Raw genomic sequence first — 121,896 nt, 5'->3', positions numbered from 1 at the left:
ATAACCTTCAACCTTTTGTTATAATGAACGTCAATCGAACTAAGATTACAGTAAAAGTTAGAGATCAGTTAATCGTATTGTTACTAATCTTATGACAGAAAATTTTCTATAGCCAAATATTTTATGCAGTTGTTTCCATTGTTAATGTGTCTTCTTCGTTCACACACCTCAGTGCACAGTTCAAGGGCTAGGCTTTAATTTTGTGTGTAAAAATGCTATGATACTTCAACGTAGCGGTATGGTCACATGCGTAACTGAGCAAGATACATGCATCCTATGATTCGAAATTCAAATCCAAAATAACCCTACACCACACAGCAAAGCAAATATTCATTCTGGAGCATCACGTGACCCACTCAATCACACGAAAAATAGGGGCATGTCCACCAGTATCATAAATACCACTGTTCTAGCTGAAATACTATAATACAAATATCAATATTTGCATACTAGCAATGTGAACCTTTAGAACCAATATAAGCTAAATCATACTTAAGGCTGCAAATATACAGTAATGATATTTTAATGTTTTTTTTTTACATTAATCCATGCTCATTACCCCTATTCATGGAACCTGTGCTATAGAATCAATATGGATCATTCAGTACCCTTGATCTACCAATTATGATACAAATCCAACACACAATTATATACTAATGCTACCACTCATGAATAATTCATGTGATGATATCATTTTCTACTCTATATAAACACTTGCATATTGTTATATATTTACACTAAATACAAGGCAACTCATGCTGACTATTACTTTAATACCCTACAATGTGAATAACATTAAGTTAAGTGACAGAAAGTATGTTTGAATACCAAACAAAGTAGTATTTTTGAAATTTCATAAACCAAATGACTTGTGCATTTATCCAAGATAGATATTCATTTGCCTTTGTCGTTTACCTCCATTTCATTAACAAAAGTCTGTTCAAAGTATCTCTTTCGAGATCCGGCTTTAGGAATCACAAATGACTTCGAGTTGGTTTGCATCATGTATGATCTCTAGAGTGAGGCAAAATATGTCACCAAAACAGAACTATTGTTCGATACAGGTGTCAAACGCCTACAGTGGAATTACGACCTTCCTTACCGGTTTCGAATCTCTAGACATAAAAATCAGCGTCCATAGCCTAGTGGTTAGGGTGTCCGCATATAAAGCGGGAGACTCGGGTTCGACTCCCGGTGGAGGCTGGAAGTTTTTTCACTGTTCTGGATTTTCCAACTCATTACGATTTCAATTATATATATATATATATATATATATATATATATATATATATATATATATATATATATATATATATATATATATATACACACATATATATATATATATATATATACACACACATATATATATATATATGTATATATATATATATTGTATATATATATATATATATTTATTTATATATGTATATATATATACATAAATACATACACACATACACGCAAACATACATACAGAGGAAGAGTCAGATCACTATGTACAAAGAACAAATTATGAATCATAGTGATAATGATTGCTTATTTATGCTTATTATGGTTATTTATCCCCCACCCCACCACGTTCCCCCTCTTTAGAATAACCGTATTAAAGTTCGAATGTGGTCTCTATATGAATTCCTTTTCATTATATAAATTAACAGATATGGTATTTATAAAACAATTAACATTCAAACTCACTTTTACCATGAAAGCGTTGTGGTCAAGTGGTTAAGGCAGTGGACCTGTGATCTAAGGTTTGCAGGTTCGAGTCCTGCCCAGAACATTATGTTTTTATCTCCATTGCCTCTCTTCTTCCAGATGTATTTATGGGGACCTGTGAGATAATCGGAAGTTGGGCATTGGCTAGGATAATATCGTGATGCGCCTTCAGCGCTTTATTAAACCTCAAAATTATGTTATTATCATTATTATTAATATTTACCACCGACAAACGCATATCCGCCAAATCGGCTGCAATTCTAGATTTGGTTTGAATGAAGTATCAATTTTGTATTTCAAAATACCGCCCTCTTTTTTAAAATACGATCTACTCTAGATGAATCCATATAACTCGAAGTTGTAAAAGAAACTGAACCATTGTTACTGTATGCTTCACCCTGGAGATTCTATGATAGTTTTGATAGGTCAGATGCTAGACACTCACGGTTGTACTTTTCTCTTTATTTTGAGAATCGCTGTATTGATTTTTGAGAGATTCCTGTCCTCTCATTTTCAAATGGATTTCTCAGTGATTGATTTCTATGTCTTTCGTTATTATAAAGATGATAATATTTAGGTATCTTTAATAACAACTTTCTACCTTATAACTCTGAGGATTACTCCCTGGGAATTCTACCATCGTTTGATTACATTTTGGTCATTATTAGAGAGACTTTGGATATTATCTAGGTGGAATCGTCTTTCGCCTTGAGAGGTAAGTCGTGTCTTTTACAATTTCGCATGCTGCCTATTTTAAGTACTATTTTGACCTTTACTATAACCCGTTTTGGAGCATTGTAATTGAACATTTGACATAGTTTTAAGTTTAGAAACGGTGAAATTATTATAGTTTACGTCAATGTCTGTGATGATTACTCGCATTGATCATTGGTTTTGTGTTACAGTTTTCCAGAAGGATCTAATTTCTGTGCGCCTCAATGTCGCCATATGTTGACAATCTTAAATATCTTGTTAACAAAAGTAGAAACTAAAAATTGAAAGTTTAACACAAGCATTGGCGACCAAAACAATTTCAGTTTGCTAGGAATGACTTTTTTCATCGTTGGAATTAATCACCCGTGTATAACATCTGTTTAATCTTTGTAATTGAAAATAGTTTACACATGTCATCCAGAAAATAATTCATTTCACTTATAGTTCGCACAATATTGGTGTGAAGCATTGTTTAATGACACACATCAAAATTCAGAAAAACATATTATTTTATGAAAGGGAATTTGACCAAATAATTTTTGGAAATGAAGACATTGCATTGAAAAAAATTACTCGAAAAATAATCAGTAATTTGACCATGAATTGAGAAACATAAAATGTAACCAGTGCAATTCATTTTAAAAATGAGAAACGGCTTGTATGCTTTCTTTAATATCTGAGAGCATGATGAAACATTATATCATAACGATGACGTCACACCTTTTTTGATTACAATGTTCTAATATCCTCATTGTTTTAAACTTCACAGCTCAGCCAGTATTTGGAAATAGTTGTCCAATTCTATACTTAAAACGTAATTAAGAACACCAATATATGACAAGAGTATATTTCAGTGATAATTAATGTAACAGTATGCAGCAACAGTATTTTATTCGTTCTTGTTTCTCCATCCTCCTTTCGTACACGTGTACAACTGTATCTGGCAGTGAAAATGAAAAGACATCGGCAAGCATTTCTTTGATTATTGTCAGAAGCATTTCGGGTATTAAAGCAAACTTTCCAAGTAAAAAACAAAGCGTCTTAAAATGAGATGATATTGGACTTGTAAGTCAATAAGCTTACAGAATGGATAAATGATGAGAGATAAGAATTGCTTTATAATAATAAATACTTATACTTTGTTTATCTTTGATTCGTGTCAGAGGCATTTCGGGTATTAAAGCAAACTTTCCAAGTAAAAAAAAAGCGTCTTAAAATGAGATGATATTGGACTTGTAAGTCAATAAGCTTACAGAATGGATAAATGATGAGAGATAAGAATTGCTTTATAATAATAAATACTTATACTTTGTTTATCTTTGATTCGTGTCAGAGGCATTTCGGGTATTAAAGCAAACTTTCCAAGTAAAAAAAAAGCGTCTTAAAATGAGATGATATTGGACTTGTAAGTCAATAAGCTTACAGAGTGGATAAATGATGAGAGATAAGAATTGCTTTATAATTATAACTACTTATACTTTGTTATAATCGTCTAGAAACATATTTATAGTTGCAAGGAACTATAGCCGTTTTATTTGAGACAAAGTTTGCCTGTGGAATAAAACGTTATTTTTGTATTAAATCAAATATTTCCTCGATTTTTTTTATATTTATTTAAGCATGTATCTAAGTATAGCTTTGTCACACTTCGGTGGACAAATGTTGGTAAACGCTGTATTAATTATGGATTTTAAATTTTATTTTGTATCAGTAATAGCTTAACTAGTTGTTTCTTTCCAAACTACGGGAGTTACCATTTCACGTACGTAGAACACGCTGTTTTACAAGAACAAATAATCACGAGACACGGTTTTACCTCCGTGACCTTCTTTTTTCAGGCAAAATCCAATATATTCTCGTAATTGCTATGGATTTTGACGCAAATTTTCGGCTTATTTTGATAAATTGGAGACATACTTACACATAGAACAGTTCTATGAGGAGGCCCTGCGGGAAGCTGCAGCAATGGACATTACCATTTAGGGTTCCTTCTGTACATTCCACAAATTCAATCAACTTGAGTTAATGTTTAAATTCCTTTCTTTCGCGTGTAGCATGCATACACCCTCTTCCTTGTTAAGTCAGCAAAGGACGTATTGCTACATAAGGTGTATACGGAGCAACAAAATTGCATTATATTTAATGGAACATGCTAGACTGATTTGTTTTTGCATTTTCTTTAAATCGTCTGGTGAAATATAGCTATGAGGGTTGCATATATAGACGTAAATAATGTATTAGAATCACATATAATCGCATATTACGGACGTAACTGTCTGTTTGTGCGAACGTGACAAGATTTAGTGAATTGAAAATTGGACACATCTTATAATTAATATCTCCCAATGCGCTTTAAAAATGAGTTGTCATTTCATACCGTTTACAGCACAACCAGCACCTAGTTGATCAACATTATATTTTGCGGTCCATACCTATCTTCTGTCCATTTTACAGACACCTTCCAGGCGCCGGTCCGAGCAGGTTGTTGGGGTGTTCGCCATTCCTACTCCTTACTTCAGACCTCACATATAAATTTAAAGTATAGTTATCGCCCCCCCCCCTCCCCTTACATAACAGTCCGCTTTAACTACCGTAGGGTCACAAAACCTTTATAAAATCCTGAATCCGCCCTGACTGTAACTACAAATGTGTCTACACATACATATATATTTATGAAATAATTAAAAACTTATTTTGCTATATCAATAAAGCTATCATATTTAGTGTACATAAGCCTATTTATCTATTAGGTAGATCAGAATAAAAATTCGTATTTTCGGTACGACACATTTCTGACGTCCATGGATGAAATAATTTATTTAAAATTATGAGATTATACCCAGTAATTAAAAGCATGTACTCTCTTAAAACGTGATTTTACGATGAGAATGAGTTGTAATAACCACGTTGTGTGGGCGCAGTGCTCAGTTTATGATAACTTAAAAAATTCATAAGACCTCATGCAAACGAGATAACAGATTCGAAAAAGGAAAGAAAAGAAAACATTTTATTGTGAAAACATGTAATTTTGTCGATTTGCTGAAATTAGTCATTGAAAAGTTCATCAAGAGTGTATTAGACATGCAAGTGGAAAGGAATGCTTGTGACATGGCTTTTAGACGTGGCTTGTGAATTAATATAATTGTTTAATATGCAATATCCACATAGTGTTGGCGCTAAGCACGGTTTGACTTATTGCAAATTTTTATAACAGGTTTATAAAAGAGGCGACATACGTGGAAAATAAGCATGTTGTTGTTGTGAAAACATGTTATTTTGACAGCATATCGGACAACGTGGTCGACAAACTGAAATTATTCATTGAAAGTGCTCTGTGTATGTAGATTGACAGGCCTGTGTGTGATACATTGGTAGTATAGTGAGTTGTGAATTAATATGTTTATAGTTATTAGGACTTATTAGACTTCGAATATAAATACTCGTTGCTAGCATTACGTTCAACATACGTTATTGCAAAGTGTGGAAATACCGCTCATATAAATGTACGTATACAAGTTACAATGACAATATTTAAACAGTCAATATTAATTGTCACGTATGTGGATTTAAAATGATGGATCTTTGAGTTGGAAACAAATAGAAATAAATGAGACCACATTTAACGTGTAAGTTTCATTGAATGTGTGTTATAGATTCGGAACTTTCAGGATGTTTTCTTAATAGGTATTCACGCAAACATGAATCTTTGTCAAATATTCATGAGAGCAGAACGACACGTTAAAAATTCATATTGTGGACAGTAGACAGTACAGTCAAGTTTGACTTACTGCAGGTAAATACTATTTTGTTATCAAACATTGTACTTTTATATGAAACAAAAGGTCAACATTGTGCTGTAAATAATGACGTAAGCAAACTGAATTAACATATATTAACATACAAATTGCATTACGTGTTAGGGAGTGCTTTGGTCCCAAATATTACATATGTGTGTATCTTAAACTTAACGAGATTAAAAGCAGGACAAAGAACCTTTTAAGTGTTGGTTAGGATATAACTATTAGCTCGCGAAAGAAAAGAGGGCGCACTTTTGATATCATGTGCACGTCACTGACTTTATATATGGTACCATATCAGTACCACTCAGTGTTATTCATTAATTGTAGCCTATGTAAGGCGTTAGTCGTAGTTGTTATCGTGAGAGGAGGGAACATTCAGTTAATGTGAAGCTTACTTTTTCGAGCAAAAACAACAACTTTGTTATCTACATGAATCTGTTTAACAATTCATCGTGAATAATTCATAACCATGTCGTTTTTAGAAACGCAGTTCTTTACCTCTTTAGATGCCAGAGGACATCAAATTTAAAGAAAAACATTTATTCTATAGTTGAAGGTCTTACTGAAGATAAATTTATTCATAACTTCCCATATGTGCACCCGGGACTGAAGACGCATTTGATTTTTTTTCTTTAAAAGAACTAATAGCAATGACACATTGAGAAATTGATGGTAAGCGGATTACGTAGGGAATAGGGCCTACCATTTCTAAGATATGAAGTAATATGCAGTATTGCCCTAGGGTGATTTGACATCCATGCCTGCCCCTTAATAGATATAGACCTGTCTTTCAGGGTTTGCTTAATCTTGACAGTAAGATTTTGTCAGCTTAACTTTTTTCAGAGGTTTAGATTATTCAAGACGCGAGGTATAGTTTGACACGGAACAAACGGCAATTAAGTTGGTGTTTTTTTTTTCTGTTTTTAGTTAACGGGGCCTATGGAAGTATATGGAATCAATCTCTATGACATTGAGACAATTATAACGGGTTCATTAAAATAACGTGACGTGAAAAAATGCAAACTGCTTCCTAAAATATAATTGCGATCAAGAAAATTGTAGTAGTTTTAACCTTGCCGTATATGGAATTTAGAGAGACGGAAATTGTGCACACACACACACACACACACATATATATATATATATATATATATATATATATTTATATATATATATACCACAGCTATCCTATTCTGGAAAACAGTGGATACTTCCAGGCACGTACCCCCTCCCACACAGCCCCCCCCCCATCCCTCCCTCCGTAACACCCCGTATTGCAGATGATTGGGTCCGATACGTGACACCACCATCTGTCTGCACTCGAACTTCACAAGTTGTAAGACGCGAGTATTATATGCTACCGTAAAGTTCTGGTGCCCTTCCTGAAATTATTGGTAACATCCAAACCGGCATTCCGGACTAAACTACAGGCCGTCTAGGCTTACAGAAGGGAGCTCTTAACTCTGTTTTCCCTTCATCGTTTTTTGAAGCTATTTTTGAAAAACTTAGGAAGCTTCTTCTGTGTATAATTAACTCTCATGACTTCCTTTTGGAAAGTGAGTTATGTGTACGAAACGAAGTTTATCTATATAGAATGTTTTCTTGTCAACACATTTCACTGTCTCTATATAGTCCTACCACGCATATACCATAAAAAAAAATTCTGGCAATAAATAAATCAGTATATGTTGGTAATTATTAATAGTGTCTGATATTAACTTTCTTCGATTGTATTGTACAGTACCCTCCCCAGCTTCAGAGACAGAACCATCGGGAAGTAGATGAATCATTAATGCATGGCTTCCCATTGTTACATTACACGGTTTCACCTCACCTGTCATTCGGCGTTCACATCTCTAACAAGTGATGACGTTATATCAACCTGAGTAACATCATACCTGTCAATTGAATTAGGTATCAAATAGATTCAAGCAAACCGAAGACAGTTGGAGCGACTTTAACATTCAGCGAAAAAAATGGTTAAATATTCTTAGAAACGTTCTTAGTCGAAATATGTCGTTATGTTATATATAGTTTCCCGTTAAACAAACATCGGAAACTCAAAAGCCGTTGAAAAGTCGTTGTTTATTTAAGTCAAATAATTTATACGGCAGCTCTTGTCTTTGTAGATCTTGACAGCATCAGGTACTTTGTCCTGTTGGATAACTTGAAGGACTTGTTCTCAAGTTCATTGGAGCGTATCAGACAGGCAACTGATATATATATTTAATACACCCTTTACAGTTTGATTTTATTTATTTTCATGAAATTTACATTTTAAAGAAATGTTTTAACAAATTATAACTCAAGTCACGAAATTCCAAAAGCGAAATGACTATAAAATAATTTTGTGAAATTGTGCTGTTTTAAAAAAAAAAAAATTGATAGAAGTCAATGACACGGATCCAGTCAAGATTATTGGCAAATGACTCGATGTAACCTTCAAGTCAATGAATTTTTTTTATACAACTCTGTGATGTATAGCCATACTTTGGGGTTTTAAAGCACTTTTATACATGAAGTTCCTTGTCAGAATCTCGTCTTAACATATTACACGTGTATCTCGTTTTCTTGAGGCCGTTTACATTGTTTCGGATTTTTGTTTTTTTACCTATTTCCATTTTGTTAAAATAAATTGCGGTTTCAAATAGATATCTGAATCCATGAAAAAGTTGCCTCTTTATGGCGAATATTGTAAGTTTGTATTATATGCAAGATGTTACAAACTTTTGAAGACTTTCTGTAAACATGAACAGCTGACTATAAATATAGCAGGAAAATGTATATGACCACGTCGTACAATAAATATGTTGGTGCAGGCTACTAAATATGTCGGTTGTAGTTGATGAAGGTCAAAGTTCAAGAAACGGTGTTTCACGATAATTCCATCTTCTTGATTATGGTGGCGGGTATAGTTTGGGCTACTGGTGTGGTGAGATCATGTGGATTTAGTGTGGGTTGAGTTGGGTGGTTCAGATGGGTGATTATCTCACTCATGTGTATATCGTATAGGGTATCCCCACTTTACCATCTTTTAATCCAATCTTTATTTTTACCATGTTAAAGGTTAAATCCGGTCGCTCCAAGTTCCCATTTAAATTTAAAATACATTTTTCTATTATATTTTTAAAATATTTTTGGTTAACAAATATCGCATAAAGAACACTCAGATTTTGAAAATATTTATCTTTATGGTCATAATATGGTTGCCCATGGAAACTCGATCTCCGTAATTCCAAGGTCATTTCTTTTCAAATCCGGTATTTTCTTCTTGTTTATTTTTTTCTCATTTTGTTTACTTTGTTATTACTTTGATCGTCTCGGTGTAAAAATCTGGCAGCTGCACATCTTAGTATTACAGAGGAAGTAACATTGATAAGCTACGGACGGGGATCAGGAAAACGAATATAATTCTGCGGTTTCTATAGTAACGCATTTACAACGAGGAATTTGATCTTCGTCGTCGTCGTCGTATAGTCATATAACTTCACAACTCCATCAGATTTGTCATTTCTTATAGCGGAATGTAATTCTTGTATACAACATATTGAAGTTAATGAACAGATAAGTTGCCTCGGGTAGAATTTCAGCAAGACTTTGCTAAGATGTTTGTTAGCATTTAACAAGCGAAACGCTCATTTGCTTTTAGGAGAATATAATCTGAGCACCGACAAAACTGTTGTATATTAGAAATCAGTCGAAAATAACAGAATCTATGGCGGCATGCATATACTGATGCTTATATGTTACTTAGTATAGCGAATGGTATTCTAGATAGCAACACATGGCTGTATATTTGCGATAATATTCCAGAGGGTTGAGAAAGATTGATTTTTGCGAGAAGTTCACATATTTAGGCCTAATCGAAATAAAAAGGCAAAATAATTTCAGACGATCATGTCGCATGGTACTGAGAATTGATTTGAAGAAAACCTGTAACATTCAAACAAACTTTGAGTGGTATATAAAGCTGTATTTTAATCAAATTATGAAAAAATAAGAAATCTTTGGCAATTATCAATAGTTCATAAACATTTTATTATGATTATTATTATGGAGATCTTACAAAACAACAGTGTAGTTCTATTACTATAAGGTTGAAAATTAATTTTCTTTGTCAATAACGTAAGGTCCGTTTCATGTCGTACATACACTGTTACTATTTTACCAATGCTCACGTCGGTTCGTGCATCTTATACTATCCGTTCAGTTGTAATGGCTTATAGCTGTGCTGTCTGAAAAAGTCAAAAATACCACGATACCTTTAGCCCACGTTCGATATTGCAGGTATTGAACTTTCTTGTCTCTATGGCAACCAGTCTGTAATATAGAGGCACTGTGGTGAATTTTAAATAAACAAGAATTCACATGTAGATTATGTTTGTAGCTGTTTCATGCTAAATTATATACAACTTCGTAATTTTATATTTTATTTTCAGAAAGAAAAATTCTTTATGAAAATGTCATACCGTGAGCGCAATTTGTGTAAGAAAAAAAAAATGAATTTGATTATTAATTCCCGTTGGCAATGTTATCTGTCACTTTGTCATACAATTCAATTTCCAATGACAAGTTACGTGCTCAACCTGTCGTATGCTATTGACTTCAAATGTCATCACTCAGAATGAATTGAAAACAGTTTGTGAAATTAAAATTGTATAGGGAATTAGACCATTTCGACTTTTTATTCAACTTGCCTCAGTTTTTTTTTTAACTTCTCCGCACACTTCTTCCCCATTTTCTGCCCCATGAGTATAAAACTCTAGTTTTCGCTAACCGTAATATTTCAACAAAAAGAAAGAAAACATATATCATGTGACTATAGTTGACCGCAACGAGCAGATTGTCGCATACAATGTAAATCTTAAAAATTACCAAAAGTAAAAACCATTGTCAGCGCCTTACAATTGTCCATTACGCTGCACTGGCCAAGTCTTTTCCACGCGAGGTCACTGTTACCTTAATTACTAACGACCTTTCAAATTCTGAGATTTTAATCAGGAAAAAAAAAAACATTGACACGTTTTAGTATTTGTTTTAGAAATCTACACTTTAGATGCAAACGTAAAACTTGATAAACTTTGAGCAAGGTAGAAACGAAGATATGTTGACGGAGAGTGTAACTTGTACACGTTCATTGTATGTATGACAAATCAACATTAAACAACATACTGCAACATGACGATCAACTCACTTTCCACACAACCTCTTACAACCTCCGAAGGTATATTCTACACTTCGAGTTCTTCGCGTTTCAATGTACTTATTACAAAAGAAATACGCATGATTTCACCATACGTCTTATGTCTATCTGTATACGCAATCCGACAGTTAATAAACAGGAAAGTGTACTCTGGCTTTATAGAGAACTTAACAAACCGAGCCCCGTTGAAAGAATTGCGAACGATCATCAATATTCGGGCCTCCCTGGAGTAACTAACCCATATGGGTATGTATATACAATACACCAATTGAGCAATGAAGATCCTACATGACTATGAGAAGCCAAAAGGGTAAATAATCAATTCCGACGAAAACAAGAGCTACGCTTTGGATATTGCTGGCATGGTCGAAACGGGGGGGGGGGGGGGGGAATCTAGATCTAGATCTGTGTTTCCGGTTCTGCGTTTGAGACGTTCATTGGATCATTTTGTATAGCCTTGTATAGGTTTACTAGTTGATTAGGTATTCGACGTTGTGTTCAGAAACTGACGGAAACGTGGATTTTTTGTCACGGGTAAATAAATGGAAGGACAGTCTAATTACTGTCTACAAGATGAGATTAACATGTGCATGACAAGATGTTTAAAGGTTGCTTCAATTCTCGAAAAATACGAACCAAAGAAAAGAAGCGATGTCAGAGATTGTTGGACACGCAAATCGATAGCTGAACTCACTGTTCTTATGTTAAAAAAACGTGATTTTCAAGTAACTCTTATACAGGATATTGCATACTAGGTTGTTGTCAACCTTGACATTTTTTGCGTGATTTTTTTTTACGATTAAATCCACTTAATTTCCTTAACATTATATATGTTTGTTTTTGTGTGATTATATCATAGGTTATGCTATGTTGTTTTTTTACCAATCGTGTGACTCTGAGCATAATTAAGTTTAATATTCAAGCCCATTAAGAGAGATCATTGTCCTTTATAATTCATTTGGGTGTAAGGATGAGCGGTTATTCCATGTATTGCATAAAATTATGACAGAATGTGAAACTGTGAAAACCAAAATTTACTGTATCGATTTAGAATAGGTATGTGCTATGTAAAGTTGATCCTTTTATCCTTCAAAGCATTTAAATTATATTCATTAACTGTTTCAATGTCTCATTAAGTGGATGAGATCATTATCCGTTGCCTTTTGTCAACTTTTAGAATGTAACAGATTAAGTCGATTTTGATTAGTGCAGGTTTGTACTGAGATGGAATTGTCAGACAATGTCATCAAAATTACGAGTCATCTCGATACGAAACATCTTCGTTTTAACACTCTTGTTATCAGTGGCGTCACCAGACTTTTCAGTCTGGGGGGGGGGCACAGGGGGGCACCAGCATTTGATGGGGGGCACTTAGGTGATACGGATCGCTGTCCTGGGGGAGGGTTCTAAGGGGAGGGGGTGCCCCCCTCCCCTTTGGAAAATTTTCGCATACGGAGGATGGGCTAGATGCAAAATGGTGCCACATTTGATGCTAAATTCGATCTGAAGATATCTCCAGAAATTGCAATTTTTGAGGTAATGATTTAAACAACGCGCAGAATTTTGCAGAGGATATGAACCACATGCTGTCGATATTATGCCTAACCCTATCAATAGAACCTACATTTGTTGAATGAATGTGTGCATGACCCCCGACTCCTTTCTTGTCCTGCTCGTTTTCTCCCATAATCTATTAAGATGTAACAGGTTCCAGCATCGTTATTGGCTCCTATCAGGGATCTCACCATGCAATCCAAAGTTTGATCACACATCAAGTATAGCTCAGTATGCAGGTGTGGACATTCGCCATTTGTTCCTACAAGCATCTGACCTCAAATGACCTCTGCACCCCCTACACAACAGGGTTAATATATGGGTCCACAAATATAGGCAAGTATGGTGCCTGCGGACCCTCACATTCTCACATTTCGTCAGCTCCTAACCTGTCAACCTCAGACCAAGGCAACATACTGCAGTACCATCCCTTCTCACAGCAGGTCCGGATTTTCGGCATTTCACAGGCATCCAATTCACGAGTTGTGATGGCGCGGGTTACGACTTCGATACCCGACGGTCAAGGATAAACTATTTCATTTTTTCGCAGATCATTTGAAGAAAATACGAATTACTGTGCTTCTTTGTCCTTATGAAAAACCAACTCAGATGATGGGAGTTGAATATAACAAAATATATATATATATATATTTTTACCAACCAAAATCTCAGATGGGAGGGCACTCGGGGGGGGCACTAGGTTTTCCAGGGGGGCACGTGCCCCCCTGCCCCCCCCCCCCCCCCTCTTGGCGACGCCACTGCTTGTTATTAATGCTCTCCCCAGCTGAGGACGGTGATTGCCTAATATATTTATTTTCAAATTTGCGTTGAAGTTGATGAAAGCATATATGTGGCAGATATCATTTACAAACAAATTAGTGCATTTTTGTTCGAAGTTGGTGCAAAGGCGACAATGTGCACACTTCATATTTTTAATTTGGGAAAGAATACCACTTTGGGAGAAATGATAACGGTCGCAAGGCCTTTGAGAATGAGAAGGATGTAGGATAGCATGTTTGCTCTAGTACGTTACATGTCGTGTACTACTCGATATACTGTTCCTATATATGTTCCTAATCATGGAACGCCAAGAGGACAATTATGGAATTCCAAAAGGACCATTATGAAACACCAAAAGAACCATCATGGTACGTCAATAGGGTACAAATGATGATAATACCATAATGTTATCTCTTAATATATAACATCAACCTTCTACAGACTTATCACTGTAGCATAGGTATTGAGCGCGGTTGATGCAAACAAAATTTGGACAAGTTCACAGTTATAAATATAACCCCGTCAAGCTGCTTTGCTAGTCTCACTCGAATTCATCTTGATGTTTATACTAATATAACACGACTATCATCTAAAATAGCAGCGTCTCGTATAAATCAAATGGTTTTTTGTTTTGCTTTTGTAGCTAACTATTTTTTTGTCATGTGGAACAAATAACCTATACTCTTAATGTAAATTACATCATCCAACATAACACTTGATTAACTGAATATTTTCAGCAAAATGTGGATTGATCACTGAGATATAATGTTACCAAGCTCTGCCGAGCGCCCTGCGCAATGTACATGCGTTACACTGCAGTGATTAATCCGGCATAGGACAGTAACATTTTATGACTGCATCATTCTCATCCTCCGTGGATACCACGAAAATAAGGGAATAAATGTCAACTACATAACATTTCCCATGATCTAATCTCGAACGCTTATTTCTAGTTTGATGTGATTTTATGTCAGGATTGCGTCACAGGACAACTTTACGATGATTATAAGAACTATAAAAGTGCCTTTTTAACCAATGACTTGGAAAAGGTTAGAAGTTGGACTGAATAAAATGTCGGCTTAGAACTATTATACCCATTACTTTAGAGGAAGAATATATAACAGACATTGACAAACGTAATTACGGCCTACAGATACACAAATTTATATTTGAATATCGGCAAACGGGAATCCGGTGCGAAAATCAAGTTGATACGAAGATATTGGAACTTTTCCATGGTAACCAAGATTAATGTTCCCTAAGAAATGTGAAAGGTTGAAAACGACTATCTTGGACATATACATATATATATTGAAATCGTAGTGTGTTGGAAAATCCAGAACAGTGAAAAAAACTTCCAGCCTCCACCGGGATTCGAACCCGGGCCTTCCGCTTTATATACGGACACCCTAACCACTAGGCTATGGACGCTGATTGTATGTCCAGAGGTTCGAAACCGTTCCGCTGTAGGCGTTTGCCACCTGAATCGAACAATACTAGTTCTGTTTTGTGACATATTTGCCTTACTCTAAAGATCAAACATGATGCTAACCAACTCGAAATCTTTTGTTATTCCTAAAGCCGGATCTGAACAGACTTTATGTTAATGAAATGGAGGTAAATGACAAAGGCAAATGAATATCCATGTATTTATATCGTAGTGAGTTGGAAAAATCCATAACAGTGAGAAACTTACAGACTCCACCGGGTTTCGAACCCGGGCCCCCGGCTTTATATGCGGACACCCTAACCACTAGGCTACTAGGTTTCTTCTACTTATCATTAATACTTGTGGTTGCAATTCCGTAGACTCTCTGTTTGCTCCTATTATGTATTACTGACCAGAAGGCAAAACGAGATGACACCCCCTAGAAGGAGCGTTGATAGATGATCACTTCTTATCAAACGATAACCACTTTTTTCTTCAGTATTTGTATCTTTCTTTTTGCTAAGAAACGTGTCCTTTTTATAGACACACCCGTACGAATAGATTTATGCAGCTTACGTCAAGTTTTAAAGTTAATAGTGAGCTTTATACTTCGGTTAAAGATTCAGTGAGTTCAACACATATATCAATCAATGTTATTCTAGACGAAACTTTCATAGCATATATGTAACGAGGCCACGCGCGACTCCAGATGGGTAGGATCTCCACCCCCACTCCACCCCAACCATAGTTGTGGTCTAAGTATGTTTCAGAATGCACCGTTTGACGTCTTAAATTTGTATTTCTATTTCTTTGTAGGATACTCCCAGACAGCCCCACCCCCATCCCCCCCCCTAATGGGGATCAGCTATATCGAGCCCGGGCCACATCGCCCTCCTTTATGAAATCCTTGGGCCGCCCCTGTAGATTTGGTCGAAGATTATCAAATGAAAGAATGTTTATACAATTTTGCTTAATATATAGACACGGAAGTAAGCGGAATAAACTATGTAAGAGGCATAAGTTTTCCAATATATATTTCCTTAATTTGGAACACATTCTTCTTGCATATTTCATGTACATACGAATAATTATCCTTATGGAAAGGTTATTGGTGCTACTACATGGGAAGTAACATTACTGTCGAGTAATCTAGTCTTTAACGTCCTCAACCTACTTAAAATGAGAAGTCCAAGATTTATATACTAATACAATTGTTAACAGAGCAATTAGGCTGAAAACTTGAACCTCGAAAATCACATTAATGTTTACAATGCAAACGGTATACAAAACAATGCACATTAATATGTACAATGTAAACTACACTTTAATTACTGACACGCAAGGTTGGCTGGCCGCCAATTCGTTACATTCGTTTGCCTTATTTCACAAATAATGCTTTAAAAAAAAAATCTTTGCCAATCCAAGAATTTATTCTTTGTGTTAAAAGTCGACCAAAGCAGGATAATGAAAAATCAATCCTTGAGCGAGAAGGTTGAAAAGTAAGATGATTTGAGAGATGCCTTGGAAATTTATAAAGACGTTTTTGTTTTAACTTATTATTTCTTTTGATCGCACGCGAGCAATCACGAAGTAATGCATTATTAATGTGAAACAGATAATGCTAAGCACGGAAGCGAAAATAATAAAAGTCTTTTCTAAACTGACAGCGCATGTTCTGTTGTAGATTTAACGATGTTTGAAGGAAATCAAGTGGAGTGAAATCTAATTTGAACAACTGCCCGGAAAATGATGTTTGAAAGTCGTACAAATGAAAGCTTATCAGTTTTGTCATCAGTCAAGACATACACCCTCAAAGAAACAAACGTGTTCAGAACACAATTTCTAAACATTCTCTCTGCCTGCAAATGTATAAGTGTTTATACAGTGAGCAAATAAAATAGCATATGTAGTCAGATTTATAGTCATAATTTCTCATCATCATCATCATCATCATCATCATCATCATCATCATCATCATCATCATCATCATCATCATCATCATCATCATCATCATCATCATCATCATCATCATCATCATCATCATCATCATCATCATCATCATCATCATCATCATCATCATCATCATCATCATCATCATCATCATCATCATCATCATCATCATCATCATCATCATCATCATCATCATCATCATCAGCACGCCATCACAGACAAACTGACCAAATCAAACTCAAAATCTTTCTGACCTAAATTTTCATTACGTCATCTTTCATAAATGCCATACGCAATCGATCCCAGTACATTCCAAAATGATAGATTTTGACATCTAACTCAAATCGCGTTCAGCTATGTTGAGGTTGGTCTATCGTTCTGTCGGCAGATGCAATCTGCACTATGTGTTCAAATATCACAACTCCATCCGTCCATCCGATTACATGTGTCCTTGGGATGGAATCTGTTGTTTCAGAATTTCATCTGACGCCATATTTTTTTTGTCTTTCGTTAAAAGAATCATAGCCATGACAACCAATTAAAATATTTTGCCCTGGGGTAGTCGTTCAGTTTCAAACGAAAATTGTCTTTTTGGGGCTACGACTTCAAACCTGTCTGAGATGTTATCCACATGATGTAGTTAGCTCTTGGATGGTTTTGGTCAAGGCAATTACCTTGACCAGTAGCAGATGACAAGAAGTTTCGAAATAATAAGAGAAATCAATTTAATTTTGGGGGAGACTAGGGACCGAATAGTCTCCGAATATTGAGCATTGTGAGGTTATAACATAATCATACTTAACACAAGGATAAACAAGTCGAAGAAAAACAACATTTTATACGGAAGAGATTTTGATTCCATGTATAAGAGAGAAGCAGTGCTATACTATATAGTTTCCAAAAGTAAAAAAAAGGGTTAATTATAGTTTATGGTCGCTAATTGTAAGGGTATGCTACTGCCAACCACAAACAGACTTTAACCAAGTTATTAAACCGTATCGTACTTTTAAAGAGCAGCCACCTAAATAAAAAACCCACATGTGCACGAAAGGGCAACCAATTTTATCCACACTTCACCCATCAACGTAAATTGGAGGTTTTATTCCAAAAACAAATAAATATAAGTTAGGGGCATATTTTGTATTACAAGCTTTTATTGTAAGAAAGGTGAGAGATTCATAAATTTAAATCTTCCTGGTTTTGATGATTATATTTTATTTTTGAATGAACAGCATATTAGTAGCATACATATTATTATTTTGTCTAGTGTGGAGTCATGTTGACTACTTCGAGTGTACATAAGAGTCTGAACGAAAGCTGTCAATATTAATAACTCGTAAAGCTAATTACGTTTGTTTTTTGTGCTAAAAATTAACAAACGAAACTGCTTGTGTTTCCAAAAACTTTCCTATAGACAAAAGCAACTTAAAAAACTCTACAGAAATAAAATTTTAATAAATTAGGATAAAGGTTATATTTGATTTTCTTTAAAATCTTTTTCAGACTAAATGTAAATTTAGAAGTATCGCATTATTAGTGGTATTCTTTCGGAGAAATTCAAATCAATATATCGCAGTAAAGAAACAGATTATCTTAACTAATTTCGTTAGTTGTACTTCAGACATTCTGCGCAATCAATTTTGTAGAAGCTTTTAACCATTATGTGGCCTCATGCATTTTAAGAGAATAATTACTACAAAAGACCTCAGTCATCAATTCAAGGTCTTTTGTAAAAGCATGTATACATTAAAACACTGTAGCGAAACTATGTATATCGTGACAATAATCTCAAGGTAGCCTATATGACTTTAGAGCTACAGAAGAAGTCATTCTCACATAAACATGGCAGATATACATAGCAAGCAATGAGGTCAATGTGTTTTTGTATCATGTATGGCTATACAAGAAATAGCATTCCTTATTAATTTGCGATAAGTTATATATATATCATATATAATACATATTAAGTATACTATATAATATATATTGTATTTAATAATCTATCATGTATATTCTGTAATATATTATGTAGATATATAAGTTATATATCATATCATATAGTATAATATAATATATATATAATATCTAACACATATTATATTTAATAATATATCATGTATATTATATAATATATTATGTAGATATATAAGTTATATATCATATCATATAGTATAATATAATATATATAATATCTAACACATATTATATTTAATACTATAATAATATATTATATAGATATAAGTTACTAAGATGTTGTATAGTTACTCTTCTTGAAGTAATAATAATAATAATAATACATCTTGGACAGTGATAGTAAACAACATTTCCAGTTGAAACATTCAAGTAATACATAATACAACATTTAGGTTAAACTAAGATCTATGAAATAGTTTATCATAAAATGCAGAGACATTTGATTATTTCATAACCACTGAAATTACCATTATAGCCGTCTCACAGGCATGTAAACCGAATCTGTCTTTTCCATTATGTTGCCGTTACAATATGTCCTGTTTAGCATGCATTTATCATTAGCAATTATATATAATTAAGTCCGACTCCGTAAAAGATTCGTGACAACGGCAACAACGATGTCGTTTTTAACAAGTTCAGGATTTGAAATTACTGCTAAGTGAAAATCGTGATATTTTGATAATGTCTAAACATGCTGGTCACGTGTTCTCCCAACTAATGATAGTGAAACGGTACATGGTCGCAACCATTTCATGTTTCACACGCACGTATAATTTGTTCTATAATATAACACGTAGGCTATTTTTGCACTATTTCTAAGTGTTTGCACTGTATTTGTGTAGTACGGTGACGTACAATGAAAGTGCTTAATGCAACATAAGGCTATACCTGTATTTATCTGAATCAAGTATTTCTATATTTTTTATCTAGCATACCACCGATGTATCTAGATATTGTTTTGCACTCTAAGCGGGTATAAAAGCACCTCGTCGGGCTCATAGCTCCATTATATTTATTTATTTGTTCTACACGAAGGGTATACTCGGTTAGCGTAAAGCTAATTTCCCCAAGGCCCTGAAATATCAAAACCTACAAAAACTATCAACTTTAAAATAATATGAAGACTAAAACTAATATAATCATAATAAAAACTAATATAGAATACAAACGTAAATAATAAGAAGACTATGAAAAGGAAGAAAACAATGGCTCCATCTTACAATTACGGTTGTCTGTATAGCTGCATGTGTTTATCAAGAAACATAAAGTGTCCAATGTTCACATGTACTATATGGCAAAGCTGTTAAAATGTTTTGAACGGATTACAGTGTTAATTTCCCCACGGTATAGATTTACGTTATTTATCTTTCGCAGTATGTTTTTATGATATTTTTCCCCAGTTGACGAAAATCCAGATAGTGTGTGCTATACTTTCAGCTATAGGTTAGCAGATCCAACCAAAGAAGTTAGTGAAATGCTCGTTATGATTTTTAATCAATCTGTCTGCTTGCTACAAGCAATTTTGAAATCGATCGAAACAGGTTTTTTTTAATTAAAACTAACATTGAAATCATTTATGGAGTAAATCAAGTCTACATTTGTTACAGAAACATGTCATATCGTCATGTACTCTTATTAACGTTTTCTCATGTTTCTTGTTTGATTTCAAAGTCATCAGGTGATATAAAAACACTCAATCTGCCTTTTTCTGATTTCGAACCACATGAACAAATGCCTAGAAGGTTAGGTAGGATAACATACTCTATGTAATTTCCCCATAGACATACACACTAAATCATAAAAAGTAATGTGGTCTGTGAGTCAAAGACGTTCTCACTAGCTGAACGCTAGACCCATCACTGGATAGCTGATACGTCGGCCATACATTAAATCGTCAATTTTCCATATCATTACCATGTAGATTTTTGGCTAGCGCGAATATTTCGTCTCTTGTAAAGAAACCTCTTTACTCAGTAGTAAACAATATGCGTGCTCTGCTTAAGTGGTGTAAAATTAGCTCTATTGTTCCGATATTTTCACCAAATGTACTTCCATTCATGTTCTTTAATATCCATATCACAAAAAGCCCGATTCTGATTGATAACATATCGAAAATATGTTTTCTGGCTTCTCTTTAGCACTTTTCCTGAGGGAGAACCATTCTGTGGATTGATATAGACTCTATATAGATCAGGGGTTCCCTAACTGGGGTGCATGAACCCCTGCAGGGGGTGCGTGAGTCCATCGCAGGGGATTCGTGAGACGTTTCTGAAAGTCAAAACTATAGAGTACCTTTTGTTGAACTAAAATCTGATATATCATATAATTTAGTAATGTACAAAAGTCGTACCTATCGACAAACTCTTTTCTCGTTCCATACGCATATGTTGCCATAGTAGTACCGTACCGTGCATGTGATAAAATACAGGAGCATCCGTCTCATCGTGTGTAATGGGTGATCGATGCGTGATACAATTCGTGATCTGATCTTGAAGTTCCAAATAAGTATTTGTTCATCTCTTCTTTTTTTTCATTACAATATTACACTATGACCTTGATCTTTTACGAAGCACTGTTATGCGTATTATAGTATAATGATGACTCAGAACGAGTCTCGAAAAGTTGCGGGTTCGTGGACAACTCTGACATCCACAAGGGGTTCGTGGGGGATAAAGTTAGGGAAACCCTGATAAAGAGTATGTCATGATAGGTGCATCAGAGCCGGTCTAGGCCCGAATACCGGTGGAGGTTGGAAGTGTTCGGAAAGACAAGTAATGGTAACAGGGGGAACGTGCACTGGGACACCTGCGCAAGTCGGCACGAGTGTGGTTATGAAATAACCAAGCCTAGTTGAGTCGTTGTCTATCAATTCGCCTGGTTTGAGTTGAGTCACTTGACTCGAGTCAAACGCCTCGCTACAAGGAATCGTCTCCTCTTGCAAAGAATAAAAACACACAACTCTACTCCTATACGATAGTTAAAATTACGGGATTAGAAATCTAAAGGAAAAAAATAAAAAACAACTTATTCTTCAGAGTTCAGATCACTAGTTTTAAATCAAGAAAGGTATTCGTTCTGCTTGTGGAGGATGTGTTTCTCGCCTGGCAATTTGAAAGCTGTTCACGAAAAGACATTCAACTCACCCTCAGTAGTCGTGAAAGCCAAATCGATATTGCATTTCATATACAAAGTAAGATGTGAAATATCACGATACTTGAAATTCACATTAAGGTTATTTACAAGGTTTCAAGGTTATCGGTGGAAGTAACTGAAGCCCTCGGGGTTTTTTATTGATGAATTCCTTTTTAGGACCAGTTCTTAAAATTGCTTATTCCATATGGAGATCACAATTTTAACTTGAGCATCACATTACTTGGCATACACCTTGGTATACACCTTATAACCTAAGCGAGGAGTCAAACAGATTTATATATTACGTCTTCATAAAGTCCCCCCCCCAAAAAAAAAATAATAATAATAATAATAATATACTACGTAAGAATTTGATCATATTTTGGAAAGGCTGTTGTAAGCGGTATAGATAATGTAGATACATAAGATAAGACGTACAGACCCTTTTCCCTCGTGTGAAAATCTTTCGTCATATATATGACTAGTCGGGTTGGTAATGACATTTTGTAAGAAACTTCGCACTACATGGCCAAATTGGTTACCATTGAGTTACCTAATCCAGTTACTGTAGGATTTGGGGATTTCTGATGATGCATATCGCATAGACCCTTCCAGAGAAAGACAGAAATTAAACGAGTTATACTACTAAGAGTTGATAGCTTCGGCAAGTTTAACATTTATTTGCGAACAGAAAAACAAAGTTTGTTACCGCAACGTACTAAGAAAAGGTCCGAGTGCAGTCATGTAGGGAAGGTATAATGCCTAAAGATAAGGAAACTGATTGCGTAATGATAATAATATTCCTTTGTTCGTGTCCATTAAATATGCTTGCTTCATTATTTTATTTTCGTTGTTGAACTATCGACTTTAAGTTTCTTTGTTTTTTTTTGTCATAAAAGAAAATGGATTTAAATTAATTAAAGTATGATATTCTTCGGCAAACAACTCTATTCGGCAAACAACATTGTATTACACCGAATCATTAAATGGAACATTCTCCCCTTTTAATGTAAAATAACCGTATTTGTTTTTTATTTTATTTCTTCTATATAGTTTAATTGATTGTCATTTATTACACTAATTTACAGTCAAATGTTGGCCTAGTTCTAATTTCTACCATCGTTTTATATACAGAACACTCAATGTATGGACAGGTATCTCAAACTTCTAATAGAACAAATTACCTTATTTCTATGTGGTCTGGCCTAAATTCTTCACTTGACATAACTCTAGGTTTTAATTTACACCCCCAACAGATATCGCGTTACAAACTCAACTACCTGTCGCCGAAGCGTTTGTGTGTGGAAACGTTATTCAATTGAAGTACACTCTTGACTGCATTAGTCAACAGCTAAGACGGTTTTTTTTTCGCGACAGTTTCTCTCTCTCTCTCCATTTGAAGAGACTTATTTAGGTCAATGACCAAACAATTTCCCTGTCTCATCTATTTGACACGAATCATGATTTTGGGCCAGTTTAGATATGTCGAGCGTTATTTAGTGCCTTTTATTTTTTTTTTGGTAATTCTATAAATAAACGGTTCCCTACCATCTTGGAAAGCGGTGCCATGCAAACACCTGAGGAAAGACAAATTAACTTTCATTTCTGAAGCATACAGTCGTTGATAACAGAGAAATTTAACGAATCACTTGTCGTGAGAGGTTTATAAATTTGAAGGGTAAATTCTGTCCTAGTTCGTCTTGCCTCCTCATCGTCGATGTATCTTAAAGGTTGTAGAGTTCAGCCAATACTCATAGCTAGTACCGTAACTACTGTTCATGTTCCACAACCGTGCATCAGTAACTACTGAGTTATGTTCGTAACACGGTAACATGTGTTACAGGTGGCATAGTAATTACTGTAGTTTTTTCTGACTGCAAATTTAAAAAATTTAAAATTAATTTTTTTTTTTTAAATTAAGAAAAAATTAAATTATTTGTATACATTTTTTTTAATTACTGCAAATGTTCACCTGTCGGGCTCGTAGTTCAACGTGTAACAGTTTTCCAGTAATTAATGTGCCGACTGTAACACTTGTTACCGTGTTGCGAACACAGCGCAGTATAGTTAATGATGCACGGTTGTGGACATGAACAGTAGTTACTGTACTAGCTATGGGTAATCGAGATCGACACGATTTTTGGTTTTGTATTTTCCCTTGATAGTGATCATGGAGTTAGGAATTTCCTTGGCTAATGTCATCAAACGTCGCCGACTTCAAAGGACTTGAGTTTTTTACACCCTATGAACCTGTATAGTCCTCTCGTGGTTTCCCTAATCCCTTTTATCTCAGTAGTCTTAGAATTCACTTGGACGATACAACGTAAACGCTACATGATAATAATGTGTTATTCTGTTAGTAACTGTTGTCAGATATATCGAAACGTAAACGAAAACGAAACGCCTCCATCCATCTTTTCAATCTCAAAACAAGTCCCAAAGTATTTAGGCTATTAGGACGACCTTGCCTTTAACTACAACAATATCGACCAAATTTATGGGTTAAATATGCCTCAAAATTCAACATTTGATAACTTTATAATTACTTTTTCTAGGTGGGTGGGGAGGGGTGCTGGTGACCCCCTAGTCACACCCATTTCGTTCCTAAAATCCCGGTTCGTCCTTTGTATGTTTGTTCTTATTGAATACTGTATATATATACGAAAACGTCGCGGCACGTGATCAGATGTTGATTTGAACCCCGGTGAAAGCAATTTCTTTATGTAACTTGGTTCACCGAGCTATGCAGTTCATTGCTAAAATGCTTTATTATATATAATATTGATGCATCCATTCCGAGTTGCAATGCAAAAAAGGCTTTGCCTGTTTCACCGAAAGCACACATAACGGGGGAGTCTCCAGTAACGCCTTGGATGAACAAGGCAAAAAAAAGGTGACCGCCATTAGCTTGCCCAAGTCGATTACTTGTAATCAATACAGCATATCATAGAGACGACATGTAGGGCAGACAGGTTGAACTTTATCATTCTATCGACTAGATTACTTCTTGGATGTAAACTGCTTTCTCAACAGCAGAAACCATCAACAACAACTGACGTAAATCCCTTCGTTCGAATTTGGAACGGTAAAATAACCTTATAATCTTGGCAGGAATATCTACTTCAGCATTTAAGTCTCAGTTCTAACGCAAATAAACAATTCTTTTTACATATAATCGTACAGTTCATTCAGATCGTAAACATGTATGCATATATATATGCGTATTCATGTATATGCACGGAGAAGTTGCAAGAAGTAATCCTGTTAAATATTATATATATTGCTATACTATTTCTTATAAGATTCATCTTAAACGATCACGCCACTCGTTACATTTATTTACTGGAGATAAAAAGAAACACATTTTTGGCTATAACCTAAAAAGTTTTGAACCAGTATGTGTCTCCTTAAGGTTTCAGGCTTGTTAAGTATATATATATATATATATATATATATATATATATATATATATATATATATATATATATATATATATATATATATATACTAAACTGGGGCAGGTAGAGTCCGTAGGGCCATATATACTGAACACATAAACTAGAGACAAGATTTAATGAGAAACTCTGGGCAATTGTTGACTTTTGTAGATTTAAGCACGAGCCCATTCTTGCTTGAGGAGACGTATCTAGATTATGGGGGAGGATTGCTAAAGATTTCATGAACTTAAAATGATCACAGTGAATGTGTTTAGAGTTTAACAGACGGATGCATCTGTAGCTTAAAGCTATACATTTGAGATTTGAACGAGATGATGAGGTCGGAGTTGTTTTTCCTTGCCTCAGAAGTAATCTTCAAACCACGCAGTTTTCCTCGGTAAAGAAAATAACCTGTTCTCTGCGGAGATGTTTAAGTTAACGAGACCTTTTTAGATAATTCCTGAAGATTCAAAGGCTAAATGACACGTTTCCCATCAAATTCTCATCAACAATAAACTTGTTTATCGTTTAACATTTTCTGCTTTGCAATGTCACAAACAGATTGCGATTTAAAAGGTTTTTTTATTTGGCATTGGTACATTTTTAGCCCTCAAATATATTTATAGTTTCAAAAAAAGGCCCACAAAACAAAATAACAATCCGCTCTGAGACAGTACCAAGAAAAATAGGTCTCATCTTGCAACGAAAACGTTTTTCGGGAAACATTGCCATTGGGGAAACTTAGATTATTGAGTGTTAGATAACAGCTTATTGCAGGAGCGTAGCTAGAATTCATGTTTAGAGGGCGGGGGCAATGCTTTTCCAGGGGAACATGCAGAACCAGGTTGCTATGAACAAATTATGACAGTTTTCATCAAAAAACTTTGCTGGGCCCATGCAGGTTCCCCCCCCCCCCTCTAACAACATCTTGTTATTCAAACATAATAATTATGTTCGAGGAATAAGAAGTCTAACTTAAGTTACTTTTCAAAGACCGGACCGTATTAATATTATGACTATTGTTTTAATAGCCTGATAAAGTAGATAATTTTAATCGCTTGGAGGGAAGTTGATCATTTCATTTACGTTTACTTCGCTGACAACCTATGCGTGATGTGACTTCTATTATACCTGTGCCACTATACGTATAACAGTATATAGGTACCGCACCACAATTAGAGTAATGTACATTCGCTCGAATGGTTAACAATTTTCATAGAAAAGACGTAAAAGTACCTAAGGTAAAGCTTGTTTAAGCATGATATCAGTTACTGTCATTGTTTGTTCTGCCTCTATATGAAAGAACATAGTTTAAAGTACAGATGGTGTGAATATAGGGAGGATCGAAGGTGATATAAACCATTTTAGAAAATCTTTGGTTAAATGTTCAGTATGCTAAACTTGCTCCTCTCCTAGCTCAAAATCTAAACTGTCATGATATGGAAGTTTGCAAGGGCCATATAGGCCAAGATCTCAGCTATCATGTGGTGAGTAGGATATACCAGTTGAAAACTTTTATCTATGCTTGGCAGGTCTTGAAAGTGACGAGTTTAGTGTATAAGTCAATGGAACAATTAATTGTGGTGCGAGACCTACAAGGTGATTGTTGTAGTAATGGAACGTGCTGTGCATATACTTTCACTGTTGTCTACTGCAGCATTAGGTAAAGGCTAAGCCGAGAGGTCATGTTGCGTTTGACTGCTTAACATTGATTTGGAAACCACAGACCTCGTTATCCGTTCTGTTTATGACACGGATTAAGCCATTTAATGACATTTGGTATAATATTTCCTAATAAGTAGATACCACAGTTTATGACGTGATCTTTCTTTTTTGGGTCTTTTCTTCAATGAAGAAAAAGAAAGGAAGATCCATTCATGTCGTTAAATTTGAAATAAATATTGCTTTTATATATTAAAAAAAATAAATCAATGAGAAATGTGAGCTTTTGGTGATCATATCACCATTTGCGTAATCCCTTGACCTAGTATAAGCAATGACCTTTAAATACTGAATATCATAACTGACTTAGAGCACACTATTCCGCAGGGAAAATCTGTAATGATTAACATTGAGATTTTGATATTATTCTTGACGAGGAGGAAATAGACACCCATCTGACCCACCTATTGGAGTTTTGTTTCTACCAGTGTTAAATTCATAACTGTTCAGCGGTTGTTTATATTACCTGCACTTAAAGGGGTACAATGAGGTCAATCTTCTTTCTTTTCTTTTTTTGGCCATTTTGTGAAACTTGGTCAGTCAGTTTTTATGATGTACGTTACTATTAATTTTCCACGCAAATCAAGTTTAGGATTACAGAGTATAAAACTATAAAATGAAATATATACAACAGTGGTATCTTAATCATTGTTGCCAAGCGCCGTTCTTTGAGGTTGTATACCCCTCCCCAACCCGAACACCTTCAACCTCACAATACAAATAGTAGATATATTAAGGACACAATACGATTAGGGCTAAATAACAGATAATGAGCTTAAATTCTATAATCAGACGTCGAAAATTGGTTAGGATGATGCCCCCTCCCCCTCTCTCTCCCGCCTTACTCGAAATGGTTTCAACGACAGCGCAACACCCTTCATTAATAAAAAAAATGGTGCCGTTCTTAGCCCTTCAATAAAGGGTCATGCCCCAACCTAGATCAGTCTGATAAATTGCAACCCATCCTCCACCACCCCCGACCCATGCACCCCCCCCTCCATACAACATTTGAAATTCAATGCACTCTACTGTTTGCAAGCGATTTTTACAATAGTAGACATTCGATTAAAGTAAAGCGAAAAATTAAAGGACAAAAAAAATGCTCTATGTGTTTCCCGATTTCATTCCTAATCATAAATTAACATATTAAAATACAATCTACAACAACAAGAGAAAAAGAAATGAAAATTGAACCGTAAGCGATGGACGGTATTAGATAAAGACGCAATACTGCAAAGTATTTACAAAGTAGAAACATATTTTTTTTTTAAATAAAAAATAAAGATTTGTTGCGTTAATGATTAGAAACATAACAAAACAAACAAAATAAACTGTAAATTGTGATGTAAATTGTGATGTAAACTGTAAATTGTGATGAAACAAATACATATACAAATAAATATACAAAATGAAAACTAAAAACAAAAAGCAAATAAAAAAATAAAAATTAAGGGCCTATCCGGGAATCGAACCCGGGACCTCTCGCACCCAAAGCGAGAATCATGCCACTAGACCAACAGGCCGCTGATGTAATAAAACGTATTCCAACCAGTGCTAACATATATAGCTATATTGCTATTTTTTAACATACTTTGCATGCAGACTCAATTAAATACTTGTGTTGGAAGAACATACATAAAATCAGAAAATAGTAAACAAGCTTTAACCCTTTTGTGAAAATACAATCTACTACAAAACTAAAGGATAACACATGAAACGTTATCTATAAGCAGTGGAAGACGTCGCATTATTGTAAAAAAATCGCAAAAAGGAAATACAACTTAGAAAACGAAGAACGACTTCATTTGTTACGTTCAAGAAGAACTACAAACACCATATCAAATTGAAAAATAAAATAGGAAATTAAGGGCGTATCCGGGAATCGAACCCGGGACCTCTCGCACCCAAAGCGAGAATCATGCCACTAGACCAACAGGCCGCTGATGTAATAAAATGTATTCCAACAGTGCTAACATATATAGCTATATTGCTATATTTGAAATGCATTACACGACTCAAATCAAATACTTGATTTTGAAGACCATACATAAAATCAGAAAATAGTAAACAAGCTTTAACCCTTTTGTGAAAATACAATCTACTACAAAACTAAAGGATAAAACTTGAAACGTTATCTATAAGCAGTGGAAGAATTCGCACTGTTGTAAAAAAAAATCGCATAAAAGAAATACAACTTAGAAAACGAAGAACGACTTCATTTGTTACGTTCAAGAACTACAAACAAACCATATCAAATTGAAAAATAAAATAGGAAATTACGGGCCTATCCGGGAATCGAACCCGGGACCTCTCGCACCCAAAGCGAGAATCATGCCACTAGACCAACAGGCCGCTGATGTAATAAAACGTATTCCAACCAGTGCTAACATATATAGCTATATTGCTATTTTTTAACATACTTTGCATGCAGACTCAATTAAATACTTGTGTTGGAAGAACATACATAAAATCAGAAAATAGTAAACAAGCTTTAACCCTTTTGTGAAAATACAATCTACTACAAAACTGAAGGATAACCCATGAAACGTTATCTATAAGCAGTTGAAGAATTCGCACTGTTGTAAAAAAAAATCGCATAAAAGAAATACAACTTAGAAAACGAAGAACGACTTCATTTGTTACGTTCAAGAAGAACTACAAACAAACCATATCAAATTGAAAAATAAAATAGGAAATTAAGGGCCTATCCGGGAATCGAACCCGGGACCTCTCGCACCCAAAGCGAGAATCATGCCACTAGACCAACAGGCCGCTGATGTAATAAAACGTATTCCACCAGTGCTAACATATATAGCTATATTGCTATTTTTTAACATACTTTGCATGCAGACTCAATTAAATACTTGTGTTGGAAGAACATACATAAAATCAGAAAATAGTAAACAAGCTTTAACCCTTTTGTGAAAATACAATCTACTACAAAACTAAAGGATAACCCATGAAACGTTATCTATAAGCAGTTGAAGAATTCGCACTGTTGTAAAAAAAAATCGCATAAAAGAAATACAACTTAGAAAACGAAGAACGACTTCATTTGTTACGTTCAAGAAGAACTACAAGCAAACCATATCAAATTGAAAAATAAAATAGGAAATTACGGGCCTATCCGGGAATCGAACCCGGGACCTCTCGCACCCAAAGCGAGAATCATGCCACTAGACCAACAGGCCGCTGATGTAATAAAACGTATTCCAACCAGTGCTAACATATATAGCTATATTGCTATTTTTTAACATACTTTGCATGCAGACTCAATTAAATACTTGTGTTGGAAGAACATACATAAAATCAGAAAATAGTAAACAAGCTTTAACCCTTTTGTGAAAATACAATCTACTACAAAACTAAAGGATAACACATGAAACGTTATCTATAAGCAGTTGAAGAATTCGCACTGTTGTAAAAAAAAATCGCATAAAAGAAATACAACTTAGAAAACGAAGAACGACTTCATTTGTTACGTTCAAGAAGAACTACAAACAAACCATATCAAATTGAAAAATAAAATAGGAAATTAAGGGCCTATCGGGGAATCGAACCCGGGACCTCTCGCACCCAAAGCGAGAATCATGCCACTAGACCAACAGGCCGCTGATGTAATAAAACGTATTCCAACCAGTGCTAACATATATAGCTATATTGCTATTTTTTAACATACTTTGCATGCAGACTCAATTAAATACTTGTGTTTGAAAACATAAATAAAATCAGAAAATAGTAAACAAGCTTTAACCCTTTTGTGAAAATACAATCTACTACAAAACTAAAGGATAAAACTTGAAACGTTATCTATAAGCAGTTGAAGAATTCGCACTGTTGTAAAAAAAAATCGCATAAAAGAAATACAACTTAGAAAACGAAGAATTTTGTATTGTTATGTAAATACTTTTCTTCTTTCCTTAATACAGGGAGTCTTCTACTTTGTTAAGCTGTTGTACGCTTTTTGGAAGACTTCCTTCACACTGTAAATTTACACGTGAAAAACAAATAAATAAATCAAAAAATCAAAAATCAAAGAACGACTTCATTTGTTACGTTCAAGAAGAACTACAAACAAACCATATCAAATTGAAAAATAAAATAGGAAATTAAGGGCCTATCCGGGAATCGAACCCGGGACCTCTCGCACCCAAAGCGAGAATCATGCCACTAGACCAACAGGCCGCTGATGTAATAAAACATATTCCACCAGTGCTAACATATATAGCTATATTGCTATTTTTGAACATGCATTGCATGCAGACTCAAATCAAATACTTGTGTTTCAAGAACATAAATGTTTGATTTGATTTGATTTATTTTGTTTTTTTCACGTGCAAATATACAAGGTGAAAGGAAGTCTTCTATAAAGCATACAATAGCTTAACAATGTAGAAGACTCCCCGAAGAAAGAAAAGACAAGAAAAAATTAAAGATCAAATTAAACGTTTCGACAATAAATCAATTATATGATATTTTAATTAATATGATGCAATTATTTCTTTAATATAACATTTTCTAAATGTTCTACAAGATAATTTATTTTTAATAATGTCAGTAATAGAATTCCAGGTTTTATTGCTCGATTTCTGAGGCTTAACATTCCTGTTGAGGTATTCGTGTTGTGATAATGCGCATGATTTGCGTGTCTTGTGTTGTGGTGATGTATATCCGAATTACTGATTAAATAATTATGAAATGCATTAGGTAGGAGTCCATTCCAAGCCTTATAAGTGAAGGTGGCAAGATTTACACGTATTATGTCATTAATTTTCAATACATTCAGATCCTTGAATAGAAGGTTGGTGTGTTCACGTGGTGCAGCATGTGATATGTGGCGGACAGCTTTCTTTTGTAATATAATAAGTGGCTTAAGATTAGTATCACGTGTACCAGACCAAATTATCGAGCAATAAGAAAAATGTGGGACCACTAAAGTTTTATAAAGGGTCTTTAATATGTGTTGTGGCAGGTAGTGTTTCAATTTCGATAATATTCCTATATTCTTTGCAACTTTCCTGCACAATATGGAAATATGATCACCCCTTGAAAGTTTATGATCAATATGTACACCTAAGAATTTATTAGAAAATACTTGTTTGAGAATTTTACCTCCCATAAAAATATCTTTATCCCAGCTGAAATTTCGGGATGCATTAAAAACAATATAATTCGTTTTGCCAATGTTAAGCGATAGCTTATTAGAGGCAAACCAGTCGTTAAATTTATTTAATTCAGAAGACACTTTAATATGAAATAAATTTTCATTTTCATTTGATTCGAAAAAAATATTTGTGTCGTCGGCAAATAACGTAATGTTTGCGATTTCTGATACGTGGCAGATGTCATTGACATATATAATAAACAGTAAAGGGCCTAGAATTGAGCCTTGTGGAACACCACATTGAATTTCTGCAAGATGAGAATGAGTGTTTTTGTAAGAGATATATTGATGCCGATTAGATATATAACTATCGATCCAGTTCAGCGTCGTTCCTCTGATGCCGTATAATGTTGTAATTTACTAAGTAGAATGGTATGATCAATAGTGTCGAACGCTTTGGAAAGATCTAGGAACACACCCAAGCAAGATCTGTTATTATCAAGACTGCTGTACAATTTGTCAACGGCATCTGCCAGTGCAAGTTCAGTAGAATGATGTGGTCGAAAGCCATATTGTTGGTTGCAAAGAATGTCATATTTGTTAAGAAAATTAAAAATTCGATTAAACATAAGTCTTTCAATGATTTTCGAGAAACATGAAAGCAATGAAATGGGTCTATAGTTTTCGTATAAATCTGTGTCGCCCTTTTTAAAAATCGGAATAACCTTTGCAATTTTCAACGAATCTGGAAATGTTCCAGTATTAAAAGATAAGTTACAAATATGAGTCAAAGGCTTAGTAATTAAAGGAATAATGTGTTTAATGATACCTGGCTTAAAATCATCATATCCTGCTGCTTTATTAGGTTTTAGACAAGCAGTCGCAACGTTAAGGAGTTCCTCCTCACATACAGGAAATGTAAAAATCGAATTGTTGTGACTAGTTTTATGCATAAACTCATTATGCGTCCTTTTGCTCGTAATCTTGTCTGCCAATGAAGGACCAAGATTGATAAAGAAGTTATTGGAGTCGTTTGCAATATCGATGTCAAGGGTAATCTCTTGATCGCCATTTTGAAAGAAGCAGGATATGTTAATTTTTTGCGGTCATTATGAAGAATTTCATTAATGATATTCCAGGTATTCTTCGAATTATTTCTAGCATCATAAAACTTGTTATTAAAATATAATCTCTTAGAGAATCTAATAACATGATTAAGCTTATTACGATAGGTATTATAAGAAGCCTTATTACTTTCTGTCGAATTCTTAATGTAACGTTTGAACAATTTATTTTTCCTTTGAATAGAGGTTAGTATACCCTTTGTGATCCAAGGATGTTTCTTTTTACCTCTTTTAGTTATTTTACGGTATGGAAAGCAATCATTATAAGTTGAATCTATAATATTGTAAAATATATCATAAGCAGCATTGACGTCATGTTTGTCGAGTTAAATAAAATCATGTTAAATAAAATCAGAAAATAGTAAACAGGCTTTAACCCTTTTGTGAAAATACAAAACCAAGGAATAAAACTTGAGACTTTATATATAAGCAGTGGAAGAAGTCGCATTATTGTAAAACATTCGCATAAAAGAAAAAATACTAAGAAAACGAAGAAAGACTCCTTTTGCTACGTTCATGAAGAACTACCAACAAACAATATAAAATTGAAAAATAAAATAGGAAATTAAGGGCCTATCCGGGAATCGAACCCGGGACCTCTCGCACCCTAAGCGAGAATCATGCCACTAGACCAACAGGCCGCTGATGTAATAAAACATATTCCACCAGTGCTAACATATATAGCTATATTGCTATTTTTGAACATGCATTGCATGCAGACTCAAATTAAATACTTGATTTTGAAGAACATACATGAAATCAGAAATTAGTAAACAAGCTTTAACCCTTTTGTGAAAATACAATCTACTACAAAACCAAGGAATAAAACTTGAGACTTTATATATAAGCAGTGGAAGAAGTCGCATTTTTGTAAAACATTCGCATAAAAGAAAGCGAAGAAAGACTCCTTTTGCTACGTTCATGAAGAACTACCAACAAACAATATAAAATTGAAAAATAAAATAGGAAATTAAGGGCCTATCCGGGAATCGAACCCGGGACCTCTCGCACCCTAAGCGAGAATCATGCCACTAGACCAACAGGCCGCTGATGTAATAAAACGTATTCCAATCAGTGCTAACGTATATAGCTGTATTGCTTCTTTTTGAACATGCTTTGCATGCAGACTCAAATGAAGTACTTGTGTTGGAAGAACATAAATGAAATCAGAAAATTGATTGATTGATTGATTGATTGATTTGTTTCATCACGTGAATATATACAATGTGATAGGAAGTCTTCTAAAAAACCTTCAGATGGCTTAACAAAGTAGAGGACTCCCTGTAAAGAAAAGGAAAAAGTAAACTAAATATATAAGAAAAAATGAACATGTTCAATTAATAAGATGCAATAATTTTTTGAATAAAGTTTCTTCTGAATGATTTTGCAGAAGGTTTATTTGTAATATTGTCTGATAGAGAATTGCATGTTTTGATTGCACGTGCCCTTAGTGATAACATCCCCATTGTAGAATTATACCTGTTATAAATAGTAAACAAGCTGTAACCCTTTTGTGAAAATACAATCTACTAAAAAACTAAAGGATAAAACTTGAAACGTTATTTATAAGTAGTGGAAGAAGTCGAACTGTTGTAGAAAATTCGCATAAAAGAAATAAAACTTAGAAAACGAAGAACTACTTCTTTTGCTACGGTAATGAAGAACAACCAACAAACCATATAGAATTGAAAAATAAAATAGGAAATAATACAAGGGCCTATCCGGGAATCGAATCCGGGACCTCTCGCACCCAAAGCGAGAATCATGCCACTAGACCAACAGGCCGCTGATGTAATAAAACGTATTCCAACTAGTGCTAACATTTCAAGAAAATTGTTATTTTTTAACATTCGTGTATGCAGACTCAAATGAAAACTTGTGTTTGAAGAACATCAATAAAATCAGAAAATAGTAAACAAGCTTTAACCCTTTTGTGAAAATACAATCTACTACAAAACTAAAGGATAACCCATGAAACGTTATCTATAAGCAGTGGAAGACGTCGCACTGTTGTAAAAAAAAAATCGCATAAAAGAAATACAACTTAGAAAACGAAGAACGACTTCATTTGTTACGTTCAAGAAGAACTACCAACAAACCATATCAAATTGAAAAAATAAAATAGGAAATTAAGGGCCTATCCGGGACTCGAACCCGGGACCTCTCGCACCCAAAGCGAGAATCATGCCACTAGACCAACAGGCCGCTGATGTAATAAAACGTATTCCAACCAGTGCTAACATATATAGCTATATTGCTATTTTTTAACATACTTTGCATGCAGACTCAAATCAAATACTTGTGTTGGAAGAACATAAATAAAATCAGAAAATAGTAAACAAGCTTTAACCCTTTTGTGAAAATACAATCTACTACAAAACCAAGGAATAAAACTTGAGACTTTATATATAAGCAGTGGAAGAAGTCGCATTATTGTAAAACATTCGCATAAAAGAAAGCGAAGAAAGACTCCTTTTGCTACGTTCATGAAGAACTACCAACAAACAATATAAAATTGAAAAATAAAATAGGAAATTAAGGGCCTATCCGGGAATCGAACCCGGGACCTCTCGCACCCTAAGCGAGAATCATGCCACTAGACCAACAGGCCGCTGATGTAATAAAACGTATTCCAATCAGTGCTAACGTAAATAACTGTATTGCTTCTTTTTTGAACATGCTTTGCATGCAGACTCAAATGAAATACTTGTGTTGGATGAACATAAATAAAATCAGAAAATTGATTGATTGATTGATTTATTTGTTTCATCACGTGAATATATACAATGTGATAGGAAGTCTTCTAAAAAACCTTCAGATGGCTTAACAAAGTAGAGGACTCCCTGTAAAGAAAAGGAAAAAGTAAACTAAATATATAAGAAAAAATGAACATGTTCAATTAATAAGATGCAATAATTTTTTGAATAAAGTTTCTTCTGAATGATTTTGCAGAAGGTTTATTTGTAATATTGTCTGATAGAGAATTGCATGTTTTGATTGTACGTGCCCTTAGTGATAACATCCCCATTGTAGAATTATACCTGTTATAAATAGTAAACAAGCTGTAACCCTTTTGTGAAAATACAATCTACTAAAAAACTAAAGGATAAAACTTGAAACGTTATTTATAAGTAGTGGAAGAAGTCGAACTGTTGTAGAAAATTCGCATAAAAGAAATAAAACTTAGAAAACGAAGAACGACTTCTTTTGCTACGGTAATGAAGAACAACCAACAAACCATATAGAATTGAAAATAAAATAGGAAATAATACAAGGGTCTATCCGGGAATCGAACCCGGGACCTCTCGCACCCAAAGCGAGAATCATGCCACTAGACCAACAGGCCGCTGATGTAATAAAACGTATTCCAACTAGTGCTAACATTTCAAGAAAATTGTTATTTTTTAACATTCGTGTATGCAGACTCAAATGAAAACTTGTGTTTGAAAAACATCAATAAAATCAGAAAATAGTAAACAAGCTTAAACCCGTTTGTGAAAATACAATCTACTACAAAACTAAAGGATAACCCATGAAACGTTATCTATAAGCAGTTGAAGAATTCGCACTGTTGTAAAAAAAAAATCGCATAAAAGAAATACAACTTAGAAAACGAAGAACGACTTCATTTGTTACGTTCAAGAAGAACTACAAACAAACCATATCAAATTGAAAAAATAAAATAGGAAATTAAGGGCCTATCCGGGAATCGAACCCGGGACCTCTCGCACCCAAAGCGAGAATCATGCCACTAGACCAACAGGCCGCTGATGTAATAAAACGTATTCCAACCAGTGCTAACATATATAGCTATATTGCTATTTTTTAACATACTTTGCATGCAGACTCAATTAAATACTTGTGTTGGAAGAACATACATAAAATCAGAAATAGTAAACAAGCTTTAACCCTTTTGTGGAAATACAATCTACTACAAAACCAAGGAATAAAACTTGAGACTTTATATATAAGCAGTGGAAGAAGTCGCATTATTGTAAAACATTCGCATAAAAGAAAGCGAAGAAAGACTCCTTTTGCTACGTTCATGAAGAACTACCAACAAACAATATAAAATTGAAAAATAAAATAGGAAATTAAGGGCCTATCCGGGAATCGAACCCGGGACCTCTCGCACCCTAAGCGAGAATCATGCCACTAGACCAACAGGCCGCTGATGTAATAAAACGTACTCCAATCAGTGCTAACGTATATAGCTGTATTGCTTCTTTTTGAACATGCTTTGCATGCAGACTCAAATTCATTCATTCATTCATTTATTTGTTTTTTCACATAAATATTACAATGTGAATGGAAGTCTTCTGAAAAGCCTATGCTGGCTTAACAAAACAGAAGACTCCCATGAAGAAAAGATAGAAAATAGTGAAAATAATATTAATAGCAATACGTATACGCTTCAATATGTGAATATGCTGCTATGCGACTATGCAGCTAAATCATGATTAATAAGACATGATAATTTCTTTAGTAAGACATTTACTAAATGTGGAGCTTGTTTTCTTAGTTTTTAAAGCTATTGACAGTGAATTCCATATTTTGGTTGCACGGTTTCTGAGGCTTAACATACCAGTGCGTGTTTTATATGATTTATAATGTGCGTTGCTAGCCGTTCTGGTATTATGATTATGGAAATCTGTGTTGCTATTTATAAACTTTCGAAAACTGATTGGTAATGATCCATTCCAAGCCTTGTATGTAAATGTTGCAAAATTAACTTTTATAATGTCATCTAATTTCAATAAATTGAGTTTCTTAAAGAGAACTAAAAAAGAACTACCGACAAACCATATAGAATCGAAAAACAAAATAGGAAATTGTACAAGGGCCTATCCGGGAATCGAACCCGGGACCTCTCGCACCCAAAGCGAGAATCATGCCACTAGACCAACAGGCCGCTGATGTAATAACACGTATTTAACCAGTGCTAACACATATAAAAGTAAATTGTTTCTTTTCTTAACACACTTTGCATGCAGCCTCAAATGAAATACTTGTGTTTGAAAACATAAATAAAAATCAGTAAATAGCATAACAAGCTTTAACCCGTTTGTGAAAATACAATCTACTACAAAACTAAAGAATAAAACAAACTTGAAACGTTATCTATAAGCCGTGGAAGAAGTCGCAATGTTTTAAAAAATTCGCATAAAAGAAATAAATACTTAGAAAACGAAGAACGACTTCATTTGCTACGTTAATAAAGAACTACCAACAAATCATATAACATTGACAAATAAAATAGGAAATTAAACAAGGGCCTATCCGGGAATCGAACCCGGGACCTCTCGCACCCTAAGCGAGAATCATGCCACTAGACCAACAGGCCGCTGATGATTAAAACACAATTCCAACCACTGTCAACGTATATCGCTATAGTGTTAATATTTTAAACCTACTTTGTGTTTATATCTCACTTGAGATACTTAGTTAGCAAGAACATAGGCTAAGATCATAAATAAGTGAACCAACCCTTACCTATTTCGTTACACGGCTGCTTTAATAAAACCAAAATAACTGCAATCGGTACAATTGTTATATTCCGTCAATTCATCGACAGTTAATATGACAGAATTGAACAATATATAAGCAGCATTCAATTACAATGTACGCATCGAACACGTGACATCTCGTACCCAAGCGAGAATCATGGCTCTAGACCACCACTGGCAGTCCGCTGATGTTCAGTTTAACTTATCCCAACTAGTAACGCAAACATTTAGAGGCAAGATTCTCGTTTTCGATGCGAGCGGTCCCTGGTTCGATTCCCGGATAGACCCTGCTTATTTTAATAATTAAACGACAGACTGAAAGATAGATGAAGTTGCTTTTTATGGCAAACTGTTATGCATCTGTGGTGTCTATTTATTTCCACTATGTATCTGTTTTATATATATATATGTATATGTTTTTGAATGGAAATACGTCTTATTAATACGACACTACCATGACAACATTCAACACCTCCAGCAACATTGAATAATCTAAATTTCGTTTTGGACGATTTTGACGTCCATTGAAGAATGAAGCATTCTGATGTACTTAATAAGGTCTTGCAAATGCCACGCCTCCACCACCGCCACCCCACCCCCTTTTTTTAAAAAGCAAATACCTTGCTAGTTACTGTAAAAATAAAAATAAATATTTTTAAAATTTATTTTAAAGCCACCTTTCTGATACTTATTCATTTTCAGCAGCGGATAGAGTAACAAAATTACATCATCGAAAGTAATTGATTAATATGAATATCTAATAAATTAAAATAAGTACTTATTTTACGATTGAACACCATGGATCGATTATACATTTTATGACTGAGCTGAACGACACGCATATTTCATACTCATCGATTTAGGATAGGTAGTAGACTCAATTGACGTTAGATACCTTATGTTGATTGTTCATTGTCAGGGCTCTCGGGTAACCCGATACTTTTTTAATTCCAGCAAACCGTCTGCTGTATTCTGTTTTTGCTCTCTGTCTTGTGATTTTCGTTTCTTTTTATAAACATTAAAGCAGCACATACCTGAATTTTATTTTAAAGTGAATATATGTCACAATAATTTCACAATGTTAAATACTTTGCTCTGCTCTGCTCTGCTCTGTTCTGCTCTGTTCTGCTCTGCTCTGCTCTGTTCTGCTCTGTTCTGCTCTGTTCTGCTCTGCTCTGCTCTGTTCTGCTCTGTTCTGTTCTGCTCTGCTCTGCTCTGCTCTGTTCTGTTCTGCTCTGCTCTGTTCTGCTCTGCTCTGTTCTGCTCTGCTCTGTTCTGCTCTGCTCTGTTCTGCTCTGCTCTGTTCTGCTCTGCTCTGTTCTGCTCTGCTCTGCTCTGTTCTGCTCTGCTCTGTTCTGCTCTGCTCTGCTCTGCTCTGCTCTGCTCTGCTCTGTTCTGCTCTGCTCTGTTCTGCTCTGCTCTGTTCTGTTCTGCTCTGTTCTGTTCTGCTCTGTTCTGTTCTGCTCTGCTCTGTTCTGCTCTGCTCTGTTCTGCTATGCTCTGCTCTGCTCTGCTCTGCTCTGCTCTGCTCTGCTCTGCTCTGCTCTGTTCTGCTCTGCTCTGTTCTGCTCTGTTCTGTTCTGCTCTGTTCTGCTCTGCTCTGTTCTGCTCTGTTCTGCTCTGCTCTGTTCTGCTCTGTTCTGCTCTGTTCTGCTCTGCTATGCTATGCTATGCTATGCTCTGATATGCTCTGCTATGTTTTGCTATGCTATGCTATGCTCTGCTATGGTATGCTATGCTATGCTCTGCTCTGCTATGCTATGCTATGCTATGCTCTGCTCTGGGTACTATACTATACTGTACTATACTGTACTATACTATACTGTACTATACTATACTGTACTGTACTATACTATACTATACTATACTATACTGTACTATACTATACTGTACTGTACTGTACTGTACTATACTATACTATACCATACCATACCATACTATACTATACTATACCATACCATACCATACCATACCATACCATACTATACTATACTATACTGTACTATACTATACTATACTATACTATACTATACTATACTATACTATACTGTACTATACTATACTATACTATACTATAATATATTATACTATAATTTTATTTTCGCGTCAGAAAAAGTTTATAATGTATTTTAAAAGTTGGAAAGAATTCATGCTTCATGTGTTGTTTGTTGTTGCCGACAATCTTAGCCTCTACACCAGGCAATGCAACCTCTTATTGAAATACTGAAATACTAAGCTGAGACTGACATCATTTTGTGAGGCCAAGATCGGTTTCAGGATTCAAACGTGACCTTGTTCGAGTCTTAAAGGGCTATGCATAAAGTGACGTCACAAATGGTCACTTGAAACGTGCATGCATATACACAAGTGCAAAGAAAGTAGTATGTTGTTATTGATTGCATTTGTGCCAGGACATTTCGTGTTCCCGAGAAGTTTTTTGTTAAAAATTTGAAGGTCAGTTTTAATGAGTTACGTTGTTATCATGACATTTGCGAGAAATAAAAATGATTTATCATCATTCCTTTTTTATTTTAATCCGTGCTGCTTTAAGTCTCCGAGCTCTGGAACTCATTCCAAGGACAGAATCCGACCTGTCACAAACTCAGAATCTTTAATCAGTCTCTGAGATTTTGCCTGAAACCTAAATTAGGCCGAACTGAGCAAAAACTGAACTAGGGTTTGGAAGCCAAAACAAAAATTGCCACGTACGGGATCGCAAAGAAAGTTGAGATGCATGTTTCAATTTATTGCTTGGCCCTGAGACATTTGAAACATCTGCCACCTGTAGACGAAAAAAAAAAGTTTGCATAATTTACGCTTAATTGAATCATCTTCGTAACCATATAGTATTTCCCTTGGGCAACGACACACGTTTTTCAAAATATCTCACTTACTACGTAAATTAATTTGCTTGGAAAAATGCTAATGTAAATGAATTTCAGGTAGAGTTGCAAACGAATTTCAATATAATCGATAAATAACGTCAGTTTTTTTCTTTCTTCCTCTTTTTCTTTCTTCTTTGGCCTTAAAGCAAAGCAAGTTAAGGGAAGACCAACTCATTTGAATTCTATCATCATGTAGATGTTTGAAATACACAAACGAAATTTATCAGGGTAAATCGATAGGCCTACCACTCACCAGTATAGAACAACTTCTAAGGCAGGGTATATGTAGTCGAGAAATGACCTAAAACATGCCTCTTTACACTATAGCTGTAGCATCATTCACCTTTCAAAGATACTTCAGAAAAACGAATATTTAACATCAAAAGCCGTCTTCGAATTTCCCAACGGTGCTTGAATGATTTCATACTACACTCTATGGAGAAACTCTGCACGTCAATAAGGATGACAAAAAACAAACAACGACAGCCAACTACAACCTAGCAGTGTACTCAGTGGCGTCGCCAAGGGGGGGCCAGGGGGGGCACGTGCCCCCCCTGGAAAACCTAGTGCCCCCCCGAGTGCCCCCCCATCTGAGATTTGGGTTGGTAAAAAAATATATATATATATTTTGTTATATTCAACTCCCATCATCTGAGTTGGTTTTTCATAAGGACAAAGAAGCACAGTAATTCGTATTTTCTTCAAATGAGCTGCGAAAAAATGAAAAAGTTTATCCTTGAACGTCGGGTATCGAAGTCGTAACCCGCGCTTTCACAACAGGTGTCGATATTTACATTGAATTTGTCAGTGCTCACGCCGTACCAGCGGATATACACGTCCGCTTCGCGAGCTACATGACTGTGAGAAGGGAGGGTACTGCAATATGTTGCCTTGGTCTGAGGTTGACAGGTTAGGAGCTGACGAAATGTGAGAATGTGAGGGTCCGCAGGCACTGTACTTGCCTATATTTGTGGACCCATATATTAACCCTGTTGTGTAGGGCGTGCAGAGGTCATTTGAGGTCAGATGCTTGTAGGAACAAATGGCGAATGTTCACACCTGCATACTGAGCCATACTCGATGTGTGATCAAATTTTGGATTGCATGGTGAGATCCCTGATAGGAGCCAATAACGATGCTGAAACCTGTTACATCTTAATAGATAATGGGCGAAAACGAGAAGGACAAGAAAGGAGTCGGGGGTCATGCACACATTAATTCAACAAATGTAGGTTCTATTGATATAGGGTTAGGCATAATATCGACAGCATGTGGTTCATATCCTCTGCAAAATTCTGCGCCTTGTTAAAATCATTACCTCAAAAATAGCAATTTCTGGAGATATCTTCAGATCGAATTTAGCATCAAATGTGGCAGCATTTTGCATCTAGCCCATCCTCCGTATGCGAAAATTTTCCAAAGGGGAGGGAGGGCAGTGGCGGTGGAACCGGGGGGGGGGCTTGGGGGGCTCAGCCCCCAATGAAAAAGTTGAGGGGGAAAATGCATGATAAGCCTCCCCCCCCCCCCCCAAGGCTCTGAAACGAGCATCTGCCCATTTTTCAATGCATACTTGTCGATCTGTCCGATGCACACGTATACTATATAGGTGTAATAATTTTAGTAAATGCTGGGGGGGGGGACCCTCGGCCCGTCCTCTTACTATAGACCACATTGTCACCCCAACCGCGTCTTCACGTCCCGTGAAAAGTGGAAGCAGTGAGTGTGAGTACCGGTATGCGCAACACAACTTCGTCTTAGACCAATGACTTGCTTCATTTCAGCCAGTTCTCCAACATCCCCTTACTACACTCAAAAACGTCTTAGCGAGTACACTACGAGTAATAGCTACTCTCTTAAAACACCATCGAATATACAAATTACAATGTTTTTACAGACTTTTACGTGCAATCTGAGAAATTGCAGGCTTGAGACCCATATTTTAGGGCTAGCTATTCGCAGCATAAAACACTCGGGAAGTGCCGTTTCCGGCCATCTGGGGGTTTGAAAAACCCAAAATTTTCTTGTACGCTCCGCGCCAACCGATGGTGGCGCTCCGCTTAGATAGTCTCTACACATTAGCCCCCCTCCCAATAATTTTCCCGTTCCGCCGCGCCTGGGGGGCACCCCCTCCCCTTAGACTCCTCCCCCAGGACGGCGATACGTATCCATCTAAGTGCCCCCCCATCAAATGCTGGTGCCCCCCCTGTGCCCCCCCAGACTGAAAAGTCTGGTGACGCCACTGAGTGTACTTGCAATAATACCGTATTCGTACCTAGCGAGTGGACTTGTAATGACACAGTAGGCCTACTGGTACCTAGAGTGGGCTTTTAATGATACGGTACTTGTACATATAACAGTGGACTTGTAAAGATACCGTATTCGTACCTAGCAGTGGACTTGTAATGACACAGTACTGGTACCTAGCAGTGGGCTTTTAATGATACAGTACTCGTATACCTAACAGTGGACTTGTAATTATACCGTAGTTGTATCTAGCAGTGGACTTGTAATGATGCAGTACTCGCACCTAGAGTGGACTTGTGATAATACCGTAGTCGTACCTAGCACTGTACTTGTAATGATGCAGTATTCGTACCCAGCAGTGGACTTGCAATGACACAGTACTGGTACATATAGAGTGGGCTTGTAATGATACAGTACTCGTACCTAGAGTGGGCTTTTAATGATACAGTACTCGTACCTAACAGTGGACTTGTAATGACACAGTACTGGTACCTAGAGTGGACTTGTAATGACACAGTACTGGTACTTAGAGTGGGCTTTTAATGATACAGTACTCGTACCTAGCAGTGGACTTGTAATGACACAGTACTGGTACCTAGAGTGGGCTTGTAATGATACAGTACTCGTACCTAGCAGTGGACTTGTAATGACACAGTACTGGTACCTAGAGTGGACTTGTAATGACACAGTACTGGTACCTAGAGTGGGCTTTTAATGATACAGTACTCGTACCTAACAGTGGACTTGTAATGACACAGTACTGGTACCTAGAGTGGACTTGTAATGACACAGTACTGGTACTTAGAGTGGGCTTTTAATGATACAGTACTCGTACCTAGCAGTGGACTTGTAATGACACAGTACTGGTACCTAGAGTGGGCTTGTAATGATACAGTACTCGTACCTAGCAGTGGACTTGTAATGACACAGTACTGGTACCTAGAGTGGACTTGTAATGACACAGTACTGGTACCTAGAGTGGGCTTTTAATGATACAGTACTCGTACCTAACAGTGGACTTGTAATGACACAGTACTGGTACCTAGAGTGGACTTGTAATGACACAGTACTGGTACCTAGAGTGGGCTTTTTAATGACACTGTACTCGTACCTAGCAGTAAGCTTGTAATGATACAGTACTAGTATCCAGTAGTGGACTTGTAATGACACAGTACTGGTACCTAGAATGGGATATTAATGATACCGTACTCGAACATATCAGTGTACTTGTAATGACCGTGCTAGCAGTGGACTTGTAATGATACCGTACTCGCACCTAGCAGGGCACTTGTGATGACACAGTACTGGTACCTAGAGTGGGCTTTTAATGATACCGTACTCGTATACCTAACAGTGGACTTGTAATAATACCGTAGTTGTATCTAGCAGTGGACTTGTAATGATGCAGTACTCGTACCTAGCAGTGGACTTGTAATGATACAGCACTGGTACCTAGCAGTGGGCTTTTAATGATACCGTACTCTCTTAAAATGATAGACTGAAGAATTCAGTCTTCTGTGAGACTGAAATTTTTTTCAGTGTTATACACTGAGTTTAGACTGAGAAACACTCTACTTAGACTGTATTATCAGTTACACCGTTCAGTCGCTGTTTTGGACTGACTGTATTAACCAATCAGCTAATCACATGTGGCATGGCATCTTACCATTTTCAGTCTCTGTATTCCACTGAAAAATGTATCCAATCAGAGAACAGAAATGCGCCTACGTCATCCGAAAACTTGCAAATACGCCGCACAAAAAACAAGTGACAACCAGCGCTACAACTTGTGTACATATATACTACTATATTCTTCGCTTAGCCAGGTACTCGCTGTACTGTACGTACGCACGCCGTACACACAGCTAGGCATGAACGAGACAGACGACCGTATGTCTAAGCTAGAGTAAAGGTTATAAATTAGCAATGGCTGAGTCTTTAAGAACTTTTCTTACAAATAAAGGTTTCCACGAAGTGAAAACAGTTTTCGAGGGAAAGGTATGTATGTTTTTTGTTGTTTTCCAATTAATACAGAATAAAAGCTTGGCAGTTCGTAACGTTAGTTATTCTAGGCTTGTGCGCGAGGTAGGCCTAGCTAGGCTGTACCATAGCAAATAGGGCCTAGGCTGTTGTTATAATTGGTGGGGCCTATTAACACGATCGTCGGCGAATAAGCACGCCGGTCCTGAATATGTACCCGATCGTCGGGCAAATCAGCCCGCCTGTCCTGCATATGTACCCGATCGTCGGGCAAATCAGCCCGCCTGTCCTGCATATGTACCCGATCGTCGGGCGAATAAGCACGCTTGTCCTGCAATATGTACTCGATCGTCCCAAAATGAATCTAGCCTAGGCTAGGCTAGGTTAACCTCATAACAAATACTTGGACATAATAATGCTCAAGAAATTGCAAAACAAAGTACTATTATGCATAGATTGTAAGCACCCTTAATTATTTGAAAAATGTAGTGACTGCTACAGCCGTTACAGCATGAAGCTATCACGGTACCAGATCGTCGGGCAAATTAGCCCGCCTGTCCTGCATATGTACTCAATCGTCGGGCGAATAAGCACGCTTGTCAGGACTGCAATATGTACTCGATCGTCCCAAATGAATCTAGGCTTGGTTAACCTCATAACAAATACTTGAACATAATAATGCTGAAGAAATTGCAAAACACAGTACTATTATGCATAGATTGTAAGCACCCTTAATTATTTGAAAAATGTAGTTACTGCTACAGCCATTACAGCATGAAGCTATCACGGTACCAGATCGTCTGGCAAATTAGCCCGCCTGTCCTGCATATGTACCCAATCGTCGGGCGAATAAGCACGCTTGTCAGGACTGCAATATGTACTCGATCGTCCCAAATGAATCTAGGCTAGGTTAACCTCATAACAAATACTTGAACATAACAATGCTGAAGAAATTGCAAAACACAGTACTATTATGCATAGATTGTAAGCACCCTTAATTATTTGAAAAAAATGTAGTTACTGCTACAGCCATTACAGCATGAAGCTATCATGATTCTGTTAAACAATTACCATTGTATTTAAATCATGTGGAAACTGGAAAAGAATTGGTATGCTTTTGCTATTTTATTAAACATATAGTGGGCCATCAGTCTTTACTATAAGATTTTACAGTAATATTACCATTCACTAATCTTATGAAATCAGTTTCTTTTACAAGCAGATAGACATATTAGTGAAATCAGTAGGCTAAAATGTAAATCATATTCCTTGTTCACTGGTTTTCTATGCTGATGAAATGGAATCAGGAGATGTCATGAACAATTTATCCTTCAAAAGAGAAATTTCTGAAAACAACTAACAACAAACCTTGCTTGGTAACCATGTACCTGCCAAAATCAACATGATAACCCATAAGTGTTAGGTTGAATTTGAATCCACCTTCACATAACACATCTCACCCGCCATGGATGACATATTGCTGCCTATCATGAATTGATATATCTCCTTCGTACAATGCCAGTCGTGTTCTTCTTTCTCCATTCTCTCCTAAATATTATTCTAGTCTAGTCCACATCGAACTCTACCTCTCAACATATCTTTTTTTAAGAATGTTTTGATTCATACCATATTGCTTGTCCTTTATCACATTTATTTTTATCTTCACCAAACAGGAGGGCACAGATATTGAGAGCGCAGCACAGGGCAGACAAGGACAATATTGGCAGCCTTTCATCCTATCTCTCGGACCAGAATTGAACCCCAAACAATTCGTCATTGTGGCAGATAAACTGGCCATTCCAACAGGGACAGAGGCGTAGAACATACATTTAACATAGACTATACACCCCCTCTACACTGTGAGTTCCATGCTTCCATGGTGTATGGAATTTTGCAACCAACAGAAGTGAAGTCTCTAGTCCGAATCCTTGCCACATCAATAAGGGCAGTCAGCATGGAGTAATTTCAAGGAGTGAATGTTACATTTTATTGCTCTGTAGGCCGGAACCCCGTCTGTCAGCGTGGAGTAACTTTAAAAGGGTGTGAAGACTCGCGCAAAAAGAACGTCTAATGCCGGTAATCTGACCTAGTTTCAAATGAGGTGTGACAGAAGTGTTAGACACTGCCATCGATCCCAGAAAATACAAACACAGCTTGCTACCGACGGTAATTAGACACTAGTGTACAGTCAGTACATACAGCTGCGGTCAATACCCACATCACAGTGTATAAACGATACAGCGATGAACATCTCAGGTCCAGCTAAAGATATCAAGGTATCACGTTTCATTACTGTCTGTCTTTGTTAGCGACACGAACAAACATCACTTGCAAGCAACAGAAAGTGAACTTTTTCAGATGGCTGCATGCTGTTTGGGACAAGTCTTCAATACCTTTAAGGAGTAACTAACACATACCCTAAAATGTTAAATTGATTACCCAGAGTTTACCAACAGTTTTATATGAATAGGGCTCCAGAAATAAATATTTCATTGATTTTTGGTTGTCAAAAATGTTTTTTAATGATACTGATCTAATTATGAATGTAATTAAACAAACACCTAGTTGCCAAAAAAACTTTGTTGTATGATTTTTCGAGCATGTTATTTTAATGTTTTCTTTAATGTTCCCACATTTCACTGCACTCACTATGTTGAAGGTTTATTTAATTAAGCAATTAATTAAGCTAATATTATTTATTATGCACAATATTCCATAACTTGTGCCATGAAAAGCAAGTAACCTGATTATTATAAATTCAGTAACTGTAGAAAATTCCATTTGAGAATATCCTTTCCTCATTATTTTTTAGTCGACTTTGAGTCACATTTTTTTTTCAGCTTGAGCCCGACATTAAATGATTCACGTCAGTTAATTTATAAAACTTCAAAATTTGATTGAAATCCCAATCAAAATCACTATACATGATTACTATCAGAAAGTTAAGAAATAATTGAGGGTGGTATAATAGTCACATGTGCTGTTTTTGCATACAAATTTGCTTTATATGAATGCCATATCATGAAATTGTGAATGCAGTATATAATAATTCATGTTTATCTAATAGCCATTATGAAGTTAGTGCCATTCTGTTAACTGCTTGTAATATGTTGTTTTGTGTGTGCTGGATAATGACTTTCAGCAATCGCCAATCTATATCATTGAAACACAAAGTATTTAAATGTTGACGGCACTGATATATAGTTTAACCATTCCTAATATTTTATAAATAACCTGCTGAAAATTTGTCATATGTTTTCCCCATTTTGAAATCATTCTAAGAAATTGTTGCTTCTATACATTATTGATTTACAACTGGAAAAAAGGCAATGTACCAGATCCATTGTACTATCGTCGTGTTTCCATCCTATCCCTTTTGTAAAGGCAGGATCGTATAGTTACTATATCCTTTACAGTGGAAAATTTAAAGTTCAGTGAGATCGGGAGATGGGATCAGCTGGGTATATAACGACTCAATTTACAGCAGTGTTGTCAATGAATTCCAGGGTATTACCACCTGGTGGTAATATACAAAGAATTTAAAGTGCTTTCTGTTGCAGTGGTGTTGCCAGACATATGAATTTTGGTTGGTGACATGTCTATTTGTGAATTCCCTCTTGGGGGAGGGGTTCCCCAGGCCACCCATTGGCGACACCACTGATCTGTTCTCAACTCACCTAATCCTTTTTCAAAAAAATTAAAGAACATTTTAGATGGCCCAATTCAAGCAGAAATTTGACAGATTAATATTGAACTGAAAATATGTCACTGTTATGTAAAGCATCTTTTTAATTTGAACGTTTGTTGCAAAGATAACATGTTTTGTTGAACATCCCTCAGAATATTGTAGTTTTGATTTCTGTTTTTTTTTTAATATGATAACGAAAATTCTATAAGAATATATTAGTGAGTTAGTGGAAATAAAATTACTGTTCGGTGGATATTGACAATTATATTTCTAGATGGAATACCATTTTTAATGTACTTTGTGTGTGACTGTCACAACGATTTTCTGGTCTTTATAGCCTAACATGATTGGATGTGAAGGCGAAGTCACCCAATGAAGTAGCACCTTTCAGTAAATTCCCCTGCATTAACAGATCATTGAATGTTGTCTTTGATGGCCTTAAATGCATCTATATTGAAGAATTCCAGCACCAAGCTAACACGGAGGATCAATAGAAAAGCTTGTTCAATCCAGGATTTGCAGTTTATAAGATTAACAGTATAGCTGTGATGTGTAATAATTCAGTCTAAAGGAGCGACTGTTCAGTCTGATATCAGTCTAATAGACTGAGCGTATTCAATCTAATTAAGACTGGTGCTGCAATAAATCAGTCTAAACTGCTGACTGTTCAGTCAAAAGTGGTTTGATTTTCAGTCTATTAGACTGCAGAGTACTCAGTCTAATTAAGACTGACCTTCAGTCTTTACATTTCAGACTGAAATTCAGTCTAAGTAGTCTGATCCCTTATCCCATCCATCATTAGACTGAAATTTCAGTCGATTAGACTGAAATTTCAGTCTCTCATTTTAAGAGAGTACTCGTACTCGTATTCTAGCATTTTCAATTCTAGCATTTTGTCTACAGTCGTACTGGCAATCCGGCACTCAGGAAACATGTTCTCTCACTCGTAAGCTACCTATACTCATGACATTTTGAAATGAATTCTTAACTAGTGTAAGTTCATGTTCTTGTATGAGTGCGCATAGCCTTTAACTCGTATTCGTACGGGAACTATATATGCTCGTATACTTATAGAGCCTTGTTCTTGTAGTTGTACTCATAACAAGGATAATTCTAGTTGTACTGGTACTCCTCGTCTGCATATAGCAGTATCTGCTGTTAAACATGTCTACCTTAATGATCAACTCAGAAATAACATTCTACTTACTATACCAGTAGCCAACCACATTAAATTATCCGTTAACTTACACACTGAATCGTGAAACTAATTTGAGTACGAATCTTTGACATGTGACACCAACGGTCGATCCAGCGAGGGGCCCGAGGAGGAGGGGTGGGGTAGTCTTTCGAAATTATTTGCAGACATAATTTCGTACAAATATTATAGGTACACAGTCAAAAAAATCTATCACGCTTTCCGCGTGTGCATTTTTCACACTTTACCGAGGTTTTCTTTAAATGCACTTCTGTCTTTGGCTAAAATATCGCGGTAGCTAACAATATTTGACCTCCCAACAGCACACCGCCTACTCCCCCCCCCCCCCCCCTAGTCCAACAAATTATGCCAGATCCGCCACCTTACGATGATTGTTCTGGAGCCACTATTGTTTCATCACATTTTTGCATATTTATATACGGGACAGTGTAAACTTGTATCAGTGTGTTTGCACCATATATATTACCATAATGCATACATATATACTTTACCGTCTAAGCGTAGAAAAAAACCTTAGTGTGGTCAAATACTCTCATTATGCTCTTCCTCTTTTGGAGATCACTGAATACTTTGGAGATCACTTTGTCATTACAGTATGCATGAGGTATACCCCCCCCCCCACCCACACCCTACACTCACCAAGTACAAGTTACATGTATTACGCCCGCTGAAGCGAAAACAGTGGAGTAAATCACACGTCTCGTTGTCACAAATCCGGTTGGCAATCAAACAAATTAACCGGTTAACCACCACAATTCATCAGGTTAACCTTATTTTTTGAAGAAATGAACAGTTGTTTATCATCTTCCCTTTTTCTTGGGGGGGGGGTCCCTTTACTATAGAACTACTATGATTTCCCTCCCCCAGCGGAAGCCCGTGATGGTGGCCAACATTAATAGCCTACTCTTAATGTTGGCCACCACTTAGGAATCTTTTTGGCAGGGTTCATAACGTGTTTCATTATGTTTAAATTTCTCCCCCCTCGTACCAATTTAATCACTCACCAACTGTTTCCGTGATAATCTCCTCAAAATTCTCTTCGTCGGGTACATATCTTTCATGGGACGACAGACTGTCGTTTTCTTTTTACGGGACGTTTTCTTTTCCTCCGGAACAGATTTAAGACGTTACTTCATCTACGAAAACCATTTGGTGTTGGTCTCCGGGGGCTGAGGTAAAAATATGTAGACGATTTTAAAAACTGAATTAGTAGACTTCGTATCTTCTCATTCAGTCGCATTAACTCTTTGCTTCGGGCACCTTGAAAGGTATTATTCGTTATTAAAACGACTGACCTTTTCGGATAGATCGTAATAACATATTTCACAGAGAGGATTATTTGAAATCTTTATTTGATTCGAAGTGCATTGAAACCCAGTCTGATATGAAACCTTATAAAACCAAATGAAAGTGATCGTCAGAATTAATTTCAAATATGGTATAAAACAAAGAAACAAATTAAACCGTGGCATATTCAGGTATACGGAAGCGATATTTTAGGACGCCTTCTATGGAGGCTAAAATAATATAGGACGTATCTGCTATACTTAGTATGACTTCAGCTGACCATTGTAAACATTGCGAGCACTCTACGGTAATAGGGAGACTTAAAGGGGGACTCCTCTAAGCAAATTTTTATTCTTTATATTTCATAGTCCAAGAAGAGACAAAGAATAAATACGGTGCTATTAATTTCTATTACTATGACTGTTTAACAATACAATTTGATAAATTTACTTCTACACAGACAATCAAAGCATTATGCATCTCCCGTAATATACCCCAGTTGTTGAAGTTGGCAATGAAAATGACAATGAAACAGTTTATTTACAGCATAAATACTCAATATTTACATATACATATGAAAGTAAACAATAAGTCAAGTGAACAAATATTTTAAATTATACATATCAAATTCGTGCGTGGAAATGGAGAAAAACAGAAGTACGATACTTATAGAATCGTTTTCCACAGAAACTCTAATTTGTCAGAAAATGTACTGGAAATATTTGGTGAAACACAAAAAAAAAACACAATAAATAAATAAATACATACTAAAACAAATTGAGACAATCAGTCACAAAATAGTTACTTTAATTTGGGAAAACAGGTAAATAAGTTGATCATAATTTTTTTTAATAACGTATAAGTCTTGCTATTTTTATGCTATTTATGCTAATTTTTATACTAGAAATTCAGTTTACAAAGAGAATGATTCATATTTAAAAAGTATTTACCACATAAAGGGCGTCATATACTCTCTCTAATTTCTAAAATGGTGACGCTGGTTTTAAAACTTGTTTTCAAATTGTATTTCAAATCCTCATAAGCTGCCACTTGCGATATTGTTAGGCAGAAATTGGTCTAGTCAGGAATAACTTTCCAGTCCTTAATTCCACTCGAACGCTCTTAGCTATATAGCCACTGAATTTACAATGAACAATCAAAATTTGATTAAGAAATGAAAATTGTCCTCACGAAATCATTTCTACGCGGTTTGAATCACTCGAAGCGTTATAATGACATGAGTATAACGCGACAATGTTCTCATTATAAAGTGTTCTGGATGGCTTTTCTGAAAAAATGAGCTTATTAACGGTAAAACTTTTCTGCGTTGATTTTGGTAAATTGCCGCCAGTATTTGACATACAAACTTAATAATAATGCAATTTATAAGTTTAATTATACGGTAGTTCATTAGTAAGCAAAAGGCCATGAAAATTGTATATTTCCTTAGCTTTTTATATAAAAACTGTTCAAGTTGTTGAGTAATATTGTCGTTAATTAAACTAGGCCAAGGCCCTCTCTCATATGACTTGATTACAGTTATATCCTGAGTACTGTTAACGAGTCATACCCAACCACCTTCCTGTACGTAATACAAACATTCGTACAACACGTTACACAACACCTATACGCGTCCCTGGAGGGACATGCTTCTCATACAGGTTGCGCGTATGCAGTTATTTTTAAAAGTTACCTTGCAGGTCCCCATTTACACACATGGGTGAAGAGAGGTAATTGAGATTAAGTATCTTGCCAAAGGACACAATGTAATGCTCCAGCAGCCATTACAAAGCAAAAACAAGTTTAGAATCGAAAGTAGCTACTAATTATGCGAGAATTTATCGTCCAAAACAAACGGAGAGAAGGATATCTAATATAGATGTCTTAGTGGACTATATGCTTCTTATGTTTATATACAGTCCGTCGTTAGGCTTGGTAAAGTACATACGATTGGTCACAATCGCAAACAGTTGCCTATCATGGTTCTAGAAGCAAGTAGCTTTTTTGAAACAGAATTAAATATAAACATATAAACATATATATATATATATATCCTGATTTATATATATATATCCTGATTTATATATATATATATCCTGATTTATATATATATATATATCCTGATAACATAAAGTCTGTTAAAAGTATCTCTTTCGAGATCCGGCTTTGGGAATCACAAATGATTTCGAGTTGGTTAGCATCATGTTTGATCTCTAGAATAAGGCAAAATATGTCACCAAAAACAGAACTTGTATTGTTCGATACAGGTGACAAACGCCTACAGTGGAATTACGACCTTCCTTACCGGTTTCGAACCTCTGGACATACAATCAGCGTCCATAGCCTAGTTGGTTAGGGTGTCCGCGTACAGAGTGGGAGGCCCGGGTTCGAATCCCGGTGGAGGTTGGAAGTTTTTTCACTGTTCTTGATTTTCCAACTCATTACGATTTTCATTTATATATATATATATATATATATATATATATACATATATATATATATATATATATATATATATATATATATATATATATTTATTAACATACTGTATGCTTATTAGCCAGGATTGAGCAATTTTAACTCAAGGTGTCTTTGCAATGCCTATTACCTTTGTGTAATTATGCGTTACAGTAGATTTTAAAAGCATAGAAAGTAGGCATAACCAAGGTTTTCACTGTTTTCATTAATTTAGTTTCTTTGTTTGTTTAATAGTTATTGAAAAGCAAACAACACTTTATCTTTTGACTGTTATTTGAAAGAGAAATGAAGTATCGGATGGGGTATAAGTTAAGATCATAGAAACATTGGTCTTTTGGAATAACTTCAGTTCGAACGAAAAGGGAAGCAATTCATGCCACTGTTAAGATTCGTAAATATACAAAGCAAATAAAATTATATTCGTTAATTCAATAATTTAATTAAAAAACCCTTACTATTTCATTAAACAGACATTCGAAGAAAGTTATTCGATTTACGAATCTAAGCAATCTTGGGGGGAAAAAGGCCAATTAAGAAATAAATTTCGAAGACAAATTTAGCATGGTCGCAATACTACCAGATGTCATAAAATGAAGCTGTCTTGGAAATATGTAATACACACTGTCATTCTGCGTAGCTGGTGCTCTTCATGGTTACCAGTATGGTATTCCTAGTGGCATTCAAGATGAACAAGTTTCCGTTCGGTAGAATATATCATATAGATAAAGCTTACGTCATTCACTGTCAGAACGACTTCTCGTAATTTCAATCATCTCCATCGGCTGTTATCGATCCGTCGAAGCCCTGATCAAATTAAAAACACCTTCAACGCCAGTTTCTCTGTTTCTTTTATTAGATTAGGCCCAACATTCTGTCCCGAAACCACCCCAAAAGCCTTTGGAGATAAGAAACCAAAAATGTACCCTGTAAGAAGTTCGTAAGAAGTGCAGAAATTCCACATTCCTTATACATAAATCAACTGCACGCAATATCGATGAAGTACTATTAACCAAGAACAGTTTTATTTTGCCTGGAAACCATCCTTTGGAAGAAAACCCAGTGCAATTAGTAACAAATCTAGAGTTCACTTGTACCCTTTGTCAATATGCACTTTTAATATATATATATATATATATATATATATATATATATATGTATATATATATATATATATATATATATATATATATATATATATATATATGTATGTATATATATATAGAGAGAGAGAGAGAGAGAGAGAGAGAGAGTACAACAAACTTTGAATTGTGACTTCTTTCCATGAACTTTTATACGTGTACTTTTCAAACGAATGCAATACCAGTCACAATGATGAAGAAACAAATTCAAACTATTACCTCTCCCCCCCCCTTCCCCTACTTTCACCAACCCCCACCCCCTTCACCACATCACAATCACCCTACCCTCACCCTTTTCACCTCCCTTTGACTGAAACATATTAAAACACACATAAGCGTCTGTAGGAACATGCAGATACAAAATATACAAATTCCTCACCAACCGATACATTTGATTTCATAAATAACCGGGAACTTAAAATGAATTGAATATTCAAAATAAAAGATAAACGATGTTCTATATAAAGTGACACACACTTTATCCTTATCATGTTCCGCTGTCCATAGTTCAAGAGCCCTGATGATCTAAGTACAAGTCCTTTTTTCTGTACTCTTACAGATTCCTACCCAGTTATCGCCTCATTCCTCGATCATTGCTTCGAGCATCCTCAAAGTTCTCTCCAACCTCTCTTTTGGTCCGTGGAGGAGTAAGATGCCAGGAGCCGGATCTCCTACGATGGAGTATACGTTGAGTGCTCTTATCATTATATGCCTAGGGCTCCGGTCTAACGGTAAGTAACATTTCTTCATTCATTATTGTTGCGGGGTATCTGGATAACATATATAGGCATAATTTTGAATTGTGTGCATGTTTTGGAATTCGTAAAACATACATATATATGTGCTAGCAGAGTACATTCATATTTACCGGTTAAACAGAAGAATGTATCAAAACCTTGTTGACGAATATATATATATATATATATATATATATATATATATATATATATATATATATATATATATATATATATATATATATATATATATATAATAAATCGCGAATTGGGAATGAACTGCGTATTGTAATTTTATTACAAGTTAGAGTGTTGAGCATTTCAAACAATTTAGAATCGCTTCAAATTTATTAACCTCAGATTTACTACAATTAACATATTAATATACTAAATGGTACGATATGAACTCATGGCCCTCAAAGCTAGCATTAACTTTTAATTATAGTAACTCTGAGGTTTATATATATGAGTCATAATTGACTGATTAAGTACATTTTATACTTTTCATTTCAAGTATTGCAATTATGATTCATATCTTATTTCTATGCTTTGTCTAATAATATTTTCTTTTGCAGTACACGTGGATTTTCTTTATAATGTGTATATATATATATATATGGGAATGAACTGCGTATTACTAGTTGAGAGTTGAGCAACTCAAAGAATTTAGCGTCACTCTGTTATCTTTATATCATTTCTATATACCTAAATTTCATAATTCCATGGTGAAACTTCCATCTAGATACCGTCGGAACATCGGAAGATCATAAAAGCTGTTAATACAAAATTTCTTTTAAGTTTTGAAACAATAAAGGAAGGATTTGTGTTAGAAAACGTCTGAAAAAGTTACCACAAACTGTGGTTTTACAAACATAGTGTATATGTACAATATATTTAAACCTTTTATGTCACTCTGCACTTTTCCCAATAATGAAATACTTTATATTTCCTATACAAACCATAGATTAAGAAATGTAATGAGTTCTTCAGATCTAAGTGCCTAGTGTACCCCAAGCTTAGAGCTGTACAACTGTGATATCTGTTTTTCTCCTGCTGGCTAAAATTCGTAGATTGAAGAAGATTGAATCTAGTTAGATAGCCAAGAGCGATCAATTAATTAAATGACATCTTGCAACTGTTGAAACAAAAAACTCTTTATTAAGGACACAATAATGTCATGTTATATTTGATAAGGTATAACACAGTTGATTAACTTCATAATTAGGATAAAATTACAAAACTAACAAAACTACAAATTTCAAAAAATGTTGCACAATGAAAGAGAATAATTATATACATATTACAAAATTTGTCAGACATGAAAAACTAATATGGTTGGTTATATTAGAATTGATTCTTTCCTGAAATTGCAATACCCCTGTTACATGAATGCGCTCGAGTATCCTCTCTCTCTATCTATCTCTACTTGTTTGGCTCACAAATTGTCTGATGGTGACATATAGGCCTCTGCTTCTTTCCTTTGTAATGGCCCCTCGCTAAATTACGAGTATTGTCTCATACTACGACTACATCTGTTCAGGGACGAAAAGACTCATTTTAACACAAACCCTCTTCAATATTCTCAACCGACGCTCCTGTTTCGTGCATGTGACAAGGGTAACAAGAACGACATGTGTAACTAACAAGCAGGAGTGTTCACATTTTATGAGCAGACTATTTCAGCTGCCTACGGCTATTTCTCGTCTGTATATGGCCTATACCGTACAAACTACTCGAGTTAAAAGAGAGAGAGATTTGAGTAAGACAGTCGGTTTTAAATAGGCTTTTCCGTTGACCCTTTTCTTCTTTCTCTAAACTTGTTACCATTCTTATCTTAAATCTTAATATATGAAGTTTATTTTCAATTATAACTAGCTATTAAGTTTCATTGTAATTATGAAAGAAAAACAACATGTGACAGATTTTCAGATGTTAGCTCATTAAATTTCATTCTTTCATTTTTGGAATTTGAAATACCATATTTTTCCAAGATGAAAAACTCACCTTACTTTGACTGGCCAGGAATTGAATCCACGACTTCCCAGATGCTACAGTATAGTTTCAATGCTTTTAATGCATTCGTCTATTACTCCACTATAGACCATAGCACTGATGTCGTCAATCTATATGTAACATTTGTGCAATACCTCGTCGGTTTAGCAAACTACCAATCATATGCAAAAAGATATGTGCAGATACATAACTATATGCAGTACGGAGTAAACTTCATGATACGTTTACATTGATTATGAAACAAACAAATAGTTGATATGTATATGATCATATTTTAGTCTACAACGCAATAACTACATAGTCAGGCGGACAAGTCAGGCTGGCCAGTATTAACAGTTTTGATCACTAAGGAGTTATTCATAATACTTAGATATTATTCGCAGAAATATGGCTAAAGAAACCGAATGCGAACCGTGACTTAAACTGAGCATTAATTTATGCTTCAACGTTAAGAAATAATGTGACAATGCTTGCTAAAATTGTCTTCGAAAATGGCGTTCGAACTATATTGCATACTTGTGCATTACATTTATTTGTGTGACTCTCAAGCACCTATAGTTGTAGTTTAAATGTTATATTTCGATGTAATTATAATGGTCACCAGAACAAATCATCCATGCACGTGACAGGCAATTTTCGTAACGTTAGTAGTGTACATACACCCTGATAGGTTAACAATAAACCGATGAGATCTGATTGCAGTTATCTGCTTATGAAACCAAACATACCAATAGAACAAATCCTGTTGAACGCAAGTATAACACCGTCCTGCAAATCCACTGTAACAATGATAACTTAATACGTATGAAGCAAACAAAAGAGCTGCATACCACACGTGTTTTGTCTATGCCTTCATCGAAACACCCGTGTTTCGTATATAGACAATCTAAGCCAAAGGAATGCGAACTTCATCGTGTATCAATAACGACAGGTTTTGTTTTTCTGAGCTGCGACGCTTATCGTGGATAGAAGTAATTAATTTACACGAAAAGGTCAGTAACTTGGAAAACAATGAGTGTCCTAATATCCAGCTGACTTTAACTGTCCAATAAAGTGTAACTTTATAATTGAATAGAAATACAAATATAAACCGTTTTAGCTCAATTTGGTTTTAAGGTTGCGATAACTTTATAAAGGAAAATCTGGAAGGTAAACAGTCTTTATACTGTATACATATATCGTCCCTTCGTACAATAATATATCTATATGTATATATAATCAATACTTCAAGTACTGATTGATTACCTGGTCGTCTGCAAAGGTTGTCTGAAATATTTCTATGTCCACGTTGGTGTATTCGTTGCGAGGTTTCGATATTATTCATTTTACTAAACTTACTATCGTGCTGTGCAATTCCGTGTTGTAATATTACCGACTGGATATTTATATTCATTTACTTATGTAACTTATGTAAACCTTCAAAACTGATATCGTAAGCACTCGACTATCTTACTCTTCATTATACCTATTTATGCGAAATCTTCCCACGTCCCAATCAACTCAAGATGTAAATGAGACAACTTGTTTCGAGAAAAGATAACGTATGCTTGAAGAGCCTTTGTTAAATGTTGGATAAAATTGCCTCACATGTTATTAGCAAACTAAGACGATACTTTCAAAGCAACGTAAGATCTACCACAAATTAGAATTATACTACCTTAATTGTCGTACTGTATACCAAAGAGTGTTAAAGAAAACGATATTCCAAATGCAGTGCGTTGGATCGATTCATATTGTAAACCATAACATAGAGAAGAAAAAGAATCGGTATTGACTGTTGCTATGGTTACTAACGAGATGCTGAAAGTCATGGGATATCTACTTAATTCAAATGTAGTGAAATAAGAGAAACAGGTGTCATAAATTATTCAGGGATCCACTTGTTGAGAACAAATTAGCACAGAATATCCAAGGTAGCTTTCGGTATCGAGGGAAAAGGGGATGAAAAGAAGACATCATTCATCGTTAATGGTTCACAAGAAGGAATGTAGTTCAAAAATCGAGGTGAAGGCCTCGGGCGTTTTAATTTCACCTTGACTGTACTTCGGGATAAGACTTTACCTATTAGAGTAAAACAGGCAAACTGTTAGGTAAAATACAGAACATTTTGTTTAAAATACCTGTATGTTAACATGTACTCTTTTTTTGTAGGAAAAGCCTTATCAATTGTTTATTCTAAAAGGTTGGTAACATCTCACACATTTCTCGATTGCAAAAGGTATAATATCTCGTCCGCCATCTTTGCAGGTAGACTTAATTATAGGGATATATCCTATACAGAAGGTTCATTCCATTGATCTAAAGAACACACGTGGTAGGCAAATATATATCCTACACAAACGAGAATATTTCCTTTATGGCTATTTCCTGTCGGGCATGTGGATAATTGCGTGCTGAATATCATATTGTCTTTAACGGAAGGTCATTTTATTTTCACAATTACGCTAATTGCTACAATAACATCAAATTTAAAAATGTGTAATAAAACGTTATTTTATTTATTATAATTATATATTTAGATGTTCAAATGAGTTCTTTCGACATATTTTTTAAATATAATTTAGAAGAATTTTGTTTACTTTGTAACAGATGAGCTATTAAATTAAACAGATGACATGTTTAATTCCTCACTTGATTAAGGAACTTCCCTATTTAATTATACCCGAAAAACTGTTTAAAATGAATGGGGAAGCTTGATTTCAATCATATTAAAAATTCTGCCCTTTCCGACTCAAACTAATGACTTGTCAACACTAGATCGATATCTCGCGTATAATTTAGTATTAATGCATCAATAAATGACACATCCTCCAAATATATGTCGGATCAAAATATTTTTCAAAATGTTTGGAATCAGTTACATTCTTATCACTGAATAATTCATAACTTGCTACTGGGAAAATATCGACTTGACAAAATGAAGAGACTACTCATTTAACCATGAATTCAATGGATATATACATATATATATATATATATATATATATATATAAATATAAATATGTATATATATATAATATATATATATATATATTCCAATCACGAGCTCAACTACTGTGCCATTCCACTTTCTTTTCTTCTTTTTTTTGCAAACTGTTAATTTTCAACATGTTCTTCTAATTTGTATATGTTCATTTTGTGTAATACTTCATAATGAATGCCACCTATAAGTTTTCATAGAAAACAAAAGAATTCATTAAGGGAATAGTGACCGCAGATATATTTATGTTTGGAAATATAGCTCACTTCTCACTAGTTTAATAAATATCAAAACTCTTTCATGGAGACATATTTGTGATGTCAGTAAGATACCGTCTGTTCATAATCCATTTACATGTTCATAATCTATTCACATTTTACGTTTTGTTACGTTCTATCATTTTAACAGAAATCCATTCTACGCAGAGTCCAATTCATCTATAACACTCTACAATTCCTCATCATTAAATATTTTACATGACAACTATCATAAAATAAGTTTTGACATAAAGTGTTCGTGCGTATACCCAAAAATTTGCGAAATAAATTTCTTCTGAAAATCTTGCAATTGAACTTTTCTTTCTACTATGACCATGGCTTTTCGAGATTAATTTCAATCAGTTTACCTTACAGGATGTAATTTTTTACGGTTTGGAGAGTATTTACTCGCAAATAGTGTCACAAATTAGTTTCCAAGCTACTCGAGACCTCTGGGGCAAAAAGATCAGCGAGACTAGAGCCTACCTTTATTGCTTCTGTTGGATTATACCATTGATTAAAGTCTCTCCACGCGTTCCTTGGGGAACGTTCTCCAAAGATCTAGTCTTATGCTGTGCCCTCACATGAAGTTCCGAAATGTAGGTTAATTTAAAGAGTGTATTGCAGGTGGTCAGTTCAAAATTCGATTGGTATGCGAGAAAATCGAAAAGGTAAATTTCGTAAGAAAACGCAAAAGACCTGCCATAATTACTTTATTGTTGTAATGATGCTGAGCTTAAACTGTTAATTCTATGTCAGAAATTTCTATTTTTAATCGTGATTCGATAAAATCAAGTCTCCTGTACGGTATGCGTTAATGTTATGAATAAACGACTTGAAATTGTTTTCCAAGGTTAGGCTTAACAGCCTTCCACGCGTCCATACCAAGTTCTCGCACGAATGAAAGTCGAAATGACAGTAATATGCATTGAAATTGAGACACTTAGGGAGACATATAAAACGTAGAGAAAGGGAATGATATTTTTCATTAGATTTTGTATTCATAAATGGGCCATATATTATACAGAATTATAGTGTATTACTATATAGTACTATTTGTATCAAGTAATGTACGGTCAAGTATCGCATTTCAATGAATTGGACTTAAAACGAACCCACATTATGTTTGGTAATGTATTCATTGACCACACTTTATACATATCAATTGAAACCAACACAGCAGTTATGCGACGTCTTTCATCATACAAGGTTTATTAAGAAAAAAATGATGTTTCTTTAAATCTCATATGCTATCATTCATGAAGTAAATTTTATTAATATGAAAAACGTTGCCCTGAAGTTTATCTTCATTGGTTTTTAATGACATGTGAACTCGATCATAATATTAAATGGTACAATTAAGACAAGTCAGTCGGTATAGAAATTTGGAGATTGTAACCATCTGTAAATTTGCTGTGGATTCCAATGCAAACTGTCATTTTATATGCCATATATCATATTTCATATCATATTTTATATATCTCTGAGGCATGTACTAAAAAACCCTAATTTATATTACAGTTATAAAGACCAAATAGAACTTCAATCACATCAGTTTTCGGCTTAAAAATTAGGTCAAATGTTTCTCTCTCTCTTTCGCCAATGTTCAAATTAAGTTGTACATAGAAATGTCACTCATATCTAAACACGTTCTATTTTAAGCTCAATTTCCTTAGTTTCGTGCGTGTTGAATGACACATACTTTTCACGAATGAGACTCTATTTAATCATCGAAGGGTTCTCTTTAATGTCGCAATTTGCAACAGCTAGCATCTGAGCTTTCAAGTCAAGGAACGCCGGAAATCGCTCCTGTTTTTCTTACTCTTTTCTCGGTTGGAATCCAAACAACGGTTCGTCCGTCAGTTTTACCGATCTGTTTTAGTTAGATATCGTAAACTGCAAAAGAAGATGTCTTCGAGCGATAAAGAAGGGCAATTTCATCCCATTTGTCCAACGACTTGAAAGCGTCTTGCCCGGAGCTGTTAGTTCTTTATATCGCCCTCTATTATTAAGATCTGTTTTTGCTATTAAGATCTTTCTTCTCATGTCTCGAGGGAAGAAGTGAAACAAACACGACAGCGAGAAAGCTATAGTAGTAGATATTATAGATGTATTCTACCCATGACTTGCTTGGTCTTGAATAAATCCGTGATATCACAGACCATTATTCGAAACATAATTATACTATATTGAGTAATATGAAACCACATGATGTTACATCTCTCAAACAAGACAAGCTATTCATAAATAGGGTTTTAGTTGGTTTGCTCTGTTATGTGTTAAAGTTATTTGCTTCACAATGCCTGCTACATATTACACGATAAAGGTTTATATTTATAAATCAGTTACGTCATTGTTCGAGTCGAATGAGGCTCTTCTAAGCCTTCAGCGATACAGGCATGTACAGTCAATACTTGGTAATTAACCCAACAGCTATAGATATCACAGACCATTATTCGAAACATAATTATACTATATTGAGTAATATGAAACCACATGATGTTACATCTCTCAAACAAGACAAGCTAATCATAAATAGGGTTTTAGTTGGTTTGCTCTGTTATGTGTTAAAGTAATTTGCTTCACAATGCCTGCTACATATTACACGATAAAGGTTTATATTAGAAACTAGTTAAACGTCATTGTTCGAGTCGAATGAGGCTCTGTTAAGCCTTCAGCGATACAGGCATGTACAGTCAATACTTGGTAATTAACCCAACAGCTATAGATATCACAGACCATTATTCGAAACATAATTATACTATATTGAGTAATATGAAACCACATGATGTTACATCTCTCAAACAAGACAAGCTATTCATAAATAGGGTTTTAGTTGGTTTGCTCTGTTATGTGTTAAAGTTATTTTCTTCACAATGCCCGCTACATATAACACGATAAAGGTTTATATTAGAAACTAGTTAACGTCATTGTTCGAGTCGAATGAGGCTCTTTTAAGCCTTCAGCGATATAGGCATGTACAGTAAATACTTGGTAATTAAGCCAAGAGCTATAGCTACAATTCGCTATTTTATTTCTCTCTTTTCAGGTCAAACTTCCGAAGTGGTTACATTTTCAATGCAAACACAGGTTATTGACGACACATTTGCGACCACACATAGACAGGATGACTACATGTCGTCGCTAGACAACGACTACGTCACCAAAGGAAGACTAGAAGATTTCCTAAAAACAACAGGTTCAGATGATTCAACAACGCCTACTTTGAATGACGACATTTTAAGGACTGACATCGCTCCAGAAGATGTGCAAGTCAATAAAAACGACGACAATGAGACTACGACTGCTGAGATGACAGTGACGTCATTAAATTTCACTACGTCATCAGAGCTCCAAACCGACAAAATTGACAAAGGAGTGCACGTGACAGAATACAGGTCTACGAGTGATACTGAAGTAGTGGAGGGTACAACTACAATGACGCATGCGTTAACCAATCCGGTCAAAGGTCACGATACTACATCACCATTCCCTCCAAGGCAGATCACGACTGACGTACTTCATGTCGAGACGACGGCGGCGGCGACGACGCCGACGATGACGACGACGGCGACAACCGTTGATGAAAAATCATCAACGAAGTCTGTTATGACAACACCGAAGATGTCGACAGTTGTTAAAACCACAACTTTGCAGCAACAAAACGTTGAACCTATTTCTGCTGTCGTGGATGAAGAAGCAGTGAATTTCGAAGACCAAAATAGTAACAAAGTTTCATACAATGGTAAGTTATTGGATATCCTCTCCAAAATGATTCGATTCGTTTTTTTAGCATAAACTATTGATCAATGACAGAGCATGAGACGATTATTTGTATATACCTGACGAGTAAATATATATTAATGATAATATCCGTTGACGTCAGATCACATGCATATTCATGATAAAAAACTTTTACATGCGCAGAACTTAGCTGTCAAGCTTTAGCAAGGATTGTGCAATAATGTATATAGTAGTCAAACCGTGGCTCGAAGTGGTTGGTTTAAAATTACAACTAAACGAGTCGATGATTACAGCAAACAACACTCTGTGTCACGTTTTAACCCCTATCCTTTAAGATCCGAGATAGTAATGAAATACAACCATACAACAATATCGATCTGTCCTGGTGTGGTGGCCTGGTAGAGATTTCTTGTGAAAGTGTCACAGACTGTATGCAAGTGTTCAGTGAAAACATGTGCAGGTGTTCGGTCATTTTACCTCAGTTTTGAGTTTTAGTTTAATTACTCTTTTCATTCTCTACGGAGGTAAATATATATATATATATATATATATATATATATATTATATATATATATGTATATATATATATATATATATATATATATATATATGTATATATATATATATATATGGGTGTGTGTGTATATATATATATATATACATATATATATATATATGTGTGTGCGTGTGTGTGTGTGTGTGTGTAGGCCTATATAGATACATAATAGGCCTATATATATATGCCTATGTAGATATGTATGTGGGTGTATGCATGAGTGTGTGTACTTGGTTTGTATGCTGACTGAGGACTAGAAAAACTGAATTCCAAGTCGACACACGTCATTTCAAAAGAATCACCAAGTCCTCAGAAAAAGTATATTGTAAAGGAGTATTGTTAAAGTCAGTGGATTTGAACGATCAAAAAGACAATGGGATCCTGAGTCTAAATGTACATCACACCTGTGTGCGTGTGCGCGTATGTACAGCTATTTACATCTTCAACAGCATCTCCAATTCTGCATAATCTACATCTTATAGTTGCTCTTCTTCTATCTGTTTTATACAACCCGTATAATGGATGGATGAAAGATGATCTCGCTGGGCTATACGAGTAGAAGCCGTGTTTGTAATTTATGGGATTGTGCGCCATTATATGGACTTTTTTTCCAGCCTTCATTTCGAATTTGATTTATCACCGTCGCAATAATACTAGAGAGTATGTCAAAATGACTCATTATGGATATCGGAGAGTAAAAAGTGAGGGTTGATATACGACAACCGTATGGTTAAGAACCATCGCGACGTGTGGAAGGTAATAACTTATTTCGTTCAGAAATGTCACGCAGACGTAAACTGAACCACTCTAAACACAAAGCAGGCGTATGGAAATTATAATGAAGCACGTATGCTCAGTAGCTATGCAAAGCAGATGTTAAACTATACGCAGTTGCATTGGAAAGTGAATATCAAAGGTCATTAGCATTTTCCCAAATGTGCTAGAAGTCAAATAATGGTCACTCGTGTTAGAAAGGGAAAGACCATTTTACATATATTCTCAAATTAATTTGCTGAGATATCTTTCCTCCATCCCAATTTTAGAGGGTCATAGAAACCTGCTCATCACCACAAACACCCCCATCCAAACACCAACCCCTCTCTTTTCGAGTTGAACCAACTCTTGAAGCTTTTCAGCAATTATTAACTTTCACATTGGTAGCAATATTCATAAATTTATCTTGAAATAATTGCCCATGTTACGGCATAATTTCTATTCTAATCTTCTCATAATGTCGGTTTTGAAAAAATAACTACTATTTACCAAATAGAGCAGAGTAATATTGTGCCCATACTGCCCATGCCCCATGCCTTATAAATCAGTACCCTGTTATACAGTTTCCTCTACAAATAGAACCATTGGGTGTTATATTGAACATCAACATTGACATAAAATAACGTAACATTAATATCCACTTTAGCTTTCAACCCATCTCGTTTCGCGTATTCATTCATATCCTCCAAAACATATTGAGTACTTTCGCAACCTTACAACGAGATTACTCTCTAAGGATCCTATACGTGCTATAACTCTGGATGTGAAATATTTTCATACCTTTACTTTTCAAATCTTAACATAAACCCTTTTTATATATAATATCCACCCCCCCCCCCACCACTTTAGATTAATTATAATTGCCGGTAAGGTCATACATGAAGACATAATATAATCAACATTGATAAGCTGTTATCTCTTGCAATGCCAAAAGGGGTGAGGCGATATTTTATTTCTTTTTCTTTTCGTGTTGGTTAATCTAACTTCCTTGTGACATAGAGTACAGTTAAACCGCGGTACAAAGCATCGTCCCTCGGGTTTATAATAGAATTTGCTTTAACGTTGGCCAGAAAAACTTGTCCTTGCACAGCTTCAAATTAGCACTTTAAGTTTTCAATTTTTAATCAATACTTTTTTTTTTCTTTGAGGTCTAGCCTTCAAGCTTCATCGTCGTTTTTTAATTTTTAATTTATTTTTTATTTTGATATCTTTCTCGCCTTCCTTGCCTTACAACAAACAGCCTTACACAGTTTGTCCTTGTGTTGTGATTGTGAGAACTAATAAGGAAACCACTGTAGGCATGCCTCTCGATCTTATAATCTGATTTTCGAAAACCATTTCTCAAGAGCCAAACGCTCTGGGTTACCGTGTGATTTAAGATGAGGAATCATAATATGCATTTGTAGAAAAGAAGAGTAAGGAACCAGGGTAAAACAGCTTTTGAATCGTATGTTATAATTCGTGATTTGGATTTTAAAAGTAAACAGAGAAACATACTTTAAATCCAAGGTGTTTTTGCCTGATCGTTTGATGTTGATTTTGAATTACAAAGTTACGAAAGTGCTGTTTATTTGAAAGATTTTCAACTTCCGCCGGAGAGATTTGCCGTTGTAGTTCGTAGACAAGTCGTGGCCTTGAGTTCCTATATAGGGCTGTATTGTGTTTTGTTGTATGATGCTCAAATTGTTAACTGTTGTATGTTTGGCTAGTACTGTTACAAAATTGTTCGGTGAAACTAGATTTCTGCTTTGCTGTATGTTTCAGTATGTACCGTGTACAATATTTTACTATGCAACGGTGCATTACAGACATGTTTTTATATGGTGTAGTGCATGATATGTGTCACATGTTCTCATATCTAACATATGACTTTACTGGAACTTTTGCACATACTTGGTGTATTTTATATTTAATAACATTACATTACTTAGTTGCCAAATGTTACTTTTCAATGTTTAATTTACTACAACACCCTCCCCCCTCCCCTCCCCTCCCCAAATGCTTATCCCTCACACATCGAGACCATTATCAATTCCCAAAATATTCGTAGATAGATAAACACTGTGTTTTGATACTGTTTAGCATGATCGTAAACATATAGGCGAGTCTTCATTATGTCTATCACAGACAATAGAAATCACAGACAATAGAAACCTGCTCTCTTGCTTCTATTGTTGATCAGCAGCAATCCCTGCTCGCGTGTAGTTTATCTGACAGGCATATTTGTTTCGTTATATCTTTAGAGAATCACACGCCCCGTCAAGACTTTTAGCGAGAAAAAAAAAGAAGTTTTGAGAAAGAACTCGGGTCTTTCATGAGTGCAATGTACGCTTGTTCAGTGACTGAAATCATCCTCGCGCATTACTCCGCAAATTGAGATGCAAGGAGGCTCTCCGATGCTGAGAGGACGCTCTGATTATATCACAAGGATCAAACATGTAGACAAGTACTTCGATTTCATATCTTATGACATATAGTCTGTTTCTTTAAATTGAATAGCGATGCGACGTTCACGAGTGGCTTGGAAGAGGGATGTACTTAGGTATATATTTTAGTTTTGAATACATGCGACCTTATGATTTAACCGTGAACAAAAGTCGAAAGAAAAAAACAAGACGCGTATCCGGATTTAAAGGAATAGTGAGTTGCTTAATGATTTTAAGCATACAAAACAAGAGTGTGCGCTGATGTCGCACCAAAATTTGCGACCTTTTGATTTTACCGTGAACAAAAGTCTTGGAGGAATAAACAGACGCGTATCCGGATTATATAGTGAGCTGCTTAATGAATTTAAGCATATACAAAACAAAAGTGTGCACTGATTTCGCACCAAACGATCCATGTACTATCCTTCACGCATAATAATAAGAGTATACGATCGACTTTTAGAGTCAGACCTAGCCTACGTTACGTATGTATTATATGTAACATATTCACATGTATATCACAACACATGTATACAATCTTGAAATACCCTAATAATGTAAACCTACCACACTTATGTACCAGATAAAACTAGAGCTTAACCTTACTTTGCATATACGAGTTTATTATGAAGGAATTTGAATTTATTCACTATTGATATTTATTACTAGCTTACTGTGCTCTTTCGGACGCGTATGCATGGACTTCAAATCAAACGAAATAGTGAGGAAAAAAACGAAAAAAATGAAATATTGTCATAAAGTGCAACTGGCATGTTCAACTTGCTGTTACATTACTAGCCTCAGTAGATTACATACACGTCATTAAGCTGTTTCTATAAATGCACATACTTTATCCCTCCACAAGGCTATATCATTAGTCGCGTGCTTGTACATGAAAGCCTTTCGATCGATACCAAATTCTATTCTCACTACAGTAGTGACGTCACACGTAATAAATGCCTTGAGAATAATATCACGAAATATTTGAATTGAATTTAACTAATTGCTTCTCCATGCATGCATATTACATGTCTTGGGTGTCTTTGCTTAGAAAGTACATCATTGGCTTATTTAACTCGTGACCAGGGTCCATGTAGATATGAGTTTTGCTTTCCACAAAGTTCTACGGATGCGCGCAACTTGAATTCAATCGTTATATATATATATATATATATATATATATATATATATATATATGTATATCCTTGTCACATAGATATATATATATATATAGATATATATATATATATATAAATATATATATATAAATATATATATATAATATTATATTAAAAATAGTTTTAATAATTAAACTATATGAGCAAACTGCTATACCTTTTTCACTACAAACATTTTGTCGAAATGAAACTTTTGCTTCAACCTGCAATTTTGGTATTTCATTTTACCTAAATAAGATTTGCTTCCATTTTCTAAGTCGATAAGTTGACTGGACTGCTTTGTAGACGAAGCTCTGACCGGAAAGATTTTTAAGACCTATAGCCTCATTTACTTCCAAAATTGATATCGATTCGTCACCGAAATTTTCTCGTCGGCAATTCTCTCAATAACATTCTCTGAAACGTAACGTGCGGTTTCCGTGATGTTATATTGGCTTATGTCACGCATTAAGCAGCTCAAAGTACTTATAGATGCGGTACGGGTTGGCAATCCAATTATAGTATCCTGTCATGTGGATTGCACCAAGAAAATTTGTTTGTCTGCGCCGTATAGTATAAAATTCCATCTTAAATTGAGTTTTGGTTTCTCTTCTCAGATATAGGCTTCTTTCAATAGATAATCATTCGTTTTATATTTTTGTTTTCTACTCTTGTCTGTCGGTGGAGTATCAATCATTCTGTTTGTTTGTATATCATATCTCTCGAAAAAAAAGGGTTTTCTCCTTTCTCATAAATATGCGCAAAAATGTGCAAAATAATTTGTTCGTTCATTGAATTAATTTTAAAATCAAACCCTTTGTTTTTGTAATAAAAAGTGAACATCTACTCTTGATAGTATAGTAACATATATATGAGTTAGGTTCGTCTTGTAACGTACTAACTGGTTACCTTGAGACCATTGCGTGGTCTTAAATGATCATAGCCAAAATCCCTGAGAAACTTTACACGGTGTGAGTTAAATGTACTCAAGCGTGCAACATATTTTTGTGACTCTCTACTTTGTGGAACTGCTATCAATAATAAACATGCAAACCTAGGTATACATGGCGGAATGCAGTTTTACAATGCCTCGTAATACCATACAGCAAATCAACACGCAAAAGATATTAATTCAGTTTTTAAAAATTCTAATGATTCATAATATTGACAACTGGACGAACTTAAAGTGACAGCTGGATTTTCCAGACACTCCACAAAGCGATGTGCAACCTAGAACTTCACGCTGTGTTGCATTCTATGGAAAATGATCTGTATGAATACCATCTTCGGAGAATATTTTTAGCCTACTTACGCCTCATTTAATTATTTCGAATGCCATTACGATATTAAGAGCATGCGCTGTGGGAATATCAGTTCTATAACCGTGTAAAAGCATAGGGAGTAATTCCAGGGGTAAGAGAAAGTTTTAACATATAGGAGCAGAGATGTGCTATAGACACTTTTTTTCACAATTTAAGACTTCAGAACCGTTGAGTCTACAATAGTTGAGGGATAGTATATGACTTATAACGTATCAACAAATCATTCAGAAACATGACCTTCCAAACACATCAATGTTTTGAAGAAATAAAGTTATCTGATATAACGCCTATACCATATACCGAATGTATAACAGAACACAAGTTATTTATAATACTACATATCAGACGTTTTCAACAGAAGGAAAATCCGGTCAGCGAAACAAGTCAAACCGGACCTAAATGAAAAACAAATCGGCACATAATCTTGCATTACTATAGGTATGCGCGTCGGCTAGGCTTCAGCGCCCTAGCAACCTACCGTACAATGTGAGCAACCACTTTTTCTCTCCTGGATCTCGTAGAAAATAAATTGAGAATCCAGGGTTTAGAACATCACGAGAGAATAGAAGTTGAAAACCTAGTAAAGAATGAACCATAATATAGTCTAAAGGGTATGCAGACGGAATTATCGTTCAAATCGCCGCTATGAAGATATCATAATTCATAAATTCACAGCTCAACACTATTGCATATGTCTAGATATGTGTGAATTGAAATACGCATAACGTAACGTTGTGTCTCAACTATACCAACGTATAAGAATCAATGGTCTATTTTTCTTTTCTCAGTGAAGCATAATATATTCAAACGACCTGTCTGTAAGTAACCCACACATGGACTGCTTTGACTCCCTAGTCCAGATCGTTGTTTCACAGAACATTTAATGATTCATTGTGTAAGTCCAAAGCAAACCTCACAAGAAACATAGTTGCCAACAATATATGAGATTGGTAGCGATTACGAAAAAGTGCTTATTAGTGTTCCTAAATCAATGCCACTAATAAGTACATGTTTGTTTCAAACATTGGACGTTTCAGTTTGTTACAGGCGTCTTTTTCATATGATGAGTCGATATGAGCCTTCCCTCCTGGGTAGCATATCGTATGTAGTTAACATTGTGTCTATATATATAGGCAAGTACCATTGATTTTATAATAATACAGGACAGGTTTCCATTGCTTTCTTAAACTTGACAACCTTTTTTTCACCCCTCTGTTTAGAATTTTCTTTAACTTATTCACCATCTCTTCCGATCTTAACAACTTCACTATAGGGCTGATGAAAATCCCAGGCTTCCCTTTTTATATCGTATGGGAATTATCAAACTTGAACGAAGCGGATATCATTTTGGCATCAGGTGCAGTTTATTTTGGAGATAATTTTCCTTCCGAATATTTCAAACCTGATAATTCAGTGCCGTAGATTAGATGTAATTGTAAGAATACCTTTAGTGCTATTTTTTTTTTTAAATTGTCATTGAATCCAGTATCTCATTTGCTGCGAAGAGGACATAATAATCGCAGTAAAAGTATCATCAGATCCCACGAGGGCTTACATACAACAAATTGCATCATTTATTGGGAAGTTCAGGTGTCATTTTCTTGTGGCATTTGGGAATTCCTTCTGTAATTTCCATTTGAATCGTTCGAAAAGAGCCACCTCGTTAACGCCATTTTGACAGTTAGCCCCGTGTGGTGCGGACTAGCAAATTGGCTAGAAAGATACTAAGCACAGTTGTGTACACAGCTGCGTTTCATTAAAGGGGCATTCGTTTAAGGTTACAACATGTGAGTATCTATGGCACGCGAAAAAGAAACTGTCCTCCATTGGAGAAAATGTATGATTTATTGGTTCGCGAAACGTTCTTGTGATACATCATCTTGTGTACTCGATCCTCACAGAGTTATCAGTAGAGGCTGGTTATAGTTTTGAAGCTTTTCTCAGTGATATTGTTAAGCAGTAACAGTTCTTTCTGTGACAGCTGCAACAAACGTTTCCCGTGTGTTCGTCCCACAACCTAGTAGTAACTCATGAATGGATTAAAACCACAACCAGTTTCTACTGAAAACTCTATAACAATATAATATCTCGTTGCAAATTTAAAATGTGGTCGTTCTTTAAACCATGGAGGTAAAACAGTTTTACCTAAATGTTTAAACTAACTTGCATTTCTATGTCAGGCCACAGTTAGTGTAAGGGATACTTAGTTAACAGGCTGTGTTTATATAAGCTAATTAAGGTAAAATATACATATGTATATATACACACACACACACACATATATATATATGTATATATTTATATATACATATGATCTGCAAGCCCATCATTCATGATTATCTTACAGACCCGAAAGTTGTGGCATTTATCTAATTAGGCCTACATCAGACATAATCTCTGTAACAAATTGCAATCTGGTTGTAGTTAGTATCTATAGCGGCTACATGTAAAACTCATTCTGCCGATAGAGACTTACTTTAAGTATCCGGACAGAGCTTGGAGTTGACGCAGTAATCTTATCCTCGTGAATCGATAGTACGCTATATAAGAAAATGAATCTTTTTCTCCTGGTTTGCCGGTAGCTGTTTTGTGAGTCACTGGCTCATATTTTGTATCTCTTATTCAGAGGCCTGTAGTTTATCAGAAATAAAATCTTATACCTCAACAGTTGCCGGGGAACGACTATGTCAACTGAAGAGGTACACCTTCAACTATCTTGATCTATATCATCGACAAACACGTGCAGCGTTTTAACATTTTCCATAAATTATTTACCGAACGTTAACAATATATGAAAACGATGGCATTTATCATAAAATACAGTTCTGCATGGATACTGCAGTATTGATGTCCTCTTTAAGAAATTTTAAATATACGTATAGGATAACAAAGTCCAGAGCAATAATTCGTTAAATAACGATCTCCAGGAAAGTCCTTTTGGAAACTTCTAAACTGGCATTTTAAAGCTCAATGTGCAATATTATGTAATTTTTTGACATGACGTCTTATTATTTTTAAAATAAAGCTGAATGCATCAAGTGCTAAAGAATGGACCTTATTGCTCGTTATATATTTGAAGCTAATGCATGGAATTTACCAAGGGATTGGTTTCATGTTGCAACAACATATTCAACATTAAGTTGTTATATCTTGCAGAAGAATAGTTACAACACAGACCTTGGAATAATGAATTCACAAACAGCTCATTTTCTCCTTTCCCACAACATACCTCAGACAGAATGTTCGAAAAATGCAAATATTTGCGGCCGAGAGTTCCTGCTGCTAGCATTTGTAGTCATTTAGAATTTTCTGTCTGAAACTTTTATCCTAGTTAGTTATTTTCGATTGCTTGTGAGTGCCTCCCCTTGATAAAGAAAATGCGCCTTGGGCTACACTTCAAAGATACTGATAAAGTCAACCAAAGATAAAAGAGAGTTGGTTAGGACTTTTACTAAAATTAGTTATACGATGTGAGTTACCGTACGTTGCCATAATTAAAAACACCCTGGGAATAGGGAGAAAACATGCATCATTATAAATCAAATACGAAGGCTCCACAGGGCAACGTTCATAGACGATTTTGTTTTTTACCAGAAGCGGGGGATTTTTTTCTGTAAAGATCAATAGTTATATTCATAATGACCGGATGTGAACTTGTGAAAGATATCAAAGATGACCTGTTTCTCTTTTTAATAATTCCGAACATCATGACATAAACATACGATCAATACTCATTTGGGGTTTCTTAAGCTACCCATCGGCAGTGACTGGGCCGTATTGGTTGGCCAGTTTAGTTGTTGAAATGGAAGAGGTGAACAAATTCTTGATATCTGCAATCTTGTTTATCTACAATTGTTGTGGGACAAGAGGAAATGTTAAATGCCTAGATATTGATAAAAAATAATTCGACACTTACAGGACTTTAGTTTTAGATAAGTTTATTGGTAATAGTATTGTGCTGAAAACTACGTAATGTGCCTTTGTTTCTTAGTTCCTTTTCATCTGTCTTATTTTGTGTTTGAACGAACCAATAACACGTTCATGTCAAATTAAGTCGTACGGGACACGTTAATAAATTTATAGCTCACTGTTAAAAAAAAACTCTCATTTTGAACTGTAGAGTAAAATATCTACAGGAAATATACTTTCATTGAAATTGGTGAGTTGTAAAGTATATTAAATAATTTTCATGAAATATGTGACAATCATGAAAAGTATGCAACCCAAAATGTAACCAAAAACGAACCTACTTTGATGAAAACTCGCTTAAACAGAGAAACGTTAATTACAAATCGTGCTACAAACCGTTTAGTAACACTAGGTTTGCTATTTGATACGGAACTGTAATAGTAGGCTAGTAATTATCGGATTCTTGATGAAAGATCAACCAACGATATGCCATGTCCCTTGAGTGAAACTACTACGTCTGAATAATGTAGCTAGCTGGGTTGATATCTCCCCGTCCAATCAGTATGATCCACCAAGACAAACTGAGATTGTTAAGCTTATGATAGTGGCTTAATTTGGGAAGCATCTTCAATGATGAACGCTTTAACAAAAATGTTGCTTTAAGACCTGATGTTGCGCACGATTGCTCATGCCTTACTTGAACGATGTAGCTTACAAATCTATTTGCCGTACGTGAATATCGCGCTTTGCCGACGAGCTGAGTAATTTTTAAGGTAATATATATATATAAGAAAAGAGATTGTTTATACAGTCAAACAAGAGAAATGATGAAAAAAAATGCAATGCTTTGACTTATGTCAATAACTGTGTTGGGTAAATATTTGCACTTCTGTATGAAATTAAATTTTATTAAGGGTTCCTTGACAACTGCAGTTCACACCATTATTTGGACAACGCAATACTTTGGGGAGCTGTATAGCTAAATACACTTCGTCTTGCTCTTCAACGCGAACATCTCGCCTATATCTCTGTTCAAGGAGCAAGGTGTGTTATGTATTTTGTTAATTTTTGTGCATAGCGTTTTTTTCTCTTTCCTGCCTATTTTTTTTAACATAAGGAAATGAAAAGTGTTCCTCCAGTATGGCTGGTTGCCTACATACTGACAATTGATAAGTTATCAAATATTAATCTTTACGTTTCATCATGTACGGTATGTGTTTATATAGACGAAAGACAGAGAGAGTTCCTTCGTCTTCTCTTATTATTTTGTGTATGTGGAATTGGGTGATGACTAGAGACAGTCAAGTGATATTTTGCTCCTGCTAAAATAACAATTGACAAATAAAGCATTTTTTTAGTCCTTTATGAAAAGTTCACAAAGTGTTATTGCAGTGTGCTCTTGGTTGATTCCATGCATGTAAATAACGAAATATTTTAATGCAAACTTTAATGCAACTAATCTCATTACAGAAATATTCCACACTGCCAAAGCCATTGAGTATAATAATCTTTACGAGAACAGCCCGGAATACATTCAACGTAGAACCATCAACCATGCAGCCGTCTGGATTACTGTTGGGTTCGTCGCCATTTTGTTGACCTACATTTTGGCTCTCTTCATCCACGAGAAGGGAAGGTATGTATAATTTGTAGAACAATAAACATAATTAAAACGTTAAAGCGTTCGCCTTAAAAGGGAAATGCGGTTGAGGTTGTTGGTTATAGGTAAACAGTGTATTTGTGACTAGACAACTCGGCTTTTCAATACTCAAGTAAATAGCACATTGTTCTGTTTCTTACAAACAGTGACATTTATTTAACCCATTCCAACTACATAACGAACCTTTTCAGTACACAAGTAAATAGCAAATTGCTATGTGTCTTACAAACAGAAGGCCTCACATCATTCAAACCATTCCAGATATAAATATACACAATGCTCATCCCTATTAACTAAAATGGCCATTTTTAAAAGCAGTGAATTGTAAAACATTATAGTTAACTAAAAAAACAAAAAATACTTTGATGTTTTTCTTTTAGCAGTTCCATTATTTACATTACAGTACGTTATCCTCATGTAATTCCATAATACCTATGTTATTTGCATTTGGCACCATATATACTACATCATAATTGTATGTCACTTGTATATCCAATATTCATCTATATAATGTACTGCTGGGCTGTGCTTTAGTTGTTCGACTTTTTTTCCAGTTCAACAGTTTCTATGACATCGCCTTCAGTCGTGGTAATATATCTACGTCTTTTCAAGCTTCAAATATGCAATTGTTGAAAGATCATTTTGACGTATGCGATAACATAATTTAAAAATGTGATTCTGAGTTTACACAAATTCAGTTGCTAATGAGAAACTGTTTTAACATGAGAAAGAAAATCTGTCAACAACAAGTTTGGTTTATGGCTTCAAGTTCTTTACTTCGACAGAAATGGTTTGTGTACACCGAAGAAAGTGAAATGTAAGATCTAATAGCTTATGCGTCTCTTCGTTGAAATGTATTCATGTAAGTAATGAACACTGATTTGTCATAGCGCCTTAGGCGATGTATACATGATCGCTATACCTTCCATCCACACGATCAAGCTAGCGTATCGTTTCGCGGAACTATCATTTTCGGAAATTAACAGCATTTTGCGAAACCGTTAGTTAGACGTGAATTAGAATACGCAGTTTAGTGTTTAAACAATGTAAAGGGAGGAATCAAGGCATTATTATATATCATTACATCAAGGAGTTTGTTTACAGTGAAATCGTTGATATGAATGTTTAAACATGAAGAAATATTTTTTTAAGAAGACAAGCACTGACGAGCGATCGCACAGAAGTTGCAGTATTTGAGGAAACGCTAACTTGCCCCTTAATGACATTGGTGTTGTAATCATTAGACTATCAGACAGACATTTTCAGTATTTCAGCACACCGTATTCGCATTTCGACGATCGTGTATTCATTATTCTAACAAGCTAATACTAAGTTGGTAAACAATTTTAAAAACAATCATTATTGAGCACATATTTGGTATTTCTAGCAGGTTTTGAATGATTAAATCTAATAAAATACCATAAAACTATAGTCTAGACCAGCACTCTGAGGGGCGAACAAGCGAAAAAATACAATCGTTGAGCAAATACATATCGTCCCAACATGTAAAGACGTTTTTCCGGCGGTTTATCTGTTTGCTGTTGAAGCGATCCAGACTTTCAAACGTACAACTCAACTTCGGTAATCAGGTCTAGCCATGTATCTAGCTGTTGGTGTCGTAACCACAACACATTTCTTAATGTTTGGGAAAGGGCATAAAAGGTATAAGGATTAGAATCAACTGAATATCTAAGTTTGATTACAAAACAGTGCTTGTAGTGCTAAGGTCATTGGATCGAATCCCGTATCTCCAAAACTTTCATTGCTCTTTTCAAGTTTGTCTATAATTACTCATCTAGTTTTCTGTTGTTCATTTACCGCTATATGTAACAAAAAATGGCTGTTTACAAAATGACGTGTCCGTTATCTTGTCTCGTAGATCTGAATGGCGAATGGCGACCCAAAACTACGCCCAATTTGAAAATGAGGATGAACAAAGCAGGGACGATACATCGATAACGATCGATCTTGACGAACCGTCGTCCTCTTTCAGAGAGACCTCACCACAAATCATCAGTACGGACAACACACAAAATGTAAGTGGCCTAAACTGGGTGTCGCTGTTTCACAATTAGTTTTCTACTTGGATCTTTAACACTGTCTCGTTTGATTTGATTACGGACGGTATCTTAAAGTTCTGAATTGAGAGGGAGACATTGTACTTTATCGCCAGAACGTTTTTTCTTGTCCTGCCAAATATTTTTCTCAATGAAGCGTGCTCTGTAGAGGGAGAATAATCATTTTCAATGCATGGGAATCATGGTCAGGGTTAAGGAGATTTTAAGTCAGCGTTTAATATATTATAATTCTGTAGGAGGTAGACAACATATATCAGAATAGATTTCCTTTGAAAGAATTATGAAATGAAAATGCATTTACCGATGCTTTCTACTAACTGATTAAGTGTTATGATAACTTTCCATCATATAATACTTACAACAGTTAATGCATCATATGTAGTATGAACCACTATCAACACGTTTACCATAAACCTAAAGCATAGACATAACAGGCCTTTGAACAATCTCGGGATTCCGGATGCTTCGCCCACCCTCAGTTCATAAATTATAAGTTTACCACGCTTGCTACAAACGACTTTCCTTCTTTCTTTGTTTCCACATGTATAGATGATGCTACAACAACAAGTTATTGATACCACGAAGAGTCACTAACAGAGTGGTTTGACGGAAATTAGCTAATTAATACCATTTAAATGACACTGCTTATGGATATAGGTTTCACGTGGCAACATGGCGTCTGCACTTGTATAGTAGTAGTAGTATGGAAGATGTGTCAATGACATAGAACAAAATGGCAAACGGGGAAGCACATGACGAATAAGCCCTGCCCGGTGAAATGTTCAGCGGATGACAACGAAGAGAGAGGATGAAGCGTGCAATCAGAAGACGAAACGTATAATAATAGAAGGCAACTGAACACGCTATCCAATGAATCGGCTTCCGGTCCTCTCCCTTCCCTTCTAACACACCGTATTCCGTACACCAATTCACATATTCGTTGCTATGATACGTGCTTTATGATATTTCGTAGAGATGGTCAGACATATAAGATTTGAACTAGGCGATTTTAAAAACTTTCTCATAATACTAAGATGATAGTACTAATGATAATAATAATTATGATACCGGTTCCAAACAATTCAGTGCTAAAGTTTATGTACAATGTGCCGACTCGCCCTTGTCCCACACAGATAAGTATCCAAAGATGTTTATTTGGTAAATTATTAACATCGGGAGTAACAGTGATTCGTAACTTTGAAATTCCAAGCAGATCATAAGTAAGCAAATTGTCAGATGTGAGACGAAGCACATTGATCCAAATCAAATATATAGTTTCATGGCTTTTTCCTTTATTGAGATATACGGTATTGCACTTTATTAACTATATTTGGTAAAGTAGATTGACATCTATGGTTACTTTGTTTTCCTTTAAAGCGGAAATGATTATATTACCAGGGAAAATAATTCAGCTATCCGATGGATTTTTATTTTACTTTTGGCAAGGTATCAACTTACTTCAACCAAAAGAAAAAGTAGTTTCAATTATGAAATCTATAAGAACGATGAAAAGCAAAGGCAAGTTTACGTTTCCACTTAACAAGCATGAAGTTTACACATTATTGCATAGTACACACTTTTAAATTAAGAATATTGGATTCTTGGGAGAGAAGTTGTCAAATTGCTTGGTGTGACAACTTTGTTTTCCCTTTAAATTCCAATAGAGGTTTGTTAACCGAATAGCGTTCCATATCATCACCTTATTTCAATAGCGGCATGTTTCGTTTATGAAATAAAAGTATTAAAATGATGCTACATTTAACATGATGTTAAATCAAGGCTATCTAGCTTTCTTAACACAGCTAGTGATTTGATTACAGTTCTAGCAACATAGCTTGTGAATTTACGATGTAAAGTTTAAAGAAATTAATCACATGTCCTTTGCAGATAATGGCCTAACTGGGTATATTTATAAACTGCCTTTGGGGACTCCCAACACCCATTGCTGATACTAAAGACAATTCACTAGACATTAGCATTTCAATTTCAGATTGCTGTAATTGAATTCATTGTTTTTAAATGATGTTCTGGGAACATTTCTAATTTGTCCCTGATGGAGTACCGTGTACATAATTTTGTTTGTAAAGGTCATGATATATTAATGTAATACGCAAAGCCTGTGAAAATATTGCTCATTTGCTTTTCTTTAACCAATATAATCCAACTTTTATGAAGTGAATCAACAGAGGACATTATTGAGAAGATCAAAATTACGTCATCGTGTAGAAATAGACACCATGGCACACTCCATTTCTTGAATTTTATCATGCCTAGAGTTAATTATGTTATTTAAAATGCTTTTTTTTTTGCGCAAATCATTCACATCTAACGTTAAATCAAACACTGTGAGACACTTAATAACGTAACGTACAAACAGAGGGAACTTTTATGAACTTCGTAAAGAATTTGAGAGAAGAGAATCTTGTAAATATTTTCAATATTGTGTATTATTCATACTATTTTATTCTTTTTCTATCCACTGCAATTAGATTTCAGGGTAGTAAATGCACTTTGACAGTTTCTAGTGTATCTTTATATTATTCTTGTAAAAATATAAACAAGTACACGTGTAGTATTTGTGTCATGTATAAATGCCCCCCAAAAAATACATCACTGTCATTGGCTGATTAATATAAATATTCATGAGATTAGTTTCGACTATACTGTTCGTTCATCGACGACTTTCGTAAACTGAACTTCGTAGTTCGATCTTCATCAAAGAATGAAATCGGTCATTCCACACATAATTATTGTGCAGTTTTAAACAATATCACACGATCCTTAACTGAGTGCTGATTGAAGAAATGAACGTTATTTTTTCTTTTTCTTTTCTGTTTTTTTTTTTAAGTTCCTTTTTGAAAATTATCATTGATTAAATTGACAACAGTTGTGCTATACGCATCAAGTGAACTCTTTTGTCGCCCTTTTAGATGCAGATTTATGTACAAACTGTATCATCATTCTATGTTAAGATCCTTTAACTTAACCTGCTGTGATTAAGTTATTAAGTTTAGCAAGGGAACAACTAATAATTTAATTAAATTGTCAGTTTAAACACTTCCATTCTTTAAAACATACATTTCATTATAGTTAACATGTTGATAGAGACATTGAAGATATTGAGGAAAAACAAGATTGGGATAAACAGTGCAGTGCGTTCAAAGGTATTCTAGAAAGAAATTTATTTAGCACAAAAAAATACGTGTGTATTAGGTTAATTATAGTATTTGTGTCTTCCTGTTTACCTTTCAAATTTAAAAAAATAATCATCTTGTTGTCTTGAGTTTTACAATGCACATATTATAATACACGTTTCATGAGCGTTGGTTTTCAATTTTTTTAAATTCCTAGTAACATATAGGCATGGTGCCTTTAACTTCGAGATAATTGAAACAGTTATATAGCCAAATGGTTTACAATTTTAAAGCAGGTCAAATCGAAAAGACGACTCAGATTTGTAGGAAGAGTAGCCATCTTTTATTAAAAGTGGCTCTTTTTTATCCATTTGGGATAAGGGGTACTGGTAAACGTATGTAGTATTTTATAACAGGCTCTGGTACTACCGATGATTGCCAATTCATCTGCTGGTATTTGAAGAATTTGAAACTGAGACGTGATTTGATTTGATCTCTGTTTATGACTCTATAGTGTGTGTTTATCAACAGCTCCATGTATGTCAACTAATGGGATGGATTACCAGCTCTTTAAAGTATCAAATGCCAACGGCTTGCACGTTGTATCATGCATTTCGGAGAATAGTGTCTTGTAGACTACACCGTTGTTGATAATAATCAGTTATATATTTCTTCTACTTAGAAATCTTAAATCACAGTTCCTTCTTGCTAATTACTAAATTTGAAACAAAGAAGAAATTATCGTATACATAGTTTCATTACTTTCTTGTGTTAACAACGCCAACGTCAGAACGTTTATACTGAGAGCCGGTTTTGCCGGTAACCCATGGTTTATTAACCTGAAGTTAACGTCCCACCTCACTCAACCACCCCTGGGTTGCGAGATAGGCTCCGAGGGATGAGAAACTACTATAAGCAACAAATTTTCCTGCAAAGGTAAGTTCATCCATATAAATGGTTTAAGGTGTCCAAATTATTTCTGCGAGTATTGGAAACCGTTTAGAAGCATTTGCTTTACCGTGTTATCTCTAACGACTATCAGCTGTATCGATAGCGTAATGAAACCCACAATGTACAATATATACTTCTCACCCCACCCCTACGTGCGCCAGGGAGGGTGGGGCGGGGGAATAGTCCATCGACAGTTGAAGGGAAAAGTTTAGGTCCCTACTTTAATCAGTCCGGGGAACTTTTGAATTCGACCCACACATGTGAAATGTTCTGAACGCCACCTTTCTCTATACCACACTTTCGTAGGTATTTGTCATATCGTCGGGCAAAATAGGATACACTAAGGCTGTTATTATATATCGTTGAACTATATTACAACCAATCAGAAATGATGACATAACAAATGGTCGTAGTCTTACCACTAGGCCTACCATTTAAAGCACTACATACAGAAAGCAGTGTAATTGAACGGTCTACAAAATGTTAACATTAAATATTGTACTTAAACCATTACATTCAGCACTGATATTGAAACCTCACTAAGTAAGAACGAATTCAAACGATCATACTAAATCGGAGGCGACGTAATAGTATGTCACTGTATCGTTTATTCAAAACAATACTTGTTTAAATATCAACCATCAACACCTCCTTTTGTTCGTTCCTTTTCTTCTACATGAGGAAACAAATTTTGACCTTGTGTTATTTTGGAAACTTTTACTAGGCATATAACTGAGGCAGTTACTAACTGTGAAAATATGCTACACACCATCGCACGATTGACTTCATTTGACTGCATATTTTATAAATTCCAGATATAATTTATTTCCTAGGTAGGGTAACAATAACAAGCAGGTTACATGTTGCAGAAACATGAAAAATCCAACACATTTTCATCCTGTATTCATGTCTTTTGAATTATTCCGTTCAAGGTACTTTGAATTTACCCAACTACCGCATTCTGTCGGAGTTCCTTGCGCCAGGCAAGCATGTTATTGTTGTTGGAATTGGCAACTTCTCATCGAAGTCGTTCAAAGACAACTTACCCAACGATGCTGCTGGCCAATACTCACTAGACACACCCTTGGTTTCATTCTTCATACCGCTTTTGACCGGACCAGACGCCAATGGTCCTCCGCAGTACAAGGTGCATATCAGTAGCTTTGTGTCGACAGAGAAACCATTTCTTAACCCTAATATGGCATTACCGGTCACACAAGTTGATGAGTTCTTCATTACGGAGTTCGCAGCGTGTCTTGGGAAGAAGCCGAGTCTTGCCATCTTGTTGATTACGTCGTCAACGCTGACATGAATGAATATATTGATGAACTCATGTTCTCCGTTAATCACGAGTTGGACTTCTCGGCCTGTCAGTCACAAGATGTAAATGAGGTTGACATGTGCAAGGCGCGTGACAAGCTGACTCCATCTATGTCGCAGAATAGGCACAACGTTTGCGAGTATTGGTCAACGCCAACTTCAGAACGTTTATATACCGAAAGCCAGTTTTGGCTGTGTAACCCAGGGTTTATTAACCTGAGGTTCACGTCCCCGCCGCTTCACCCACCCCCATTGACTTACACACTAAATCAGAAAATTAATGTGGTTATTAAGTCTAGATAGAAGCTGACAAGTTGGCCATTCATGGCATTATCAATTTTCCTTATCATGACCGCGCAGAACTTTTGCTCTGAGAGCCTGATGTTTTCTTCACCTGTTAACAAACCTCTTTACTCAGTATTTAACACTTTTCATACGCTGCTGCTGTGAGGCACGAGGGGTTCTAATATTGCCTCAATTGACCCAATGTTTGCACCACATGTACTTTCATTCATGCTCTTAAACATCCAAGACACACAAAACCAGATCCTAATTGATAACATATAAAAAAAAAATTTTCTTCTGCTGCTCTTTGGCCCCTTTACTGAATGAGAACATTTTGGGTCGGATTGATATAGACGCTAATAGTATTATCCCACCATTATGAAACAGTTGAAACTTTTAAACTCTACTTTAAACCTCTTTTTATGACAGTTTGAGAAGTCTTGAAAGCCAGAAAGTACATAACTTATACCGTTTTTGTTTATCTCTGTCTATTGGGTGACTCTTCATATCGTGCTTCATTCATGTTGTATAGTCCATATGCATACCAAATACTGAACTTTAAACAAGCAAGTCCCCAATGGTGGACATATTCCCTGGTGTGATAAGATGTCATCCATCAGCATGGCTGGGATCCAATGCATGTCTAAGTTGTTCTTGGTTCCACAGAATGTATTTTAATCAGTCCCTCTGTTTGGTGCTACTTAGCCCCTCTGGCGGGACAAATGTTCCTGTGTGACAGGAAACTTGACACAACTTGGCCGTTTTTCCCTGTGAAACCTTCATCACTCCCATCACCCAGTAAGCATTAGTACTGATCTGTGGCCATGAAATGAAAGAGACAATATACTTGTTACTTTGGCACTATTTTAAAAAGTCATTTTGTCAGATTTGGGGGCAAAATAAAATTAAAAAAAGTAGTGAACTGTGCCCAGATCTTGAATGAGGGCCCTGTTCAAGCAACGTTCCAAATCGTTGTCATCGATCATATTGACAAGTTTCTCAGTGTAAATGTTGTCTTCTATCATTCTATGCTCAGCTATTCAATTGCTTCGGCTTCCCATAAATGCTTACACACAAAACTAGTGAATTGCCTACTGGTAACACTATTATTTGTAAAGTATAACATAGGAATATTATGAACACGAATGGGTAGAAGGAAAGGCTTGTTTGGTAGGCGTGCAACAACCTTTAAACCATGTAGCAGGTTCAACGTTACTGCTTGTAAAGCTGATGAAGCTGATGCCAATTGCACTGGTGATATGCCTACCCTTCTGGTGTAGATGTGGCAGTTAGTTCCAATGATATGGAAGATAAGAGGGGTATAATAAAGGAAACACTGCAACTGCGTGGCCTCTAACAAGACTCTCTCTTTCTCTTTTTGCAGAATATGATCGTCAATATAATAACTTTCTTCTTCATGCAAAAAGTAAGATCTCCATTTGCTCCTGCCAGCCAGTGCAGATATGTCAGTGGCGTCGGAAGCTATTTGGGATTGGTACGGCAGATCAGAGTGTGGCCATCTATTATAATTATCGGGGGGACGTTTGGCAGGTCAAACTACGCTACGCGCCACCATGGTTGGCGCGTAGCGTAATGGAGAAAATTTTGCAAAAATGCCTCCCAGATTGCTGCAATGCTGGTGTAGGCTTTTCTTCTGTGCGTTCTCCCTTGTCTGTTTTTGTACCCGATTAATCTTCTGAAACACATTTTGAAGTATGTTTCATTTTGGTTCTTTATTTTTTGCCACTTTTTTTTCTTAGTTTTACTATTTTTTTTTCTTTGCGCCGTGAATATTGGTCCGGCGTTCGCCGGACCTGCCGTACCGTGGCTCCGACGCCCCTGTATGTACTTGTTGAGAACGTTACCATTGATAAATTTCGTATTGGTTACCATCACAGTAAGATGTTGTGCTTAATGGGTGAAATGAAAAAGAAGAAGAGGACAAAGGTTCAATGTCCAGGCCATAAGGGTTTTTTCAGCAACTTAATATGACGCTAATAGGAGTATTCCACCTAATACGTCCAATGGACTGATCTTATGAGTTAGGCCAACTAGTCCATCCTGGAGGACTATAAGCAGTGTAATTAAAACGGTCTACAACATGTTAAAATCAATTTTGTGCCTAACTTATGTCCTAACTTTCAAGACTAATATCGAAAGCTCACAAACTAAGGACGAAACGAAATGCTAAATCGGAAGCGACGTAATGCTTTGTCACTGTATGTCTTATTTAGAGCAATAATTTTTAAAATTTCAACCAGCAACACCTCCCTTTTTTCGTTCCGGTTCTTCTACGTGAGAAAACAAATTTTGACCTTGTGTAATTTTGATTTTAGACAATTTCCTAAAGCTATACCAGGCATTTTACTGAGGCAGTTACTAACCGTGAAAAAAATTCTACACACCATTGCATTGGCATTTGCCAGTGCATAACCTTAAATATTGAAAGTTCTAATTAAACTTGAGCCAAAAATACCAAAAGTAAAAATCCTTTCTAATGAAATAGTTTTTATCGGTGTAAGGTAGCTTCTAAAGATCATTTCATACAGGGACGTTCCATTGCTGTTCTCTTTAACATTTTAATGAGGCCCGCATTGATTTTGCATTTGGTGGAATTCATTTGTTGTCCCTTTATAAGGTTGAGATGTGATCAAAATCAAAATAGAATCATTAGTAAAAAATGGTCTGACATTTATGTCAACGACTTAAATCTAAATTACACAATAGTTTCTAGATGTTCCTCTCTCGCACAGCAAATAAGTCATGTTATTGTTTCACAAGAAACTCATCGTTGCTTAGAGCCTATGAAGTGGTTTATCCTAACTATAAATACATCAAAAACTAAGGAATTACACCAAAATAACTTACAAATCCTCACAAGCTATTTCAAAAATTAAATTTACCCGTAATTATTGTTTCATCATGATGCCACTTCTCAACTTCCGTATGGAGGAAAGGTCGTACTGAGCATAAATATCCACACAACCTTCTGGTCATTCATTCAGTAAAGAGTTTTGTTTGTGAGACTTTGAATTTCACCAACGAAGTTGTTTCTTTCTCTCATCAAGATGAAGTCGTTCTCAGCTTTGACTGTTCTCTACATGTTCTACTTCTGTCAAGCATCTGTAGCAGAAACGTTTCCCGAACTCACAGGGATCGGCTTTGCCGGAACCATAGCACTCTTTCCAGTTCCAGAGGAGAGAATCGCCAATAAACTCAACGAAATGAACGCATTAATTCCGGATCAAGAAGGTAATATATATGACGTAAGAGTAATCTGTATCAAATTTGGAAGAAGAACGGAGAAAAATATCTTAGATTATGTCGCAGGTTCAAATATGTGCGTCTGTCGTAAAATGCTGTAATGCATTGTTAAATTGCAATACATTTTGCGACGTTTTTAGTCACGGTATTTTTCTTCCTCGCTTTCTCCGTTTCCGTTGGCAGACTTTTGGTCTTTTAGACTTAGTTTTAGTATACAACATGATGTGAGTACGAGTATGTTACTAATACGACTCCAAGCTTGTAAGTACCCATGTTATGAGGATGAGTAATAGCATGTAAGTACCCAAATTTATGATTACGAGTACAAGTATGTAAGTTTCACTGTCATAAGTAAGAAAAACCTCCATAAGAGCAAGAACAACTATTGAATTTGCATTAGATCAAATTTTACAATACAAAAATGCACGGACGGAACCAGTTCGAGTACTAACCACAAGGTCGAGTACGAACACAGGTAACTTTGCTGGAATATGAGTACAACTACGGACTCTACTAGTAATATTAATGATTTCATTGATTTTAACATTAAATTGATAAATTGAACCCACAGATTAACAGCATACTTGCATAACACTACTTTTTCATAGGTCACAAATAATGTTTGCATCCAGATTATTCATTTATGCAGAAATTTTTTTATTTTCTCCACAGTTGTTATACTTTGAAACGCTACTTTCCGCTGGTATTGAAAAATTTGGTATATGTTTAGTACATTCCTTAAGAACGATAACATAACATTCGCCGTTCATTTCATTAACATTGATATATTCCACTCTTCCCGCATATCAAGAAATGGAAAAAGTGTCGTGTCTGTTCCTCAAATACTGTAATGCATAAAAGGGTTCAGTATCTAAAGAAGATAATAAATATGTACATTAGCGTTCATCTGTTCATCACCGGTCACAAAAATCTCTTATGGAATAAATCCCAGTCGTTATCACATTGTTTCGTCTCAGTTAGAACTTTATCTTTCAAGATTGTTCAGTTTATCTGGTTTGGATGACTTCATTTTTTTTAATATATGATTACTGCATATTTCATAAATCCTAGATATATTTTCTTTCCTGGGTCGGGTAACAATAGTTAGCAAGTTACATGTTGCAGAAACATCTAATACATTTTTATCATGTATTCATGTCTTTTTAATTATTCTGTTCAAGGTACTTTGAATTTACCCAACTACCGCATTCTGACGGAGTTCCTTGCGCCAGGCGAGCATGTTATTGCTGTTGGCATTGGCAACTTCTCATCGAAGTCGTTCAAAGACACCTTACCCAGCGATGTTGCTGACCAATACTCACTAGACACACCCTTGGTTTCATTCTTCATACCGCTTTTGACCGGACCAGACGCCAATGGTCCGGCCCAGTACAAGGTGCATCTCAGTAGTTTTGTGTCGACGGAGAAACCATTTCTTAACCCTAATATGGCATTACCGGTCAAACAAGTTGATGAGTTCGTCATTACGGAGTTCGGAGCGAGCATAACGAACGGATGTGACTATTTCAGTGTGTCTTGGGAAGAAGCCGAGTGTTGCCATCTTGTTGATCACGTCATCAACGCTGATATTAATGAATATCTTGATGAACTCATGTTCTCCGCTAACCACGAGTTAGACTTCTCGGCCTGTCAGTCACAAGATGTACAGGAGGTTGACATGTGCAAGGCGCGTGACAAGCTAACTCCAGCTATGTCGCAGAATAGGCACAACGTTTGCGAGTATTGGTCGCCTTTGGAATCCTTCAGAAAGTGTACACTCGAAAATTATGCTTTAGATTCCATTTCCGAAGCATTCCAAGAGGCAAGTCTGCTCTCGAAGGACAACAAAGCTCCCATTGTCTATGAAATACAACATCAAGCCGACTTCGCTGCTAATCTTAAAATCCCTTGTATTGAGTTGTAAATATGAGGGCTGGGTGGATTGGTGGAGGTTGACCGACAGTCTATGGTTTAAGAATTCCCCTTATATCTTCATTGTTATCATGTTGAGCCCTAATGAATGTAATACTAGCATTCATTTTGCAAATTCATACCAAATGATTAACAAACTGGTGAAAGGTTGCTCTCTGGAAGTAATTTAGCGTGTAATTCTTCTCTTTTATTGTATGAAGTTTTATCTTTAAATGTTTTAATTTTAATGGATGAAAGTTAACACATAATTGACGGTGACATTTTAGGTCATTGAAACCACTGTTATCACAATCTTGTTTTAAACAAAAATGGCGAACAGAGCATCATTAGGTCATCAGTTGAAAGTGACTGGACTACTTAGTCCAGCGACACAAACGCAATATTAAAACTCAATTGGTTCATAACTTCAAATAACAAAGTCCTGTTGCATTATTTAAAAAAAGTTCAAGAAAATGGTGATGAATGTCATTCACGGGTATAAATCTATCGCTTGTATGAATATCACAAAGAGTTTTATATGCGGGGTTATTGAATTAACATTAACATTGGCCTGCTGCAGGAGCCGACTTCAAGGAATATTTCAGACTGTCAGCCCTGTCAGCCCTGTCAGCCCTGTCAGCCCTGTCAGCCCTGTCAGCCCTGACAGCCCTGTCAGTTATATTTAGAATATCGATAGTATAGCAACGGATCCATTTGGTTTTCTCGCCTTCGTCACACCGATCCCAACGTTTGTCCTGAAATATTACTTTAATGTTGATAAATCTAATTGAAATTCTTTCCGTTAAAGTAACACGTTCTTAATTGTACCCACTTGCATGTACACATTGAATAGTAACATTTGCAAATCCAGTGTACCTGTTCTTTGTAGTTTCTTTTCCATCGATAAGAGTCCAAGTTCTCAGCGCCATCGCATTTATAACGGAAAGATCTTTCTTACCATATACGATTTACTTATGTGTGTGGTTTCGTCAACAGCGCCATCTACTTAAATATGCGGGACGACATGCCTAACCCCTTGAAAGATCTAACGTCACCCCGTTGCGACTGTATCATGTATAGCGAATACTTTCATTTGTTTCTAATAGTAAGAAACCTTAAAATCGCATGCTCTAATTCCTAGATAACAATATAGACCGAAATACACAGGGAGGAGGGAGTGGGGTCACGTAGCCTATAGTTATAATTGTTAATTAGGTTTACAGATCAGCGCCATCCTCAGAATCATTCTGTAAAAATTCAATTTTGACAGTCAAATCATCGAACTCTGAAGACTCCCAGTTGTATGTGTACTTACATACCTTTTCCCATTACACAACAATACTGCGGGTGATTTTTTTCAACCCCCACCACCCCCCTCCCCTTCACTTCGACCCCTATTTAAAAGATGCTCACAACTTTTCCCGAATTTGAAGACAACAAATATTGCATTGAGATGTTATATGGAGATACATAACACATGCCATGTATCGACAATAAGGTACACAAAAACTTCTTCAATAGCATAACCGGCCAAGGCCTTGGCTAAGGAACATCTGCCAGGCCTGTATCCCTTCTTCGTACGGTCGGTGTCGCATGTCGATGTCCATGTACAATACAAACAACGTTGCACGTAAGGTGTGTGGAAGGTAAGAAGACTGTAGCCATACGATCCATTGTTCACTTAGGAAGTTATAACTGTCTTGGATACAGTAGGCGGAGTATTATTCACGCATGGTTACGACATCATGTCAATGAAGAGATTCATTTAGTGACGGAGTCGTTTCCTGAAATAATGGTGGTATGCTTTTTTAACAAAAATCATCCAAAGCTGAGCCTGGGCACGAAAACCAAACAATTCGATTCATCCTCATCACCAGTCCCCTTACATGGAGTCTATAGAAGTGTGATCATGACGGCGGTATATCAAGTAAGGTATCTCGTGTCCCTTGAAAAGATAATAGATATACTACACATGTTCTTGGCTTAAAGAGGTCATGACACGTAAAGTCAAACTAATCGAGAGTAGCTTCCTCTAAACTTATGAGAAGATCTATGTTCAATTCTCTTTACCCTTAAAACCTGAAGCACTTATTATAAATTAAAGTTTTAAAATTCGACGTCATATTAGGTTGATTCATGTTCTAGAGAGCATGCTAAGATGGATCTCCAAAAGATTGGACATTGAAATGGTCGTGTCATGGCCGTTTTAAGATCGATGAGCAATCTACAGTGTACTGTGAATCTGAGAGACTAACACCAAGCGTATTAGCGGTATCTATATCGACCTCACCTCTCATTTGTAGAACCGGACTTATCTTTTATACTCATTTTAGTCCATTGACCGCCAAACACTAAGCAAAGACACCGCAACACCAACGGAAGAGCTCGCCAAGACGATGGGTTATATTTCCAACTGTGTTTCTGTGAGTCGCACATAGTATGTAGCTCGATGCATCTTTTGTACTCATATACTTCACACAGGGACCACTTCGACATTGTCCTTGATATCAGATTGCGCATTTAACTCAGTGTGTGAAAAGGGTCTGGCCTGGCTTTCTTTGTTATAACTCCATCAGCATCAGCACAAAGGCCATGTGAAGGAGAGGCAACCGTGCTTCCTTGATAAGGGTATGTCGGTGATGTCTGTGGTCGAGGGAATATATAATCGTGGGATTACAGTAGAACCATGGTTTATCAGAACCTCTTGTTTATTACTCGACAAGGGCAGTGCTGATCGTTGCGCTCGTGTGATCGATTATTATCTCGCATTTTTATTACCATTGCATGGATAGATGGACACATGCTTGGCAACTTGATGGTAACGGCTGAAAGGCTGCATGACCCCAAATCTACTCATGAGAGTCGAACTATTCCTACTGGCGCTATGGCAACAACCAGTAAAAAACGACCGAAACGTGCGAGAATCAGAAATATGGGTATGCCGGCAACGGTGTCTAACTCTGGTCAAATTGTCAAGATATTTACCAATAATACTGACTCTCTGAAATGTTCCATTGAGGCTACATCGCCAGTGCCATTGGCACTCAGTGCAGACTCCAATGTTAACGTATTGTTTCTGTAAATCTTAGGGTTCCCGGGAGAGGAGTATCGGTAAATACCGAAATCACTACCGAGATTATAACAGTAAAAAAAGGCAACGGAATACCAGACAAGTATGGCGTGCTGAATCTTCCCTCTAGCTGAGTATATCAATTGATTTGAGCAAAATTGTGATTGCAGCTCATTTTAATTGCCAACCAAATTTATCAAGTACGCGGGATACCTCCCTGTAGATCCGTCTATGGATTGTGAGCTTGTTTTGCAGCATTTCCTTCAATACAGTTATTCAATTCTCACGATGACGTCATTTTTTTCACTATTACCTATTCGGTTCAATTATAGAGGAGCACAGAAGCAGTTATGAGCATAATATTTGATGTATGATGTTAAAGTTTACAACATAATGTATTCGAAATATTACAGTGCTTCCTTGAAAAGATATTTTTACAGGTCCCATTTGCGTCAAGGAAAACGTAACATTACGAAATCAATCTGGTTAGCCCTCGCTTGACTTATACCCGGATAAACACAGCTGTTTTCCTTATATTAACAAATGAAGCAGCTGCAGCAAGAATGAACTTTCACAAAAGAGAGGGAGCATTAAGATAGTTTAGACAGTTTTGGTTACTTCGTAGATCACGTGATACCCGGAAAATCGTCGTTATTTCCCCGGTATAAACCAAGCGAGGGTTGAAACTTGTAATGAACTTGTGAAATTTGAAGAATCACACAAGTAATGGCGATGTTTATACAGACATGCATGGATTCAATGATAGGTATATACACGTGGAAGCACCCGATTCTCAAAAGAATGATCAGCAGAAACTGGCTACGGTATTGAAAAGTTAACCAGATATTATGAAAATATAACATATACAGTAAGAACTGTGAAGCTGTTATACTAATGGAGAAATCAGAGAAACTAATAAGCGACTGGTGATATGAGGTTATCTTGTATTTATGCTGAAGCGACCGACTGGCTAAAGAAGGCTGTACATTTTTGTTATTCTGAAAAAGAAAAGAGAGGAAAAGGGTGAAAGGAAACTCTAAGGAATCGTCAAGCTGCCACAAATAGCCTTGCAATAACCGATTTACTGTTCTTAAAATCATAACCAGCTTCTGATGATAACTATATGAGAATCAGGTGGTGACTTTATGAATATTAATGAGGTTATGAGGTCAAACGTAAAAATCTTTACATTGCAATAACTCTGCGACCTTACGTCGGATTGTATCCAACCTTGGTACACAGTTATTGGTTAATAGCTGATTCATGTAGGCCTTATTGTGTTGGGACCATCTGGGCCCCAAATATGCGTTGGACTACTTTTGTGCTAGTTGAGTTAAAATTGTATTTCCTCCTTAATGAATTTTGGGGCACAACAATTTTGAGATCATATGGGCCCATAGTTTATTTACATTGCAATCGTATGTCTAGCCACGAGGAAAGTTAGCTTGGCTGCCAAAACAGTTTCCTTAAGGAAGAGTCTCGCTTCTGATTTCTAATTGACAGCATGTAGACCTAACTTGTTAGCTCTAGATCCAGCTATTATTTGTTTCTTTATATACTAATTGTCGATTAATGATTAATGAATCATTTTTTTGGCATTGAAATCAGGAGAAGAAATCAATAAACAACAAATCGCCAAATCAAAATTATTGCTTCAAAGTTTTTTATTTCATCGTACATCTGTTTACCTATCGTAAGTCCAACGACATTTCAAGTTCTAACTGTTATATTCCGATATATGATATATGATCCTCGATAAGACACTTTACCTAGTCTTGCACGATACCGATTACGTGTCTGCAAGATCGGGGGCGCTCGTCCGCTCCATTGAAGCAGCTAGCTTCAATACACAGCTGTAGTCGCTATGCATTCTATGCTGTACCTACACATCTCTGGGTTTATGTATGCTAAGAGGGCGCATGCCAACTGAATTAAACTTGCCCGAGGATCTGTCCGTTACAAACCTAGTATCGAAAAGAAAACGAGGAAATTGGGGGCGCACTATAAGCATACACCACAGAGCCAACATAAAGTTCCTTTCGTCCGGCCTATACTGAAGCAGTTGCTTATTGTATACTTATATAGTATAACAAGACTAAAACACTAGTCTTAACAAGACTACGCTCTGCTAAGCTTCCAGCCCCGACAGAAACATCTGGACGAGTCCAAAACCATTTTTACATGATATTTCGTCCGATTGTAGCCAAACTTGGTATACAGTTGGTGGTTAATGTCTGGTACATATAGGCCATCTGGGCCCCAAACAATTACGCGTCAATTTTTGGGCCGAGTTGTCCCAGACTTTATTTTCACCTCAAATGCAGTTTGGGACACATTATTTGGGCCCGAATTTGTGGGGTCCAAATATTTTCGGGACCATTTGGGCGCAACATTTATTGGGCCCAATTTTTGGGGAGGGCCAAAACTTTCAAGTTACAATAACTCCACAACCTTAAATTAGATTTTATCCAAAGTTGTCATACAGTTGTTAGTTAATAACTGGTACATGTGGGCAAACATATTTTGATATTCTTTGATGACATACAAAACTTAGTACTCCGCTAAGCCTAGTAACCATAGTGCCCTTTGGGATCTTGTTTTTTATATAATGTGTATGGATTTTAAGGGATGACGCGAGGATTGGACACATTCCGTGACAACCTGCCTTTCCTTAAATACATGGTATGTATCCTCGCTATAATGTGATCTCCTTCCCTGCAACGCTGGACTCGATTTCTACCCTGGGAAGAGTTATATATAGTAAACTACACAATACAATGAAACACAGCATAAAGGTTTAAGCAGGGAGCTGCTAGAGTAGCAGCTCCCTGGTTTAAGCAAGCAATTTTTTTTACGGTGTGTTTACGTGTCTGTAGATATTGGAGTCATGTTACTATAATATGGGAAGGAAACCGTTATAAATGACAAACTGCATGTCTTGATGTTCGATAAAGGAAAGAAATATGCTGAATAGTCTTGTTTCACCTGTCCTATACAACCATAGACAACCCGATGGTTTATATGAAACAATTTCCTGTTTTTGCTTTTGTACGTAACCGAATATTGAAGGTCTTAATAAGATTTTCAACGGCGTTGACTGGTTTAGCATGCATGTGGGAAAAGTGTTTAATGTGTTTCCTGCTCAAGGAAGCTTGCAGTACGTGTTCGACATTAGTGAAGATTGAGTGAGCGTTTCAGTACATGTAGCTGTACACAATATTGCTGGAAGTCTCTACAGCTGTAACATTTCAATGAGTGAGGGCAAGTAGGGGACAAGGGTCAATTGAGGTGAAAAGATGTCAAAAGTTAGAATATCTGGTAACAACTCCTAAAAAGAATCTTAAGAGCGAATAATATGCATACTTGCTAGATAGGTCCACGGATTAGCGTAAGGAATTCCCAAGGTCCTTCCACAGAAATGGTCAAAGTGAGAAACTGTTGCGTTTAGAGTGTGATTGCGAAATCAATTCTCATGCACAAATGTGGGAATGAATCCCTAAGTTCTTTGAATGCATGACTCATTAAAACACGTACTATCAATACGTTGTGACGTTAATGGCACTTATGATCGCTAAACTCTAACGCAGGGTGTATATGACTACTTCGGCAACTCTACAGTTGGTTTCTGGAATGAGATCCGAGTAATATAGTCTAGTACAAGGGGTATGGCCCTGGGAAACTCTAATATAAAGGGGTCTGGAGTCCTGCCCACTTACGACCAAAACTGTTCTACGTCTAAATTTGGTCAATAATTAGGTCTACATCCAAGTTTGTGCTTAAAAGTTACCTTTGGTTTGATGAGAGATTGAAAATGGTGATATACACCCCACAACCCTGCATACACTCCTCCTATAAGGCTACAATATAGTGATGTGATCATTTATGTCAGTGGTTCTCAAACTTTTTTGGACGACCACCCCCTTCAACCATCTTGAACTGTCCCAATGCCCCCTCCCCTTCCCCCTCCCCTCAACTTTGCAATCAGTAACCAGCTAAAGGAATACCCCAAATGAAAGGCTATTACGGTGGCGCTTATAAATTACAGGAGATGTCTCTGCTACAATATAATCCAAACGCGGAAGAAATCGGATCTAGGGGTGGATTTATTGAATTTCTAATACCATTTTTGGATAATTGTGGGTCACAAAATGTAGTGTTTTTGTTCCCAGACCCCCTGGATGCCTTATTCTGCCCTAAATTGCTGTAGTTAGGTGTCTTAATAACCGGGGACCAGCAAATCAGTGCCGGCAACGCCCCTACTCCCATTGTAGCCTGTAGCGCCCCTCTGAGACTTCCCAACGCCCGCGGGCTGCGGCAGGGACCACTTTGAGAACCACTGATTTATGGTTACTTCGGTCTGGCATATTAACCATGATTCAGTATAAACAGTTCTGAAGAAGCAATTGGAATGATCTTTTTCATTGTTAGGGGTTTGCTTTTAAAGAAAAGCAAACGCCAACGCCATATTTATTCTTCTTTTTTTACTTTTTTATGATACATTTCCATATAGATAGTAATAAACATTACCGTAATTAGTAACAAGTGTATACTTGTCATATATATGTATGTATGTATGTATATTAGATCCTCCTGCAAGCAAGAACTCGCGAAGAAGCCTAAGCCGCAAGCTGACCGAAGTCAGTCTTTCACATTCATATTTATCGTCCATGATTATGAATTGTTAATTGTCAACAACTCTGTAACTGGACGACATACATTAATCTGGGAGTGACTCGAACCGGGGACCTTTTGATATAATGTCGTTGCCAATTCAGAGTAACCAATTAGAAGACAATACATAATGTAGAAGAGAAAGCGATTTACGCGCCAGACAGATCTACCCATCACTCTCTTGCAACACCAAACATATATGCCAACTTGAGAGTCTGAAATTACGAAATGCACAAGCGCATATGTGTAATTGGTTGACTTATAAATAGAATATGGAGTCCAAAGACTCCTAACCCACTTCCTGACATCCTGCATATTTTTATATTATATAACACTATAATGTATTCTAAGTTAAGCTGTTACTAGTATTATTTTCTATTCCTGTGTATTTCGTTATGGGAGGTACCTGGGAACAACTCGTCGTGAAAACTGATCGTTTGTTATGTACTTGACCTATTGGTGTCCATTGCTAGGTGATAGTTTATCAATCCTGTTTGAATCAAGTTTGTTCTATAAAAACACTTAGCTTAGGGCTGAGTGAATTTCACCTGACATAACTTCCCCATTGTACATTGTTCCTTGTTCCTTGTTGTACATTGTACCTTGTTCGCTTTTTATGTATAGTCCATCTCTCGTTAAGTTTACACAAATTACAACTACAGCGTTTTATACAAACTCAGATATAAAGGGTTTCTGCTTGTCCATGAAGAGAGAGATATTTTGAAGAAAAGTCACCCAGGAAAGAACCTGGGCACGAAAAAAAACTGATTGAGTGATCCGCTCTCAACCCCAGTCCCCTTGAGTCGAGACCGTCACTATGTGATCATCGTCAGGTGTGTATCACGGTTCCACTCGAAGGGGAACAGATACTACACATGATCTTAGCCAAAAGGCCGAGACAGATAGTCGACCCTCAGCATTAGTGACATATTTACCTTCATCTCAGATTCGTACATGCAAGGTATACGATATACCAGATTAATCATTGATTATTGGCAGTGAACGTGCTTTTGACCGGTTATATAATTATAGCCTAACCGCTAGTTTTGAATCTGACAGCGTAAATGTTCACGTTTCTTTAGTTATTTCCCCCTGCAGATTCACCGAAGTGATCGGTCCAAGAAAGTACCATCAGAAACCTATTGGGTTAATAGTAATAGCTTCAGGGTATGCTCTATTATTCAAAGGAGACTAGGCGAGGCTACTTGTATCTGATTTATGAAAAGTTTATATGTCCAGGCTAGTGTTGGCTAGAGTTTCAGGTATAATGAGCTTCTCACTGTCAAGCAGAAGCAGATACCACTATTTTAATACAGCATTATACTCATTTGTAATAGTTAAATGTGTTGAAAAGCAAAAGAAGATGTACAAATATGGTCTGCGTATTTAATGTTGGAAGCGAGTAATTCCTTTAGATAAACCAAACATCATGTACAACGAACAACCATGCAATCCATTGATGGATACAAGGAAATAGACATAAAAGGAATCATTAAACATCTGCTGTTATATTGGCATTTGTGTGATATTATTTTCATTCATTTCCTGGTTGATTTAACAATTTCCCTGTGCAGGATGTGATAATCAATAAATATTGAAATAGAAGATCATTGCTGCATTCATCTATTAAGTCTTCTATAATAACACATTTATATAGAATGTGTGGGTGTTGGCTTGTAAACATAATAACTACGAAAAGGTGATGATAGTTAGAACTGGTGATGTGTTTATTTTGTTATTTTGGGAGATATTTTAATAACATGACATAAGCGTGTTTGTTTGTTTTTGTTTATAATTCCTCTTCCAATCTGTTTGAACGTTTAGACGAGAGAAATGTTGCCAGTAGGAATGAAAAACCTCACATATCCATTTCTAAGCCAAAGAGATTAAATGTAATGATATAATCATTTGCATCGATACCAATTCCTGGCCCATTCCAGCTTTTGGACAATCCAGTGTAAATTTCATGAGAATTTTTTACATCTTAGAAAGTTAAGTTTCACTGATGCAAATACAATATTATTTCTATTGGTTAATGGTTTAACTTTGTACAACACACGAATCAAGCAAATCTTTACAAGTGGGAAATACACTATATGGAGCGTTGGTATGTAAAACATTGTAGTATATAGTAGCATGATGGATTAATCTGATTATAAATGCTAATATGTTGTGATATCATCAAAATAAAGCAGAGCAGACAGCGGGTTTAAACTTTCATTGGATTTATAGAAGAGATCACGGATTAAGACACATTTTGAAAGAGCAGCTACTATATGGGTGGAAAATGAACGACATTTGTTCCTTCCACCGGGACTTAATCTAGCGCTTACCGCTCTATATGTGAATGCCCAAACCAACTAGGCCACATGCACAATAATTGATGCAGTCCAGTGGTTCAAAACAAGTAAGACAGTTCATTAATTGACATTATGCCTACACCCTCAGTTACAATATGTTATTCCTGAATTACAAGAAACCATTTGTAAAATCTCAGAAGAAATTCAATGAGAGATTGAACGGCACTTTACAAGAAACTAAGAAAATTAATTACCTTTTTAATCACTCATCGTCAAAAGTCGTCTGTATTCTGATAATGGACTGCTATCCTAAGAATGTGGCATTCCGAATCTCGAAAGGGATATTAATGGTTCAGCTCAAAAATCCACGTTTGGGTTAGCCTCACGTAAGTGCTTATTTGTAGAAGTTTTTTTTCGGATTCTGTGAAACAATTTTTATAGGTAATTTTCGAAGACCTATAATTGGCTCATGCCAACCACATATAAAGCTTTGTTAACTATTGGAAAAAAGTTGAATTCTGCAAGTGTATGGCAAGGGAAGAGGTTGCAACATGTCCGGAGACGCATTAGTCAGAGGTTTGAAGACGAATGCCGAGACTACACCTTTAAATGTGTCAAGGTAGTAATAGGTAGAGCTTTACCAGTTTCACATTGTCAATTCCAGGTTGTGCAGTAATTTGAAACTAACTATATAAAAGATCTCGTAGGTTATTTACATTTAATGTAATTCACCAGCAATACCTGTAAATAAGTTAATGAAGATCCCATTTAAAGTCAGACATAGCATTTCAGTCAGAAATGCCTTCGTATCAGTAGCAATCAGAAACAATCTCCAAATAAGACATTCATTCATATATAACCTACCTTTTCCTTCTTTTTTTTTTTTTTTTTTTGTGGCTATTGAAATACAATTCACATGGACCAGATAAGAATATGAACTTGCTGTAGTAGCACTATAACTTGTAAAAAGTCTTCCTTTCGAATCATTACAAGTTACTGTGTTCATTGTTTCATAGCCCATGGCACGTTTAGGCTACTATTAACATATCAACTATACACATGGAGTGTTAATTCGAATTCCTGACCAAATGAACGTCATGCCATGCTAACGTCATGCGGCAAGCCGCGGTACAGCAAGTACTGTTTTTGTCGTCTCCTTAAGGTAAGATACATCATAATCCTTGATCGATAATAACATACTTCTCGTCTTCACGCAGTTTGTACAGGTTGATCGATAACTCTACGGTAACTCTACATTGGTTGTGCTTGGCATTATGTTGGACCCATATATGTATAGTTTGTATTGGAAGTAATGTGTGGTTTTCACAAGTCATGCACTTTCATATTTTCGATCCTTTATGAATGTTCATTCATTGATGGATCAAACTGGATCGTAAACAGTGAGTGGCATGTGTAATAAATAGGCCAACAAAAGCAACGCACATGCATTTTGTACAAGACCTAGTTAAGCGATGTTTTGTTTGAACATGGTGCACTAAAAAAATATATGATACATTAGTGTACTTTGTGTGTGTATATATATATATATATATATATATATATTCCACGGATTCAAATCCTTTTATGTAGGACATATCGCCCCATACAGCAAGATCGCCATATGTATGCACCTGTAGTCAGTCTTTCAGGGACATACATGGGAGTACAATAAACGATCTGTTAATATAATCGCTAATGGGGACATTGTTGATTGAATAATATGTTCAGAGCTTTCAGTAGTGTGTTTTCGATGTTTCGCTGAATTTGATCATATTAAGTATGTACACAACATTAATGTCTACACAGAAATATATTTGATAAAATACATCATTTGTACATTTTTATCCCTAGTTCCCTACTTTCAATAAAGATATCATGACTCAGATAGAAGTTGGTTATAATCAATCAAAGCTGCAGTAATGTATACAAGAAACACACTTATTGCAATCCCAAAGTATGAAAACAAATATTACCCAGCTCTTGCATAATGAACACTCATCTCCCAAATGCACCCCCCCCACTCCCTCCTCCTCCCCCCACGTATATACATAGTGTGTGTCATGTTGTCTTATTACGCCAATTCATCACTGACTAGCCAGATTTTGTTCCAAGATGACATGCATTATAATTTTCAATTAAGTGTAATGGTATAGTCTCAACTTTAAAATTGTTTTCATGAGTATTTTTTTTTTCAAATGATCGTTATATAAAGTTATAGTTTATCGGTCGATGGTGAGTGACTTAAGGTCCACACCAGTTTATCATTTGACTGAATTGTTTTCCTCTTACCAAATTTTAATTATTTAAATATATCATGGTTTTGCAATGAAATGCCATAACTGCACTATGGTAATATTGCTACTTATGATCGAGTTTAAGGTCTTTTGTTTTATCCAGGAATCTATGTTGACCACAATTCCTGGCTGAGGTGCATTCCTCACCCTGAATCCTGATCATATTTAACAAGGAGTCTGATTAATATTTGACTATGGTTTCTGGTTAGAGGTTACGTATTTGAAGAGAATCCTGGTATTGTTCTAAGTTATTTTACCAGCATTATTTGTTAAATTTATGACCACTTTTCCTGGTTGGGATTGGCCAGGATCTTGGTGAGTTTTCTTTGACCAGGATCGTGTGGTTGTCATACTGACCAGGAACCTGCTAATCTTTCGACCCCTATCTGGGGGGGGGGGAGTTACCTTTAACTAGTGTGTTTTTAAAGTGATAAACACGGGCAATTTGTGAGACTATTCACAGGGTGTTCGTGTAGCTTCGTGTAACAGCTGCCAGTATAACTGAACTAAGGATAGCATACAATTTATCTTTAACATACAAATATTCCACATTGCAGAGTTGAATATGAAAGCTCCCTTCACATTAGTTGAAAATCTAGCTCAGCATATTGTCCCTAATTCGAAATATGCTTGATTCAATGTAACCTACGTTAGCTGGCTACACCCTCCACTTCCCACTTAACCTGGGAAGCGGATGTTTCCTATGTTACCTATGTTATGTTACATATGACGTCATCATGACGGAAGACCTTCCAGAGCTCTTCATTTCTACTATGATATTGTTAGTGATTAATGCTTCAAACCTGATTAATATGTAACGTTTATATAGCTTCAAAGATTCTCTGTACTGAAAAAATCAACGTTTTCCTACTTCTTTCAGATGAATAATTTCAAAAGAAACTTAATTATGAAGAGAACAAAAACACACTCTTAACATACCCACTATAATTACACTCTTTACTCTGATGTTTCTACAATTTATGAATCCTTTTCTACATTATAACATCATTCCACCTGAAAAGAACTAGTTACTTTCAGAACAGTAGTACTGTAGAGACACTCAAAACATGTACACGTTTAAGCAATACCGAGATTTCCATCATATTTACAGACGCTATGCTACATCACTTTTTGAAATAAAAAGCACACCCTGCCCTCCTCCCGCCCCTTCTCCAACCAGCATAACATCAGACGGGCCCAGCTCCTCCACTTTCCACTGGCAAACAGAAAATTTACAAAAAGCTTATATGAAGAGTCATAAATATATAACATGTACGTGCTGTATCATCGCGTTTCATCCATTTAACGACTTAATAAATCCCCCCCCCCCGCCCCTCCCACCCAGTACATGGTTACGCCCCTGATTGAGATGTTAAAAAATTACCGAAAATATAATGCGATTCGAGATGGGACCAGCCTATCTTTGTCAGAGTTACTATTTAGAGTTCGAGATGACAGAACAACCCAATTTACCTGGTATCTTGCAACAAAGGAGTGTTCCAAACGAACGTTATCACACCACCAGAGATGACAAAGATGTTATGAAATCCCAACGAAAAATATTTATAATCTTATTATCAATTGTAACAAAGTACCTCTCTGGTTCCGAATTTAATTTTAAATATGTAATTCCTTTAAACCAATCGTTGATGTCCCATTGTTCACCCAAATCATTTTGGTAACTACTCTATATTGCCCTTCTTCGGTACATCTCCGTCTAACGTAGATAAACAGCACTATTAATGCTGGAACAGTGACTATTGTGGCTATTACTAAAAAGATTAGAAGGTACTTGGTTTCCTTCTTGTGTATGTGAGAATCATTGTCGTTTTTGCCTTCTTTTGGTCTTTCAGTTGAAGTTGCATCTGAAAAGCGCGTTGATTGTTTGTCGGTGGGCTCTAGTGTGTTTGTTATCCGAGTGCTGCTTACTGGAAGTGTTACCACCGATGAAGAAGTAGAAGAAGAGAAGGTGGTTGTATCTTTCCTTGACGATGAACGAGGTGGCGTTGAAGTTGTATCAGGGAAGCGCGTTGATTGTTTGTCAGTGGGCTCTAATGTGTTTGGTACCCGGGTGCTGCTTACTGGAAGTGTTACCACCGCTGAAGAAGAAGAGAAGGTGGTTGTATCTTTCCTTGACGTTGGACGGGGTGGCGTTGAAGTTGCATCAGGAAAGCTCGTTGATTGTTTGTCAGTGGGCTCTAGTGTGTTTGTTACCCGGGTGCTGCTTACTGGAATTGTTACCACCGATGAAGAAGAAGAGAAGGTGGTTGTATCTTCCCCTGACGATGGCAGAAAAGACGTTGTCAGGGACTGTGTATTCAGCGAGGTCGAAGGCGGAGCTCTGCTAGTTACTGTGGTGGTCGATAGGAAAGATGCTGATTCGGACGACAAATGTGAACCTACGGTTGCCTTTGTGTTTGCCTTTGTATTTATTTTGTTGGTTTGTTCTTCGGTCATTTGTAGCGTTGTCGCTGGGTTTATTGAAACGATAAATGCAGGGGTTTTATTTGATGTTTTTCTATGGTTTACTGTTGGAGTTACTGCTGTGCTCAGTTCTGGGTGCATTGCTCCTTCTTCAGAGGTACGTTTTGCTGTCGAAGACGTGGTTGAATACAAAGGTGCCGTTGTTACCTTAGACGTGGTTCGTGGTTTCAAAGTAGTAAACAATGAAGCCAATGTCTGGTTGGCATCAATCACTTGAGGTGTATTTGGTGTTGTCGAGACCATTTCTGTTGGAATTGCTGGATCACTTGACAGCACAGGTGACCTAGCGGATAACGACGGAAGGAAAGTTTGATGCGACGCAGGTGAAATAGTGCTACTCTGATTATGAACATTTCTGCTAAGTTCTGTGACATTTGTGTTAGTTGACACCATCGAAGTTTTTGTATTTGTTACTTTTGATGGTTGGACGAAGGTTGTCAATTCAGGTGTTGTGGAAATTTCCTTATCAGAAGGTTGTATCACTTCGATGGTGAGGGCGTCCGATTTTAAACTTTGAAGCTTTCCCCACTTGAGCGTACAATAACATCTAATCGACTGGATTGATGCTGGTAAGTCAGTAAAAATAAACATCTTGTCTTTTTTGACATAGTTAACTGTAATTTTATCTGGAAAGGTTTCATAATCCAAAATAAGGTTACTACCGTTCAAAAGATTTGTTGAGGTGCAATTAACCGAAAGTTTCTCATCAATCGACACTGAAAATGTAAAGTTAACGTCAGGATTTATAAGAGGAGGAGGGATGCTATTGTACACGTCGCCATATTTAATGGAACAGTTTCTGGTATCTTCGTCGGCGAAGGAGCAAACAAGTGAATCGTTTGTAGTAAGAGGTAGAGGTACGTCAATCAGATGAACGATCTGCGTATGGTTAAATCTACCGTCAGGGTGATTAGTCGACTGGATCTCTGTAACATATTGGTTCCATGTTAAGTTTTTCAGCGGTTTGCCAATTTCACTGCTGCATTCCAAGTTGTGAGTGGCTACCTCATACGAGCATAGTGGGTATATCGGAGCAGGTATATAAGACACAACTACCCGTACCTTCTGAACAGTTCTGGGACTACTTGAGCCCTCCCTGAATGGTTTGCACTTAAAAGTCCCATCATCTTCTTTGGTAACATTTGTGGACAATACATATTTTCTTAATCCAGTTTCTTGTGTGGAAACCAGTGCCACTGAATATTTCGAATCGGAGGATTCCAAATTAACAGACAATCTCTTTTTTTCAAAGAACCATTCAATGCTGGTGTACAGCGGGTCCCGTACAACACACCCTAGCTCCAGCTGGTCTCCTTCGTGAAGCCGAATCTCCCCCGAGGGTTCAATCGTGATTGTCTGCCCAACGGAGTGATCAATTATAATGGAAATAATTGAAAATAATGCTATAGCTGACATCTTGTAAAATATTACCTGAAGAAAAGCAAAGAAATATAATAAGAATAATAATAATCTCGCGTAGTATTAAATGTTGAGGTAAATGCATGTGCGGTCTCCAAATAAAACTGTTAGTTGCATTTACATAAGGCAGATAATATTGTATTTTGTTTTGACAGATGAATAACTTGAAAAACACGGAATAAATGTGTTCGACGTTATCGGCGCATACGTTTTTCTTTCTGGTTTGGGATATGGCGTCCCACAATACAATACATTCCTGTCTTATTTTATCCTTTGGTAAACCTTGAACAGAAATAGTTTGAAATGAACACATGACCCGACAATATACCACCTCGCACAACGTGACGTTCTCCAATTTTAGCAGAAATATGTTCCCATAGTACATTCATATATGTTCAATATGGAAACGTTTTGTAAAAGAAGTGGCCACAATATGTGTCCTTGTGTCTTTTATTTTTAAAGTTTACCACAAAGATTTGTTATCTATAAGGCAAACAAAAAGACATGAATCTTGTTCTTTAAGTAATCTAATCTATATCGTGCTTTAAAGTATCCCACGCTTAAGGTTGTTATTCCAACCTTCTCTCAAAATGTCCGGTATAACCTTATAACGATATTGATTCAGGAACCCTTGGCATGCATGACAATGTACTAAGCATGTAGTAAGTATGAGCAAAGTAGCCTATGTAAATTAAATCTAATGCCAATGGCGGAAATAGTGCCAAAGGTATTGGTGATGTATTCGTCAAGCACAGCAAACCATGAAACCAATATTTGAATGCGACCATTTGGTTATGGTCCATTTGAAACATCTTCATCACAGATGGAGTTGGATCAGTAAGAGATCCTTCTGATTCGAGTGGTAGATCTGCCGAACGTGGATACGATCAGCACATTTCGGACCAAGATACGAGGGAGACTGCTATAATGGGATATGTTGTATCCGAACTTTTGATTAGTACCATAACGGCACACGTACAAATATTCCTTGGTACATTGCCCCAAAGCACCCAGTTGGAACAAGTTTGTCTATACTATAGTGTCATGCCCCGCTCCAGAGCACTCATATTGTCAGTACGAGTAGGATGAATATCATGTTTCTTAAAGAGATATTAGCATTAGGAAATTTGCCCAACTGGCTGCTCCAAAGAGCCATTCACAATTGCAGCCAAGGAATCTTCATGTGAGCAACGCCTGAAATATCTGCCGTCTAGACATGATCACATGTCGTCTAGAGGTGAACACCGGTGACTAAAATCTCATTGTTATGGGGGGATTCAACGAACGTGAGAAATATGGGAACTCTTTCTTTACATTTGAGCGTGAGAACAGGCACGCTCACAGGGATGCATTAAACCAGGGGACTATCTCAGAACTACTAGGGTCGCTATATGATTGATTAATATACTTTCTGAATATTCATCTCTGTTGGACTTGTCCATCCTATTCAAACAATCGAATGCGGATAGTTTGCTTTATCATGGCTGACTAAACTTGACCATTAGAGTTAAATAACATGTTTAATAATATGTGCTAAGAAGGGCAAAACAGTGTCAACATGTTACAGCGCATATCATACATAACTTTAATAGTTCTGTAATATCAATTGCAGGGTTTTTATATTTTTTGTGGAAATAGTCGCTGTGTTAACAAATCTCTTTGGTCACATGAACTGAGCAGGGCAGTTTTTCACTGAATGATAGTACCATCAAGCGTAGCTTCGATTTGAAACTATGTAATATGATTTCATCTTCTCTTAATGTATAAAGTAACATAGCGTTCATCATCACAATACAATATCAAACTGAGCGAGTGGGAGTTTGTTTTGTTTTGGGAGGGGGTGAGGAATATGGGGGTTGCCTATTGCACATAATTTCATAAAAACGCATTGACGATACCAGAGGGGCGGAAGAGGGTTCAATCTGGCAGGGATGTGGAACAACGTAGAAGAGGAAAGGGACTTTGATTAGAGACAGCAAAATGTTTAGAACAAAATCGCAATCGCAATTTCAAGTATTCTTATTTAAATTCTTAATTAAAGCGACACGTTTAAAATAACCAATTACCAGCAACAAGGGAAAACGGTACTGATATTTAATGAAAAGATGCGCTACTATTATATGAACATTAACACCTTTTGAAGCTATTCACAAAGCGATCTTATAGCTTAGTGCCATAGCCGCCAGTATAACAGCTAATGTGTTTAGATAAGGGATCCCTCTGGAACGTTTGGAGCTGTTGTTTATCTATAAAACGTTATAAAGACCACAGTGAAACCCTGACCATTCCAATATGTCACTTCCGAGTTTGCCCCCACGTTTCTACTTCGCTTCCGTTTTGAACTACCACACGAAGTTAAATTTGAAACTCTTCAACGTTACAAATGCGGAAACTCTGAAGGGAGTGATTCCAACTTGGTCTATAGGTTTAGCTCAGAAGAGGTATATAGAAATGTTTTCCTTTCAACTGTACATTTACGTTCATATCATTTACTTTAATTGCTTCTTTTTCAGGGATGACTTCAGACTGAAATTTACCATTGACGGAAATCAATCGAGATAACATGTAAATTCTACTTTTATTCACTGAATTTCCCTATTAAAAACGACTTATCAACAATTAGTTGCTAGGTAACGACACAAAGCTAAACCGGAAAAAGAAAGACATTTTGTGGTTTCAATTAGATTACAGAACTTCTGACATTTCTGCTATTCTTCTAGTCCCGGGAGCACATTGTGCTAGCAAATAAATAAAAGCCTGATATTTACATGGGCGTAACTACTAGAGCTGCAAGCTGGAGACAACTGCCTCGTCTCAAAGGTTCAAAAGTCTTTTCTTGTAGTAAAATGTTTTATTTCATAGCCTGTTTTCCTTCTCTCCTGTGTTTGGCTTAAGATAACATGGATTTTACTTGTTGTCATCGCACATTGTTCTGACTAAGGTCGTTCAAACAAGGATGAAGTAACTTATTTGTAACGTCCATAGTTTAATTATCAAATTGGTCAATATTTCCACTAACCTGCTGTCATGATCCCCGTGAATAATCATAGTCTACAGTGATTTAACGCTACACTTACCTTACTTAGAGGCAAATGACACCCTTCAGTAACTGTGACCAATAATTCTACACCGAATATACCGACGAGTATCAGACGCTCTTCTACACAAATAGCTTAAGCTTCGTTACCTCGTGACAAAATTGCATGGTCCTCAAATCATACACATAAACATACATATATATACATACCAGTAGAAATCAGGTGCAAAATGTCCATAAACGTGAATAAATGTTATGTCTTGAAACGCGGCAATCTTCTCTACTAAATATACATGTTCGCTCTCCCGAAAAATACAACAAGCAAGGAACACACGAACAATACGAATCATGCACGTGTGACACAGGAACGCAATACGAATATTCTGAAAAATTACTAAGCAACATATCACTCTGAACGCATATGCACGAAGAATCATTTCCTCAATACGGAAACGTTTAAGACCGCTTCAAGTTGTTGTCGTTCTTTGTCGTTCTTTGTTTTCTTTCAGAGAAGTGATGGAATGGCGACGTGCTAACATTGTTCTGATGATGCTGGTATACAACTGCCACACGGGTTTCCCCGAGAGGTAACATGATATTAGGCTCAACGGTTTATAAGAGAAATGTGAAACTATCGTATTACTTAGTTTCAAGTTGAGTGTCAGTGCCAAGGTTGTTGGTCTGTTTAACCTAATAACACCGATATATTCGGCATTCCCGTGGGAAAAACACATTAGCATCAAGGGATTTGAAAAGGTCACTTGGAGAATAACGAAAAGTAAGATTATCTGCGGTCACAGATTCTGGGTTTATCGTTTTTCCTGAAATTCATTCATGTGGTCTACAGGGTAATCTTTTTTATTTAAAACAATGGCATTTTAGGGAATACTGTTTTGCGACTGAATCATCATACTACGAAATAAATAGCTTGGACCTTGTGACAAATATGTGGCAAATATCTAGAAAATAAAAAGAACATAACATTCATTATGCCCATTGCCTAACTGTTATTTTGCAATATCCTAATTACATTCACCCATATGTAACTCTCCAAAAATTTGCAGTAACGCGTATATGTAGCTTATTTGTGACTGAATTATTTTGATTACATCATTTTCCTCTATTCAAGTAGTATGAAGAAAATGCATTTATCACGCTGCTTAAACATGAACATGTTAAAAGAATAGTCAAGTTTTAGTTTCGTAAATTGTGTTGAATATGTGTTATTGCCTGACACAACAACACGGGCTCCAATCATTCAGAGAGTAATGTATTTTGTATACAGAACACAGTGACAGAGAAACCCTTGTCGATAACAAGTGATTAGAAACAATGCAATATCAGATATATAATTAAAATATATAAATACAAACATATAACAAACAGATAATTTAAACAATACATACCTTATACTTAGACACACCGACACCGGTCACATAGCCTGTTCGACAGTACAGAGTAAACCAATGATATATACTTTTGGTAACGCTTTCGTTTGAATTTCATGGGGGTTTCTGGTGAAACAACAATACCACTTCTGTAATATATTCTTGTCGACTATAATTAAACTTTAACATCACTTTAATTAAAGTTTAACATGTTTCATTATATTGCTGCTATGTTTTGTTGTTTCGTTTTTCCAATGCATGGGCTAGTTCATATATGGCAACGACGAACTATGACGTATCTTCCGAGTCATTAAAACGTCATGGAAATGGGCAACTCTGTATATCTGACAGTAAAATGACAAAACATGAGTATGATCGCTATGGAAACGTAGGCCTAATTACGTCACATGATCCAGTCAGTAAGGATCTCCAACGCAATTGCGTCGGAAATCCCCAAGCATTTGTCAAGTACTGTATATTTACCTTCTAACTCACAACGTGATAACATTGAAGTATACAAGAAAAAAACGCTGGCCAACGGTCAAACGTACAGCTTGTGTTTCGAACGAACTGGAACAACGCCCTTATCAGTTGACATTACCAGAAAGAGTTATAAAGGTGAAACGTCAACCACAGTCACGTGTAATTCAATATATCATTCGATACGATGTAAAGGGTTGTAACAGCTCATATGATTTCACAGAGAGCCATATATGTTATATTGGTAGCGTTATGATTTATCTTGTACACAGCTATTTGGAGCTGCTAAGTTATAGTATATTAGAATACGTAGATGGAACTAGAGATTATCAAAAAACTAATCTGTATTTGATTTTTGGCAGGAAATCAAACTGTTCATATTATATATATATATATATATATATATATATATATATATATATATATATATATATATATATATATATATATATATATACATAAATATATACATTCTTTGTTCTTTTCTTCTGCAATCTGTTTCCTGCCAAAGCCGTTGTATATTTACATAAAAACGCTATACTAACACGATGAGAACAAACCACACCTCCAGCCATTTGGCTAACAGTTGTTAGTTAGAGAATCTAACTTAAACATAAGCGGGCCATCGTTTACAACTGATGTGTAAATACGACAGTATATACGCAAACCTACAAAGAGCCAATCAAAAGAAGGTGCCTTCCTTGCATGTGTTTACGGCACCTTGGACCCAGTAGCGCCCGGTTCTGAGCAGGTGTAACGACCCCTGTTGTGATGGCCAAGTAGAAAGAAAGAAACCTTCTTTCCGTAATTTTCTTTCCACGGCTTGTGTTTGTGTTTGACTGTTATGTTATTGCTTCGCTTTCCCATTTATTCCATTTTCTGCGACATTATGTGTCTGACTATAATAGTCTATCGTGGTACGTGGTATGTTACCAAGTGTAGTGATTTATATGTAGGCCAAAAATATGTTTATAGAGGTGTTGTCTAATTCTTTCACCACATCCTTCAAATGTTGTAAATTGATATTTCTAGAGGAAGGAGGTTATAAATATTTCAAGGTCAAAGGCATTAACAGGAAACTTTATAAACATACGGTGATATTGTTTACTCATCAATCATTCTATTGCATATATCCCTAACAGGAATAATCTATAATTACACAAACAGGAAAGTTGAGGTCCATTTAGACAAAAATTGGTTTGCAGTTTTCTGTTAGTGTTTGTCGGATATATTTGGTAAAAAGCTGTTGAAATGCTATATATGCAAAGTTCGCAAAGTTTATTGAAGCGAAAACATTTTCATCTTAAACTATGTATACGTATATCTGTGGTGAGTAACAAGACTTATGTCTATAATGTCTGTACTTTTGAAAACAATCACACATAGCGTAAAGACATGGCCTGCTTTAACCTAAGGTAAACTCTTTTCCATCCAACAATAGAAAACCACTTGTTGTTGATGTTCGAGCTTTCATAAATATTGGATATCCAATCTTTGTTAGTAATTTATTGATGTGATATACAGTGCGTTTACACAGTATAACTTTTCCATGATTAAGTTAGCTCATGATTTACGATACTCCACAACAGTTAGTTAACAGCGCGGGCAATCGCAACAATGTGGATATTTCGTATCATACTAGTCTACGTATTGACCACATCGTGCACAGTATTAGTGGTTGACAGTGCGATTACACAATATAACTTGTCCATGATGAAGTAAACTGTGATTTACTATACCACAACAGTTAGTTAACAGCGCCAGGCACTCCCAACAATGTGGACACTTCGTATCATAGTAGTCTACGTATTGGACACATCGTGCACAGTATTAGTGGTTGAAAGTGCGATTACAAAGAAGCTGGTCACTTCGCCCAACAACGATTTCGCCTAACTGCCATTTTGCCCAACCTTACCATTTCGCCCACCCAGCCTGGTCATTTCGCCCAACCAGCCTGGTCATTTCGCCCAACCAGCCTGGTCATTTCGCCCAACCTTGATTAAATATTATACTTCAATAAGGAAACGTTCGGGAATTTTTAACGTTACAGGATACGACGCGAATATTAAGGAATCTTGAAGTCCTTTAGTTTATATAACTTAAATAAGGAAACGTTCGGGAATTGTTAACGTTACGGGATACGAACCGAGTATTAAGGAAACTTAAAGTCGTGGTTACATTGATACAGTGGTTAAATTTAATATAATTTAATTAAATAACAGGATGGATCATCAGTGTTTCGATTCCCCTTCGTAATAATATAACTTCCATTATACCCGAAATAACTGCTGAGACTCCGATCGATAGCGAGCGGACCTCACTTTATTTACCTACCACGAAGTAATATAACCCAAAATAAATCAAATTGAACTAGTGAAATAGAAAAAGTAATATTGTTCTGACTGAATATGAGTAAAAAAATGGTTGGGCGAAATGACCAACAAGGTTGGGCGAAATGACCAAGCTGGTTCGGCGAAATGGCAGTTGGGCGAAATGGTTGTTGGGCGAAGTGACCAGAAAGCCGATTACACAATATTACCTGTCCATGATGAAGTAAGCTGTGATTTACGAAACCAAAATAGTTAGTAAACAGCGCAGTCACTCCCAACAATGTGGACAATTCGTATAATATATAGTCTATGTATTGACCACATCGTGCACAGTACTAGTGTTGGCAGTGCGATTAAGTTTAACCTGTTTCTGATCAGAAAAATAGGGCTGTACATCTACTCTGCAAGCTGGGAGTAGAATTGGGTAATCTTGTTTTAAAGCTACAAATAATAAAAAAAAATGAAATGAAATTAACAGAGAATCACTAACCTTACTATATTGTTTAAAGAAAATCAACCCAATTTAGAGCCTGGGCACTTGATCCATTCTCAACACCAATCCAGTTACATCGATACTGTAACCAAGTCATTATGAAGGTGTCACGTCATGTAATACGAGGGAACATTAGCATATATACCAAGGGTCATGAAGATATCGTCAATGAAACGTAATCACGTGTGTGGTTTCAGCTTTTGTCGAGATAGAAATTCTCGAAGTTTCATATAAAGGTTTTGGCAAAGGAAGGAGCCATCTTGGTTCCCATTAATTGCGGTGCATGAATCTGGAGGGTAGTGTTTTTTGTTTTTTTGAAATTGACCATGTATGAATTCTCGAAAATAGATTGTGCTTATTAAATAGTTTGGGGAGACGAAGAGGAGAGGACGTTGAGGATTTATGTATTCACGATTTATCACCAGCTTTCAGTATTAAAATCTTCCCCACCCCACCCCACTCCACTCCATCCCATCCCACCTCACCCAAAATATTTTACCGCTGTAACCTATGCTTTTAGCATTTTATGTAAATTAAAAAACAAGGAATCAATACAATGATAGAATGTGTTTCGTTTCCATCTCAACAGTTTTATATTTCGAAGAGACTCGCTGTTAAGTCTATGTTTTCTGTTTCATTTTAACCTGGAATTTCTTTGGTCTAATTATCAAACGTATTTTTTTTTTATTTATATGGTGGACTTTCTAACACATTTCTTAACTTCAATCACGTCACAACACTTCACAAAGCTTAAGAGTTACACCTGCCTCCACACAATGTTGCTGCATTGGTGAACATAGCAAATTGGTGCGGAGATATTCTGGTAGAGCGCCCTCTTTTCTCACTGCTCCAAAAAGCTATTGTTGTGTTTGAACACGTATCGTGTATCGATGCTTTGAGAAGAATTGGCTCGGGAACATTCTGATCTAGGATCATGTTCTTCATACTACCGACCAAAGTGGTTTGTATAGTAACAGAACTATCAAGAGTGCAGTTGTTGTGTGTAGGCAGGTAACATTGTCACTTTTAAGATTCAAATCCAGATCAAGTTTCAGCACATTCTTTTCTTTTATATGTTATTCATGTGTGCATGATATTAAAAGGGATTCTTGTCCTGGTCGGAAAAAAGTGGTTTTGGTCTTTACTCTTACGCATTGCTTTTGCCTTTTTTTAAGATAGATGCAAAGGACCAAGTTCAATATCCAAACAAATCAATTAAGACAAGACACGACAGAGGACAAGACAAAACAGACTAAAACTATGAATACTGAATTAACTATTTTCCTTCCCCGTCGGGAGAGCAATAATCCAACAGTGTGACAAGACCTGAATATCTGGTTATCAAGGGTTATCAGGGGTAACTGCATGGCCCCTGTCTCACATGTATCAATGTCTTTTTCATTTTCTCACATTAAAATAAATCAGCCCTGGTTCAAAGTCACATTTGTGTATTTTGAGTATGGGTTGTTTTTCCATTGATTTGGTTTCAATTTGGTACATATGTAGTCCCGTATCTTTTATTCTCACATTTTGGGTGTAACTGTTAAATATAAATATATATATATTACATTGGGTATTCTCATTTATATTATGCATATTATAGGCTGGCATATTATATGTTGGGTTGGCTATCTGATGGGTAATTGATTTGGAATATTTTTTTTAGATATTTGAGTTTGGGGGATTTTACTTGATTTTGCTATAATCAATGGAGTAACTAGCCTATTACAACAATCCTTAATTCATAAGCAAGGAGATATTATTTCAAGATATTATTTGAATTTTCCTAACGTTAACGATCATTGTTATAAAATTATAATGCTATGGCTTTCACTTGTTGTAAATTCAACAACTCTCTTGTCGGTTTACATGGTTGGTGTATTCACAATCCGGTTTCCAAACCCCATCTGTCTTAGAAATATCAAACAAGCCCTGAAATTTGATGGAGGTGAATTCAAAGGTTGAAAAAAAACTCAAAATTGTTTCAAAACTTCTCAAAGTCTTTCGTCATGTGGTGGCGATACAAGATGACTATGCTCGGGGAAAAAATGTAAAAATGTAATGTCTTTAGATTGATGAAGATTTTTTTCCCACAATTAGCTCTCAGAAGTGTTTTAGACCACTTTGAAGTGTTTGATGTGTTCCATTGGTATGGCTGTCTTTTGTAGTCTTGATAAGAATGATCTCCTATTTACATATAAATGGATTGGGATTTAGTACTTCTGTCGGTAAGTTGTTTGTGATTTGTTTAAATTAATCATTGTAATGCGCATGCAATTAAATATTTTCTAAATGTTCTTTTCGATAATTTATTTTTGTTAATTTCTGTTATAGAATTCCAAGTTTTTATTGCGCGATTTCTTAAGCTTAACTTTCCTAATGAATGTGTAAAAGTAAGTTGGCATGACGTTTCGATCCTAGCAGGATCTTCTTCAGAGCCTAAATGACAAGTAGCAGTAACATAAGGGACAAAAACACTCACAGAATACAGACAGGTTAATGAGCATGGTGAACACAAAGAGATATATGAAAAGGAATTAATAGACAAGGGATGGAGAGAAGAAAGAAAGAAACCAACAGGAGAAGAGGAGAGGTAGGAGATAAACAGTGGAGAGACAAAGAGAGGATTATGGGAAGGGGGTAGGGAATAAGCTGGAGTAGGACAAAGACAGAAAGGTGTGGAGAAAAAGGTGGAAGAGAGCTATGAGAAGAGAAGTGATGGGGTGACAGAAAAAAAGTTAGTCATGTCCTTCCTGAATGCTGAGCCCATGAGCTTGAATGGTGCGAAGGCTTGCATCCACAGCCTCTCTCTGCTGATTCGGATGTAAGGGCGGCTGCTTAAGGATTCAATCCTCTGTAGGGACATGTCGTTAATGGTATGGTTGGGAAGGTTAAAGTGTTCTCCAACTGGGGTCTCAGTCTTCATGGTGTTGACTGTGGATCTGTGACAATAGAATCGCTTCTTGAGGGTGGTTTTGGTTTCGTCATACTGGACGCCGCAAACCCTACAAGAGATCAGATAGATGACATTAGTGGTTGTGCAAGTGATGTGACCCTTAGTATTGTGTGTGAGTTGCATACTGTGGCCGGTGATGGAATTGGAGTCAACAATAAGGTGGCTACAGATGATGCATCTCGAAGTACGATCATATTTGAATGTACCATGCTGAACGGGTGTAGGGTTAGGAGTTAGAGGTGGAACAAGAAGGTCTCGTAGGTTGCGTGGACGTTGGAGTCTATCTCTATCTGAAGTGAGGAGAATGTTGTGGTTGTTAGAGGTGATTTGCTGGAGAGGAGGAAAATTTGGGTGGAGAGTAACAACCGGGTGTAGCTTGTAGTTGCAATCTCGTCCCTTTTTGTCCTTCACTGCCACAGTAGGTGATCTGGATAGGGAGCGGACTCTCTGAATGGCTTCACGCACCCTTCTCGCACTATCGCCCCTGACAGTAAGGTGTTTTTCCAAAGCATCTGTATGGCGCATGAAAGAGGTATTGTTAGAGCAAATGCGACGAAGACGAAGTGCTTGACTGTAGGCAATTCCAGACTTGCAGTGACGGTGATGGCAGCTTGAAAAATGGAGATACTGGTGTGTGTCTGTGGGCTTGGTGTATAAGTCTGTAGAGAGAGAACCGTGTTCCTTGCGAACAGTCACATCGAGAAAGTTAACCTGTTGGTGAGAGTAATCAGAGGTGAATTTGATAGTGCTGTGGAAAGAATTGATGTGATTGATGAAGGTGAGCAGGCTATCCTCATCACTGGTCCAAACGAAGAAGATGTCATCAATGTAGCGCCACCAGATTCAATTTCCTATTAAAGTATTCTTTGTGTAATGATGCGCATTATCGGCGTATCTTGTATTGTGATGATGTAAATCCCTATGACTAATTAGGTAGTTATAAAATGCATTAGGCAGTTGTCCATTCCACGTCATATAAGTGAAGGTGGCAATATTTACACGTATTATGTCATTAACTTTCAATAAATTAAGATTCTTAAATATAGGGCGTTGTGATCACGAGGTACAGTACGTGATATTTGTCGCATTGCCTTCTTTTGTAGTATAATCAGTGATTTTAGATTAGTATTATACGTGCCAGACCAAATAATAGAACAATAAGAAATATGTGGTACTACTGCAGAAAAGGGTCTTTAATATGCAGGGGCGGATCCAGGGGGGCCGGGGGGCCCGGGCCCCCCCCCCTTTTTGAAAATCCTGATTTTTTTTTTTTTTTTTTTTTTTTTTACCGCGTTTGAGGGAAAGTGCCCCATGCGTGATCAGTGGCGTAGCTACGGGGGGCCTGAAATTGCAGACATGAGATCCATATTTTCAGGCTAGGTACATGCTGCTTAGAATACTCGGGAAGTGCCGTTTCCGGCCATCTGGGGGGTTTGTAAAGCCAACAATTTTCTTGTCCGCTCCGCGCCAACCGATGATGGCGCTCCGCTTAGATAGTCTTACGTTCAGGCGCGGCTGGACCAGTCAGACCCCCCCCCCCCCCGTCACAAATCCTGCATCGGCCCCTGATTTGTCATTGAATATTCCACAAAACAACTTTTTATGTCCACGAAACTGTCGAAACATGATTTTCACTAATGGTAGAGATATAAAATATTGGGAATTCTGAATTTCCTGCAAACATGCGGCTGTGCCTGTTCAATACTCACTACTGTATCGCCTTAAAAAATGATGAGTGGAAATAGTTTCTCCAGGACCGTATCGTATCGTGGGTATCGAGTGCGTCTGATATACGAGCGTACGTAGTACGTACGTACGTACGTCTATGATGATATGCACTGTACTGTACTGATAAAAACATAGGTGAATTTCACTCCATGGGAGTGATCACTGAGCACATTCCGGTATAAGAGTGAATTTCCACTCCATTGGAGTAAATCTTAACTCCTAATAGAGTTATATTCACTCATATTAGGAGTGAGGGTTAACTCCAATAGAGTTAAATTTTACTCTTAATTTGAAGTGCGCCGAGTGATCACTCCAATGGAATGAAATCCACTCATTTGTTTTTAGAGTGTTGCTAGATATATGAAGAAGAAATTTACATACCAATACATGTTATCGGTCATCGATTGGCACAAAAAGCCAGATTCTGATGACAGCTGCCTCAAGAAACCCAATAAATGGCCTAATAAGCACCGAGCCATTAATGTGGACCATTACCGAAACATCGATGCGTGTTAGTCTTCCACCCCCTTCCTCTAATGCTATTTAAGTCCACATGTGGGCATATCCTGCAAATCTACCGGTAGCCCACAGGGGTTTGAGTTGGGAGAAAGGCCTTGACAGCTTGAAACGACAAATGATGCCAACTTCCCTCAAGTTAAAAGTCTGGCTGAGTTGGCAAGGCCAGTCAGCATGAAAGAGAAAAAAAACATTTTTTGCATTTCTGTCAACAAAGTTGCACATCTTTTTGGTTGCTATTTTGCCTCACAGGTGCCATCTCCTGCGATCTGGGGGGTGCTGAAATCTCAAATTTTCTCTGTACGCCCGCGCCAACCAAGGTGGCGCTCCGCTTAGATAGTAAACTCCACCCCCCCCCACAAGAAAGAACAGCCCCCCATGTCCCCCCACTCAAAAAATCTTAGCTACGCCACTGTGCGTGTAATTTTTTGTAAAATAAATTTGCAAAAAGAGTACACCATCATTCTGATAAAGTGAAGGTGAGAGGGGCACTCTGACTGTATCAATAGTCTCCATCTGGAAGGGTGCATCCAAGATGAAATGGCCTGGAGTAGCCTGGTAAAAAGTAGTTTGCATCACCACCTACTCCCCAAAGACGTAAATCCCAGCTCATTGCTCGAAATTGCAAATATATGCCCGGCAAACCATGAATACATGATTTATTGGAAATAAATTTTACTCCAAACTTTCACGAAAAGTAGCACCAGATTGCACCGAGGACCTCCATATTTTGTGAAATTTTCCCAAAGGGGAGGGGGGCACCCACTCCCCTTAGACCCCTCCCCCAGGACGACGATTAGGCATTTCCCATCTGGGCCCCCCCTTCGGCGAAATCCTGGATCCGCCACTGATATGTGTTGTGGCAAAAAGTGTTTTAAATTTCAGACTGTTAAATGTGATCACACCAGGAAAGGTTATGATCAATATGGATCACTAAGAACTTAGTAGTGTTAACTTGCTTGAGAATTTTGCCTCCCATAATAATATCGTTATCGATTCCCAATTGAATGTTCTGGAAGTATTAAAGACGATGTAATTAGTTTTGTCTATGTTGAGCGATAGTTTATTGGCTGCAAACCAGTCATTAAATGTATCTAGTTCTAAGGAAGCTTTATTATGAAATGAGTTTACATTAACATCTTATTCAAAAAATATATTTGTATCATCAGCAAATAGAATAATTTTTAAAATTGGAATAATTTTAGCAATTTTTAGTGCATTGAGGAATACTCCGGTGTTAAAGGATACATTACATATATGAGTCAAAGGGTTTACGATAAAAAGTTAAGACCATGACTTGGGGGTAAATTATTATAAGAGTCAATTCTGTAATACTTACATGTAACATTTTCACTAAATTCTATATTATATAGTTGTCTGATGTTGCCATGAATGAGAGAATTAGTAATAAAAAATTCGACACAAAATTTATTCTGTTTTGATTGATCTTTTCCTTCGGATTAAATCGCCTGGCGGTTGAAACATTTGGCCTTAAGGTTCCTATTCCTGCGTTGAGGAGTTTGGTTTGCTTTGTTTGAGACCGTAAAAAATCCGTCACTTGATGACAGGGTTCGTTACAGTTTCGCCTATATATATTTGATGCTGTTCTGGGTTATCTTTCTTTGCATTGGCACGAGTCTGTTGGTGATGGCTTTTCGCCTTGTCTGCTTTAATCTTTCCAGAATCGGCAGGGTTTTGATGTAGGTGTTGGTGCGGCTGTTTAAGTTGTCTTTCCAACGTTGCCTGCACTTGTAATGCGGGCAGTCCCTCATTATATGGTCTTGAGCGAGACAAAGGTTGCAAACACGGCTTTGACCTTTGTGTTTCAGTCTAAGGTGATCACTATCTATTGTTATTGCGTATGGGAGGCTTGTGTTATTGACTGGCAGCTCAGGTCGTACGAATCAATCCCGTTTCAACGTTGGGAAATTCTGAGTAGTATTTGTGGGTGCACTTAGTTCTAATTTGGCAGCCATATTCTTCCAATTTATTGAAAAATTCTTCGTCACTTATGTATGTTGGGACGTTGAAGAGGCTCATGGTCAAGATATGTTTTGTAACACCCATGCCATCACATAGTTCATTTCCAAGTTTTATCCCCATTTCTTGCAGCATGTCTGCATCGCTGCCGTTTTTTCAAAGTTATAACCCATTGACCCCCGATTTTTACACAACCGAGTATGTTA

At 36.2% G+C, this 121,896-nt stretch overlaps 3 protein-coding genes, 18 non-coding genes and 1 pseudogene across 26 annotated transcripts; 2 read left to right on the top strand and 20 right to left on the bottom strand.

Moving 5' to 3' along the window:
- Positions 1-2,109: 2,109 nt before the first annotated feature.
- LOC139975740 (uncharacterized) lies at positions 2,110-83,559 on the top strand. The gene is made up of 6 exons (XM_071983863.1): positions 2,110-2,434; positions 56,626-56,797; positions 65,103-65,798; positions 77,412-77,577; positions 79,481-79,637; positions 80,229-83,559. The coding sequence occupies exons 2-6, from the start codon at positions 56,719-56,721 to the stop codon at positions 80,271-80,273; spliced, it is 1,143 nt and encodes a 380-aa protein (XP_071839964.1). The 5' UTR covers positions 2,110-2,434; positions 56,626-56,718; the 3' UTR covers positions 80,274-83,559.
- On the bottom strand, positions 15,130-15,201 carry Trnay-aua (transfer RNA tyrosine (anticodon AUA)). Its single transcript has one exon. It is a non-coding gene; the product is annotated as a tRNA-Tyr (tRNA).
- Positions 28,866-28,937, bottom strand: Trnap-ugg (transfer RNA proline (anticodon UGG)). The gene has a single exon. It is a non-coding gene; the product is annotated as a tRNA-Pro (tRNA).
- Trnap-ugg (transfer RNA proline (anticodon UGG)) lies at positions 29,282-29,353 on the bottom strand. The gene has a single exon. It is a non-coding gene; the product is annotated as a tRNA-Pro (tRNA).
- On the bottom strand, positions 29,695-29,766 carry Trnap-ugg (transfer RNA proline (anticodon UGG)). The gene has a single exon. It is a non-coding gene; the product is annotated as a tRNA-Pro (tRNA).
- On the bottom strand, positions 30,115-30,186 carry Trnap-ugg (transfer RNA proline (anticodon UGG)). Its single transcript has one exon. It is a non-coding gene; the product is annotated as a tRNA-Pro (tRNA).
- On the bottom strand, positions 30,534-30,605 carry Trnap-ugg (transfer RNA proline (anticodon UGG)). The gene has a single exon. It is a non-coding gene; the product is annotated as a tRNA-Pro (tRNA).
- Positions 30,954-31,025, bottom strand: Trnap-ugg (transfer RNA proline (anticodon UGG)). The gene has a single exon. It is a non-coding gene; the product is annotated as a tRNA-Pro (tRNA).
- Trnap-ugg (transfer RNA proline (anticodon UGG)) lies at positions 31,528-31,599 on the bottom strand. Its single transcript has one exon. It is a non-coding gene; the product is annotated as a tRNA-Pro (tRNA).
- On the bottom strand, positions 34,212-34,283 carry Trnap-agg (transfer RNA proline (anticodon AGG)). Its single transcript has one exon. It is a non-coding gene; the product is annotated as a tRNA-Pro (tRNA).
- Positions 34,617-34,688, bottom strand: Trnap-agg (transfer RNA proline (anticodon AGG)). Its single transcript has one exon. It is a non-coding gene; the product is annotated as a tRNA-Pro (tRNA).
- Positions 35,356-35,427, bottom strand: Trnap-ugg (transfer RNA proline (anticodon UGG)). The gene has a single exon. It is a non-coding gene; the product is annotated as a tRNA-Pro (tRNA).
- On the bottom strand, positions 35,776-35,847 carry Trnap-ugg (transfer RNA proline (anticodon UGG)). Its single transcript has one exon. It is a non-coding gene; the product is annotated as a tRNA-Pro (tRNA).
- Positions 36,182-36,253, bottom strand: Trnap-agg (transfer RNA proline (anticodon AGG)). The gene has a single exon. It is a non-coding gene; the product is annotated as a tRNA-Pro (tRNA).
- On the bottom strand, positions 36,917-36,988 carry Trnap-ugg (transfer RNA proline (anticodon UGG)). The gene has a single exon. It is a non-coding gene; the product is annotated as a tRNA-Pro (tRNA).
- Positions 37,337-37,408, bottom strand: Trnap-ugg (transfer RNA proline (anticodon UGG)). Its single transcript has one exon. It is a non-coding gene; the product is annotated as a tRNA-Pro (tRNA).
- Positions 37,741-37,812, bottom strand: Trnap-agg (transfer RNA proline (anticodon AGG)). The gene has a single exon. It is a non-coding gene; the product is annotated as a tRNA-Pro (tRNA).
- On the bottom strand, positions 38,483-38,554 carry Trnap-ugg (transfer RNA proline (anticodon UGG)). Its single transcript has one exon. It is a non-coding gene; the product is annotated as a tRNA-Pro (tRNA).
- Positions 38,915-38,986, bottom strand: Trnap-agg (transfer RNA proline (anticodon AGG)). The gene has a single exon. It is a non-coding gene; the product is annotated as a tRNA-Pro (tRNA).
- Positions 83,560-83,612: 53 nt separating the features above from the next.
- On the top strand, positions 83,613-94,579 carry LOC139975741 (uncharacterized). Of its 2 annotated transcripts, XM_071983865.1 has the most exons (3): positions 83,613-83,749; positions 88,438-88,621; positions 89,815-94,579. In XM_071983865.1, exons 2-3 carry the CDS (start codon positions 88,438-88,440, stop codon positions 90,555-90,557), a joined length of 927 nt encoding a protein of 308 aa, XP_071839966.1. In that variant the 5' UTR covers positions 83,613-83,749; the 3' UTR covers positions 90,558-94,579. The 2 variants fall into 2 exon arrangements, with proteins under 2 accessions (XP_071839966.1, XP_071839965.1); XM_071983864.1 differs by lacking the exon at positions 83,613-83,749 and having other exon boundaries at positions 88,274-88,621.
- A 4,392-nt stretch (positions 94,580-98,971) lies between these two features.
- LOC139976566 (U2 spliceosomal RNA) lies at positions 98,972-99,191 on the bottom strand (annotated as a pseudogene).
- A 3,185-nt stretch (positions 99,192-102,376) lies between these two features.
- On the bottom strand, positions 102,377-114,665 carry LOC139975739 (uncharacterized). Of its 5 annotated transcripts, none has more exons than XM_071983858.1 (3): positions 114,508-114,665; positions 111,226-111,333; positions 102,377-106,794 (listed from the first exon to the last, which is right to left on the bottom strand). In XM_071983858.1, exon 3 carries the CDS (start codon positions 106,777-106,779, stop codon positions 104,497-104,499), a length of 2,283 nt encoding a protein of 760 aa, XP_071839959.1. In that variant the 5' UTR covers positions 106,780-106,794; positions 111,226-111,333; positions 114,508-114,665; the 3' UTR covers positions 102,377-104,496. The 5 variants fall into 5 exon arrangements, with proteins under 5 accessions (XP_071839959.1, XP_071839961.1, XP_071839962.1 ...); XM_071983860.1 differs by lacking the exon at positions 114,508-114,665 and adding an exon at positions 111,691-111,959; XM_071983861.1 differs by lacking the exon at positions 111,226-111,333 and having other exon boundaries at positions 114,508-114,652.
- Positions 114,666-121,896: the final 7,231 nt, after the last annotated feature.

The sequence above is a fragment of the Apostichopus japonicus genome, chromosome 11 (assembly GCF_037975245.1).
Source record: "Apostichopus japonicus isolate 1M-3 chromosome 11, ASM3797524v1, whole genome shotgun sequence".
Classification (NCBI taxonomy): domain Eukaryota; kingdom Metazoa; phylum Echinodermata; class Holothuroidea; order Aspidochirotida; family Stichopodidae; genus Apostichopus; species Apostichopus japonicus.
This window is presented reverse-complemented; position numbering and strand designations above follow the sequence as displayed.

Coding starts and splice junctions, on each gene's coding strand:
- LOC139975741 (XM_071983865.1), top strand. CDS start 88,438: ATGAAGTCGTTCTCAGCTTTGACTGTTCTCTACATGTTCTACTTCTGT. Junction 88,622..89,814: donor ATTAATTCCGGATCAAGAAG/GTAATATATATG, acceptor ATTCTGTTCAAG/GTACTTTGAATTTACCCAAC.
- LOC139975739 (XM_071983858.1), bottom strand. CDS start 106,779: ATGTCAGCTATAGCATTATTTTCAATTATTTCCATTATAATTGATCAC.
- LOC139975740 (XM_071983863.1), top strand. CDS start 56,719: ATGCCAGGAGCCGGATCTCCTACGATGGAGTATACGTTGAGTGCTCTT. Junction 56,798..65,102: donor CCTAGGGCTCCGGTCTAACG/GTAAGTAACATT, acceptor CTCTCTTTTCAG/GTCAAACTTCCGAAGTGGTT. Junction 79,638..80,228: donor GTACGGACAACACACAAAAT/GTAAGTGGCCTA, acceptor CCACATGTATAG/ATGATGCTACAACAACAAGT.